This window comes from Bubalus bubalis, chromosome 2 (genome assembly GCF_019923935.1).
Source record: "Bubalus bubalis isolate 160015118507 breed Murrah chromosome 2, NDDB_SH_1, whole genome shotgun sequence".
Taxonomy (NCBI): Eukaryota; Metazoa; Chordata; class Mammalia; order Artiodactyla; family Bovidae; genus Bubalus; species Bubalus bubalis.
Window position 1 is genome coordinate 114,341,918 of NC_059158.1, and position 121,896 is coordinate 114,463,813.

A 121,896-nucleotide genomic window follows, 5' to 3' on the forward strand; every position below is an offset into this window, starting at 1 on the left:
CTCTCCAATCAGATGGCAAGACCTGAAACTCTCAGGCTCTTTGGACAGGTTTATTTTTAGACTCTGCAGTTCAGCCAAGCCCATCCTGTTGGGACTGTGCTCGCCCGGCTCACACCCATTTCATGGAAGCTGCCTTCTGACACCAGAGCCAGTTAAGCTACATATGCCTTCCCAGGGCTGCCAGGAAGGAGGCTTTTAAACTTATTCAGAGCACTTTGGCTTCCCTGGTTTGACATCCCACTAAGGGGATCCAGCCTGTCACTTGAATGCTGAAGAAGAGGGGTTCACTACTTGTACTCGTTTTGTACCCCCTCCAATGTTAATAATGCAGAATATCAACTAAGGGTATTCCTAGGCTCCAGAACCAGCTGAACACGTTGAACCGGTGCAGAGAGGAGCCCCTGCCTCTTGGCCGGGGAGCATTAGGCAGGCGGGAGGTCCAGCCAGCTTCTGAGGTGCAGGGGTCAGCCCCAGCCAAAGAGAAAATGACTAGAAGGCCTCTCTGCACGCTGCCCTCCCACCATGACGTTATCCCTCCAGTCCAGAATAGTTGAGAACGTTTGGGAAATTCTCTCTCTAAAAATACTTCCTTTTTTCGTGTAGGCAAGATAACACAGGAGTGACAGTGGGTTACTAAGAATGCTGTTCCCTCCTTATGTAACACAGACAAAAATAAAGAGTGTTCTGGGCCAAAAATAGGGCTGAAAAAGAGGAATGGGAATAAATAGCACTGACAAGTCATTATTTACTCAAACTGTCAAATGGCTCAAGAAGTTAAGAAAAGTTCTGATCCATGTCTCCATCGCTGATTAGACAGGTCTGACTGGCCCCCAGCAGCACCCCAGGTCACCTTCCTGACAAGTGTTTGACACAAGAGAGTCCATGTGCAGTGAAGGCCACTCGCTCAGGCAAAGGAAAAGTCGCACGCTCCCACCCATCACCAGCCAGCGATGGGATGGGGGCTCCTGGATGCTGTGAGCACAGGGCATCCCTCAGGAGACAGCAGCCCATCCTGTGTCACCAGACAGGGTGCTGATCGCACTGAAGCGCACAGAGCAGTGCCCTTGCTGGGGGCTGCTGTGCAGGCAGGTGTCTGTGCCAGGCTGGATACAAGGCACAAACCCCTCTCCCAACCAAGCAGCTGGGCCCTTGGGTCAGAACAAGACATCCAGACCCACCCTGGCTCTCACTGCCCCCTTCCCGGGCTTCTCCAAGTCCTGCTGGTGTTGCCTGCTCAATCTCTCACTCCCTCACCAACATGGTCAAGGCCACCGCCACGTCACACAGGGGTCACTGCGGTGATCACCAGTTTCTGATGGGTCTGAGTCTAGGCTTGCACCTCTGTCACTCCACTGAAGACTTTTCAGAGCTTCCCTGCTCTCAATCAGCTCCAAACTCCCCAGTGGGGCCTGTGAGGATCATGAACCAGCCGCCGCTTCCCTCTCCACTCTGGCCGCACAGGCACCAAGGGTGGGGGCCTCCGCAGATGAGCCCGAGGCCTGGAATGTGGCACGACTCTTCCCGACTTGCCCACCCCAGCCATCTGCCTCGACAACGTCTACTTGGCCTTTACACTTAAGTAACTTGTTCCATGGAGCCTGTGAGCCAAGGAAGGGGAAGGGAATCAAAAGAAAACCACTTACTTGGCGAGCGGGTAGATATTTCAGGGTCCCTCTTCTTGTTTTGTCATCTCTATGAACGCTGGATGTGGCTCCACTTGTAGCCAACAGCTAAGCAGTCACGAGCATCCACAGCTAGGCCACAGAGTACCTAAGTACCCAGCCATGCTGGGTGCTTTTCAGACATCATCTTGTTGAATATTTGTAACAATCTGTTGGGTACTTTTGTCTCCACTTAAGTGGAGGGGGAGGTTCAGCAGCAGCTCGGTGTCTGTGGCTGATGAGAAGGCAGAGGTTTGGAACCCAACATTCCGGAGCCAGGCCCCTGCCTTTGTCATCAAGTCCCAGGGCTCACCAGTAACTAGAGCAGCCCTCGTCCATCTGGATGGCTTTTGGGCAATGCTTTCATGGGTGAAATTGTGACCTCAGCCCCCTTTGAAAAAAAGATATGCTGATGTCCTAACTCCAGTATCTCTGACTGTGACCTGGTGCAGAAATAAGGTCACTGCAGAGGTAACTAGTTCAGATGAGGTTGTACTGGAGTGGGGTGGCTGGTGTCATAAAAAGAGACACAGACACACAGGGGTAGGAGGCATATTCTGCCTTGTGACCACAAATGCAGAGACTAAAGTGCTGCAGCTGGGAGCTAAGGATCACCAAGTATGCCAGCAACCACCAGAAGCCAGAAAGAGGCAAGGAGCCTCCTCCCCAAGAGGCTTCAGAGAGCATAGTCCTGCCAACACTCTAATTTCCGACTTGGGAGCCTCCAGAACCATGAGACAATAAATTGCTGCCATTTAATATCATCCGGTTTGTGATACTCTGTTACTGCAACCTTAGGAAATGAATACAGTGGTGAATTCTTTTTCTCTTCTGGGAAATAGTTTTTATCACAAGCCTGCAATGTACTGCAGACAATAAACTCAACAGCTTTGAACCCAACTAACAGCATCTCCAGCACAAACCAGCCCAGCCTGCAAACATCTCCCTCACAAGTAATTCGCTTTACCTGTTCTGGAACAAAGATGAAAACAAATCTGCAAAACTTAAAAAGAAAATAAACATTCTATCATGGTTCTTCGTGGAATAAAAATTTCTGTTTTTCAGCCTGTTAGGGAAGACATGTACTTTTCTTAGAGAGGCTCACTCAGCTGGAAAGTGGGGGGAAGGGCATGTGCCTCTGAGTCGGAATCAGGATCTCCTCCAGGAACTAGTGAGGTTGGCCTTGCAGAGGGGCCAAGAGGAGCATGACCCCAGAGAACGAGTCAGGGACTGTGCCAAGTCCTGTCCTCTCTGGGTGGGGACCAAGGAGGGGTCTTCTGTCCACCTGCTTACCTGAGCAGATAAGCTCAGCCTGGGAATGGTCCCTGCTGTAGGTCAGCCTTCACTTGGGGAATTTATCAATGACCACCAGTCAGACATCACAAGCTCCCAGGGGAAACACTGCTGGCAAAGAAGTTACGTATGTGAATATGAACTAGCTTTATTTTGCATTTCTTGAGTTAGGCGAGCCCACTTTTGCAGGCTGATGCCAAGCTCCACTTCTCAGGGCTGGAGCAATGTAAGCAGCAGGCCTCTGGCTTTCAGGAGCTAATATTCTGCAATGTTCTGGTTTCATGGTGCCCAGTGACAAAGAAATTGAGTTGAGAAGATTCAAACACAACAGTTTTGCCACCAAGAGGCATCCACTCATTCATTCATTGCTTGCCGAATGCCCAGTCCTATCCATTACTCTGCATGCAGGCAACCAGAGTGGGTAACAGTTGGCTTGTAACAGACTCAACTGGCTTCATACTCTTGCCCGAGTCCTCATCCTATCCTCCTGCCCCCTGCTCTCCAGTTCCTGGCAAGGAATAGTGCACAGCAACCAAAAGCCCATCTAGCTTAGGGCAGAAGTGTTAAGTATGCCCAAAGTTGGAGGGGACATAATCATGGCTTCCAGCAGTCACCTCTGTTCTTTCCCAGAATTGCATTCCCTCTCTGATCCCCTTGTTAGTTTGCAACCACAGGTACCTGCCAGTGCTTTGTCTGCGTCTTACTCAATGTCTCAATGGCATTTGACACAGTTCATCAACTACTCCCTTCAAAGATTTTTTTTCTTGACTTCTAGGAAATCACACTTCCAGTTTTCCTTCTACCTCAGTGGATCCTGGCTGTCCTCCTCCTCTTTCTGATCTCTGGCTCAGTCCCTAGAGCATCTCCTTCTGAAGGGTCTCAATACTGTTCTACAGCTTAAGTACTATGTATGCCCGTATTTCTCAATTTATAGCACAAGCCCTAACCTTTTCCTTAAACTCCAATCTAATCACTTTTGACTGTTGTTCAGTCGCTAAGTTATGTCTGACTCTTTGTGACCCCATGGACTGCAGCAGGCCAGGCTTTCCTGTCCTTCACTATCCTCTGAAGGTTGCTCAAACTCATGTCCATTGAGTCGGCGATGCCATTCAACAATCTCTTCCTCTGTCACTCCTCCTCCTGCCCTCAATCTCTCTCAGAATCAAGGTCTTTGCTAATGAGTCGGCTCTTCACACCAGGTGGCCAAAGTACTGAAGTTTCAGTTTCAGCATCAGTCCTTGCAATGAATATTCAGGGTTGATTTCCTTTAGGATGGCCTAGTTTGATCTCCTTGCTGTCCAAGGGACTCTCAAGAGTCTTCTACAGCACCACAGTTCGAAAGCGTCAATTCTTCATCGCTCAGCCTTCTTTATGGTCCAACTTTCACACCCGTACATGACAACTGAAAAAACCATAGCTCTGACTATATGAACCTTTGTCAACAAAGTGATATCTCTGCCTGTTCATACTCTATCTAGGTTTGTCATAGCTTTTCTTCCAAGGAGCAAGCATCTTTTCATTTCGTGGTTGCAATCACTATCCGTGATTTTGGAGCCCAAGTAAATAAAACCTGCCACTGTTTCCATTGTTTCCCCATCTATGTGCCATGAAGTGATAAGACTGATTATATCTGTTGCTTATGTAACCTATGTCCCCCAAATTGAGAAGCTTAAAACAACAAACATCCTCTCACAGTGTTTGAGGGTTGGCAATCCAGGAGCTGCTTAGCTGGGTAATTCTGGATCAAGGTCCCTCAGGAGGCTGCAGTCTTCTGAAGCTGAGGAGAACCTGCTTCCAAGCATATATGGCCACTTGCAGAGCCCTCCTTCTTCAGAAATGGGCCTCCCCCTAGGGTTGTTTGTGACATGGCAGTAGACTTCCACCAGAGTAATCCAAGAGAGAAAGGCACTCTGAGATTAATGTCTTTCATAACCTAATCTTGGAAATCTTTTTTTTTTTTGGCACTCAGGATCTCAGTTCCTCACCCAGGAATTGAATCCACACCCTCTGCAGTAGAAATGCGTGTCTTAACCACTGGGCAACCAGGGAAGACCCATCTTAGAAGTCACATACCAACTTTCTCCATGTTCTGTTGTTTGCAAAGACCAGCCTTGGTACAATTTTTTGGGGGTGGGAACTACAGAAGGGTTTGAATCTGGACAGAAGAAGTGGGGAACACCTGGGACCATCTTAGATGCTGGCTACCACAGGTAACTAATTGGTATCTCAAAATTAACATATCCTAACTCAAAATCTTTTTTTATAGTTTTTTTTTTTGTTTTTTTTTTTTTTAACTCCTTTGGCCAGTCCATTCGGCTTGCCAGGATCTTAGTTCCTCAACCAAGGATTGAATCTGTGCCCCCAGCAGCGGAAGCAGAGTCCTGACCACTGCATTGCCAGGGAATTTCCCTAACTCAAAATCCTGACTCACATCAGACCCCAAAACTTGCCCATCTCACAGTCGTACCCATCTCAGTAAATGACAGCCTCATTCACTCACTCACTCAGGTCCCAAACTTCCAAGTCATCTATGATCCTTTCTCATACCCTCAGTAATTATATCAGCAAATCCTGTGCATTCCACCTTCAAAACACGTATCAAATCTGATCACTTTTTACGCCCTCCCCTGCTGCCACTCTGCTCCAAGCCATCAACACTCTCAGCTAGTGTCGCTGCTTCTACCTCCGCCTCCGCAGTGTATTCTCCACAGAGCAGCCAGAGTGAAGCTTCCAAATGCTCTAGCATGACACCATGCCTCCCTCCCCCATTCAGAATTCTCCACTGACTTTCCCTCTCAGTCAAGAAAATCACCTCCTAACGTTTAGTGTAGATCTGGTCCTTGCACGTTTGTCCAACTGTCTTTGCTTTACTCTCCCTTCCTTCACTTACTATAATCTCTACAACCACTCTGGCCTTTTCTCAGAGCCTCCGACATACCACGTTCCTCACACCCCCTTCTTTTCTATCCCCTGTCCGAGATCATCTCCCAGACATCCACAAGGCCAGTTCCCTCACTTCATTCAGGTCTCTGCTGTCACTGCCTCACAGGCCTTCCCTTATCACCTGTCTAGAAAGTATTCTCCCCTCACTCAGATAATTTGATTATACTCATCCCTCACTGTAAATATGAAGGCCTTGTACCTGTCTTGTTCACTGCTATATCCCTTGCCCAGAACGGTACCTGGCACATAGTTGGCATTCAGTAAACATGTGCTATCACTTGGACTGCAAGATCAAACCAGTCAATCCTACAGGAAATCAACCCTGAATATTCACTGGAAGGATGCTGCTAAAGTGCCAATACTTTGGCCACCTGATGCAAACAGCTGACTCATTAGCAAAGACACTGATGCTGGGAAAGATTGAAGGCAGGAGAAGAGGGCAGCAGAGGATGAGATGGTTAGATGGCATCAGTGACTCCCAATGGACAAGAGTTTGAGAAAACTCTGGGAGATAGTGAATGACAGAGGAGACTGGCATGCTGCAGTCCATGAGGTCACAGTCAGACATGACTTTATGACTGAACAACAACAAGAAAATAAGATGTGCTAAACTAATGAATGGAATATAAAAATAAATTTTAAGAGAGTTTTAAAAATCCCATCCTAAAGAAAAATCTGGATTATTAACATGGTATAGGAACATACTGCCTTTTTATACAGTTCACGGGGTTCTCACACCAAGTATACTGGAGTGGCTTGCTATTTCCCTCTTCCAGTGGATCACATCACATGCTTGGTGTGCTGCCCTCTATGGGGCCCCAAAGAGTCAGACACAACTTGGCAACTAAACAATAATAACAAAGGAACATATAGGTGGCAAGACCCATGAGAGGATATTTCCTGTTGGTTCCATGAGCAGTTACATGGAAACACCTTTACAAAGCACAAAGGAGGGGGGAAAAGAAACACCGATGATATAATTGCTACTTCCCAATTTAGTAGCAGACCTAGGACCTGTAAATACTTTGTTAGCCTCTCCAATCCATTTAGTGTGGTCTAAAACTCACTCATTTCCTCCCTTCAAACTCTTCAGCAACTGAACAATGCCCTGGAGACAACGGCCTGAACTTCTTACCGTGTTTTACCCAGAATTCCATCTAGCCTCAGTGACCTTACCATCTTCATATCTTGCCTCTTTCTACTCTGGGTATCACACCCAGCCAAAGTGAAATGCTGGCTATTCTCCAAAGATACATTTTCTGCTTCTGAGTTTTCTGCCCATTCTGTTTTCTCTACCTGTAACACTCCTCCTACGCCCTCCCGTATCAGCTAATTTTTGCTGCATAACAAACCCTGTATGCTTGCTAACACTCTGTGACCAAAGAAAGACATGGCTAAGTCCAGAACAAAGAGCTGGAAAAATAAACTCCACTTCCTGGGAGCAGTGACACTATCATTATATTAGGGGCAAACATACAAGGATGGTGAAAATATTGTAGTTCTTTGCAATTTATCATACTTTCCCATCTTAGCTCCCACTCACCATCTTTTTTATTTTTGGCCACTTGTGGGAACTTAGTTTCTGATTAGGGATCAAACCCAGGCCCCCAGAGTGAAGTGTGGGGTCCTAACCACCAGGGAATTTCCCAGCTCCTATTCATCTTCTGCTCTCAATCTAAAAATCATCTCTAGGAAGATTTTCCTGATCCCTACAGCCTGAATAAAAACTCTCTCCCATAACCCCTTATATTCACTATTACTGCATGTATTAGTCTCCATTAACAACAAATCAATGAATTACTATGACAAACCCTGGACCTCATTTCATACCACTGAGTTGAATGCACTCTCCATTTCTGGCAATGTAACCACAGCCTACCTGACAGGAAGGTCACTGATAGGGAGGGAGTATGTTTGGTTTCTGTTTTATCTTCATTGCCTAGTACAGTACCTGATATGAAGTAGGTACTTTAAAATATTTTAAAATAAACAACATATAAATACAGTACAAGTAAAATGGAATAACTGCCATTAAAAAAGGCACAATGTGTTCTTGAGATCTTTGCCAAGACTCAGAAGGCTGCAATTATTTAGGAAAATCTGAGACCAGCATAAAACTAACTAAGAACAAAATGGTCAATGGAGGGGTGAAAAGAAGAGAAAATTAGCCAGAGAACAATACCTTCCCTTTTATTAGATTCACGAAGCCTTTCTGAAGTCCAACCACTTTGAAAAATGTTTTCTTTGTTGTTAACTTTCTCATTATAAAGCAGACAAACTCTGTCCTTGAAAGACAAGCTTTCCATTAATACTTGGTACTGCGCTCAGTCCTCGGGCCTGTAGTATGTGGTTCACCCAGCAGCAAAGACCAGTATCTCAGAGTAAAGTGCTGTGAAGGCCAGAGGTAATCAATCAGGGTCTCCCACACTTCATACATACATACATACATATATGCTTATATATACATGTATGTACACACATTTACATTTGTTTTTACAAAATAATGTAACAGGGCTTACAGAGTTGTATTAATTCTTTTAAGTTACATAGCCAAGATCTATGCTTCAGTATAATCATTTTTAACTTTAAGGTGGGAATTTTAGGCCTAAAAATAGATTTAAGATTACTGAACAGAGGCCATTTTAGCAACACAGACTTGATAAATCTTGATCATCACGTAACTAGAAATATGTTGCTATTATCCTTACGCTGGGTGTCACACATCCCCCATCAATTATCTTCATTTTAAGTAAAATACAAAAGCAAAATAATTCACTGAAGTTATCTTCTATTCATTATATTAGCACATATGCCAAATTATACTAACTGCATGATAATCTCTATATACAGAGGCTATATTTTTAGCATGTGCTCATCTCTACTTCATTAAATACAGTATCCATCCAGTAACTACAAAAAAAGGAATGCATGCTGTACAGCAAGAAAGAGAACAACAACCCGCATGGTGGTATCTTACAGGGCTTGTTGTCGTTGTTTAGTCGCTAAGTTGTGTCCAACTCTTTTGCGACCCCAAGGACTGCAGCCCACCAAGCAAGAATATTTGAGTAGGTTGCCATTTCCTTCTCCAGGGGACCTTCCTGACCCAGGGATTGAAACCGCGTGTCCTGCCTTGGCAAGCGGATTCTTTACCACTGAGCCACCACGGAAGCCCACTGAAGGCAAAACAAGTCAGACAAACAAACCTTACAAGAGATATATAAAACTAATTTGCAGTGACATTTAATATATACTTTTTTTTTAATCAGAAGGAATACATTTAAGTCACAGTTACATGGAAAAACACAGACTGGGTGAAATTTCAGGCTTTCTCCTAGAATATTCAAAATGCTCATCAAAAGTTAATTAGTGCAATAAAGATTGCCACCAGGTGACTGAATAAACAGAATGTCATTTAGGATTCTAAAAACACAAATTCTGGGAGTAGAAGCTACTACCAAAATATCTGGAAATCTGGGTTAACAGATACTCCACTCCATTTTGCATACTTGATACTAATAAACATAAGTGGTTATAGAGACTATGAATGCAGGGCAACAGCCTATGGGATAGTCATAGAGAAGAAATGAATGCAATCCTGAGGGAGAGTACAGAGAACTGCTGCTGTCTCCTCCCTGCCCCTGCTCCCCAACAAGGGCAATCTCTTTGGAGCAGAAATCTTTCAAGAGCTGAAGCCCATTCCTCTGCTCCCACCAAGATCCTACGGAGCCCATCAGAAAGTCTCTCAGATGCTGGTATGACTCGATCACTGAACAGGACAGGTCCTCTTCACAGCCTCTCAGGTTCTGACTGACACAGCTTCCTTCCCACAGAAGGGGTCAGCACTGTCTCCGAAGCCACAAGTGAAGGGACTCAAGAAGAGCTAGAAGAAGGAGGTATCTGATGAAAAGGCACCTGCAAGTCTGAAATCCTCTTTGGTAAGAACACTGTACATGCGCTGAGGCAGAGCCCGGGAGTAAGGAGCAGGGCGGGGCACGGCTGTGCGCAAAATGAGTTCCCGGCCCGCGGGCGGAGGGAAGTCTGCCGCCAAGTTCTGCCTCTTCTCTTCTGGGGGGCCCATCCTCTTCAGTTCCTCCTCTGCTGGAGTCATGGTTGCAGCCTTGAAGAGAATCACATGCTAAATTCAAGAGCTAGTTGAATGCTAAACTTAGATCATTCTGAAGGACAGATGAATAAGCATGATAAATACGAAAAAATGTTCTACATTACTCAGTAATGCTATTGATTATGTTATGATTGCTCAAAAATCACAACACAGAAAATGGAAGAAGCTTGAAACACTACGTGAGCAGCCAGAAATTACAAATAAATTGGTGACAGAGACAGAGGATAATGACAGCCAAGCAATCTGCTGTGGAAAGTGAGGGCCATATTCGGACATCTGATGAAGAGGGAAAATGGAGCTGTTCTGGTTTCTATACAAATCTTCTAGCAACGACCAAAGTCCAAGTCTGCTGTCCTCAGTCCAGTAAGGAACTGCTGCTCTCCAGAGTCTGGAAAGATGATATTTATCAATTCTTTCAATTCTTTTCACTTGTCAAATTAAAACTGGGAACACTGATTTGTTTGCTGGATGATTAATGTGATGCAAAAGTGACAGAGATCCGTGAAATGTAGCAGTGGCCACAAAAGAGAAGTTCTCAATATTAAAGGCATCTATTTTTTCATTAAAATTGCATAAAATATACATTCAACAAGAGCTTTTATTTTAACTCTAATCACTGTATTTCTTTCACGATACTATTAATTTCGGGAAAAAAGTTGTTTTGGCAATGGAAATATGAAATGTAATGTTAAACACCAGCAAGAAAGGTATGCCAAACCCAGACTGTTGAAGAGGAGGTTGGTTAGTCTTAATGACCTTATGAAGTTAGAGAAATGGGAAGGAACAAGAAACTACAAGGGACAAAGGCTATTTTGTTACCTCATCAGAAGACTCAGTCAGCTTGAGGAAGGGTGAGAAAAGAAACAGTGATGAAAGGAAAACAAGCAAGATGGTTTAAAAAGAGCTAGACAAGAGATTTCAAGATTATTTCAGAGACAGCATGCACTACATTAAGGAACATGATCCTATCAAAAAGAATATCAAGACAAAAAAAACACCACATACAACACACCTAGCCATCCAGCTGAGCAGACAAATCCCACTACTCATGCATCTGATGGCTCAACAGGCAACGTACAGAATGTCACTTAATGAGGACATGTTTAGCAAAAGCCTAGCTCTTTCACAAGATTAAAAATACTAAAACAAAGTACCCATGGCTTGAAAATAGATAATCCAATGAATTTAAGACTAGATGTCTGACTTAATTTAGCACGACCAAAGCAAAATCCAATCAGTGATTTGTTTGCAGAATTCTATTTAAATATGGATATAACAATGATAAATGTAATCATGATGAAAGTTTATTAAAATTTAATATTAAGGAAAAGTTTGAAATATGTAAAATTATGGTATAAAAAATTTTCAGTAAAATTTTATAACTTTAAAAATGTTAAAATCTTGATTTAATAGTAGAATTGATATAAAGTATCAGTTAATTATGAAAAATTACATGAGTAAACCTGAATTGTTTCCATTAATTACCCAGATATTTAAGAGCCGAGTTTAAAAACAGACCAACCAGGTCCTTGTTATATGGATTATAGTCTGTTGAATCTGTAAAAAACATTCACTACAAGGTCTGAAAGCTTGAAATATTTGAAAATTACATAACGTGGGATAAATGTACAATTTCAGTATCCATTAAAGGAGATTAGCTATACAATGAGCCCAGTGAAAAGATGATATAGTCCTATATTTACCCATGAAAAAAATAATCACATTAGATGGAAAATAAGAATAATATAATCCTATATTGTAAAATTTACATATATTTGAATATACTATATGTTAAATGTTGACAGTGATCATCAGTGGGTAGTGAGATTAATGTGATTAATTTTTTTAGGGTCATTAATTTTTCTTTATAATTCTCTGTATTATCCAAATTTTTACAACAGTAAGAAGAGTCTGCTTACAATCTTGGGGGAAATGATTATCTCCATATTGGGGAAAATAATTTTGCTTAACTATTTAAAACAATGAGAGTGTTCTACTCTTAGCATTAAAAATCTAAATACTTTAGATTTTTAAATCTTCTTAACAAACAAGTTTTAAACATTAAGAAAAGAATTTTTGCAGTATGAGGAAAATTCACATTGGTGTTAACAAGGAAATATATTTGTAAGGCTCTGGCTAGTAAACTGACAAAGATATTACAGGATGTGAAAACAAACCTGATTCTTGTTTCATGCCAGAGTCAGAAACATAATAAATCGAAGTAAGTATCTATTGTTTTCTAGAACTTTGTAAGGAAATACTTGGTTTTTAACTTGAAATCCTTAAATTTAGTTTGCCATCCCATAAATAATCTCAGCTTTCAGTTCTTGCTAAAAATTCAGATGAACGTGTCTGGTTATGATTTTGAATATAGTAACTAGATACACTCCAGACTGACTCAAAGGAGGTTATCAAGTTTCTTTTTCACGGGTAAACCCATGAAAATCCTTTTCCCTATTTGACTGTGAAAATTACACATCCAAAACTGGGCCATTCTAAGTGTCCTCACAGTACTGCATAAGGGCACCCTGTATTTACTATGCTTCAAAATACTTTTATCAGAATCTTTAAGAAGTCCTAATGTGAGACTCATGTGCAAAAAGCCAGCACCTCTTAACCAGTAAACAACCAGTAAACATTTGTACAGAAGGAGTCAACATAGAGTATAACTAATACCAACCTCATAAAAAATTCAAATCTTAATAGTTCAGAATGTCAGAAGGTACTATATAATTTTTAAGCACTTCCTTTCATCAATAAAGGTAATGACAGAAAAGTTTTCAAATTGGGCTTTTTTTCCTATGCTGAAGACTGTTTCCACTGTCCTAAAAATCTGAATCTTGCTCTTCTTTCTGAGGAAAACTTTGAAGTTATATCTTTTCACCGTTATAAAAACAGTTAAGATTTGCAATTTCACAAGCTAAGTTGTGAATCCACTTGCAGTACATGGAGTTTAAAACTGGTAAAACTAAACTCTATTCTAATTTGACAGCAGTAAACATTTTTTCCACACCACTGCACTGGTCATTGCTAACCAAGTCTCTATCAGATTCTTTAACAAGGAATTTCAGACCATTCTAACTTCTGAAACTTAGGTACAAATTTCAGAAATAAACTTATCATTTTATTTAAATGTGTAAAAGAGCAGATGGATTTTAAAGACTAAGAAGTCACTGCTGAGAGTCTTTATTTCTTCAATGTTCGAATCCAGTGCTTTTAGCAGCTTCATGTGTGGGAATCAAAACAGTACCTTACTGAGCAGAGGCCTGGAGAGAGCATGACACAGTCAAGAAGGAATCTCACATACCCTCTGAGCATTCACAAACAGCTTGTGAATGATCCTGCCAGCGTGTCCTCGGCCTGCACCGACGACTAACACCTCGGGTTGCTCCAGAAGGCAACTCACAAACCTGGGAGAAAGAGGAAAGGAAAGGATGGAAAAGGAGCTGCTCAGTTCACATTGGGTCAGTCCTCCCTGATTCATTTTGGGGACAAACCCTCAAAATCATACTGGTGAACCCTACATCAAGGCTGGAATGAAAATTTAACAGGATAGATCAACATTTGGAATTAAAATCAACTCAAATGACAACCTTCATGCCTTTCAACTCTTTTTATAAATTTTTTCAAAAAGCCCATCTCTGTCCAAGTGTGAGATGAAATAGTCTATTTCTTTCAGACTAAAAGCTTAGACAATGTTATACTAAGGAAGATTTTTTTTTTTAATTTTTTTAACAACAAAAACCACATTTAATTTAGACAGCAAAGCAATGATCCTTGTTTTTCATTTTTGTTCTTTTAAGAGGTGTGTGTGTGTGTGTGCGCGCGCGCGCATGCGCAGGCACGCACACACACACATGCACTTCAAATATGCTTTGCTGGGCACAGTCTCAATTGTAAACTGTGCCATTATGTGCTGGAAGCATTCATCTTCCAAGTATACCACAGACAACGTATGGTAGAACTAAGAGAGTCGAAGACACAGAGCTACCAAGCTCGCACCACCTGCTCGCTAACTCGAACTACTATTTTAGAAACTTCCTTTGATTAGAGTGTATTCTCCTCATTTAAAAGGAAGGAATATTCAAGAGCAAAGAAGGCTGGGAGAAAATTTCACCCAACAAAAGACATAATATTCAAACAAGAACTTGTTAAAAGCTGTAGCAAATGCCTTGTCATATAATATTAATTATTTAACATCAATAACGCTATTTCTCTTGGAAAGGCTGATGCAAATTTTAGTTATAACAAATTCAACCCACTGAAGTAGCTAGTCTGGAAACACTTTCTCATCTATTAAAACAACATCATCCTTTCAAGTATCTCGGGCAAAAATGGACAGAGGCTGTGTGCTGACAGCCCCCCTTTGAAATGGTCCAAATCTCAGAAGGAGGAAAAGACTGACCCCGTCATTTGCCTCATCCTGGGAAGGCCATCTGGTCACTCTTTCAAAACATATTCACAAGGGACAGAGGATATGCACATTTGCTATCACAACTCTTGTTTAGAACTGGTAAGTAGAATGTTGAGCAGAAATAGTTTCAGAACACGTCTGCCTATAGTTAAGAACAGTGAGAGTGGGAAGCAAAGTTTCCAGTAACAAGAGTGAATATGAACAGCCAGTTCCTCCAGAGGCAACTGCTCCAAGAGCAAACAAGGACATTCCTAGAAGACTTGGAAGACTTCATTCTTAAAGTGGGAGGAATGGAAACAAGTGACAAGTACTCACAAATACAAGAGAGGTCAATCCTATAATAAACAAACATTTCTCTGTCTCTAACCAACGCTTGTTACAAATAATATGGGAGCACTACAAAGGTATCTCAACACTCTGAAAATTTTCTAAAGAAAGTGGTGGCTTTTCCTACGGGAGACAAAGATGAGTTAGTCAGATAGCAATTACCTTTCAAGATCTTCCTTTTCCTCTTCTTGTTCACATTTCTCAGTTCCAAACTTGGCTTTCAGTGAGCGGGCTCTGGCAATTATAGCTTCTACATTAGTAATTTGATGGATGATTTCCTAACAGTGCAAAAGAGGAGAAGCATACATTGGAAACAGGCAAAAGAAAGCAAAGCATTTTAAAAATGTATTTTTTTAAAAATTACTGCCAACTGGGAAGAACATTTGACAAGATCAGACTTACTTCCAATTTCTTGTCTTCCGGATTGGGGAAGTGCAAAACTTTACTGGAATGGGATATTATCTGCTTTATAATCTTCTTCACTGAAGAAATGTTTTCTAGACTTTCTGTTTTTAAAAAGATCAAAGCCATCATTGGAGAAGTTAGGCAAAGTCTACCTTCATTTTGGAAATGAACTAATGACTAATCAAATAAGACATTTACCTTCTTCCTTTACCTTGAGTACAGCTGCATGGATTACACAGGGTAACAGGTGCCGAGCAAGGTCTGCAGGCTTCTGGACTGCCAGATAGTGCAGTACCTGAAGGAGACACAAAGTCAGATAAATGACCAAGACAGCTGCCAAAGAAGACAGCAGCCATTTACAGAAGATCTCTCTCCCCTGAATTCATACCTGTAACAAGAGTAGAGAAGAGCTCTCTTCTCTCAGTACCTATCCTACTCCTTCAGGTAAGTAGCTGCTACTCCCAAAGGTAAGAATAATGTTACTGGAAAGAGCTAAGAACTTCAGCCCTTAATAATGGTGAATACTCTCATAATGTTTTTTTCTTGATACAGAGAACACTAAAATCAACCGCAAATTATACCACCTTGAGATAACAACTGTTAATGGTGGAGCATTTTCACTGCAGGATTTTTCAAGATTTTGAATATACATCATATATTTGCATGTGTATTAAGTCACTTCAGTCATGTCTGACTCTATGTGACCCTATGGACTGTAGCCCAGCAGGGTCCTCTGTCCATGCGATTCTCCAGGCAAGAGTATTGGAGAGGGTTTCCATGCCCTCCTCCAAGGGATCTTCCCACAGGGATAGAACCCATGTCTCTTATGTCTCCTGCATCAGCAGGGTTTGTTTGTTTGTTTTTTTTAACCACTAGTGCCACCTAAGTAAGCTAATATTAAGCATGTAAAATACTGTTTTGTAACCTGCTTTCCTCACTTAGGATTTCTAAACATTGCTAGCAATGTTCCTCTAAATATTTTGTTTCATTTTATTGTTTTCTCCAAAATGAAGATTTATTATTTTTCTGATTAAAAAGACACACAGGAAGGCATGTGTAGCACATGGTCCCTACCTTTAAGCTCTTTATTCAACAGCAGTAAAGACAAAAGAAGTATAGTATCATTGTGGCTGAAAAATGCTCACAGATCTCAAAGTAAACAATCAAAGAAGTATAATGCAGAAGTTCTCTAGAAATCCTACATCCTAAGGAACAACACAGTTTTGTGTTTATCTTCTCAGGCTTATTTCTATGCCTACTTAAACACAAAGATACACATGTATATGCAATTTCTTAACAAAAGCTCATAATACACACAATTTCAAAACTTGCTTTGGTCATTTAATGATTTATGATTTAGAATTATTTGTCTTGGGACTTCCCTGATGGTTCAGTGGTTAGGAATCTGTCTGCCATTGCAGGGCACACAGGTCCTATCTCTGGTCCAGGAAGATCTCACATGATGCAGAGCAACTAAGCCCATGCTCCACAACTACTGAAGCCTGCATGCCTAGAGCCTGTGCTCCACAACAAGAGAAGCCCTCACGCAACTGGAGAGTAGCCCTCACACTCCGCAACTAGAGAAAGCACACTGAAGCAAGGAAGACTGAGCACAGACATAAATAAATAAATAATATTAAAAAAAAATTTTATTTGCCTAGAAGGGCTTCATGTTTTGAAATATTTTTAAAATTAAAAAAATGTTTTTAAAATACACATAGCAGAGTATTTTGTATACAGAAAACACAAACACTTGTTTATACACCCATCAGCTTAAGAAACAGAAGATACTGGGACTTTCCAAGTGCTCCTCGTGCTCGCCTTGATCAAGACTCCCTCGCTCATGCACGCCACCACTCAAGTAACTACTGGTCATTCCTTTTTCTTCATAGCTATCTCACATATGTACATAGCCCTAAACAATGTGTTGTTTAGTTTTGCCTGGTTTTAATCTTTGTATAAACAGATTGTTTCTAGTTATGCCCCTCAGTGACCTGTTTTTCATTCAGCATTGTTTCTGAGATGCACAGATATTAATACATGCTATATATAACTTGATATATTAAAATGCACCCCTCCATTTTTTGCTATTAAAATAATATTTCTCTCATATTATTTCATAAGTTTGTGGCATACATGTAGAGGAATTTCTTCAGGGTATCTATCTAAAAACAAACAATGCCAAATTATTATTTTTCAAATACTGAAATCATATTCCAAATTATTTTACTAAGTATTTAAACAGATTTTCATTCTTATATAGAGTAATAAGAGTTCCCACTATTGAAAATTTTTGTTAACACTATTACAAATGTTGTTTTCCTTAACTTACAGAAAAACAAATTTCCAAGAATAGAAAATATTTGTACATCCTTTGTCTGCACTCATCTCCTTTTACCTCATCTCTCTTTTTTTTTTTATCACATGTAACTCTCCTCCTCTCTAGGTCCATACAATATATACATATAAACATTGTTTTTCTAAATAATTTGAGATCAAGTTCCATACAGGATATCCCTCTATCTCCAAGTATCTGTATCTCCTAAAATTAAGAATGTAATTAACACTGATCAAATACTTTTAATCTAACCCATTATCCTTAATTTTATTGCAGCAATCAGAGTATTGGTGTTATTTCCATTATGAAACCCACTGATGTTTTCTTTGCGCCCTAACATACTACCTGTTTTGGTGAATGTTCCATGTGCATTTGAAAAGGAAGTACCGTTTTTATTATCAAGATATAGTATTTACAATGTATCTAAAAGATCAACCTTATTGATGATCTTGTTTAGTTTTGTCTACTTGACTGTCTTGCACACTGGGAGTGTGTTAAAAGTACTCTGCTACTAGTGTGTTTTGATCTATTTCTCCTCGCATCTCCCATGATTTCTGTTTTATACAAATGATTACATTAGCCAGTGCATAAACATTGACAACTGTACATTCTCATTGTGAAATATCACTTTTAGACTGTAAAGCATCCTTATGTATCTCTTGTAATGCTTTTCTGCTTTGATTCTGTTTTATTTGGCATCCGGATGATAACCCCTGCGTTCTTAATGTTTTCTGGTAAATCTCTGTCCACTGTTTATTTTGCAGTCTTTTTGAGTCACAGAATACCTTGTTTACAGCACAGACATGGGTTTTATAAGACTATCTTACTTTGCAATTACTCTGTATGCAGTATGATCTTTATAATGTGTGTTACTCTATTTGGTGTGTGTTCTTTGTTTGTGAATAATTTTTCCATTGTACTTAGGAAGGTTCATATTTTCATTCTTGTGATATTACCTTTTTCTGCTGCCCTTCTTTTATATCTTTATTTTATGAATTTTGTATCTTTATATCTTTCCTTTATAAAACTATGGTCTGATAATTTTAAATAGTATCCTTTGATTACTACCTGTTATCTATATAACAGTCAATGACTGCATTCTACTTTCCTCTTCCTCTTTTTCCATCCCAACTTTTTTAGATGCATTCTATTTTGCCCTAATATACAATTTTTACATATTCTTCTTCTACCCATGACCCCATCTAGTTTTAGTTTTAGCTCTAAAATTAAAGAAATGAAATGCTCACCGTTAGCCATTTGCCAGTTTCCCTAGTCATCCTCTTGGTTAAATTTATTCTTTTCTACTATGCTGTTCAATAAGGCAGCCACCTGCTACAGAGAGCCATTTAAAAATTCAGTTCCTATGCTACTAGTCACATTTCAAGAGCTCATCACAGCCATGTGTAGCCAGGGGCTACAATTTGCACAGCGAAGCTATGACCATTCTGAACACTGCAGAAAGTTCTACTGGACAGGTCAGCTATAGAGGATTTCTCAGGAAGGGCCTAATGTATACAGTTATATGTGCAAAACCATGGAGAAAACATTTTTTTATAGCCTTGATTACTTGGACATCTTGGTGGAATGTAAAATATTTAATTTGTATTTTTTGCTTATATTTCTTGAAAACTCTGCCCAACACTGCTGTGCTACTGAAAAATCTGACAACTGTCTAATTCTCTTGCCCTTGTAAATTATTTTCATGTTTTGCCTGCAAGGTCTGAGATTTTTTTTTTTTTTAATATTTAAGGTCTAGTAGTACTACAGTGATAAAATTTGGAGTTCACTACACCTAATCAATTTTCCCCTGTACCCAATGAGCATTTTTAATATGTAAATTCAGATTTTATTTCATTTTCAGAAAGTTTTCTTAGATTACAATTTTAAGTGTTTAGTTCTGTTCCAGTGTTTGATTTTTCTGCTTCAAGGACTCTGATAAAATGAGTGTTATTTCTACTTTTCCTATCTTTCAGTTTTACTACTTTCTCTCTAATCCCTTTTACTCCTTTATCTCATTTTCTTTCTCTTGGTTATTTTAATGCTCTTCCTCAATGCCTTTTATTAAATATAAATATGAACCTATTCTTCTGTGGGTACTATGTAATTTATTCTTTTTGATATGGCTTTTTTTTCCCTTCTACTTCTATCCTAAGTTAAATTAGCAGTAGTTTCATTTCTTTGTGGGGTTTTTGGATTCATGTGGCTCTTGAATAATAATAATCCTAAATGATTATACCATAATTTATTAAACAACGCTCTATTTTTTGAAACTTTGGTTGTATCTATTTTTTCACTAAAAAACTTCTCGAACATCACTGTTGCATATTGATCTTTATATATTTCTCTCATTACTTCCTTAATACATTTTTTTTGGTAGTAGAATTGCTAGGTCAGAGGACATGATCATTTTTAAGGCTTTGACATATGCTGATGGTCCAAGAATGAGCATTTTACGTAAAATATGCAGGTCTTATTCTTTGGCCTATTTGTAACCAGTTCTAAAACCTTAAATGTGAATACGAGATATATAAAAGGCTCATAACATTTCAAACCTTTGTTTCTCAAGTATGTTCAAAGCTCTTGTATCTTGTCATAGTTTTTTAAATATTAGAATAATAATTAGTAGTCACATTAGATACCCAAACCTAAGTTACCTTTTCTGCTTCCCGTGTGTCATCAAAGAGTCTCCTCTGCCTTCGAGCAGGAATTGGCTTAGCTGTTTCCCAGGCCTCTACCCACATATTGCTTGGAATCTTCATTCGGGCACTCAGTTCTCCTTTCAGAACCATGTTGCCCTTTTCATCAACCACTTCCTCCTCAATATAATCCCGAGGCGAATACCACCTCACAAAATCTTCCAGAAAACAACCTGGATTAGCTGCCTAAAGTAGACAAAAAATTCAGCAGAATCAAAAATCAACAGTTACCGATAAACCTGTTTTCAAAATCATACTTTCATTTTCATAAAAAGACTAATCTTCACAAAATCTAGTATGTGACTTGAGTTTGGATGTCACCATTAAATCACATCAGATAGTAAAGCACCAAAGTACTTTGTTTTTCCTGCCTCCATTTTATAGAAAAAGAAAACATTTTCATTTGATGAATTTGGAAATAAAAATCTGATGTAAAGTGAAAATAAATCTCAGACTGTAAGTTATATAAGTGAGTTTAAAATTATAGTGTAATAACTACTCAATACTTAGAAAAGCATCAATAAGCTCAAGTCAAGTAAATTAAATAATACACAACATGATCAGAAGAATAACTCAATGATGGAAAACTTTTGCTTTTTTCCCTCAATAAGTCAATACTGGTACTGCAATAAACATCAGCTAACCTCGAAAATGTTCTATTCAGCCATCAAATCGTTGTGCCTTATATAACAAATTACCATCACATAAACTGCTTTTGTGCTATTAAGGAATTGGAATTCAAGTTACTGTTTTTCAGGCTTCTGAAACCAAACTAATTAAAGCTTTATTTAGTGGATAACTCTCTAGAATTAACAATGATGCATGCCAAAAATTTTTTAAGTAATTCTACATCCAAGCCTGAATAAGAGAGGTTTCATAGTGTGAGTAATAAGACATGGAGGTCTTTTTACAAGTGTCCAGTAATGTACCGCTGTTGTTGTTGTTTAGTCGTGTTCGACTCTTTGTGACCCCATGGACTGTGTAGCCCATTAGGCTCCTCTATCCATGGGATTTCCCAAGCAAAAATACTGGAGTGGGTTACCATTTCCTTCTCCAGGGGATCTTCCTTATCCAGGGATCGAACCCATGTCTCCTGCATTGCAGGCAGATTCTTTACCACTGAGCCTCAAGGAAGCCCAGTAATGTATTAATAGAGTACTAAGGACAGGCATGGAGAAGGCAGTGGCAACCCACTCCAGTGTTCTTGCCTGGAAAATCCCACGGATGGAGGAGCCTGGTAGGCTGCAGTCCATGGGGTCGCTAAGAGTCGGACACAACTGAGTGACTTCACTTTCACTTTTCACTTTCATGCACTGGAGGAAGAAATGGCAACCCACTCCAGTGTTCTTGCCTGGAGAATCCCAGGGACGGCGGGATTATCATGGGCAGATGGTGGGCTGCCGTCATGGGGTCGGCACAGAGTTGGACACGACTGAAGCGACTTAGCAGCAGCAGCAGCAAGGACGGGCATATATATCATTCCTATAGTACTCAAAGGGTACACACATTAAATACATTCCTTTCTGGTTATAATTCTCTACCACAACATATTCATCCTGCTATGAATAGTATATTTAATTGCCTGAAATAGCTACGTAGGCATTACTAAAAAGTGCTAAGCAGAAAGTCATTTTCTTTCTTTTAAATTTCTTTTTTTTTTTAAATTAACCTCAGACAAAAATGAAAACCAACATGATAGGAATGGTTAGTCTTAAACTTGAAGAACAAAAATGCCAGTTTCTCCTTATTGAGCTTACTGGCTATCAGTATACTCATGCCCACCAATTTAGGAAGCCCTCAAAGGGATGAGGAATCAGAGGAGGGTTCTTAACTGACAGTCAACCACATCAGCTTCTAAGAGCTATGGCATCATGGCAACAAACAATGGCTGTGAAATGTAATGGGTCAAGATTACTGCATGATTCAGAATTTATGTATAAGACTGGATATTAACCAGGCAACACCACACCCACATGAATGCATCTCAGGAAAATAGAGACAGGCCTTGAGTGAAGAGAGTGAACCTAAAAAAGAAATCAATACTGAACTCTTATATTACAGAATGTATTAAAGGAAGAGTTTTCACACTAGAATTCTTCTGTCTGGCTGTCCTTATACCAGACAGTACACAGCGCCAGCAAGAGAGGCTCAACATTCACTTCAGCTACGGCTTATCTTCTTTCTACTCTTACAGGTATCTACTCCAAGGGCATGCTCTAGAATAGGCCCTGTCCTTCTGGAATTGGGCCGTGTAAGCGCCTCAGGTACATATCAGCGTTTATCCAAAGCTCTGGGAAAGTCCCATGGCCCCAGTACATCCCTATACAAAAAGGGAAAGGGAACCATACCTATTTTAGAGTGACTACGTATTTCCTTAAATATGTTATCTGACTCCCACATAGGGGCAGGCAGATGTGTAAGTTGGTTATTTGACATACAATCTATTTTCTGGTTAAAACACTGTAAAAGACTTGTACATTGCCCAGGTTAGTCCAAGAGAGTCTAGGGAACCACAGTTTTATTGAAGCACAGTGTTAAAGGAATTATACAGCACCTTACCATGAGAGGCAGATATGTTTCTATGGGAAAAAGCATTTACAGTTCCAATTGGGAATTCCTCCTGCACATGCTTCTACAGGACACTTTAGTAGGATAGGGACAGATGATCATGAAGGCAGGTAACGGCTGGGTTAAAAAACAGCTGCGATGGAGCCAGTACTTCCTACTGTGCACAACCCTAAGCCAATTCCCTTCTCTACTTTTTTGACTTAACACAGGCCCTGACAGTCAACTGGCTTCTCTTTATCCACTGTACCAACTATCTGTTTTAAAACCACACATCTCTTTCTTGTTTCACAGCAAAATGCAGAGATTTTCTGTATCTTTCTAATCTCTAAGGAAAACTTGCAATGCTCAAGAGGTTTACTAAAGATTTCTTCTCTTAGGAATGATGGGGTAAACAAAAAAATGGAATTAAAAAAACAGGGAATTAAAAAACTCCCTTTTACTGTCACTTAACTTTGTTAGCAGGCAAGATCCAAGTGGCATAGGTTTTCATGGAGTGTTTACATTCAAATACCAAACTCAGGCTGGCCTACATAGCACAAAAGAAGCACTAAGAGAGGCTATGGAATGAAGAGATGGAGGCCATCACAGGTACCAGTAGGCTAAGGAGGAAAGTCTGAGCATGAAAGACAGCTCAGAAAATCAGAAGCAGGAAAGGGAAGCCCTATGGCCCACTGAACTACCCACTGTTTTCTTTTTAATGTATGTGGATGTACCTCTGCTTTCAAGAGTAAGTAATTCAACAAGACTCTTTTTATCCTTGGGTTTAAGTGTCACCACTCTCTGAATCCTCTGTGTCCTAGATACAGGCCTATATCTAAAGCCTAAAATATTCTTCTCCATGTAGCAAATGCCTACGCACCCTAAAAGGTGACTCTTCTGAGAAACTTTCCATGATTCCCACTCAGTAGAGTCAGTCACCTTTTGACCTTGATTTCCTAAGAGAACTCATCACTTAATAATTATTTACATATCCCCTCCCACAACCTCAACAGACTACAATTGAGGATAAACATTATACTTAATTACCTAATCACAGTGCCAGTCACAAAGTAGGCAATCAAAGGTTTGTTGAACAAACCAGCCTATGTTAAATCTGAAGGGGTTCCTAAAAGCCTTGTATTAAATCGACTGACACAATGGAAGAAGACAGCCCAATACACATAAAATGATTCAATTCTCAACTTTCGACTATTATTCAAAGATTGTTCTTTTCTTTTTTAAATTCAAGAAGCAAGCTTGACTGTGACCTTTAGGGGATGGAGGCAGGGTGTTGTAACTACTAATGAAATCAAAATATTTAATGAAAAAAAGACATTCAGGCCTTCACACCACTTTACAGAGTGACTTTCACAGCTTCATCCCAGAATAGCTCAAAACAGACTCCCGAGCTCTGACAGTGTGACCCACCTTAAAAGACTCCATATCTGAGAGCAGACATGCACTTTGCATGCGCGCTCGGAGGTGAGCCCCTTCTGCCGATGTGCCCAATTTAGCTAGAACCTCCGACTGCTCTTCGAGCAGATCTTCTGTCATAGGTGCTGGTTCCTGCAGAGCACAAAAGGACAAAGCTCATGAATAGCTTTTTTTTAGAGAAAGCAGAACTATAAAAATAGAACAAAGACAACAACTGTTTCAGCTCTAGCAGTCACAAGATATGTATTTAAAAGAATTCAAAGAAATTCTCAAGTTTTTTGGAACCTACACAAAAAAGTAACAAGTTAATAAAAGTAAACATGACTTTCAGTGCTCCCCTCCCCAACAGATAAGATCATCATGTTTCTTCTTGAGAGGAACTGGATGCACTGAACATTTTCCTCCCTACTAATGATATCTTAAAGGAAATCAACCCTGAATATTCTTTGGAAGGACTGATGCTGAAGCTCCAATAATTTGGTCACCTGATGTGAAGAGCTGACTCACTGGAAAAGACCCTGCCTGATGCTGGGAAAGACTGAAGGCAGGAGGAGAAGGAGGTGATAGAGGATGAGATGGTTGGATGGCATCATAGACTCAATGGACATGAGTTTGAGCAAACTCCAGGAGACAGTGAAGGACAGGGAAGCCTGGCATGCTGCAGTTTATGGGACTGCAAAGAGTTGAACATGACTGAGTGACTGAATACCAACAATGATAAAGAAAGAAAGTCCTAAATATTTTTATGAATGCCATTATTACTTGCAACAAGGCTTTTATTATAACTAGTGAAAGAAAAAAATTGATACATGTATGAAAATAAAGGTAAATGAACTGAATGCCAAGTAAAAGCCCCTAAATAACTATGTTTTATGTTGGAGGAGTTGCATTGAGTTTAGGTTCCAAACACGTTGAAATTATCAGTTCCCACAAGAAGTTGGTTGTTTTTTACTTTGGGAATCAGAGACACTCTATATTTTAATGGCAACCCCAAATAAAACAGCAGCTAAGGCAACTCTAAAGGAAGAAACAACTGTAGAATCATTAAGAAAGTGACAGAAACATTTCAAAACTGTTCAGAGGAATTGAGGAAAGTTCTCTAAGAACAGATTCCATTCAATTTTATATTTGAAATATGAAGAACTTAACAATTCAGAGACTAACCAAACAAATTTTGCCTGCTTTGTTGTTAAAACCAGAAAACCATGAACTCTTTCATTCTTAGATAATAGGATAAGACCCAGCAGAAGTAAGTGTCTTGTCAATAAATAGATTCCTTCTAGATTTCAGGAGCTTACTATAAAGCAAGTTTTTTTCTCAGTCTCATACTACTGACATTTTAGATTGGATAATTCTCTGTTGCGGAGCCTCTTCTACACACTTCAGGATGTTTAGCAGCGTATCTCTGCTCCTGCCTATTCCAGTAGTACCTCTACCGCCTGTGTTACCACTCCACCTCATGACAATCAAAAGTGCTTCCAGACCTTGCCAAATACCCCCTGGCAGCCCAAACACAGTTCCCAGTTGAGAACCTCTGCCACAGAGATAAGTAATTTTCACAGATATCTTTCAGAAATAAAGTAGAAGAAATGTAAAGGTATAGCATTCAAAACACAGCAACAAACAGAAGACAGTAACTTTTTTTCTTGTGAAAGTAACTTTTTCCCTTGTTATCATCCTCATTTTTGAAACAACCCTTCAGGGGCACTTTCAAACACTGTTGGAGAGAATATAAATCTTCCCGGACAACAATCTGGCCACCAATACATGGCAAGCATTTATGATCATGCCCTCTGACCCAATAATTCCACTTCTAGAAATATCACTGTAGCATCATTTATAACAGCATGAAAATTCAAAGAATCTGAATGTATAACAGGGAAATGGGTGGATACAGGAAAAAAGGGCAAGGAAGTACTTTAACAGTGATTACCTCTGGATTATGGAATTGTGAGTTTTTGTTTTGTCTCTACAATGAACATACATCACTTTTAAGGTCACTGATACTTGGGGGTGAGTAATAATTGGTAAGGCAGCATGACAGAGTGGTTAAGAGCTTGGGCTCTAGAAGCAACATGCCTGTATTTGAATCCCAGATCTGTTACCTTGAGCAATTACCCCAGTTGCTGTAAAGAACAGATTTGAGCACAAACTCAATAAACGTCTGCAATTATAGACAAAATACTTAGGTTGTATCATAAGCTTTTTATTCTACTTTCCCTATGATATCAAAATTCCTCAAATTCAAAAGTTACATGAATCTCCAATGAAGCAATATACTTAAGAGCAGACTGCCTCATTATTTCCATGAAAAGAAACTACTTTTCATTGTCATTTTGCCCCCTCCCAAAGGAAAGGAAGAGACTGAAAGAGGTACTGACTACCCCTCCCACCTGGGAACTCAGACAAAATGTAAGTGAAAAACATGATCAAGAGGAATACACATGATATTATACATGTTTCAATGCCATTCTCCCAAATCATCCCACCCTGGCCCTGGCGCACTGACTGGGATGACCCAGAGGGATGGTATGGGGAGGGAGGTGGGAGTGGGGTTCAGGATGGGGAACACGTGTACACCCGTGGCGGATTCATGTTGATGGATGGCAAAACCAATACAATATTGTAAAGTAATTAGCCTCCAATTAAAATAAATAAATTTATATTTAAAAAAATAAAAAATAAATTAAAAAAAAAGAGGAATACAAGTGGCAAGTAGCATGAAGACTATACTTCTTCCTTTTTTTTTTTAAGACTTATTTTTTTCTGGCTGTGCTGGGTCTCTGTTGCTGCGTGTGGGCTTTCTCTAGTTACAGTGAGCAGCAGTTACTCTTAGTTGCAGTGCCCTGGCTTCTCATTGCAGTGGCCTCTCTTGTTGCAGAGCACAGGCCCTAAGCACACGGGTTTCAGCAGTTGCAGCTTGCCACTCTAGAGCCAGGGCTCAATACTTGTGGCCACATGGGCTTTGTTGCCACGTGGCATGTGGGATCCTAACTGGGCCAGGCACCAATCTGGTGTCCCTTGCATTGTAAGGTGGATTCTTAACCACCAGGGAAGCCCAGGACTATAATTCTTACATGTACCACATGTGAATATACCCAAAGCTTTCTCATGTACATGATCTCATCACTGAGAAGTGAACTGGGCATTTAACATGTAGTGAAACAGTGTGGAGACAGTGTCTTGCCCAATGTCATAAAAGTAGCAAACTAAAGAGAATCTAGGATATCTATCTGATGCTGACTTTGAGCGCTATTAGTTTGGTTCTAATCCACTACTTAAGAACTCCTGCTTCAAAAGATTCTCCACAACATACATGAATCTCAAAATAATTATGCTGAAAGACTTCCCACATACAAAAAAGTTACTGTAATTATATAAAATTTATATAAAATTCTAGAAAATGAAAACTAATATATTTTTTGAGAGATAAACAAGGCTCAGAAAAGAATATAACTTGTACTAGCATTTCTAGTAATAATTTGTGGTGCCAGGCTATAAATCTAGTTCTGCTAGATTCCAAAACTCAGTCTGTGCCACAAGACCTCAATGTCAACTGCATGCACCCTAACAAAATTAGAAAAAATAAGTACTTGGTTTCCAGTATTAGAATATTTCTGTCCTAATACTAAATGTTAGTGATGAAATATCTAAAACATAATTTACTTTTAAAACATATAAAGAAGCAAAAAGATTAGGCCTGTCAAACAAACAAAATTAATGTCATAACTAACAGTCACCTCGCAAAGAAACAATATGAACGAGGAAATAAAGTTAACAGAATCCATGTTTCAAATTATCAAACAAACATCCCCAATATCCCACTGCACAATTATTACAAGTGATCAACCCATTTCAGAATACAAAAACTAGTCACAAAAACTTTTAAGTACATCCTTGCATCCTGGGAAGCAATACTAGCCTCTTATGTCTTATATAAGAAAAAATTCTCAGAAAATAATAGCTAAAAATTGAATGGTTATTTTGAATTAAACATGGTATCATTAACTTATCATACACTATTTCATTTAAAACTCAATGATTTTATGATTATTTCAATATGCAGGACAAACATTTGATAAAGTACAACACCTGTTTATGATATAAACTCTCAGAAACTAGGAATAGGAATCTCCTTCATAAAATAAATGATACATACATCACATACACTTAAAGACTGTCACATGATTTCATTCTGAAATTAAAAAGAGGATGTCCATTATTCAACACTGTACCTGAGGTCCTAGCCAGTGCAATAAGACATGAAAGACAATCAAAAAGTGTACAGTTCAGAAAACCATAATTCACATTGTCTATATTAACAGACAACATGATTGTGTATATAGAAAACTAAATAATCTACAAACTACTAGAAATAAGTGAATGTAATAAGATCGCTAGATTCAAAGTCTATATACAGCAATCAACTATTGCTATATATTAGGGAAAAAATTAAAAATTAAATTTAAAAACACCATTTACCTTATTTGAGAAATCAAAAACACTGTGACATAAACCTAATAAAAATATACAAAAACCTCTATATTAAAAACTAAAAAACAGGGACTTCCCTGGTGGGTCCAGTGGTTAAGAATCTGCCTGGCAACGCAGGGGACACAGGTTTGATCCCTGGTCAGGAAACTAAGATCCCACATGCTGCAGAGCAGCTAAGTCTGTCTGACAACTACTGAGCCCACATACTGGAGTCTGCATGCTACAACCAAAGAGCCCACAAGCTGCAACCAGAGAGTCCATGTGCCACAGTGAAAGATCCTGCATAAAGCCATGAAGATCTGTGTATCACAACAAAGACAACACAGTCAAATAAACCTTTTTTAAAATAACAACTAAAAAACACTGATAAGGGAAAGTAAAGGAAATATTAAATAAAATGAAAGACATTTCGTGATTATGACACTCAATATTGTTAAGATGTCAATTCTCTCCAATTCAATGCAATGCTAAATCTGATAAATAAATTAAAATCTCAACAGGATAATTTTGTATGTGGAAATGGATAGTTTCCCAAATTTACATAAAAATGAAAAGAATAGCCAAGATAATCTTGAAGAACAAAGTCAGAAAAGTTATACTATAAGACAGAAAGATTTTTATAAAGCTACAGTAATAATAACAGTACATTACTGACACAAGGATAAACAAAGGGACTAACAGAACAGTCCAGAAATAAACCAACACACATACAGTCACATGATTTATGACAAAAACATCAGTGCCACTCTATGGAAAAAGGTAGGTCTTTTTAATAAAATGGTGTTGGAAAACAACTGTACATCCTTACAGAAAAAGAGAATCTTAACCTCTTCCTCACACAGTCAATCTAAGATGGATCACAAACATAAATATGATGGGCAAAACTATAAACCTTCCAGAAGGAAACACAAGAGTATCTCCAGGACCTCAGGGTAGTTAATTTCTTAATGGGACACAAAAGCAGTATCTACATTAGAAAAACATTGGTAGATCAGACTTTATTAAAATTAAGAATGTCTATTCAACAAAAAGCATCATTAAGAAAGTGAATAAGCAATGCACAGACTAGGAGAAATTGTTACATATATATATATACACACACATACACACACACATATACACATATAACTAAGGACTCAGATTGAAAATATGTGAAGAATTCCTATAAAACAATAAGAAAAAAGACAACTAACTTTTGAAAAATAGGTAAAGGTCTTGAACAGGCACTTCACCAGGAAAATATCCAAATGGGCAATAAATATATGAAAATGTATTCAGTATTATTATTCATCAGAGAAATGAAAACATGAGATAGTACCAAACCACCACCAGAAAGGCAAAAATTAAAATGACTGAAATTATGAAGAGTACTAAGAAGGGAGTGGACATATGTATACCTATGGCTGATTCATGCTGATATATGGCAGAAACTAACACAATATTGTAAAGCAATTATCCTCCAATTAGTGGGCCACCTGGGGTTGGTGAAGGTTCTTAAGATGGCTGGATGGAAACTTGCTCTAAAAGCCACTGACTAGACAGTTTTTGGGGAGATCATCCCCCGAAACCAGAAGGCTGTGGCTAACTCCTTGAAGTCCTGGAATAAGACCCTCACTTCCAGGTTGGCTACTCTGCCTGAGAAGCCACCTGCCATCGACTGGGCTTACTACAAGGCAAACGTGGCAAAAGCCAGATTGATGGATGACTTTGAGAAGAAGTTTAATGCCCTAAAGGTTCCTCTGCTGTGCTTAGTTGCTCAGTCCAGCTCTTTGCAACCCCAAGGATTGTAGCCTGCCAGACTCCTCTGTCCATGGGGATTCTCCAGGCAAGAATACTGGAGTTGCCATGCCCTCCTCCAGGGGAGCTTCCCAACCCAGGGATCGAACTCAGGTCTCCAGCATTGCACATGGACTCTTTACCCACTGAGCCACCAGGGAAGCCCAAGAATACTGGAATGCGTAGCCGATCCCTTTTCCAGGGGATCTTCCTGACTCGGGAATCGAACCAGGGTCACTTGCATCGCAGGCAGATTCTTTACTAGCTGAGATACCAAGGAAGTCCAAAGGCTCCTATATCAGAGGATTAATACACTGCCCAGGTGGATGCTGAAGAAAAGAAGATGTGAAAAGCTGTGCTGAGTTTTTGTCTCTCCCAAAGACCAGGATTTAGGACTATGAGAAAGAGCTGGAGAAGATGAGGAACATAATTCCTTTTGATCAGCTGACCACTAAGGGCTTGAATGAAGTCTCTCCAGAAACCAAATTAAACAAGTACTCCTACTGGCCTCACAAGTCAATTGAGAATTTATAAACTTGAATCTGGGAGAAAGCTCTGGCCCTTGAATTATAAACTGTGTACATTAAAAATAATGATATAGGGAAGTTATATAACATAGTACATATAGATAGATAATGGCTATAATACTGAAGAGCACAAAATACTCATGTTCATCTTCAAAGAAAGTTCTATTGATCATTGCTATTCTAGCATGATGAGAATTTTCTGTATCCTGATATGAGTAGTAGTTAAATGGGTCTCTAAATATGAAAAAACTCAAACTAGTCACTTGAAGTTTGTGCACCTTAGTTATAATTTATAACTCAATAGGTAAGTAAATAGACATGTTTTTAAAACAACTAGGAGAAAACATATACAATGTATATAACAGATTATTTATATTTAAAATATAAAGGACTCATATAAATCAATAAGAATAGAACATCAACTAAAGGAAAAATGGAATGCAACTTATAGGCTGTAAACATACTAAAAAGACACTAAGGTTCATCAAAATCAGAGAAATACCATCTAGAACATTGAGATACCACTTCTGCCCATCATATTGGCAAAAGCTTTTATGACTGGTAATGTCAGTTTTTTATAAAAAATTAAATAAAATATGAATACAAGTAACATGAGCTCAAGAAGTGTACTATATAATTTTGCTACTAAAATCCTATAGTCCCAAGACAGTGGCTGACATATACTAGGTACTCAACACATTATTTATGGAATGAAGGAAGTGTGAAAACAAAGTTGGGGAGATAGTGGTATTCCCTTATTCCTATACTCATCAATGATGGGGTATAAAGTAGGTACAGCCCTTTTGAAGAGGAATTTTATATCTTATATATTTGTTTATATAGAAATTCCATTTCTCCCTTGGAGAAACACTCATATGTGAAACAGATAATACTGAAAAACAAGAATTTATACTGTAGCATGATAATAGCAATAAGCTTCAAATAACATATTATGCATTAAGAGAGGAAGAGTAAAACTATGCCTCTTCCATCCTGTGGAATATTATACAGCAATTAAAGAGATGAAGTAGATCTGTATGTAATGACATGAAGAGATCTTCAAGCTTTTAGGTTAAAAAGCTACATATCAATACACAGATTTTTAAAAATCCACAAAACTGTGTATCATATGCTTATGTATACATACATCAGTGCATAGAAATAGGTATAGAAAACTATAATCCAAACCAATAATAATGGTTATTTATACAGATAAGAACTGGAATTAATGGGTGGTGACTTTCACTTTTTCTAGATTGAGATTTTCACAATAAAATATACTCACTTATTACCTATGCAAAAAAACCCCCAAAAATCCAAAAACCATTGCTCTTCCTTAGGTCTTGAGCTATTGCTATTCCACTTCCTAAGGGTATAAAATGTGTTCAACTATATATTGAACAGATAAGAACTAATTACACAAATCAAGCGTTTTTACTTTTGTTCTTCCCACCAATATTTGTGGATTTTGTTTTTTTTAAACACCCGAAGAACTAACAGGTCACTGTATACATGATGAAGTTCTATCTACTGAAACTTCAAAACATTTCTCAGTTGCACAAATAGTAGACCTAAAAACCCCAATAGTTTATTTAGATTTCAAATCTATAGATCTTTAGACACAGACTGTTTAAAGAAGTGCCTTTATCCAAAGTAATCATCTCCTACTAGGGTAAAGTTATATAAACAACAATAACAACAACAACAACAATACAACTTAAAGAACCAGTCCCCATCCCACCTGGGTCACTGGAATGTAGAGAGGTTCTCCATTATGTAGCAGTGTGAGTTTCCCATGCTGATGGAGTCGTCCTTCTGGCTTTAAACTTGCCATCTCCTTAGGTCCTCCTTTCTTGCCACTCTCTTGTCCATTTCCCTTAAGTTCTTCAGTATCACTTAGGCATTCAAAAAACTCTTCCTCGCTGTCACTCCAAGAATCCCATGATTTTCCCACCTCTCCTTTGTCCTTATCTGTCTCTCTCAAATTATCTGGCCCCAGCTGATCTCCAGATTTTCCAGCATCCCCTGAATACGTATTAGTCACATTATCTGAAGGACTTGTCTTTCTCCCCTCATCACGTGCCTTCTTTCTTTCAATACAACAATTTAACATCTTAAGAAAAGAGAAACAAAATTATTTATTATTATTATATTAGTATTATATATGAATTGTTAGTCAGACATGCATGGGTACCAGCCATATCTTGGACAGAGTTATTCTTCCTTCCCCATCCTGGACACTGGTGATCAGAATATACCCAGAGACCCTTGCTTTTGTGGTCAAGGATCCCTAAGTTACCAGCCTTACTAGGAGAAAGCTAGACAAAAACTGCCAGCACAAGGGCACCAAGACCTAAAAGGTGACTCCAAGTAATAACCCAGGGCTCATTACACTGTGTTTGTAATAAACCAGCATTGCAGTTTTTGCCCGCCCTCTGTGGGTTTTGCTTGGGTGCTTATGGGTAAGCACCTATGCACAAGGATACAAGTTATATAAGCTAAAGCTGTCAATCAACTTGTCAAATAACACAAGACATAGGAAGAGAATTTCTACCACTCTGAAAAACCAACCCTACCCCCACTTCAGGGCAGTTTCTGGTTTCTAGACTGCCCATTCTCATCCTTTCATGACAGCTTATTTTCTCTTTGCTTAACAAAAATGCTGCTGCTTAAAACTGTTCTATATCTCTCGAATGAAGTTTTTCCTTTGCAAGGACAAGGACTGAGGAAATTGCTGTTCCACCAGTGACAGTTACAGTAAAAATTTATCCACTGCCTGAGTATTTTATTTTCAGTCTCCACCCTTTCCCTGGACCTTGGTGTGAATGACAGTGACTTAAGTAACCTACAGCAGCACAATGAAAATAGCCTATAATCTATTATTATATTTAATGTCAGAATAACTTGACCTAACCACTGTCACAAATTATATACTGCCACTGGGATATTTTTACCTGTAGCTTCTGATGCAGTAAACAGCATCTCAGATCTGGAGGTCCACTTGCTAATCTATCAAGTAAAGTGGTAGAAAAAAGCTTATCAGTAGAATTGCTTCAGATATGCATATTTTTATACCACCATATATTTAAACCACATAGATAAGAAAGCAAAACTAGATTTCTACAGATCAGGCAACTTAGATGGAGCAAATAAAATTAAAAGATCAAAATTTATTTTATTCTCCTAGTCCATAATTTACCAACAGCAAGTACAAGAGACAAAACGCAACAGCAAAGTAGTGATACCTCTCAAGCTAACAGAAACTTAAAAAATGTAAAGCCTTGAAATCCACCCTAGGAAGTAGCTAGCATGCAGTTTTTCAAACACTACAAAGGAAGTTATACTATTTATTCAGTTCTCAATCATTATGGTAGATTCTCAATATAAAATCCATTGATCTCCACCTCTCTTTTGCTGAAGGGAGCCTGGATTTCCTCTAATCTAAATGAGGTGGTTCCCAGTAATTAGCCAAGAGAGAATCCAGTTAAGTAGAGGCTGGCAAATGACTTAGTAAACCTTTTTGGATCAGTTACCATTTTGTATTACCAATATCATTAGTCTCCTCCCTTAGTTTGAGTAGGATGGGCAAATGAACAGTAACCTATACAGTATCAACATATATGCTAAACCTTTAAATGAACTGTCAACATAAGCTATATAAAAAAATTATAGGTAATATTTAACACCCAAACTTCTGAACTCTAAAGATGTTTTCCCTCCAACTAAACTACTGTTAACATTTTGTTATATTTATTTCCCATTATTTTTCTATACATATTTCTATATATATTCTTTATATTTTCTAATATTCTCTATCAGCATAGTTGAAAGCACTGTATACATAACACTACAGTCTACTTTTACCACAAATATTGCGATCATCTTCTATGTTAATAGGGATTCTTGGAAAAAAACTCTCCATTATAGAAATACATGATGATTTATTTAACCACTCTTTATTGAAAAAGACCCTGATGCTGGGAAAGATCTAAGGCTAGAGGAGAAGGGGACAACAGAGGATGAGATGGTCAGATGGCATCACCGACCCGATGGACATGAGTCTGAGAAGACTCCGGGAGTTGGTGATGGACAGGGAAGCCTGGCATGCTGCAGTTCATGGGGTCACAAAGAGTCACAGACGACCAAGCGACTGAACTAACTTAATGTCTGATAATTAGATTAACTTTTTCTTCCTATTATAGTGAACACCAATGAACAGAAATCATATCCTAAGTTTCTTACCATTTTCTTGGGGCAGATTTCCCTACAAGAGGAGAATTAATGAGTCAGAAGTCAAATTTTGTGAACAAATAAAAATACTATCTCTTTACAATCGGGAATTGAAATTATTACCCTGGAATCAGAAAGTTGTTTTCCCATCTGAAACGCATTTCAAGAACAAATTCCTGCCAGAGATGTGCCACTCCTTTCAGTCCTCCATGGTAGAAATTGATCATACAAAGACACAAAGCCAACTTGTATGTTAAACTATCAGACGGTGCAGATTTGAACTGATTGTAGAGATTCTAAATTTAACAAAATAGAAACAAAAAAACTTGTTAACAATATATTTACATGTATAATCAGAAACTGTGTAGGCAGAGATTTTAATACCTGAAATTAATCTATCCTAACAGCCAGGCTTTTATCAAATGTCTAAAACATTATTGCCTAAATTTTTCTTAGGCAGCTCCATGTTTTCAAGATCTCTACAAGGATCAAAAAGTGACACTATATTTTAGTGAGGCTAAAGGTACAGCTTTCAGTTTCTTCTGTGAAATCTTTAAGATATACTCTAAATTTCATGTGTTATAAAAATCTTATAATTACAAATGAATACACACTTGCCAAAACCAAAAGCATAAAATCAGAACTGTATAAACTAAAAATGAAAAGCCCTGCTTTTCCCTCTCACTTCATGAAATCACTTTCTAACAGTATTGTTAACAATTTGATATATCTCTACACCAGTCATTTAAACTTCAAAAAGGAAAATATGAAAATTGTACTTCATTTTACACATTACTTCAATTAAAGAATTTTCTACCCTCTGTCTAGTTTTGAAATATAAAGAAGAATCCATTGCAAAACATAAATTTGATGACTTATGAAAAGTTTAAACTGAAGGATAGCCTATAACCATACACAGTATATTTTTTCATTATTTCCAGAAAACTTCTTTTACCCAAAATATGTATCTATGTTAACGTTCTATAGTAGGTCACTGAATGGAGGCCATAATCATCACTCAAGTTTTCCTAAGGTGATTTTTACAATAAAAAGATCCTTATTTCACAACAGAGAAAGTTTTATAGTGAATGCTAGAAAATTATCATGTTTTCCTCATCCAAGTCTTTGTTAAACTGAGGAAGAGCTTAAATGACAGGTATAGAGATATAAAACTGTTTACAGTAGCCATTGTTGTGAAGTAGATTTCATGACTGTTGCTAGAAATATAGCAAAATCCCTAGAAATTCAATGCATTTTAAATATTTAACATTAATTAACTTACATATTCTTCACTCTCTAGTGGAGGATTACTATTGTCTGTTGAAGAAGTCCCATCTAATGGTTTCTCAGAAGCAGCATCAGGGAATAAGAACTTATGGGAAAGAAAGAAAATAATCACATTTTCAATGAAATTTCTTACTTTGCAGACTTTTGTAATTCTTATAACACCATTTGACATTTTAATGCTTATGTTTTTAAAACAATGAGAATGCTCTTACTGTATCAGCCAGTTGGTTCTACACTATCTCAAATATTTTCTATTTTTCTCCAAAAAACAGAGTGACTAGTCAATTTTAAAATCAGATTTTTCTTAAATGTAACCACGAGGTTCTGTGAATTGTTTAGTTCACAGAATGCAAAACCAGAATCTGTATACTATGATTTCAGGCTCATCCAAGGTCATTAAATTTTTTAAAAAGTGTTATTATTAAATAGATAAAATTATAAAAGAAAAATTGGAAATACCTAAACGTTTGTGAGGCTCCATAGAGAAATACAACCCACAGGTTTTCATATATGAAATGCTACAAGTATGACATTAAAGACCCATAATTTTATCTTACGAGATACTTACAGAGTATCTGGTAATATAAAGTGGGAAGCAGACTAAACCTGTAATGACCGATGAATCTTTTCTACATGATTTCTGTTAATACACGTGAGGATTTATGTGAGGGTGAGGGTGCATATGTGAGGGTGTGCAGAGGGGTTAAAAAAAACTGCAGTGCATACAACTGAGCTACATAATTGGAATAAAATCTCTTAAGGATATATCCTTAAGAAGGGGCCTTCTTTACTGAAATTTACTTTCAATCCTTTAATCACTAATCTCCCCAAGTGTTTTGTGGTACCGCTGACTTGTGACTCCTTTGCATACTTTGCCATGTACTACAGAACTGAACAGAACATGTTGAAGAGATTTCTCCAGTGGTCATGTATGGATGTGAGAGTTGGACTGTGAAGAAAGCTGAGCGCTGAAGAATTGATGCTTTTGGACTGTGGTGTTGGAGAAGCCTCTTGCGAGTCCATTGAACTGCAAGGAGATCCAACCAGTCCATCCTAAAGGAGATCAGTCCTGGGTGTTCATTGGAAGGACTGATGCTGAAACTGAAACTCCAATACTTTGGTCACCTCATGCGAAGAGTTGACTCATTGGAAAAGACCTTGATGCTGGGAGGGATTGGGGGCAGGAAGAGAAGGGGATGACAGAAGATGAGATGGCTGGATGGCATCACCGACTCGATGGACATGAGTTTGGGTAAACTCCAGGAGTTGGTGATGGACAAGGAAGCCTGGCGTGCTGTGATTCATGGGGTTGCAAAGAGTTGGACACGACTGAGCAACTGAACTGAACTGAACTGACAGAACATGCTGAAGAGATTTTTCTTCTTAAGGAGAGGAACAACCAAGTGTCAACATCCACTAGTAAGCACATTTATACACAGTATCCTATTTTCATACCACTACGTGAGCTATGTATCAGTGCCCACACCTCTTACAAATAAACGAACTAAAAATCTGGCTAAAAGTCTTGCTCAGATAAACAGCAGGGATAAAATTAACTTCAAGTTTTCAAGTCCTATATTCTTTTCATTGCACTACTCTTAAAGGTTTTTCCCAAGAATGTCTTAATGCACAGGTTGTCAGAAGTAAGATTGTAACTACAATTATAGTAAGAATAGCTATCATTTAGCAAAGTTCTCAGAGAAGGCAATGGCACCCCACTCCAGTACTTTTGCCTGGAAAATCCCATGGACAGAGGAGCCTGATAGGCTGTAGTCCATGGGGTCGCTAGAGTCAGACACGACTGAGCGACTTCACTTTATTTTTTCACTTTCATGCATTGGAGAAGGAAATGGCAACCCAGTGTTCTTGCCTGGAGAATCCCAGGGATGGGGAAGCCTGGTGGGCTGCCGTCTCTGGGGTCGCACAGAGTCGGACATGACTGAAGTGACTTAGCAGCAGCAGCAGCAGCAAAGTTCTATTAAATACCAGTGTAACAGAAGGTCCTTTAATCCGTCCAACAACCTCACAGGCTTTTATTAGATTCACTTCAGATGAAGAAACTGAACTTAAATGGCTTGTTCAAAGTCAAACAACAAATCAAGATTAACCCTGGTGTGTATGGTTCCTGGGCTGGACCTGTTCCACCAACCTATACCTAGGAGACACCCTAGCCCCTTCTAGTACTTGCTATAAAGTTTTCAAGAATACCATTTTGATCATGTCAACCTCCTGCTTAAAATGGCATTAAACTAAAGTCCCATGCTTCAGCAAGCACTTCACCAGCTACTCTCCAGTCTCATCCCTGACCCGCCTCTGGGAAGTGCCCTGCAATCTACCAGATTATCCAATATGCTCTCTCAGGCCTCTGCAATTCATCCACTTCTAAACCTTCATCCATTTATGACTAGCTCAATTGTCCCCTCTTTATGAAGCTCTCACTGATTCCCACTGCTCAGACAGACAGATGCACCCCTCTGCTGTGTTCTCACAGGCCCTTTGCCAGAATTCTTACATGTAACATGGTACTGTAATTACGTTCATTTTTCTTATTCCCACTACACCAGTGGCAACTCTGAATGTGGAGACTGTGTTTTACTCGTTTTATATCCCCATCCAGTACCTGCCACACAGATGGGACTGCATAGATAATAAATGAGTGCACATACAGACACATAAAAACATTACATTTAGTTACCAAGAGAATAGTATTGAGGACATCATTATTCAGTGGTGATTCTTCTACACCTCTGTGTTTCCGTATTTTCTTCTTTGCAGTGTGCACCATGTTAGAGACTGATAATTTATGAATTGGAACCGGTGCAGGCTCTGTCAACTTTGACAAAGCATGAGTTATATCAGCAATTTCTATAAAAAGAATAGAAATGAATACATATTACATCACCAACCCTAGCAGGTTAAAGTGATGAATAAACTGATGACTGTACAGAATACTTCAGTCACTCTTTTCATCAGTGACTTTTCATTAATACACGTTCAACTTTATATGAATGCATGATTAACAAAGGTGTAACAATTTCTGCCCAGGAACTTCAAAAATAAACCTCTAAAACTGTTTTTAAAAATATCTTACATTTTCTTATTAATCACACAATGTTTTAAGCTCAGGGTATAGCCAAGAGAAAATGGGAGCTGTTTAGTTCATCAAAACTTGATTCCCTAATATAACCCGAATGAGAAAAATAGATGACAAGTTGCTGGAAAATGTGTGAAAGAGTTAGACATTTGAAAAGAACTTTAAAAAAGAGAAAAAGGTAAGTCACCTCTCCCTTCTTCCTCAAATGTGGATCGTCCAAGAATCTCATCAGTTGACTCCTTTCGACGGCAAATTTTAAAAAATTCAGTGACAAAATCACCTACACAGAAAAAATGTTACTTATTTTTGAAATGTAACTGAAAGAAGTCAGTCCTATAAATAAAGATACATGTCTTCTCACAAAAGCTATTAACTAACATACTGCTTCCCTGGTGGCTCAGATGGTAGAGTCTGTGGTGCGGGAGACCTGAGTTCAACCCCTGGGTCAGGAAGATCTCCTGGAGAAGGAAATGGCAACCCACTCCAGTATTCTTGCCTGGAAAATCCCATGGATGGAGGAGCCTAGCAGGGTGTAGTCCATAGGGTCGCAAAGAGTCAGACATGACTGAGCGACTTCACTTTCACTTTCAACATATGGCAGAAAAAAAAACATTCAAGGGAACTCTACTCAGTGCTCTCTGCACTGATCTAAGTAGGAAAGAAATTTTAAAAAGAAGAGATATATGTATACATGTAACTGATTCACTGTGCTGTACAACAGAAACACATTATAAAGCAACTATATTCTCTTAGAAATTTAAAAAAAAATTGAACTCTTGCATGATCTACCTGCCCTTCCAGTCAAGAGGTTAACATCTGAGCAGGCCCATGAGATTAGTCTTGACCCAGTATAAAAAAAATGAGACACTTGCCACTCTTGTTGCAATTCTGGTCATAAAAATGCATCAAGTTTGACATAAAAAAAAAAAAGAAAGAAAAGGAACCATTCAGTTTCTCCAAGCAATGCAAAAAATTAATCCCATTTCAAAGGTAGCCTTGCTTTTACCTTCCCTCTATGTCCCAGGATATTAAAAGTTTCTTCTTATAATTCCCTCTAGAATGAAAGGAAAAATAATTGGACATAGTAATATTATTACTATTGGCCTGAATAAGATAAATAGTATCTCTTCTCATGAAGTTGGTGGATCTAGGATTTAAAACAAGGTCTATCCAACTCTAAAACATGTCGTATCAACCCTCTACCTACCTCCCAATGTTCTTATTGTTTTAGTCACCAAGGTGTGTCTGACTCTCTGCAACCTCCTAGAAAGCCTGCCAGGCTCCTCTGTCCACGGAATTTCTTAGGCACAAATACTGGTGGGTAGCCATTTATTCTCCAGGGTATCTTCCCAACCCAGGGATCAAACTCACGTCTTCCACGTCTCCTGTATTGGCTGGCAGATTCTTTACCACTGAGCCACCAGGGAAGCCTCACTACTTTCCTATACCTTAAGACAAAGATGGCAGGAATTTTACCTTATATACGTAAATGCTAATTAGCATTTAATGAATAACATGATGAATGACACAGAGCTCAGGAAAAAAAGCTTTATGGAAATGCCCCAATACTGTCATCAATAAATATTTAGTAATAACTCCATCAGCTGAATGGCAATGTATCACATTGTATGAAATAAATGTGGCATGGATAAACACAGAAATGTAAAAAATAATTTTCACATCCACTAAATATAAGACAGAAAGACTGGGAAGAGGAGATGGGTTCAGAAGACTTCATGAAAGAGACATTATCTACAAAAGCAGGAAGAGAAAGATAATTCTAGATATTGGATATAATAATAATAATTATGACCTGAAGAGCAAATGATAGTTTTTAAAGTATTTCTATAATGTTATAACATTTCTATAATGTTACAGAAATGCTCTATATGTTCTAAATGTTCTAGAAATACATTTCTATAATGTTATATCAGGGTTTCCCTGATAGCTCAGTTGGTAAAGAATCTGCCTGCAATGCAGGAGACCCCGGTTTGATTCCTGGGTCAGGAAGGTCTGCTGGAGAAGGGATAGGCTACCCATTCCAGTATTCTTGGGTTTCCCTTGTGGCTCAGCTGGTAAAGAATCTGCTTGCAATGCAGGAGACCTGGGTTCGATCCCTGGTTTGGGAAGATTCCCTGAAGAACGGAAAGGCTACCCACTCCAGTATTGGCCCGGTGAATTTGATGGACTGTGTAGTCCATGGGGTTGCAAAGAGTTGGATACGACTGAATGACTTTCACTTTTACATATTGTTATTTCATTTCAAATATCCCTATGACATGTACAAGATTATTTACACCTCTTTTCCTCTATCAGAAAATATATCTGCAGATACAGTACAGAGCCCTACAGAAAGGCTCTAATAAGACCATCAAATTCAGTGTTCATCCTATTATATACTGCAAGCGTAGAGGGATGACAAAAGACAAAAAGGGTTCCACTAACCAGAATGGAAGAAGCAGAGTATGCCACAGAAGGAAAAAAAGAAGTAACATAAAGTGTTAGGAAAATAAAACTCAGATCCTGGGAAAACATGAGAGAATTTTGAGGTGTAGACTGGTTAAAACTGAATGACAAAAAGTCTGCTATTATTATTTAAGAATAACCAGAAGGAGTCACTGCTGTTGACAAAGATTAATTTTTAATGATGTTAACTGAGAAGGTCACAATGTAAAAAACTTAAAAAAAATTTTCAGATAGGTGAAATAAAGTATAAAGAATACATCCAGTGTTCCTGATCTGGAGAAGAGACAAATACGTGGTATTTCAGGAAAGGAACATAAGTATCTTACCTAGTAAACACTGAGGATTATCAGCTTTTCGAACTCTAACAGACCAATGGGGAGCCTGCATAGGATCCAAATCACTAAAATGCAAAATGATAAACACAAGATCCTATTTATAGCAATCTGCAAGGTTCATAAATTTACCAAAATGCAGTTTTAATGAAAATATTATATAGAAGGACAAGCAATCCATTTCGCCTCCCTTAAACTTACTGCTATTCACATGCAGAAGACCATTTAGATGAGTTTTTAAAAATAAAACCCTAAGACAAAATTCTTAGACAAAAAAGTACAAAAGGAAAAACCAAAATCAGAACAAACTAATCAAAAAGCATAAAAATGATTCTGATCAGGTAACATACAATGATAACCTAATGAGAATATTTTAGGAATAAATTAAACAAAATGAGAAACGAGAAACAAGCAAAAATGTACAATAATCCTAATCTGTTTTTATTATACTATTTATTAATAAAAAAGAAAACTGTAAAAATTTCCACAAGATCAAGTGCCCCATTTTCTCAGTTAAACCGATTATGCTGCATTCGCTTAATGGGATATTATGCAGTACTTTACAAACTGACAACACAGATCTACATCTATTCAATGAATAACTGTATTATATGAATAAAGTAAATTAATATATAAACTTATACTTTAAATAGAAATACCCTTAAATGTTAACTGCTAATTTTTTAAGTAATAGAATTGTAGGTAATCTTTCTTCTTTATACCCATCTAAATTATCTGATTTTAAAAGCTTGTGTTACTTTTACCATCAGAAAATAGAACACTTTTAACTATTAAAAAAAAAAAAAAAAAAAAAAAACCTGTCCTATTTCTCACAGTTTTGCATCAAGCATGAGAAGATACCAAAATTACATTCCTCTTTCCTCACATTCTTCTGGGATAGGGCTCACTGCAATTTTCAATTTTTTCCTGTGCAATTTTTCCATTGCACAGGAGTATATATGGATGTTTTGCTATTTATGGCATTTAACAATCAAATGTTCTTCCCACATTTTTTAATGACCATCATCTCTTCAAAGTCCTTTATCAAATGTTCTTACCAGCTACAAAAAGTCCAAAAGAATTATGCACTGACTCCCAAACTAACTAGAGACATCTTCGTTAAGCCCAAGTAAGATGCAGACTGCTCATTACCCTGGAACTAAGGATCCCGTCTCCAAAGTCCACAGCTCAAAACACATTTCTAATATACATCAGTCAGTCTAAAAACTGATCTTTAAAAACAAAAGCAAACAACCATATCAGAAATTGATTCAAAGAAAAACTGCTAACCCACTGGGCAGTTAGTCTTTTGAAATCTGTGACTCTTAATGTACTATTTTTAACATACTTACGAATAAACATCATTATCCACAACGATACCTTCAGTCAGGTGGGGCCATGTAGTTGCTAAATGGAGTTCACTGAAACAAAACATACAATATATCTGTAAGCTTTAATAATGTATATATACCTGATTCAACAATTCTACTTCTAGAATTGTGTCCTTAGTAAATAACCGGAAATATGCCCAAAAAAGTATGCTAAAAATGGTCATGATTTGTAATATAATAAAACTGGAAGCACCTGGTTTAGCAAATGGTGGCACATTTATATTAATGTCTGCAAGAAAAAACCATGCTATACATAATAACCAGAAAGTATAAGTAAACCAAATGTTTGTCAGTTGATGAGTTAAGTAAAACGTAGCACTATTCCATAGGACAGCATATTATATGGCCACAAAAAGCAATGATACTCTGATTCATGCTACAATGTGGATGAACCTCTAAAAGATGCTAAGTGAAAACAGCCAGATACAAAAGGTCTCATATGGTATAATCCAAGCCATATGAAATGTCCAGAAAAGGCAAATCCATATAGGCAAAAAGTACATTAATATCAGTCTAGACCCAGAGGCCCTAGGGAGACTGGGATGGCGGGGGCAGGGGGAGGGGTGGAGGTAGTGATAGTTAAGAGGTGAGGGGTTTCTTTTTGGGGTAATGACAATGTTGTGGAATTAGATACTAACGGTTGCACAACTCTGAACTCTAAAAACACTAAATTGTATACTTCAAAATTGTGACTTTTATGGTACATAAGTTATATCTCCATTTTGAAAATATCATTTTTATAGTTCAGGGATTGGCATACTTTGTCTATAAAGGACCCTCTGGGAAGTATTTTGTGCTTCTTATGGGCCATGTATCAATAGTTTGCTATATTCTTGTTTTCTTCTTTTAAAACCCTCAACAATGTAAAACCACTTTTAGTCCCTTGTTGTTTAGTCACTGAGTCTTGTCTCTTTGCGACCCCATGGACTGTAGCCTGCCAGGCTCCTCTGTCCACGGGATTTCCCAGGCAAGAAAACTGGAGTAGGTTGCCATTCCCTTCTCCAAGGGATGTTCCCAAGCCAGGGATCTGAGGTAATAATAATAATAAAGTACATAATAAATGCCATGTGCTTGAATCATCCTGAAACCATCTCCCACCCTGGTCTTCCATGAAAGCCATTTCTGGTGCCAGGAAGGTTGGGGACAGCTGCTCTCTAAGACTCTCGGGGTCCATCATCTGGAGGCACTGGTGCAGCTTGACCTTGAGGTTGACCGTCACCAGTCTTCCTGATGAAGGAGATCTGGGAGGGGAAGTCTCACTGTCTCATGAGGTTGGAGAGCATGATTTCCACTATAATTTTCTTGCATTGAGACTTCACCCCCTGAGCCTTTGGTGTGCTTGGGGTGGCTTTCCCTGGTGGAGACCCATGAAGGGTAGATTGGCTAAGAGGCATCAAATTCTGAGCAGATCTGCTGGAAGCCTGGTGCAGGCTCTGCTGGAGGCTGAGCGGATGCCTAAGCTCCATTACATCAGAAGGGGTGCATCTTGAGAAGGGCATGGGGTGAACAAGACCTAGCCCTGTGAAGACCATCCACAGTGCATACAGATTCCGGGCACATTCATAGGCTAACTGTGGGGACATCTTTTGGGCTGCAGTTTCACCATCCAGAGTTCAGCCCGTTAAACTATGGTAATTTAGCTCATTATATATATAAAAACAGGCCACTGGTCAGATTTGGTCCACAGGTCATAGTTTGCTGACCTCTTTTTATAGATGAAAATTAAATTTCAGAAACTTTTCATGTAAAATTATAAAATAACAAGCCACAAAAAATGTATGATGACATATATTTATAAAATAAAAATACTGTGCAAAAAAAAGTTACCATAGCAGGCCTAACACTGAGAAAGGATTACTTGCAAGGCTAGTCCCTGGTTTGGCATCTGGGAACTTGAATTTCAGGAGGGTTCCCATCATTCCCTGTGCCTAAATTACCTGTGCCAAAAACATGGTTGATGGAAATATCTGGTTTCCTTCTGGTGCATGGTAGCCAGAGGGTGCCTACATGACCAGTCTCTGATTAAAACTTCTAAGTGCTGAGCCTCTAGTGAGCTTCCCTGGTAGACAGCTTTTCACACATACTGTCACAATTCATTGCTGGGGGAATTGAATGTGTCCTGTGTGACTACATGGGAAGATGAAGTTTGTCCTTCATCTGCTCTGGACCTCACCCCATATGCCTTCTCCCTTTGCTGATTTTTGCACCATATCCTTTTGCTTAGTAAATAAGCATGAGCACAGCTATACATTGAGTCCTACAAGTTCTCCTAGCAAATCAGCTTGAGGGTGGTGTTGGGGGATCTGCTGCATATATACATATAAACATGTATATATACACACCTAATTCATATATATGAAAAATGGCTAGAAGCACATATAGCAAGCTGTGGTCAGTGAGCACCTATGAGTAGGTGATTATAAATTTAGTGATTTTTTTTTTCCCTCCTGTCTAGATTCTGATCTCACTTGTTATGTTCAGAGAATATAGAAGTCAAAAGGGTCAATTACTTCATTTCTCCACTCTTCAGTGATGCTTGACTAACCGGCAACTCTAGTCTGAGAATCTAAATCTGTAAGCACAGTTAGGAATTCACAGTGGGCCAGCACTCCACAACAATGCAGTGTAACCTGGGTTATGAACCAGACAACTAGGCAGGCTTGGCTCAAGGCTATTTTCTGAGCCTGGTTCTACAATGGTCCCAATTAAACATTTGAGTTACTAAGTATCTATCCAAAAAACTGATTTTTTGCTTGAATTAGAGTTGACTATTAAACAGTTTGCAACTAGACAATCTGACTACTAAACATAGGGTTTTTGCCCATTTTTACATTTTCTCTGCACTGAACATGAATTTATTATTCATAATAAAACTAATTAAGGTAAAAAATGACTGCAAATAATATGTGATATCATATAGTTTAAATGATTAGAATGATTTGAAATTTAAAACTATCCACTACTGAATTTTTTAAAGTATGAACCTCAAATTCAATTCCTAAGCTTTTATGATTAAGTCCTCTCCTCTCCCTCTAACTATAGAAAAATTTCTTTGACAATGAGACAAGATACTGAAAAAGGCTCTTCATTTCCTCTTTCACTATTAAAGATGAGTTTTCAAAAGCACTGTGCCCACAATATTTGCTAATCACTGATTTAAATGGTGTGCCACATGCACCATCTTACCCTCAACTTATTTCTGTCTCCTTCAGTTACTTGTTCCTTTGCTGACTGACTCATCACGATATAGATGTGGAAGAAATATTTAACAATTAAAACCTCCACATTTCTATCAGGTCAGTTTATTGCTCTCCCCCTAAAATCTTCTCTAAGTAAAATTCAAATAAATGACCCCACTGGAAGCCACAATTCCATCTGTATCCACTCCCACACCGTTTCTTGCTTGCTCACTACATTCTAGCCATGATAGCCACCTTTTGTTTCCTTCCGTAGACTTTCCAAGCTGTTTCCTGCATCAGGGTGCTTTGCACAGGCTCTTCCCTGCACCTGGAACAGTCGTTCTCTGATTCTCTGCTTGGCTAAATTCTTCCCTAATTGAGACTCAGAGTAAATACCCTTTCCTTTGAGAAGACTTTACTGATGGCATACAACTCTAAACTAGTCACTCATTTTACTGTCAATACTTCCTATACTCTTCCTTCAAATTATTCCATAATTTATAATTCTAAGTTTACTTAGGTGATTAGTTCATCTATTTTATTTAATTAGACTACAAAAGCCGAGAAAGCAGAATCTGTCAGTTTTACTTACTTCAAGATCTTCCTCTTAGCACAGTGTCTGGCACATATAATAAATATCAATTTTAAAAGATACCCACTTTACCGTCCACCTTAAGTGATTTTAAGTGAAAAGTATTATTATTTCTACATTTAAGTGAGAGTATCAAAGAAGGCAAAAGGAGAAGAGGATAGCCGAGGATGAGATGGTTAGATAGCATCACTGACTTAATGGACATGATGAATTTGAGCAAACTCCGGGACATGGTGAAGAACAGGGAAGCCTGGCATGCTGCAGTCAATGAGGTCGCTGAGTAGGACACAATTTAGCAACTGAACGACAAAATGTGAATATATATATTTTAAAATAACCAAATAGTTTAACAAATGAGATAGCTTTTATATCAGCACTGTTTATATTTTCCAAATATTTTGCTAGCAGTGATGAAGTTTTCTAACCGCTACATTTTCTTGTGAAACGGCTGTTTTTATTCTTTTTTTTTTTAAGTTCAGTAGTTCTTCTAGAAAAGCAATTGGGTAACCTATAAGGTCACCTTTGTGTCTCTTATTTACGTCTTAATTTTAAAAAAGTGGCCAGGAAAAATGCAAAAAATTGTTAACTCTGGGTGATGGACACATGAAAATTTGTGTTATATGACAATGTCTGTGCTTTTCAATATTTAAAATGTTTCCCCAAAGTAGGTCAAGAATCACTTCTATAAGGAAGTGATTCCTTATACATTAAGTGTATTAATATACACTTAATTACCTTAATGTATTAATGTAATTATTGTATATTACATTATATTATACATTACATTACATTAATGTATTCTATTAATATACACTTAATACATTAAGTGTATTATATATGTTTTATATATTACTTTAAACCTTTTACTTCTGAAGTTACAGATGAAAAAAAAAAGATGGACAGATTATTACATGTAGGTCTCTATTTCCAGTACTACATTCATTCCAGGAGGCTGCAGTATTATAAAACACAGTAAAATCAACATCAAATAGAATTTTAAAAGTCCCATAATTCAAACGATATAACGAAAGTCACACCTAATGGGATCTTCACAGGCACCAAATGGTAACTTGCCGAATTCCAGGCCTCCCACTTCTCCTCCTACGAGGGCATCTATATCTAAAGAAGAAAAAAAATGTCCACAAGTTAGCCAAAAGTGGAGAAATAAGAATTTAAATTTAATTATGTCAACCTTTTGAAAGATTATAGATTTAAAACTATCTACATTAAGACACAGCAAGTTAGAGAGCAAGCTGTCAGATATTAGACTTCCTCCAAGAATGTTAGAGTGAAAAAAAACGGAAAGTTATAGTAAAAGGCTACATTTAATTCCTGTTTGTAAAGTGCTGTATTCAAGCATGCATTCTAAATTTTACCCTTCTGAAACAGTCCTTAAATACTATTCAAGAGAATATTATTCTTGTAAATTTTAAAAATTTTCTAAGTATGTGATTCATGTTATCTAAAAGAACAATTAAATAAGCATTAAAAAATTTAATCATCAACCTACATTCATCAGTTTTGCTGTTAATAATTTCAGAATAGCCCAAATTAGTCATCATTAATAAGACTTTATTTAAGCTGACAGTATATGGAAATATCTGAAGCACAGAAAATAATTTCCATTCCCTTATGAATGGTATCTGAGATTAGAGGAAAATTTAGAAGGTAAATCACCACTTAGTTTCATCCCTCTGAAGAATAAACACTTCTAAAAGACATCAAAAAGATTTGTCTTCAAAGTAATACAAATGGTTGTTTTTAATTATTCACACAACACTGTGAATTACTAAAGTCTACTGTTGAGTTATGAACATTTACAGATTCACTAAAATCATGTTCGACAAATACCCACACCCTAACTAAATTATTAAAATTAGCATTAAATATGGTTCAATTACTTGAGTCAGTAAATTTTCTCAAATCAATTCATTGCATTTTTCCAACTAAAGAATGCTTACAACAGAGATCAAAATAACTAGTTTTATTATAAAATGTGAATTAAAGAACTTCAAAATTTATAAAAAGGACATGTTTAAAATCAGTGAGCTAGGGCTTCCATGCTGGCTTAGTGGTAAAGAATCCACCTACTAATGTGCAGGAGGCACTGGTTTGATCCCTGATCTGGGAAGATCCCACGTGCCACAGAGCAATTAAGCCTGTGCGCCACAAGAGAAGGCATCACAAGTAGAAAGTAGCCCCGCCTCATCACAACTAGAGAAAAATCAGAGCAGCAACCAAGATCCAGCACAGTCAAAAATAATTTTTTTTAAAACTTAGCAAGCTAAAAATTATTGCTGGACTGTAACTGTATAAAATTTTAATTAAATTAAAAGGTGAAAAGCAACATTGTAGAATCAAAGGATGATGCGACTTGGAGTTTGACCAGGATTTAAATGTGAACTTTAGCACTTGGACTCTTGAGAGTCCCTTGGACTGCAAGGAGATCCATCCAGTCCATTCTGAAGGAGATCAGCCCTGCGATTTCTTTGGAAGGAATGATGCTAAAGCTGAAACTCCAGTACTTTGCCACCTCATGTGAAGAGTTGACTCATTGGAAAAGACTCTGATGCTGGGAGGGATTGGGGGCAGGAGGAGAAGGGGACGACAGAGGATGAGATGGCTGGATGGCATCACTGACTCGATGGACGTGAGTCTGGCTGAACTCCGGGAGCTGGTGATGGACAGGGAGGCCTGGCGTGCTGCGATTCATGGGGTCGCAAAGAGTCAGACACGACTGAGCGACTGAACTGAACTGAACTGACCATGTCACCTTGAGTCAGTTACTTTTGTTTTCTAAGAAAAATAATACTTGTCTCATCAAGTGAAGTGAAGTGAAGTGAAGTGAAGTGAAACTCACTCAGTCGTGTCTGACTCTTTGCAACCTCATGGACTTATAGTCCATGGAATTCTCCAGGCCAGAATACTGGAGTGGGTAGCCTTTCTCTTCTCCAGGGGATCTTCCCAACCCAGGGATCGAACCCAGGTCTCCCACATTGCAGGTGGATTCTTTACCAGCTGAGCCACAAGGAAAGCCTAAGAATACTGGAGTGGGTAACCTATCCCTTCTCCAGTGATCTTCCCGACCCAGGAATCGAACTGGGGTCTCCTGCATTGCAGGTGGATTCTTTACCAACTGAGCTATGAGGGAAGCCCCACTTGTCTCATAAGTAAATGAGAATTACATGAAACAGTACATAAAATGCACAATGTCTAGCCCATATTACATGTTCAGTCTCTTCCCCTTAAAAGGGAAAATACTAAAAATTTATGTGACTTTCAATCCACTGAGGAAGAAGTTAATATTTTGATACTCATTTTTAAAAACTTGCAATAGAACATTAACAAAGGCCTTATTGGCAATCAGAATTATAATGTTAAGATTCTGATTCCTGGACTTCTTAGGTCATCAACAGACCATACTATCTGGGGTTATCATTAAAGTCTGACTATTCTATTAATAGTTGTCATTCAAAGGAATGACTTTTGAAAAAAGGAAGGTTGGAACTGAAACTTCAAAACTAGAAGCCAACTATAAACTGGGTACTGTTTAAGAACTAAAATTACCAAAACAAATATTTGAGTCTTCTAACATAAATCTCAGTTTAAGCTTTAATTTCCCTCTGCTATAGTTTAGATGCAGTTCTCTTATCGGACATTAAAAATTTCAAACTATTCAGTGGTATATAAAATAGTAGTAGTACATGTAACCACCAAAAGCTAAATGTACTACATTAATTTTAGAATCATCCTAAAACCATCAATTTACTATTTTAAATCTTATAAAAACAAACCAACCACTTGGAACAAAAATAAACAGTAAAGAATATTATTTTATTATAATGTAATTCTCTCTGAGGGGGGTAGAGTAAAAAATGTTTTCAGGCTAATAAAATCCTTCTATAAGTTGATACTAAATTTCTCACTAGATATACTTGAATATAATTACACTCATATGTGATAGAAAACATCCAGGAACCTAAACCTGACTTACTTAGGCTAAATGTACACCAGGCTGAGCTTTCCTAAAACTTAGGTAATGTCTGTTTATATCTGTGTCCCTGGCAGGAACAAATTTATAGGCTAAAAATTAATGACTACTAAATGAATCAGTGGAAACAGTGTCAAACTTTATTTTGGGGGGCTCCAAAATCACTGCAAATGGTGATTGCAGCCATGAAATTAAAAGACGTTTACTCCTTGGAAGAAAAGTTATGACCAACCTAGATAGCGTATTCAAAAGCAGAGACGTTACTTTGCCAACAAAGGTCCGTCTAGTCAAGGCTCTGGTTTTTCCTGTGGTCATGTATGGATGTGAGAGTTGGACTGTGAAGAAGGCTGAGCACTGAAGAACTGATGCTTTTGAACTGTGGTGTTGGAGAAGACTCTTGAGAGTCCCTTGGACTGCAAGGAGATCCAACCAGTCCATTCTAAAGGAGATCAGTCCTGGGTGTTCACTGGAAGGACTAAAGCTGAAACTCCAGTACTTTGGCCACCTCATGCGAAGAGTTGACTCTTTGGAAAAGACCCTGATGCTGGGAGGGATTGGGGGCAGGAGGAGAAGTGGACGACAGAGGATGAGATGGCTGGATGGCATCACTGACTTAATGGACATGAATTTGGGTAAACTCCAGGAGTTGGTGATGAACAGGGAGGCCTGGCATGCTACAATTCATGGGGTCGCAAAGAGTCAGACACGACTGAGCGACTGAACTGAACTGAAATTAATCAGTACATCAATGGCTAAGTAGGTAAAATGATTTTAATTAATTTTTATAAAAACACAAGTTAAAGTAAAATATTCTACAGCTCTTCCCAGTATATGTGTATATATACATTTCTTTTTTTTTTTTCCTGCTTTCCTTATTTAGCCCTCTACTTCACACTCTACTCTCTATAAGGTTCTGTGCACATCTGTTCTCAGCATAGGAGAGAGGTTTCTCTTCTTATATTCTGAAAGCAGACATTTTAATTATTCATTATGTACTAATTTTCAGCATACAATGTTCCATAGCAAGGGAATGCTTTATATATAATATTTTTTTCAAAGACAGATTGTCAAGTAGAGAGTAACTGACAATTAGAGTAATTGTCTAGAGTAATTCTAGAGTTGTCTCTAGAAAAACCTACAATTTTCAAGAGAAAAAAAGTGATAAGGGCAATGAAATTAGCAACACTATATACATTAAAAATGAGTTACAAATATTTCAAACACTTGAAACACACTGTTAAATACTTTTAATTTCTGAATATAGTTCTAAATTATCTCACCCGGAGGTTGCTGAGGCCAAAAATACTGCTGCCAATCCTGAAGAACATAGGTAAACCGTATAGCAATATTAACTGGAGGCAATGGAGTTAAAGGACATCCCTAAGAAGTAAATGCAAAGACAATATCATGAAATGTTAGTACCCTTGTAATACCAGACGCAAATTTCAAACTACTGAAGTAGATGAATTACTACCTTTATGACATGGGGATTTTCAGGTTATAGTGTTAGATATGGCACACATAAACCAGCCATAAAAAATGTATGTATGACATTCTAGCCATTAAAAAGGAAAACTAAGTTACCGAAGTTATTAGAGCCAAAGGTGCAGAATTTAGGAAATCATTTTCATAGGGGAAATTCTCACAGCCTAAAACCTCAAGAGATAAATTAATGCCAGAGAACAAATTACATTAAAATAAAGCTGCTTAACTCTGACATAAATCACAGCAAGATCCTCCATGACCCATCTCCTAGAGTAATGGAAATAAAAACAAAAATAAACAAAAGGGACCAAATTAAACTTAAAAGCTTTTGTACAATGAAGGAAAGTACAAGCAAGGTGAAAAGACAACCCTCAGAGTGGGAGGAAATAACAGCAAAGGAAACAACTGACAGGGGATTAATCTCCAAATTATACAAGCAGCTCATGCAGCTCAATACCAGAAAAACAAAACAATCCAATCAAAAATTGGACAGACTATCTAAACATACACATCTCCAAAGAAGACATACAGAGGGCCAACAAACACATGAAAAGATGTTCAACATCACACATTATTAGAGAAACACAAATCAAAACCACAATGAGGTATCATCTTATACCAGTCAGAATGGCCATCATCAGAAAGTCTACAAACAATAAATGCTGGAGAGGGTGTGGAGAAAAGGGAACCCTCATGCACCACTGGTAGGAATGCAAATTGATAATAGCCACTATAGAAAACAGTATGGAGATTCCTTTAAAAACGAGGAATAAAACTACTATATGAACCAGCAATCCCACTACTGGGCATATACCCTCAGGAAACCATAACTGAAAAAGATACACGTACCCCAATGTTCACTGCAGTACTATGTACAATAGCTAGGATATGGAGGCAACCTAAATGTCCATCAACAGATGAATGGATACAGAAGTTGTGGTACATATACACAATGCAATATTACTTAGCTATAAAAAAGGAGCACATGAGTCAGTTCTAATGAGGTGGATTAATCTAGACCCTATTATACAGAGTGAAGTCAGAAAGACAGATTTTGTATATTAACGCATATATATGAAATCTAGAAAGATGGTACTGATGATCATATTTACAGGGCAGCAAAGGAGACAGCCATAAAGAACAGAATTTTGGTCACAGTGGGAGAGGGAGACAGTGGGAAGACTTGAGAGAGCAGTACTGAAACATACACATGACCAAATGTACAATAGCTAGCCAGTGGGAATTTGCTGTATGATGCAGGAAACCCAAAGCCAGTGCTCTGTGACAGTCTAGAGAGGTAGGATGAGGAGGGAGGTGGGAGGAAGGTTTAAGAGGGAGGGGACATGTGTATGCCTGTGGCTGATTCATGTTGATGTATGGCAGAAACCATCACTATATAGTAAAGTAATTATCCTCCAATTAAAAATAAATTTTTTAAGAAAGAAATAAACTTCCATAAAAAAAGGCTGTTTAAACTACTACCAGGAAGAGATATTACATTCTATTAAGTAAAATACTATTTCAAAATATCTTACACAATTTTAATTACACAAATATAATTTACTAGTCTCTTCAGCCATGTTGAATGTAAAAAAATGTGAATCATTTTTTAAATAAAGTAAAACTGCTACAAAATATAAAACTAGGTTTAAGATGTCTTTTTTCCCTTTGAAATGAAAATAAACTCAAAGCCAGTCTTGAATATTTAACGAAAATGTTAGACTGTGACAAATGGCCACTCATGCAAAATAGTTTATATTAATGAATCAGAAAATTAAGATCTATCTTTATACTCATTAATAATAATAATAATCAATAATATCCAAACATCTCATGATCTCAGCTTCCCTTAATAATGGTTAAGCTATATTAATGTGGAATAGGAATTAAGTATGCATAGGCATGACCTAGTGAGCTTATGAAAATGCAGATTCAACAATATCCTGCATATCTACCCAGTTTCCAGGTGTTTCTGATACTGCTGGTCAGAAGAAATAACATAGACCCTTTAGCTCAGCATCAGGAGCTATAAATGTCATTAGTAACTTTAACTGAATACAAACTCAATCTCAAGACAGCTGCAAAAAAAGAGAGAGCTAATTCAGTTTTGGGCTGCTGTGTCCTATAGAAGCAAGGTAAGATTCTAGCTGGTCAGAAATAATTACTTTTTACTTAGGTTTAGGTACCAAATGAGCATTCACCAGTAATTCTAGACCAGTAATGATCTAGAAACCATAATGAGGTCACTTTGACACATAACCTCTGCTCCAGTCACATAGCAATGTTGGCAAATACAGAAAGAGATGACCAAAAAGAAACAGCTAGGATCAAACATGACTTAATTATCTTCACAGACCCTAGAAAAGGTATAGAAAAGGTACAGAAAACTAAAAGTATTAAGTGGGACCCAAGACACATGCTTGCTAAGTTCCAGATGACAGCCAGGATTATGGACTGCATTAAATGGATCCAAAGTACTCAGCCCAGACTGAGGGCACTACAAGACTCTCTGCTTAAGGCAGACATATGGACAGAGTACTCTAGATTGGAGCAGTGGCTGTGCTGGAAGGTATCAGGCTAGAAAAAGTTGTGTGATCTGGGGAAAAATCCACTCCTATGATCCAAGCATCCAGGCTTCCCAGGTGGCTCAGAGGTTAAAGCGTCTGCCTGCAATGCAGAAGACCTGGGTTCAATCCCTGGGTCGGGAAGATCCCCTGCAGAAAGAAATGGCAACCCACTCCAGTATTCCTGCCTGGAGAATCCCATGGATGGAGGAACCTGGTGGGCTACAATCCATGGGTCACAAAAAGTCGGACATGACTGAGCGAGCAACTTCATTCACTCACTCATGATCCAAGCAAGCAATTCAATGATTCCAAGACTCCATGTGCAATACCACAATATCAACACCAAGCAAGAGGCATCAAACACCATTTTAAGACAGGCTTCTGAAATAGTCTACAGATAAGAAGCAATCACAAAATTATAAAACCACTAGAGAAGATAGGAAAGTTTAAAACCACAAAAAGATGACATTAAAAATGAGCCTGCAAACGAAACTTCCCCAGAACATGAAGAAATAAACACAGTTCTAAGAAAGATAAATATCCAAATCAGAATATAAAACCATGAAACATAAAGAACATCTGATAGAATGAAGAATGTCTAAATTGAAAAAGGAAACACTACGGTATGAGAGCGCTTTCAAACATTTAAAGGATTGTGGCAAAAGAGGATTTAAATTTAAACTTTATGTGACTTCAAGGACAACCACCCTCTGTTGCCACTCTGCCAAGGAAGCCTTTTCAAAATATTAGATTCATGTGAAAATGAAATAAATTGCCACTGTGGGGCTAAAGTGCCTTGGAACACTTCCAGTAGATTTAAAGGGTAATATTTATAAAGATAGCCTTATAAAGACAGTATAAGAGAGTTGCATATTAAGTAGTTTTATGTAATACCAATAAAGTACCCAAAACAGGTCTCAATTATTTTAAGTTCAACTCTTACCAAATCAACTTTCATATTTAGACCAGTGAGGTTTATAAAAGTTCTGAAAGATGATGTAATAAACTGATTAGGAACGCTTTTTTTTTTTTTTACAATCATATTCTAAATCAGGCTTCACAAATCAATGTGGTCCCTAGTTTCAGTAAGAAGCTGAGTTACGTAGAGGAGTAAAAAATCCATGAAAATAACTTTCACTAATGTTTTTAAAAAGAGGAATAAAACATTAATATTTGCATCTGACTAGAATTTTATCTAAAATAATTAAACATAATTGAAGATTTGGTGAGAACAAAGGAAAACTAACGGGGTAGAAATAACACATGTCTTTTTCAAAAATTTATCAAGGCAACATGAAGAATTGAGTAGTATTTAAGACAGCATTTCAAGGTCCAGAAAGGTTTTGGGGGAAAAGTTGCACATAGACAGGGAACTTTCTGAAAGACATACATCTATCACTGGTCTAATGGAGATAATCACAAGAAACAGCTAACAATAGTTATTTTGAGGAAAGGGACTAAGGATATAAAGAAGTTTTTACCTCTTTAATTTCTTAACCTGGTATATGTACTTTTTAAAATATCAAGTAGATTCATCTTTGTAGTGATAATCCTAGCACCATGCTATTTACAGCCTCAACACTGAAAACATACATTTATGAAGTTCTAATCCTAAATATCTTTCTACAAACAATATATGTTAAAAAAAGAAATTTCAGCATTTTCTTATTTTTTTTAATTTTCAAAATTTGTAAACCTTCAGAAAGGTTGCAAAGCTAGCATAATGAATACCCACATGATCTTTTTGACTGAAACTTTTGAAAGTAAATTGCAAGCATCATGGCAACTCACCTCTAAATACTTCATTCAGCATGTGATTCCTATGAACAAGGATATTATCCTATGCAACCATAACACAATTATCACACTCAAGAATTTTAACACTGATATTATTTTCTAATATATAGTCCATATTAAAACTTTCCCACTGTCCCAATTGTGTCCTTTATGGCTATTTTGCTGTGATCAAGGATCACACACTGCCTTTAGTTGTTACATCACTTCAGTCTCTTTTAAGCTAAATAGCTCCCAGAATTTGTATTGCCTATCATGAAACTGCTATTTTTAAAGAGTCTAGGACAGCTACTTTGTAAAAGAGTAGCACAGGCAAGTCCTCCATATCTCTGTTATAGTGTTTTTAGAGAAAAATAAAGATGTATTGAGCACATCCAAGTTAGCCCTGCTGCCCTCAGTCATAGCATTATAAGCCAGATTAATTTTAAACATCAAATAGACCCTTGGGGGGAAAAATAGCAATTCAGAACCCAAAGAGTTCACATCTCAGTTGCTCATAGTCAGAGTCCCCAACAAGTAGCTACATAGAGGCCCACTCACACGGGGGAGGGTTGGCAATATTACTGTTAGAGAAAAAGGAATATAAAGAGTTAACACAGTATCTAAATGTTAACCAATCGAACAACCAAAACTAGTATACAAACTAGTTTTTAGTTTGTACACTAAAAACTAATTGGATATTTGTTTCTTTAGATACACAGAGTAATTTTTATAATCGATTACATCTTTCTTCTAAGTAATTATATTATCAATATTAGAAATATTTCTATGAAATCAATCAAATTACTAAATTACTACTTTTATCTGGATCCCAGATAAGACAAAGTATCAATGCCAACTCACAATCTTTGATTTGAAGATATCCAGCAGACCTGATAAATGAGTATACTGATTTGGCACTTTTCGAAGATGAACCATTTCAAAATCAGTTCGGACACCAGGACCCTGACATTCACCCACATACATTCTTCGCCATTTGTGATGAATCTGCACGAAGAGTGGCACCTGGCTGTAGGATATAATTAACAAGAATAGATTGTAAGTTCATTAAACATTGAATAGCTTCTAAATCTTGCTTTACAGTATAACATTATTTTAATCTCAAATATCTAAAGAAATAAATAAGGAACATTCCACAGACATATTTATAACAAAGGCGTTATTAGTTTCTTTTCTCCTTACACTAATAAAATGAAGAAATTATCATCAAGTGGCACTGTACAGTCAGAAAATTATTTTTAAATGGATGAAAAATCATAAAAAAAAAAAAAGGCAGAATAAAAATTTTCTTGAATAAAAGTGATCCCACCTACTAGGATTTTCAAGGACATTAATTAAACTTGATCCACAGGTATTAAACAATACAAATTAAACCTACATTAGTGGTGAATTATATATTATTTAATCATTTGAAGATATAGTTGTTCCTCCTTATTCAAAGATTTCTGTATCTGCAAATTAGCCTACTCACTAAAATCTATTTTAACTTCAAAAATCAATACCTGTAGCACTTTCAGTCATTTGAAAACATGTGCAGAGAAACAAAAAATTCAAGTTACCTGAATGCATAGTCCTAGTTGAGGCTGAACAAGGTGATGCTCTGTTATCAAGTTTTAAAATTAGATTTTTCTTTGTATTTTTAAAATTATTTTTAATTGGAGGATAATTGCTTTACAGTTTTGTGTTGGTTTCTGCTATACATCAACATGAATCAGCCATAGGTATACATATGTCCCTTCCCTCCCATCTCCCACCTCATCCCACCCCTCTAGGTTGTTACAGTGACCTGGGTTGAGCTCCCTGAGTCACATGACAAATTCCCACTGGCTATCTATTTTACATATGGTATATGCTTCAGTGCTACTCTCTCAATGGTCCCACCTTCTCTCTCATTCTGTCTGTAAGTCTATTCTCTATGTCTGCATCTCCATTGCTGCCCTACAAATAGGTTCACCAGTACCATCTTTCTAGATTCCATATATATGTTAATGTACAATATTTATTTGTTCTTCTCTTTCTGACTTACTTCACTCTGTAGAACAGGCTCTAGGTTCATCCACCTCACTAGAACTGACTCAAATTCATTCCTTTTCACAGCTGAGTAATATTCCATTGTGTATAGGTACCACAACTTCTTTACTCATTCATCTCTTGATGGATATCTAGGTTGCTTCCATGTTCTGATTTTGCATCAAAATTTAAATAGATTAAACATTTGGAAGCAAAATACAAAAACAATACAATTTATTCATTTTAAATATTCATGTAATATTTCATTAAGTTTCCCTTTAGATATGCTTTCCCTAAAGATTTTGTTGTGTTGGTCCTTATATATAATATTCCAATATAATAACATACAAATACTAATCCTATATTAATCAAAAACCTAACATTTAGCAAGCAGTTTCCTTCATAAATTTTAATTTAAAATAGTTCTTAAAACTCATGTCTAGGTGTTTTGAAATGTCCACTTACCAGCCAGTGTTTCCCAAAGCAATAGACACAGAGCTCAGAAGAAGATTGCACTTAGATTCACTGAGGACAGCATCAGTGTTTGCAGCAGGTGCTATCACCACAAACTCTCGGAGTCCATACCTTTAAAAAAAAGAAAAAAGAATCACTGCCATTAAATAGGCAAAAATGTCAGAACACAAAAATCTATTATTTGGGAAACATGAAAAATATTTCCCAGAAAAGAAAGTTAGGTTTGAACCACAGGTCTTTCTTTCCTTCTTAAATGGCAACTGAACCTATAACAACCTGAATTTCCTTCATTTGGCACAAAATTCACATCATTCATCTATTTTCTCTCCATTCTTTACAAATTAGCAACAATTTGCTGAAATTACAAATTACAAAGAAAAAAATTAAATAATCAGTTTTGTCTTAGTTAGGTTTCAAAAATAAAACGTGAAAGCCAGCACTGACTTCTTGTATTAATTAGCTGATAACACTAAGTCCACTAATGTGGAGAGTTAAAGTTTAATAGATTCCCTAAATGTCAGGAAAATAACTATCAGTCATACTTGTGCTGTCTAAGTAAGAACATGATTTACTCTTGTTTAGTCGCTAAGTCCTATCTGACTTTTTCTTTTTTTGGTGACCCCCATGGACTATAGCCCGCCGGCTCCTCTGTCCATGGGATTTCCCAGGTAAGAATACTGGAATGGGTTGCCATTTAATTCTCCCGATTTACTCTGCTGCTGCTGCTGCTGCTGCTAAGTCGCTTCAGTTGTGTCCAACTCTGTGCGACCCCATAGACGGCAGCCCACCAGGCTCTCCCGTCCCTAGGATTCTCCAGGCAAGAACACTGGAGTGGGTTGCCATTTCCTTAATCTAGTATCATAATTAAAGAATTATTATATTCTTTCACTCAATAACACATATTAGATAGGAATCACAAAATTATCAGAAAATGGCTTACTCTTGGTATCTTACAATAATGGAAACTTCTCATTTAGTTGACAAGTCCATTAAAAACCACAAATCGGCAGCCAAAATGTACAAAAACATTAAGGTCAAACTGGTAATCTTGCCTCCTGAAAATTCCTGTCCTATTCACTCCCTGTTGTGTTTTTATTTAACAATATTTTTAATATAAATTTATAAAAGGCATTACTCATTTGCCTATTTTAACTCTACAGTTATGAATACTTCTTTCTATGAACAGTCTCAAGAAACTCCCCAAAACAGCAGCAAAAAAGATTTAATTTTTTTAAATCCAATCATAATCTGTTTACTGTTTAGATGACAAAAGTTTATTTCATCTTCTCACATCTCCTCCACCCTCCTACCCCTGAAATCAAAATTAGTTATGTAGAAGTAGCATCAAATACCGCAAAGAACCCAGAGCTGTGAATTTTAGGCTCTAAATCTATTTACATACAGTTTTTTTCTTTCTTTTCTTAATATCCTTGGAAGAAAGAAAACAAAAGCACTTATTTGCCTTGGTATCCCCAGGAACTAGAGAGAAACCGTTGTCAATAGTTCTTGGTCATTCTTCCAAAACTGTTCCATCTGTCCATTGACCCATCCTATCCTCAAAAAAGATTAGATTAACATACTTCCTGTACCTTCTTTTCAAAGGCTCATCTCCCCTACTGGTCTGTACTTTGTTTCCAGCTTTACGCTACTGCAACAACACTGCAACAATTTCTACAGGGTATAACTGTGGGACAAATTCTTAGAAGTTGCTAGCTAAAAGAACATCTTGAACATCTTTAACATTGATAGCTGTTGCCAATTGATAGCTGTTGCCAAACTAACTCCTCCCCCTCCATACACATAAAATTGTGCCTGTGTATACTCCTGTTCACAAGAAATAAGCCAAAGTGAACTGCTTCCTATTTATCTGCAATAAAAGTCAGTCCTCAATGTATTTGTTTCCACTACCTGGAATGTTTTCCCTACTCAACAGTCATCATGGAACATCAATAGATTCTTTTTTTTTTTTTTTTGAAGATTTATCTCAAATACCACCCCATCACCTCTGTTAAATATGCTCTCTTCTTTGATTTCAAATGTATTTTCCCTGTCACTATTATCTTTAAAAGATCAATGCATACAGGTGGTCAACAGCTACATGGAAAGATGCTAAACATCACTAATCATTAGGGAAATACAAATAAAAACAACAATGACATATAACCTTATATCTTTTAGAGTGATGATCATCAAAAAGAAAAGAAAAACTATTGGCAAGAATGCAGGGAAAAAAGGGAACTCTCAAACACTGTTGGTGGGGATATAGACTGGTGCAGCCAGGAGGAAAAACTATGAAAGTGTCTTCAAAAAAATTTTAAATGGAACTACCTTATGACCCAGCAATTCTATTTCTGGGTATTTATCTAAAGAAAATGAAAACACTAATTCAAAAAGTTATGTGCCCCCATGAACACTGTAGCACCAATTACAAAAGCCAAGATATAGAAACAACTTAAGTATCCATTAATGGGTCAATGAATGAAGAAAATGTGGTGTACGTATATGCAGACAGAGGAGCCTGGTGGGCTACAGTCCACAGGGTCACATAGAGTCAGATACGACTGAAGCGACTAAGCACGCATGCATACACACAACAGATTATTATCCTGTCATAGAAAAAACTGAAACCTTACCACGTGCAACAACATGCACGGACGTGAGGACATTATGCTAAGTGAAACAAGTCAGACAGAGAAAGACGAAATAGGATCTCACTTACATATGGAATAAAAACAAACAAAAACGCACCAAGCTCCTAGACAGAGACAACAGATTGGTGGCTGCCAGAGGTGGTGTGTGAGGTGGCAGAAATGGTGGAGAGACCAAAAGATACAAATCTCCAGTTATAAAGGAAGTAAATTATGGGGGTGTAATGTACAGCATGGTGACTATAGTTAATAATACTGTACTGTGCATCTGAAAGTTGCTAAGAGAATAAATCTTAAAAATCTTAAAAGTTCTCATCACAAAAGAAAATTCTGTAACTATGTATGTGGACTAATATTAACAGGACTTATGAACCTACCTACCACACCCTCTGCTCACAAAAGAGTTCATAAATTTACATTTGGACATAAATGTCTGCTAAAATTAATGTTTGTATCATTTCTATGACTTTTTTAAAAAAAATAAATAGCAATTAGTCAAGGGACTAAATTTCTAATGAGGGTTTCAGGATTAGCCATTAGAAGGTATTTAAAGGATATGTATAAAAGGAGGCAGAGAGAAGCAGCCAATAAGTCACATTATTAAGATTCCCTCATAGCTCAGTTGGTAAAGAATCTGCCTGCAATGCAGGAGACACAGGTTCGATTCCTGGGTGGGAAAGATCCCCTGGAGAAGGAAATGGCAACCCACTCCAGTATTCCTGCCTGGAGAATCCCATGAACAGAGGAGCCTGGCAGGCTATAGTCCATGGGGTCACAAGAGTCAGACAAAACTAAACCACCACCTTGCCTAAACTATAAAACTTGATCATGAAACTGTAACCAAGTGCCTCTGTCCCTGTCTTTTGAAGTAAGAGGCTTTTATTTTCATCTCCCAGACCTCCCCTGGGTCTCTAAAGGCTGGCTCAAGCATTAATTATCAGGATATGTGAACATGTAGAAACCAAAAGAGGTTGGGCTGGGAAAGGTAACAATTCAGATTATAAATCAACCACATAGTAGAGTCATCAAACTCCCAGTTCCTTGAAAAATATAAAGGTCTGACACATATTCCTAAGTTGTTTTTACAGAAACCAGACCCCACCAGATGAAAACTGCTGACTGCAAGCACGAAGCGTGCTCCAAACTGACTGGAGCCAGAAAACTGATGACGTGCCAAATTTTACCTTGACGCCAACCAACCCAAGAGCTGAGCACAAGCTGATCATGGACCACGCGGCCCCCTCCCTCACAATGCCCTTGAAAACCCTTCCCTGAAAGCTATCACGAAGCTGGGTCTTTTGATCATGAGTTTCCCATTCTCATTGTCTGGTGACCTGCAATAACACTGTACTTTCCTTCATCACAACTCGGTATCAGTAAATTGGCTTTGCTGTGCAGACACACATTCAGGTTCATTAACATCATGCCCACATACTTTTAAGACTAGTTTTACAAAATACTTTTTAAAAAGTTAAATAGGGTTAATGCTAACCTGGCAGATGTTTGATATAAAAACTGAAACTAGGAGATAACAAAATAGAAATAGATTGATAAACTTGAACCATCAAAACTCAGCATTTGACATAAATGTTCTATTTTTGTAAGTTTGATTAATCATATATTAGGTTTTTCTCATTCTAACAATCTTTACTCATTGTCTATGTATAGTATAAATATTTTGCATTATACTTCAAATTTGGGGGGTCTGCTTTATTAACTTTGAGTTCAGTTCAGTCGCTCAGTCGTGTCCAACTCTTTGCAATCCCATGAACCGCAGCACACCAGGCCTCCCTGTCCATCACCAACTGCCAGAGTCTACCCAAACCCATGTCCATTGAGTCAGTGATGCCATCCAACCATCTCATCCTGTGTTGTCCCCTTCTCCTGCCCCCAGGGTCTTTTCCCAGCATCAGGGTCTTTTCCAATGAGTCAACTCTTCGCATGAGGTGGCCAAAGTACTGGAGTTTCAGCTTTAGCATCATTCCTTCCAAAGAAATCCCAGGGCTCATCTCCTTCAGAATGGACTGGTTGGATCTCCTTGCAGTCCAAGGGACTCTCAAGAGTCTTCTCCAACACCACAGTTCAAAAGCATCAATTCTTCGGCACTCAGCCTTCTTCACAGTCCAACTCTCACATCCATACATGACCACAGGAAAAACCATAGCCTTGACTAGATGGCCTGGCGTGCTGTGATTCATGGGGTCGCAAAGAGTCGGACACGACTGAGTGACTGATCTGATCTGATCTGATATGCTGAAATTAAAGAAGACCTAAATAACTGGAGACCAATTGTGACCATAAAGTGGAAGACCCAGCATATAAACATATCAATTCTCCACCAAAATAATCTACAGACTCTAGGCAATTCCAATAAAACTCCCAATGACACTTTTTGTAGATACATACCAACCCTAAAATGTAAACAGAAAAGCAAAGGAGCTAGAATAGCCAAAACAAATTTGAAAAAAATTTTTTAAAAGGAAAAGGAAAGGGACTATTTAATGTAAACACTTATAAAACCAAGAGCATGCAGAAACAAACCCACACAAACGTGGCCAGTGATCTTTGATAAAGTTGTATAAGTAAGTCTATGAAGGAAGGAAACTCTTCAACAAATGCTGTTGGGACAACTAAACATCCACAAGCAAGAAAAGAATATTATACAAAAATCAACTTGAAATGGATAAAAGCTCTAAATATAAAAGGTAAAACTTTTAGAATAAAACAAAGAATTGGCCATGTAATCAAAGTTAATGTCACTAGTGACTAAATCATGATGATAATATGACCTTCTGATATATAATAAAGAGGTACTTCACCATTATGATCTTCTTTCCAAAGTCATAACCCAAATGTAACCATAAATTTTTTTTTACTTCAAAAAAATATTTTAACGGATACATGTTAAAATTGAGCTCTTTTGTTGCTTTCCTCAAACTACCACAATATTGTTAATTGGCTATACCTCAATATGGAGAAGGCAATGGCACCCCACTCCAGTACTCTTGCCTGGAAAATCCCATGGATGGAGGAGCCTGGTAGGCTGCAGCCCATGGGGTCACTAAGAGTCGGACACGACTGAGTGACTTCACTTTCACATTTCACTTTCATGCATTGAAGAAGGAAATGGCGACCCACTCCAGTGTTCTTGCCTGGAGAATCCCAGGGAAGGCAGAGCCTGGTGGGCTGCCATCTATGGGGTCGCACAGAGTCGAACATGACTGAAGTGACTTAGCAGCAATACAAAATAAAAAGTTTAGGAAAAAAAATTTTTTTTTTTTAATTTTTAAATCTCTCCAACTGAACGCGATTCTACAAAATTCCTTACTAGTACCCCTCAAAGCTCCAAGTGATCAAAAATGAGGAAAGACTGAGAAATTTTCACAGGAATGTAGACTGAACAATCTAAGGTGATATGATAACTAAATGTAATGCAGTATCCCAGACTAGATCTTTGAATAGAAAATGGATGTTAGTGGAAAAACTAGTTAAATAAAATTTTACTAAGTACCTGGCGTGCTGTAGTCCATGGAGTTGCAAAGAGTCAGACATGACTTAGAGACTGAACAACAACAATGTACTAATGTTTTAACTAATGTACCAATGTTGGCTTTTCAGTTTTGACACACATATCATAATAATATAAACTAACAACAGGGAAAATTGAGAGAAGGATATCTTGGAAGAGTCTGTAACTATCTCTATAACTTTTCTATAAACCTAAAATAAACCATAAATTTTTTAAAGTTTATATACATATATTTTTTAATTAGGAGAAAGCTTTCTGACCTCATGCAAGTGTTCTCAGACATGGCACCAAAAGCATGACTCATAATGTAAAAAACTGATAAACCAAACTGCATCAAATTTTAAAAACTTTATTCTGGAAAAGACACTAGTAAGAGAATGAAAAGATAAACTACTGTCTAGAGAAAATATTTGTATTTAGAATATATTTAAAAACTCTCAAAACACAACAGTAAGAAAACAACTCAATTAAAAAGTGGGCAAAAGACTTGCAGACGCTTCACCACAGAGTATATTCATGGCAAAAAACACACAAAAGATATTCAAAATTAAAATTAGGATGAGATATTCTCATTCTAACAACACATCTGTTAGAATAGCTAAAACTAAAAAAACTGACACCAAGTGCTATTGTGGATACAGAGTAACTGAAACTCTCATATGTTGTTAGTGGAAATGCAAAATGGTATATCACTTTGGAAATCAGTTTGGCTGTTTCACATAAAGTTAAATATACACTTAGCATGTGACTGGCTTCCATGTGACTTAATCACACCCTAGGTACTTACCCAAGTAATCTAAAAATATATTTTCATATAAAAGATCTACACAAAAATATTTACAGCAGCTCTACTCATAAATGTCCAATCCAAGAAATAAATCTATTATCCCTCAACAGGGGAATGAGTAAACAAACTATGGTATATCCCTACAGTAGAATACTACTAATAGAAAGGAACAAACCACTGATACAAAATTATTTCAAATGATCTCAAAAGTATTATGCTGAGTGAAAGAAAGAAGACAGTCTCATATGGTTACTATTTGATTCCATCTCTATGAAACTCCTGAAAGGTCAAAACTTACAGTGACTAAGAACATGTTCAGTTCAGTTCAGTTCAGTCGCTCAGTCGTGTCCGACTCTTTGCAACCCCATGAATCGCAGCATACCAGGCCTCCCTGTCTATCACCAACTCCCAGAGTTCACTCAGACTCACGTCCATCGAGTCAGTGATGCCATCCAGCCATCTCATCCTCTGTCGTCCCCTTCTCCTCCTGCCCCCAATCCCTCCCAGCATCAGAGTCTTTTCCAATGAGTCAACTCTTTGCATGAGGTGGCCAAAGTACTGGAGTTTCAGCTTTAGCATTATTCCTTCCAAAGAAATCCCAGGGCTGATCTCCTTCAGAATGGACTGGTTGGATCTCCTTGCAGTCCAAGGGAATCTCAAGAGTCTTCTCCAACACCACAGTTCAAAGGCATCAATTCTTCGCCGCTCAGCCTTCTTCACAGTCCAACTCTCACATCCATACATGACCACAGGAAAAACCAGAGCCTTGACTAGACGGACCTTTGTTGGCAAAGTAATGTCTCTGCTTTTGAATATGCTATCTAGGTTGGTCATAACTTTCCTTCCAAGGAGTAAGCGTCTTTTAATTTCATGGCTGCAGTCACCATCTGCAGTGATTTTGGAGCCCAAAAAAAGAAAGTCTGACACCGTTTCCACTGTTTCCCCATCTATTTCCCATGAAGTGATGGGACCAGATGCCATGATCTTCGTTTTCTGAATGTTGAGCTTTAAGCCAACTTTTTCACTCTCCTCTTTCACTTTCATCAAGAGGCTTTTTAGTTCCTCTTCACTTTCTGCCATAAGGGTGGTGTCATCTGCATATCTGAGGTTATTGATATTTCTCCCGGCAATCCTGATTCCAGCTTGTGCTTCTTCCAGCCCAGCGTTTCTCATGATGTACTCTGCATATAAGTTAAATAAGCAGAGTGACAATATACAGCCTTGACGTACTCCTTTTCCTATTTGGAACCAGTCTGTTGTTCCATGTTAGTGACTGCCAAATATTAGGATGGAGAAGAGTTTGGGGGAGGTTACAGAACTATCCTATACTCTGTGGTACCAGCTTTAAAAACTATAGGGGACTTCCCTGGTGGTCCAGTAACTAAGAATCCACCCTGCAATGCAGGGGACATTGGTTCAATTCCTGATTGGGGAACTAAGATCCCACATGCCCCCAGGCCCACACACTCTGGAGCCTATATACTGTAAAACACAAAAAAGATTCCAAGTACTGCAACTAAGATTCAACACAGCCAAATAAGTAAATATTTTTAAAAACTTGTATACAAATGCACATGAAAAAGAAAAACCTGGAAGTATTAGTCGCTCAGTTATGTCTGACTTTTTGCAACCCTATGTACTGTAGCCCTTTAGGCTCCCCTGTTCATGGGATTTTCCAGGCAAGAATACTGGATTAAGTAGCCATTCTCTTCTCCAGGGGTCTTCCTGAGCCAGGGATTGAACCTGGGTTTCCTGTATTGCAGGCAGATTCTTTACCATCTGAGCCACCAGGGAATGTACATGGTACCATTATTTTCACTCTAATGGCAGAAAGCAAAGAGGAGATAAGGAGCTTCTTGTTGAGGGTAAAAAAGGAGAGTGAAAACGCTACCTTAAAACTCAATATTTAAAAAATGAATATCATGGCATCTGGTCCCATCACCTCATGGCAAACAGATGGGAAAAAACTGCAAACGGTGACGGGTTTTGTTTCCTTAGGCTCCAAAATTACTGCAGAGTGAGTGTAGCCACAAAATTAAAAGATACTTGCTCCTTGGAAGAAAAGCTATGAAAAACCTAGACAATGTATTAAAAAGCAGAGACATCATTTGCCAACAAAGGTCTGTATAGCCAAAGCTATGGTTTTTCCAGTAGTCACATATGCATATGAGAATGGGACCATAAAGAAGGCTGAGAGCTGAATAACTGATGCCTTCAAATTGTGGTGCTGGAGAAGACTCTTAAGAGTCTTTTCGATTGCAAGGAGATCAAACCAGTCAATCCTAAAAAAAATCAACCCTAAAGATTCATTGGAGTGACTGATACTGAAGCTGAAGTTCCAATACTTTGGTTACCTGATGCGAAGAGCCTACTCACTGGAAAAGACCCTGATTCTGGGTAAGACTGAAGGCAAGAGAAAGGGGCAGCAGAGGATGAAATGGTTAGATTGCACCACAGACTCAATGGACATAAGCTTGACCAAACTCTGGGAGATAAGGAAGGACAGGGATGTCTGGCATGCTTCAGTTCGGCAAAGAGTTGGACACAACTTAGCAAATGAACAACATGTGTTAAAGTTCAGTGAACATCAAAAAAAAGTCCAACTTACTATATGTTAATTTCTAAAATAAAATTTTATAAAAATGGGAACATTAAAAAACAAGTGATTTTCATTAATATATAAACAAATCACTAACAAGTGATTCATTAATCTAACACAAAGAAAGATTTCATGAATTCACTCAATGAATATTAAACCATGGACTATGTGTCAGTATACTTTTTTGAAATATTAAAAAGCTGAACAGAAATTATAGAACAGCATTGTAATTTTGATATATATATAATGTGTTATTATCTTATTAAATCCTCACAAATACTCTCAAAGGTACATATTATTTATTATTTTGACTTCACCAACTTAGAAACCAAATCAGCAAAATTAAGTTTTGCCCAAAGTTTCTGAGGTAATAGGTACCTGAGCTAGAAATTAAATATTAGTTTGTCTAATTCACTGCCTGGCCAAACAGTAGATCAATTAATGCTGAATGAATGAATGTAAATGCAAACTCTACGACACCATGCTGCCTTCTGATATATTTTGTCATATTAAATGTATGTATTTATATTCTAAAAGATAAGAGAATCAGGATGGGGACTTCCCTGGTGGCTCAGTGGTAAAGAATTTGCCTGCCAATGCAGGAGACAGGGGTTCAATCCCTGGTCCAGAAAGAGCCCACATGCCACAGAGCAACTAAGCCCATGTACCACCACTACTGAGACTGTGCTCTAGAGCCAGTTAGCCACAGCTACCAAAGCCCATGTGACCCAGAGTCTGTGCTCCACAATAAGAGAAGCCATGGCAGTAAGAAGTCCACACATTGCAACTACAGAGTAGCTTCTCCTCACAGCAACTAGGGAAATCCTGCACAGCAACAAAGACCTTGCACAGCAAAATAAATAATAATAATAAACGATGGGACTATTTATGAAACATTATCCAGTTTATTGCATATGCAAATAATTTTATGTGTCACATAATCTACTTGATATAATCACAATGGAATGAAACACAGATTATCATTCTTCCCCTTCCTTAGAAATTCTTTAATTAAAAAAAAAAAAATCGAAAGACTGACTCAGGCCAAAAGAGTAAATTAAAACCAGTATACAAATTTCCTTTAACTAGGTCTTCTTTTTTGACCATATACTTATGCTTGGGCCATTTTGGTGGCAGTATGTTTTAACACTAACATCTCCAAAATAAAGAAATGCTGTGAATAAATGAAAAAAAATTAAAAGAACTTCAGAGAGATTACAAGACTTTTTAAATGTGATAATCTTAAATTAACACACCACATTTATAACTAAGACACAATTGAGTTTTGATGTTATAACATAACTGAGATCAATATTCTATGTCAATTCGATTTTCAACAATATATATGCAGTTTTCTATATTTAATTGTTCTATGCTAGTCATCAGAATCATAGTTAAGTACAACCTGGACTATGACTACTGTGCAAAAGAGAGTTAACAGCCCTGTGACTGCTACCCTCAGAAAGGCCTACTTGCAAGGCCTGGTTGATATTTGGGTTTGGGTACTTGGATTTGGGGAGGGGTCACATCATTTATCCTAACCAATAAAGTTATTGTGCCTAAATTGTACAAACAACATGGTTTAAACAGCAGGTTTACCTGCTTTCCTTCTAGGAGTCTGAAATTTTCTTATGTTGCAGTCAGAAGGTACCTAACGTGACATGTCACTAGTTAAAAACCTGAGAGAGCTGAGCTTCTACAAACAAGTTTCTCTGGTAGACAACATTTCATATGTATTGTCACAACTTGTGGCTAAGGGAATTCAGTATGCCCTGTGTGACTCCATTAGGAAAGAACTCTTAAACACCTGCACTTCCTCCAGACTTTGCCTCAGGCACTTTTCCCCTTTGCTGATTCTGCTTTGCATTTTGTCACTGTAAGAAATCCTAGCAGTAAGAGCAACTATCAACACATGCTGAGTCCTGTGCAAATTCCCAGCAAATCATCTATCTTGCAGGCAGTCTGGGGGCCTCCCTGACATACATTCTAAAAGTTATTTGTGTAAAATGTATACTTACCATCTTACCAGGCAATGTGCTCTGGGAGGAAAGTCATTATTCATACACAGCAAATCTTGCATAGATTGTGGAATAACATCTACAGAAACATTTGATAATGAACAAGTGAGTACATTCATTCTAAGGCAGAATTTCATCATATAATTTAAAGATATTCTATAACACGTCTTGCTAGTCCATGTAGTTTTGCCATTGCTTAAGGATTTACATCTAGGGCTAAAGATAAACTTTAGAAGGACACTGATATCTCCCTCTCGCTCTCTCTTTTCTTAAAAAAAAAAAAAAAAAAAAAAGCCAGTCTATAAAAAATATATATATATACATACATATATATATATATATATATATCATTCCCATGTTTACAGTATTTTCCATTTTTCTAAATCATGACTCAAACAATTCTTCATTCCTTACTAGAAAGCTTTGTTGTTTTTTTTTTGTTCTTCTTGGCATGCCCTTGGTCTTTACTTTTCTTCAAAATTTATATATAGAGTCTGTCAATTCTATATCACCTCCCATAGCTAGCCTTTGTTCATCTCTGGCCATCTTAAATATTCTTGTAAAACCACTAAGCTTTTTCTCCTTTATAACCCATATATCTGGAAGTACTTGCATTACAATCCGTAATAAGATACTAACATCAATGAGTAGTATTTATACTTGAAAATACACAGTAAGTTCAAAGCATAAAAAAATGTTCATAAAAATACTTCCTTTTGCTATACAGCTATACTTGCTTAGCAAATCTGTATTTTGTTAATCTGTAAAAAGAATAAATAGGAGAATACTAATAACTTGATGCTCTACTTAACTAAAGCAATAAGCAACTCAAATAATCAGTACTCAAATCTTCTGACCTCTGATAGTATAGTTTTAAATGTGTATCTCCAAATTAACTGAGCTGATGATTTGCTTCTAACTTCTACCATTAGTTACAGCTTCGATCACAACCAAATTAAAACTCCCAAATATATACACATATGCAGCAATAATGCCTTAACTATCTTAAATTCATTATCTCTCATCATTCCAGTCTCCTTTGTCTATCTCAGAAACACTGATTCTAAGCCTCCTTATTACAATAGCTTTTCCCTGATGTATGTTTTCTCTACAAATTAACAACACCCAAGATTTCTATACCTTGAACAGTTTCCGTCATTAATCAGCAGAATGCTGGACCCCGAAATCGCTAGGCTATTACTAGGCTTCCACCAGCTATGTGTATTTCCCTCTTCCCCTTATTCTTAAAGTATACATACCCATATTCTGATTTATTTTATTTTGTTGTATAATTGTCTTATCCATGTATATACATAGTCAAATTATCTATCCTAGTTTATGAATCTAAATGCAGATGCTACCTAATTGTTTTGTGAAAATAATATATACTATAGAAAAGGTAATATAATTTTATTCCTACGTAAGAAAAGGTACAAAATATTTCAGGCTTACACTTAGAAATGATAATCTATTTTGACCATCAAAACTTGAACACTCATTGTACATACTTATTTTCTGAATGAATGAAAAAGAGTATTTGACCAGATTCAAAATTCACACTTTTTAATACCTTGATCACTCACTATTTTATACTAGCAGATCTCAGAACAAAGATTTTGGATAATGTGACCTATTAACAACTGTAAGCACCATCTAACATTGGGCCAGGTACTGAAACAGGTACTTTATTTCAATAGGAAATGCAAAATTTAATAAAATTAAAATATTAATTCAGAATTAGAAATTATATTTCAAGTTAGTAATAAATTATGAGATTATTATATTTTAAAAAGACCATTTTAACATGTATTCTTCTCTTAAAATAACTGGTAATATATGTGTGACAAATTGGGAGAGTATGACTGACAGATATTCACCATCAGGTGTAAAATAGCTAGTGGGAAGCTGCTATATAGCACAGGGAGCTCAGCTCCATGCTGTGACGGTCTAGGGGGTGGGATGGCGGTGGGGAGGAGGTTCAAGAGGGAAGGGATATATGTATACATGTAGCTGATTCACTTTGTTGTACAGCATAAACTAACACAACATTGTAAAGCAATTATACATCAATAAAAATATAAATAAATAAAATGACTGATAATATAAATTAAAATTACCTTTGCAATTTTGTAAGGGGAAGAAATAAAACTCTCAGAATCCTTTATTAAGCGGCAAAGGATGTTTGCTAGCTTGAATACTAACTGCAATGCTTGTACAAGAGGCTGATAACATCAGTAATGGTGAGATACACACTTATGTACAGTATCTTATTAAATCTTCCCACTTACCCTCCAGGTAGTATTACTTCATTTTACAAATGAGATCAGTCAAGCTTAGAAAGGTCAAGTAATCAGTAAGGAGAAAAACCAGAATTTTAATCCACTTGATCTGCCTCCAAAGTCTAGGGCATATACAAAGCCAACACTGACTAATCAATAAACAACTTTCAAAAATTCTTCAAAGCCCAGCTTAGTTACTTAATTCTCCGTAACACCTTCTCTGATCTCTCTGGATTAAAATTGATCTTTTCTCCTCTGAACTCCAGTAAAACTTGTGCTTTGGGATAGCATTTATCACTTTTTACCTTTTATTATTGTTACTTACCTACAGACTTTAACTCCCCTACTGAAATGTACATTTTCTCAATTGGACTTTGCACAGAACCTAGCACATGTTTGGTTAGTCGTGTCCAACTCTTGTGACCCCAGGGACTATAGCCCGCCAGGTTCCTCTCTGTCCATGGTATTCTCCAGACAAGAATACTGGAGTGGGTCGCCATTTCCTTCTCCGGGGGATCTTCCCAACCCAGGAATCGAACCTGGGTCTCCTGCATTGCAGGTAGTTGATTTACTGACTGAGCTATGAGGGAAGCCCTAGCACATGTTAGGCACTCTACAAATAAATGATTTAACTAATTTAATAATGAATGTTGCTGTGATAATTACTCTGCAAAGATCATACTCTATTTCAGGTGTGGTGAAATAACTGTGCATATGTAAAAATCTCCAGAGAATACTATTTAATTAAGTGAACTAAATTCATAATTTAAAGTTAAAATCACTCTTACAAGAGTTTAAAAATATGTAGTGAAAACTTACCTTCTAGTACTTCATCCTTTGCTTCTTTATCAGTGGTTTCTTGTACAAGATAATGATGAGTGACTGAGAACTTGAAGTCTGCAAAGGAGATCTCATCTGATTTCTCTTCCCATGTCCCAGAAGTAAATATACCCTGTATTTCACAGAAAAACAAAAAAAGAAAAAACATCCACCATAACATATTCAATAGTTACCATTAGTTTTTTAACCACAGATCTTTTTTCCCTTTTTCTGCCTCTTAATCTAAAAACTTGATCCTGTATTTATCCTCCCCAAAAGGGAAAAGGAAAAACATACAAGTGAATAAACCAAGAGGAAATTATTTATAAGTGATTTATCACAGTGGTCCTTTAAAAAGAAAATTTCCCTAGAAAATTAACTATCAAGTGACTAACGAAATTGTAATTTTCAAGTAATGAAGCAATTTTGGTAAGATGAGTCTCTATATAAAATAATGAATATATAGTAAATCCCATGCCTCTTCACATACCAAAAAAAAAAAAACAAAACAAAACCCAACTCTACCAACAGCAGAATCTGAGTATCTTTTAACAGAAAATGGTTAAATAATGGTTTCATAAATTTTAAAAATTAGAAAAAATACATGACAATAAAATATTATAAAAATCTCAAATCTAATAATATCACTATGTAGTACACAGCATTACTGGGAGATCAGAAATTGCTTCAGAAACAAGCAAATCTGTAAAATCACTTTAAGTGGTATGATATCTGTAGCATTTATTTGCTTAACAGGTTCTGTGAGTTTCTTTATCGAGCTCTGGCATTCCAATATTTTCATTTAAATATCAACGTGATTGGAAAACATTTTAATTAAAAGTTTCAAACAGCGCCCTTACTTACATAATATAATCATAAAAAAGGATTTTTCTCACAAAGCTTCTAGTCTCCCATTGCTGTTCTTTCCACTGGAGAAGTCTATAGTCATTACAGCATAGCACCACCAAGAGGCAGAAATACCAACTCAGCAACTTCCAAGTACAGAGAGCCCCAAACTAGATAAGAAACTGTGAGGAATGATTCTGTGAGTCACTGAGTTTTTAAAAGTGTTGTTTGTATCCTGCAGATGTATGGCAAAACCAATACAATATTGTAAAGTAAAAAAATGAATAAATAAAAATAAAAGTGTTGTTTGGACTATACCTATCATATAACATCCAGCAGTTTTATGTATTCTTGGAAAGGCATATAAAATTCTGAATCTTTTTGTGATGAGAATAACCACCATGTATCCTACATATCACAGAAAACTAACCAAACTGATCACATGGATCACAACCTTGTATAATTTAATGAAACTATGAGCCATGCCGTGTAGGGCCACCCAAGATGGATGGGTGATGGTGAAGAGTTCTGACAAAACGTGCTCCACTGGAGAAAGGAATGGCAAACCATTTCAGTATTCTTGCCTTGAGAACCACATGAACAGTATGGCAGAAAATGAAGAGGAAATACAGAGCCTCTTGATGAAGGTGAGAGAGAAGAGTGAAAAAGTTGGCTTAAAACTCAACATTCAAAAAACTAAGATCATGGCATGTGGTCCCATCACTTCATGGCAAAGAGATGGGAAAACAATGGAAACAGTGACAGACTTTATTTTCTTGAGCTCCAAAATCACTGCAGATGGAGATTGCAGCCATGAAATTAAAAGACGCATGCTCCTTGAAAGAAAAGCTACGACCAACCTAGACAGCATATTAAAAAGCAGAGATATTACTTTGCCAACAGAGGTCCGTATAGTCAAAGTTATGGTTTTCCCAGTAGTCACGTATGAATGTGAGAGTTGGACTATAAAGAAAGCTGAGCGCCAAAGAATTGATGCTTTTGAACTGTGGTGTTGAAGAAGACTCTTGAGAGTCCTTGGAACTGCAAGGAGATCAAACTAGTCCATCCTAAAGGAAATCAATCCTGAATATTCATTGGAAGGACTGATGCTGAAGCTGAAACTCCAATACTCTGGCCACCTGATGGGAAGAGCCAACTCATTAGAAAAGACCCCCATGCTGGGAAAGTCTGAAGGCAGGAGAAGGGGATGACAGAGAGTGAGATCACTGGATGGCATGACCGACTCAACAGACAGGAGTTTGAGCAAGCTCTAGGAGTTGGTGAAAGACAGGGAAGCCTGATGTGCTGCAGTCCATGGGGTCGCAAAGAATCAGACACAACTGAGTGACTGAACAAATAACGTGCTACATATCAAAATCTAGGATTTTTTTTATATGTTAGATTTCTTAAACTGAGGTTCAGTTCAGTTCAGTCACTTAGTTGTGTCCGACTCTTTGCGACCCCATGAATCGCAGCACGCCAGGCCTCCCTGTCCATCACCATCTCCCAGAGTTCACCCAGACTCACGTCCATCGAGTCAGTGATGCCATCCAGCCATCTCATCCTCTGTCGTCCCCTTCTCCTCCTGCCCCCAATCCCTCCCAGCATCAGACTCTTTTCCAATGAGTCAACTCTTCGCATGAGGTGGCCAAAGTACTGATGTTAAATTAAGATACCTATAACCTAAACCAAAAGTCTCAAACTGCAATAAGAAATAATGATACACATAAGAACTTGGTTTGCTAGGAAGAAAGCACACTATAAAGCAGTGAAATCTAAAACTAAGGTAAGGGGAGAGGTCCAGAAAACGAGAGATAAGTTCCATTTCAAGCTTGCAAAAAAGCTGAAAAAAAATTTGGGTTTTTTTTTGTTTTTTTTTTTTAATTGAAATGTACTTGGTTTACAATGTGTTAGCTTCTGATGTATAGCAAAGTGATTCAGTTATATATTCTTTTTCATACTCTATTCCATTATGGTTTATTACAGGATATTGAATACAGTTACCTGTGCTATATAATAGGACCTTGCTCTTTATCCATTCTATATACAATAGTCTGTATCTGCCCTCTCCTACCTCCCCTCCCCCTTGGCAACCACAAGTCTGTTTTCTATGCCTTTGAGACTGTTTCTGTTTCATATATAAGTTCATTTGTGTCATATTTTAGATTCCACATGTAAGTGATATCATATGGTATTTGCCTTTCTCTTTCTGATTTGCTTCACCTAGTATGATAATCTCTAGATCCACCCATGTTGCTACAAATGACATTATGAAATATTATTTTAAAATGAGACAAAAGTAGACTTGCCTGGTGGTCCAGTGGTTAAGACTTGGCATTTTCCACTGCAGGGGGCACATGTTCAAGCCCTGATCAGGGAACTAAGACCTTGCATGCCTCATAGCACAGCCAAAACAATTTTTTGTATTAAATAAGTAAAATAAAAAATTTTAAAGAAAATATATTTATTAAAAAAAACCTAAGTTTTTAAAAATGATACAAAGAAACATCATTTGATCCTACTCCTGCATTCTAGGTACCACGACTGTCAACCTTACCAAACAGCTATCTCAAGGTGGATTTGGTTGTATTCGACATAAAGGACATCCAGATTCTGTATGCAGAACAAACTTAAGATAATTTACCTTGATTGAAAAATAACACTCCAACCTCCCTCCTTCAATTCCATTATGATACAGTCAATTGTAAAGATTATATTTACTATTAGAACCAGAAAGGTCAACTTTTAGTTCAGAATTAATCTAATAATTCAAATATAACTTCTGATGGCCCTAGTGAGACAATAAAAAGAAATAAGCACACAGACTGGAAAGAAATAAAACCATCTTCTTTCACCAATGGCCTGATTATGTACATAATATGTCCAAACAAATCTACAAAGTACTAAAACTAATGAATTTATGAAGTTGTGGAATTCAAGGTCAGTATACAAAAATCATCTGCATATACACACACACACCAAGGAAACACTTGGGAAATTAGTATTTTTTTTTTACATATCACTCTTAAGACATCAAAAAAATCAAATATCTACGGCAGAGACTCAATGAAAGATGAACAAGAACTCTACCTAAAAATACCTCAAAGTATTGCTAAAAAGATATTAAAGACCTAAATAGAGATATCATGTACTCAGACTGGAAAACACAATACCATTAAGATGTCAATACTAATCAATCAAATCCTAATCAATATCCCAGCAGCCATTTTGCAAAGACTGACAAGCTGATTCTAAAACTGATATGAAAATCCAAAGAACCAAGAGTAGCTAAAATAATTTTCATGAAAATCTATACTATTTTAAGATTTACCTTGCTACACAAGACCCCTACATATGTTGTCTACAAGAGACCCACCTCAAAACAGGGGACACATACAGACTGAAAGTGAAGGGCTGGAAAAAGATTTTCCATGCAAATAGGGACCAAAAGAAAGCAGGAGTAGCAATACTCATATCAGATAAAATAGACTTTAAAACAAAGACTGTGAAAAGAGACAAAGATGGTCACTACATAATGATCAAAGGATCAATCCAAGAAGATGATATAACAATTATAAATATCTATGCACCCAACACGGGAGCACCGCAGTATGTAAGACAAATGGTAACAAGTATGAAAGGAGAAATTAACAACAACACAATAATAGTGGGAGACTTTAATACCCCACTCACACCTATGGATAGATCAGCTAAACAGAAAATTAACAAGGAAACACAAACTTTAAACGATACAATAGACCAGTTAGACCTAATTGATATCTATAGGACATTTCATCCCAAAACAATGAATTTCACCTTTTTCTCAAGCGCACATGGAACCTTCTCCAGGATAGATCACATCCTGGGCCATAAAGCTAGCCTTGGTAAATTCAAAAAAATAGAAATCATTCCAAGCATCTTTTCTGACCACAATGCAGTAAGATTAGATCTCAATTACAAGAGAAAAACTATTAAAAATTCCAACATATGGAGGCTGAACAACATGCTGCTGAATAACCAACAAATCACAGAAGAAATCAAAAAAGAAATCAAAATTTGCATAGAAACGAATGAAAATGAAAACACAACAACCCAAAACCTGTGGGACACTGTAAAAGCAGTCCTAAGGGGAAGGTTCATAGCAATACAGGCACACCTCAAGAAACAAGAAAAAAGGCAAATAAATAACCTAACTCTACACCTAAAGCAACTAGAAAAGGAAGAAATGAAGAACCCCAGGGTTAGTAGAAGGAAAGAAATCTTAAAACTTAGAGCAGAAATAAATGCAGAAGAAACAAAAGAGATCATAGCCAAAATCAACAAAACCAAAAGCTGGTTCTTTGAAAGGATAAATAAAATTGACAAACCATTAGCCAGACTCATCAAGAAACAAAGGGAGAAAAATCAAATCAATAAAATTAGAAATGAAAATGGAGAGATCACAACAGACAACACAGAAATACAAAGGATCATAAGAGAGTACTATCAACAATTATATGCCAATAAAATGGACAACGTGGAAGAAATGGACAAATTCTTAGAAAAGTACAACTTTCCAAAACTCGATCAGGAAGAAACAGAAAATCTTAACAGACCCATCACAAGCACGGAAATTGAAACTGTAATCAAAAATCTTCCAGCAAACAAAAGCCCAGGTCCAGACAGCTTCACAGCTGAATTCTACCAAAAATTTAGAGAAGAGCTAACACCTATCCTGCTCAAGCTCTTCCAGAAAATTGCAGAGGATGGTAAACTTCCAAACTCATTCTACAAGGCCACCATCACCCTAATACCAAAACCTGACAAAGATCCCACAAAAAAAGAAAACTACAGGCCAATATCACTGAGGAACATAGATGCAAAAATCCTTAACAAAATTCTAGCAATCAGAATCCAACAACACATTAAAAACATCATACACCATGACCAAGTGGGCTTTATCCCAGGGATGCAAGGATTCTTCAATATCCGCAAATCAATCAATGTAATACACCACATTAACAAATTGAAAAATAAGAACCATATGATTATCTCAATAGATGCAGAGAAAGCCTTTGACAATTCAACATCCATTTATGATAAAAACTCTCCAGAAAGCAGGAATAGAAGGAACATACCTCAACATAATAAAAGCTATATATGACAAACCCACCGCAAACATTATCCTCAATGGTGAAAAATTGAAAGCATTTCCTCTAAAGTCAGGAACGAGACAAGGGTGCCCACTTTCACCATTACTATTCAACATAGTTTTGGAAGTTTTGGCCACAGCAATCAGAGCAGAAAAAGAAATAAAAGGAATCCAAATTGGAAAAGAAGAAGTAAAGCTCTCACTGTTTGCAGATGACATGATCCTCTACATAGAAAACCCTAAAGACTCCACCAGAAAATTACTAGAACTAATCAATGACTATAGTAAAGTTGCAGGGTATAAAATCAACACACAGAAATCACTTGCATTCCTATACACTAATAATGAGAAAACAGAAAGAGAAATTAAGGAAACAATTCCATTCACCATTGCAACGGAAAGAATAAAATACTTAGGAATATATCTACCTAAAGAAACTAAAGATCTATATATAGAAAACTAAAAAACACTGGTGAAAGAAATCAAAGAGGACACTAACAGATGGAGAAATATACCATGTTCATGGATTGGAAGAATCAATATAGTGAAAATGAGTATACTACCCAAAGCAATCTATAGATTCAATGCAATCCCCATCAAGCTACCAACAGCATTCTTCACAGAGCTAGAACCTACCTGACTTCAGGCTCTACTACAAAGCCACAGTTATCAAGACAGTATGGTACTGGCACAAAGACAGAAATATAGATCAATGGAACAAAATAGAAAGCCCAGAGATAAATCCACACACATATGGACACCTTATCTTTGACAAAGGAGGCAAGAATATACAATGGATTAAAGACAATCTCTTTAACAAGTGGTGCTGGGAAATCTGGTCAACCACTTACAGTTATGTAAAGTTTAAAAATAAAATAAAATTAAAAAAAAAAAAAAAAGAATGAAACTAGAACACTTTCTAACACCATACACAAAAATAAACTCAAAATGGATTAAAGATCTAAACATAAGACCAGAAACTATAAAACTCCTAGAGGAGAACATAGGCAAAACACTCTCTGACATACACCACAGCAGGATCCTCTATGACCCACCTCCCAGAATATTGGAAATAAAAGCAAAAATAAACAAATGGGACCTAATTAACCTTAAAAGCTTCTGCACATCAAAGGAAACTATTAGCAAGGTGAAAAGACAGCCTTCAGAATGGGAAAAGATAATAGCAAATGAAGCAACTGACAAACAACTAATCTCGCGAATATACAAGCAACGCCTACAGCTCAACTCCAGAAAAATAAATGACCCAATCAAAAAATGGGCCAAAGAACTAAATAGACATTTCTCCAAAGAAGACATCCAGATGGCTCACAAACACATGAAAAGATGCTCAACATCATTCATTATCAGAGAAATGCAAATCAAAACCACTATGAGGTACCATTTCACACCAGTCAGAATGGCTGCGATCCAAAAGTCTACAAGTAATAAATGCTGGAGAGGGTGTGGAGAAAAGGGAACCCTCTTACACTGTTGGAGGGAATGCAAACTAGTACAGCCACTACGGAGAACAGTGTGGAGATTCCTTAAAAAACTGGAAATAGAACTGCCTTATGATCCAGCAATCCCACTGCTGGGCATACACACTGAGGAAACCAGAAGGGAAAGAGACACGTGTATCCCAATGTTCATCGCAGCACTGTTTATAATAGCCAGGACATGGAAGCAACCTAGATGTCCATCAGCAGATGAATGGATAAGAAAGCTGTGGTACATATACACAATGAAGTATTACTCAGCCATTAAAAAGAATACATTTGAATCAGTTCTAATGAGGTGGATGAAACTGGAGCCTATTATACAGAGTGAAGTAAGCCAGAAAGAAAAACACCAATACAGTATACTAACGCATATATATGGAATTTAGAAAGATGGTAACAATAACCCTGTGTACGAGACAGCAAAAGAGACACTGATGTATAGAACAGTCTTATGGACTCTGTGAGAGAGGAAGAGGGTGGGAAGCTTTGGGAGAATGGCATTGAAACATGTAAAATATCAAGTATGAAACGAGTTGCCAGTCCAAGTTCGATGCACGATACTGGATGCTTGGGGCTGGTGCACTGGGATGACCCAGAGGGATGGAATGGGGAGGGAGGAGGAAGGAGGGTTCAGGATGGGGAACACATGTATACCTGTGGCAGATTCATTTTGATATTTGGCAAAACTAATACAATTATGTAAAGTTTAAAAATAAAATGAAATTAAAAAAAAAAGATTTACCTTGCTACAGCACTTAAGACAGTATTCAGTTCAGTTCAGTCGCTCAGTCCTGTCCAACTCTTTGCAACCCCATGAATCACAGCATGCCAGGCCTCCCTGTCCATCACCAACTCCCGGAGTTCACTCAGACTCATGTCCATCGAGTGGGTGACGCCATCCAGTCATCTCATCCTCTGTCGTCCCCTTCTCCTCCTGCCCCCCAACCCCTCCCAGCATCAGGGTCTTCTCCAACGAGTGAACTCTTCGCATGAGGTGGCCAAAGTACTGGAGTTTCAGCTTCAGCATCAGTCCTTCCAATGAACACCCAGGACTGATCTCCTTTAGGATGGACTGGTTGGATCTCCTTGTAGTCCAAGGGACTCTCAAGAGTCTTCTCCAACACCACAGTTCAAAAGCATCAACTCTTCGGCGCTCAGCTTTCTTCACCGTCCAACTCCCACATCCATACATGACTACTGAAAAAACCATTACCTTGACTGGACAGACCTTTGTTGGCAAAGTAATATCTCTGCTTTTTAATATGCTGTCTAGGTTGGTCATAACTTTCCTTCCAAGGAGTAAGCGTCTTTAAATTTCATGGCTGCAGTCACCATCTGCAGTGATTTTGGAGCCCAGAAAAATAAAGTCTGACACTGTTTCCACTGTTTCCCCATCTATTTACCATGAAGTGATAGGACCATATGCCATGGTCCTATCTTAGTTTTCTGAATGTTGAGCTTTAAGCCAATTTTTTCACTCTCCTCTTTCACCTTCATCAAGAGGCTTTTTGGTTCCTCTTCACTTTCTGCCATCAGGGTGGTGTCATCTGCATATCTGAGGTTATTGATACTTCTCCCGGCAATCCTGATTCCAGCTTGTGCTTCTTCCAGCCCAGCATTTCTCATGATGGACTCTGCATACAAGTTAAATAAGCAGGGTGACAATATACAGCCTTGACGTACTCCTTTTCCTGTTTGGAACCAGTCTGTTGTTCCAAGTCCAGGTCTAACTGTTTGTTCCTGACCTGCATACAGATTTCTCAAGAGGCAGGTCAGGTGGCCTGATATTCCCATCTCTTTCAGAATTTTCCACAGTTTATTGTGATCCACACAGTCAAAGGCTTTGGCATAGTCAATAAAGCAGAAGTAGATGTTTTTCTGGAACTCTCTTGCTTTTTCGATGATCCAGAGAATGCTGGCAATTTGATCTCTGATTCCTCTGCCTTTTCTAAAACCAGCTTGAACATCTGGAAGTTCACGGTTCACGTATTGCTGAAGCCTGGCTTGGAGAATTTGAGCATTACTTTACTAGTGTGTGAGATGAGTGCAATTGTGCGGTAGTTTGAGCTTTCTTTGGCATCGCCTTTCTTTGGGATTGGAATGAAAACTGACCTTTTCCAGTCCCGTGGTCACTGCTGAGTGTTCCAAATTTGCTGGCATATTTAGTGCAGCACTTTCACAGCATCATCTTTCAGGATTTGAAATAGCTCAACTGGAATTCCATCACCTCCACTAGCTTTGTTCGTAGTGATGCTTTCTAAGGCCTACTTGACTTCACATTCCAGGATGTCTGGCTCTAGGTGAGTGTGAGTGATCACACCATCGTGATTATCTGGGTCATGAAGCTCTTTTTTGTACAGCTCTTCTATGTATTCTTGCCACCTCTTCTTAATATCTTCTGCTTCTGTTAGGTCCATACTATTTCTGTCCTTTATCAAGCCCATCTTTCATGAAATTTTCCCTTGGTATCTCTAATTTTCTTGAAGAGATCTCTAGTCTTTTCCATTCTGTTGTTTTCCTCTATTTCTTTGCATTCATCCCAGAGGAAGGCTTTTTATCCCTCCTTGCTATTCTTTGGAACTCTGCATTCAAATGGGTATATCTTTCCTTTTCTCCTTTGCTTTTCACTTCTCTTCTCTTCACAGCTGTTTGTAAGGCCTCCTTAGGCAGCCATTTTGCTTTTTTGCATTTTTTTTCCATGGGGATGGTCTTGATCCCTGTCTCCTGTACAATGTCACGAACCTCCATCGATAGTTCATCAGGCAATCTGTCTATTAGATCTAGTCCCTTAAATCTATTTCTCACTTCCACTGTATAATCATAAGGGTTTTTATTTAGGTTATACCTGAATGGTCTAGTGGCTTTCCCTACTTTCTTCAATTTGTCTAAATTTGACAATAAGGAGTTCATGATCTGAGCCACAGTCAGCTCCCCGTCTTGTTTTTGCTGACTGTATAGAGCTTCTCCATATTTGGCAGCAAAGAATATAATCAATCTGATTTCAGTGTTGACCATCTGGTGATGTCCATGTGTAGAGTCATCTCTTGTGTTGTTGGAAGAGGGTGTTTGCTATGGCATGTACTTACACTGGTAGAAATACAAAGCCCACACATCTGACCCCACCCTTTTATAGTTTTATCTTCCACAGTTCATTTCCATTTACCTATGTTACAGTGCCTAACAACTTGTATTGCCCCAGAAATATGCTTTATCTTTTATATCTATGCATGATTTATCCTGCTCTTCTCTATTTCTCTTGGCATACCTTTCATATATTCATTTTCCAAAACACATTCTAAATGTTATTTCCTATAGGAAATCTGCTTTATCACCACGAGAGGTAAAGATTCTCAGTGTTTTATTTAAATCCCTAGAATGGCATCTTATTCAAGTCACTTATATATCTACTACTCGATTAGACTGTGAAGAACAAACACTACAGCCTATTCTTTGCAGCTCAGAACCTGAAAGTGACTACATGCTTAATAAGTATCTTAGAAATTAGCTTTCAATAGTCAGAAAACCATATTTTCCAAATATATTATAAATATTTCAGTAACTATACAGAATATATAGACTGAGATCTAGTCTAACTACCTGAAATAGCACACAACCCAATCCTAAAGGTATTCTCTGACTTGAATTGACGTACATGACAGTCATGTTGAGTTCTTAGTGAAATTAATTTCCTCACTGTACAAATTAACACAGATGGGTAAGCTCACGGCCTTCCTGGATTAACACCTAACATAAGTCATTTTAAAAATTTAGTTTGATTTACCAGAATCAAACTTCATATCATAAACAACCCAACATTAAACATATAATCTTTCATTTTAAAACTAAAATTCTATCTAAATTATTGTTTAACCAATTATTAAAAAAAAATTTTCCTTCTACTGATAAAAACGACACATTATTGAAAAGGAGGAAAATATAGTAAAGCATAAAATATAGTGGGTGGTTTTCCATTTCATTTTTTGAGGAGCACAGAGCTATGGTTCTGAACCTAATAGACTTTATAATCACCCACAAGGCTTTTAAAAAGTGTACTAATAACTAGACTCCACAATAGAATAATTAAATAATTATTTAATATTATTAAATAATTATTTAATTAATTAATTTAAATAATTAAATCAGAATATCTGAGGTTGTGTCTCTCTGAACACTAAAATTTTTCAAAAACTCCAAGTGATTTGAAAGTGCAACCCAAGTAAACAAAATCTCAGTATAGAGCAAAAATGAATATTTTTTGGCACTGATGGAAGAAATCCTTTTGAATGTTTGCAGTACTGAAATACAAATACTAAAACACCATCTATTTGGGGACAACTGAAGAACCACATACAAAATTAAAAAAAAAAAATGAAGGTGGAATCTTTCCTTATGCTAGGCATGGAAATTAATTCAAAATGGATCTTACATGTAAATATAGGAGCAAGAACTACAGATACCATCAAGAAAATAAAGACAACCCATGATACATGTTGCAACATGGAAAATGGGAAAAAATGTGTGAATCAGATATCTCGTAACAGACTTAAAGAACACTTACAAATGCATAATAAAAAGAAAAATAATTCAATTTAAAAATGGACAAAGAAATATTTCTCTAAAGAAGATATACAAATGGCCAATAAGAACATGCGAAAATGCTCAGTATGAATGGCCATTAGGAAAATGCAAATTAAAGTCACAATGAGACATCACTTCATAAACACCAGGATGGCTATAATTTAAAACACAGAAACAAGGGAGGAGATCAACTGGTGGAGTAGAAGGATACTACTGAGCTTACGTCCCCACAGGAACACAGCAACATGTGGAGCAATTCATACTGTAAATAAATTGAAGAATGACAGAAAGACTCTTCTACAACGACAACTATGAGACAAGATCCACAAGAAGTCAGGTAGAAAGTAAGCAAAAGCTATCAGAACCTGCAGCGCTAGGAAGGGACACAGAAGAGGAGGGGGATATCTCAGGCTCAGAGATCGTCTCAGAGAAAGAACTGGTCCAAGTCACATGCATATTGTACAACAACAGGAATCCATCTCCTTGAGTTCAGTTACTCAGTCGTGTCCGACTCTTTGTGACTCCATGAATCGCAGCACGCCAGGCCTCCCTGTCCATCACCAACTCCCGGAGTTCACTCAGACTCATGTCCATCAAGTCAGTGATGCCATCCAGCCATCTCATCCTCTGTCGTCCCCTTCTCCTCTTGCCCCCAATCCCTCCCAGCATCAGTCTTTTCCAATGAGTCAACTCTTCGCATGAGGTGGCCAAAGTACTGGAGTTTCAGCTTTAGCATCATTCCTTCCAAAGAAATCCCAGGGCTGATCTTCTTCAGAATGGACTGGTTGGATCTCCATGCAGTCCAAGGGACTCTCAAGAGTTTTTGCCAACACCACAGTTCAAAAACATCAAATCTTTGGCGCTCAGCTTTCTTCACAGTCCAACTCTCATATCCATACATGACCACTGGAAAAACCATAGCCTTGACTAGACGGACCTTTGTTGGCAAAGTAATGTCTCTGCTTTTGAATATGCTATCTAGGTTGGTCATAACTTTTCTTCCAAGGAGTAAGCGTCTTTTAATTTCATGGCTGCAGTCACCATCTGCAGTGATTTTGGAGCCCAAAAAAAGAAAGTCTGACACTGTTTCCACTGTTTCCCCATCTATTTCCCATGAAGTGATGGGACCACATGCCATGATCTTCGTTTTCTGAATGTTGAGTTTTAAGCCAACTTTTTCACTCTCCACTTTCACCTTCATCAAGAGGCTTTTTAGTTCCTCTTCACTTTCTGCCATAAGGGTGGTGTCATCTGCATATCTGAGGTTATTGATATTCCCCCCAGCAATCTTGATTCCACCTTGTGCTTCTTCCAGCCCAGCGTTTCTCATGATTTACTCTGCATATAAGTTAAATAAGCAGGGTGACAATATACAGCCTTGACGTACTCCTTTTCCTATTTGGAACCAGTTTGTTGTTCCATGTCCAGTTCTAACTGTTGCTTCCTGACCTGCATACAGATTTCTAAAGAGGGAGGTCAGGTGGTCTGGTAGTCCCATCTCTGAAAACTAGCAGAACTTACCGGAGAGCTAGAAGAAAGCAAAACTTTGTTACGGAAGAACTCACACACATGCTTACTTACTCCCAAGAACAAGGCCTAGGAAGAAGAGTGAAACTTCCTTAGTTTCTGGCTGGTTTCTCATCACACTAAAGTGTGGGCACCATGGCCTACACCAAGTGCCTGCTCTAGCACCTCTAGCAATAATGCCGCTACCCATGAGAGAAAGGCTGTTGCAACCAAGGAGAGTGTGCATTTAGGAGGAATGTAGCCAAAAGGTGGTCATGCTAACACTCAGAGAGGCAACAGATACAGAATTGTCCAGAGCTCTAACTGGTGTGTGCTGGGACCAATTCAGGACAAAACCCAGCACACATTAAGAGCTTGCTCTGTCCCCAACTGCTCCAGCACAGTTCCCCTCCAGGGCAAAGGTGCCATTGCCTAGAGTGGGGAGGGCACACATTTAAGAGAAAACAAAACCTGCTCGAACTGACCCTCAAGGCTTCTACTACAGCACCCTGGGAGCCACCCCCACAGGGCTAAAACAGCCACGAATCATAGAAGCTCCAGGTTTTAGCCCCTCTATCTCCAGCCCCACCTCCCACCAGGTGATAGCTGACAGCTATCATGACCCATGATCATTTCACATCCAGCTCTCCCACCAAAACCACCAGGCACACACAAACTGATAACAATGCTCCCACACATGGACACTCCTTCAAGACTATGATAGGTAACTTTAACCTAATTTCATAGAGACAGAGAAAGTTAATCAAAATGAGAAGACATTTGATTCAAACAAAAGAACAGGGGGAAAACACCTGAAAAAACATACTACTAAACAACTACTAAAACATAATTTATCAGATAAAGAGTTCAAATCATTAGTAATTAAGAATGCTAACTGAACTTGAAAAGAAAATAGATGAACACAGTGAGAATATTAACTATGAACTAGAAAACAAGTAAGAATCAGGCAGACCTGAAGACTGCAATAACTAAAATGAAAAACACACTAAAAAGAATTAACAGTACACTGCCTGATGAACTATGGACAGAGGTTCGTGACATTGTACAGGAGACAGAATCAAGACCTTCCCCAAGAAAAAGAAATGTAAAAAAGAAAAACGACCGTCTGAGGAGGCCTTACAAATAGCTGTGAAAAGAAGAGAAGCGAAAAGCAAAGGAGAAAAGGAAAGATATAAACATCTGAATGCAGAGTTTCAAAGAATAGCAAGGAGAGATAAGAAAGCCTTCTTCAGTGATCAACACAAAAAAATGGAGGAAAACAATGGAATGGCAAAGACTAGAGATCTCTTCAAGAAAATCAGAGATACCAAAGGAACATTTCATGCAAAGATGGGCTCAATAAAGGACAGAAATGGTATGGATGTAACAGAAGCAGAAAATATTAAGAAGAGATGGCAAGAATACACAGAAGAACTGTACAAAAAAGATCTTCACAACCCAGATAATCATGATGGTGTGATCACTCACACTCACCTAGAGCCAGACATCCTGGAAAGTGAAGTCAAATTGGCCCTAGAAAGCATCACTACAAACAACGCTAGTGGAGGTGATGGAATTCCATTTGAGCTCTTTCAAATCCTGAAAGATGATGCTGTGAAAGTGCTGCACTCAATATGCCAGCAAATTTGGAAAACTCAGCAGTGGCCACAGGACTGGAAAAGGTCAGTTTTCATTCCAATCCCAAAGAAAGGCAATGCCAAAGAATGCTCAAACTACTGCACAATTGCACTCATCTCACACACTAGTAAAGTAATGCTCAAAATTCTCCAAGCCAGGCTTCAGCAATACGTGAACTGTGAACTTCCAGATGTTCAAGCTGGTTTTAGAAAAGGCAGAGGAACCAGAGATCAAATTGCCAGCATCCGCTGGATCATTGAAGAAGCAAGAGAGTTCCAAAAAACATCTATTTCTGTTTTATTGACTATGCCAAAGCCTTTCACTGTGTAGATCACAATAAACTGAAAGGAGAAAACTCTGAAGGAGATCGGAATACCAGACCACCTGACCTGTCTCTTGAGAAACCTGTATGCAAGTCAGGAACAAACAGAACTGGACATGGAACAACAAACTCGTTCCAAACAGGAAAAGGAGCACGTCAAGGCTGTATATTGTCACCCTGCTTATTTAACTTATATGCAGAGTACATCATGAGAAACGTGGGGCTGGAAGAAGCACAAGGTGGAATCAAGATTGCTGGGAGAAATATCAATAACCTCAGATATGTAGATGACACCACCCTTATGGCAGAAAGTGAAGAAGAACTAAAGAGGCTCTTGATGAAGGTGAAAGAGGAGAATGAAAGAGTTGGCTTAAAGCGCAACATTCAGAAAACTAAGATAGGACCATGGCATATGGTCCTATCACTTCATGGTAAATAGATGGGGAAACAGTGGAAACAATGACAGACTTTATTTTGGGGCTCCAAAATCACTGCAGATGGTGATTGCAGCCATGAAAGTAAAAGATACTTGCTCCTTTGAGAAAAGTTATGACCAACCTAGACAGCATATGAAAAAGCAGAGACATTACTTTGTCAACAACAGTCTGTCGAATCAAGGCTATGGTTTTTCCAGTGGTCATGTATGGATGTGAGAGTTGGACTATAAGGAAAGCTGAGCACCGAGGAATTGATGCTTTTGAACTGTGGTGTTGGAGAAGACTCTTGAGAGTCCCTTGGACAACTAGGAGATCCAACCAGTCAATCCTAAAGGAGACCAGTCCTGGATGTTCATTGGAAGGACTGATGTTGAAGCTGAAACTCCAATACTTTGGCCACCTGATGTGAAGAGCTGACTCATTTGAAAAGACCCTGATGCTAGGAAAGACTCAGGGCAGGAGGAGAAGGGGACGACAGAGAATGAGATCGTTGGATGGCATCACCAACTCAATGGAATGGGTTTGGGTAGACTCCAGCAGTTGGTGATGGATAGGGAGGCCTGCCGTTCATGGGGTCGCAAAGCATCTGACATGACTGAAGAACTGAACTGAACTGAACTGAGGTAATACAGAATAATACATAAGTGATCTGGAAGACAGAATAATGGAAAATACACAATCAGAACAGCAAAAAGAAAAACATTTTTAAAATGAGAAAAATTTAAGAGACCTTTTGTACATCAAACATATTAACATTCACATTATAGCGGTCCCTGAAGGAGAGAGAAAGGAGTAAAAAATGTATTATATTTTATCAAATTATGATTATGACTGAAAACTTGCCAAACTAGAAGAAGGAAATATACATTCAAGTACAGGAAGCACAGAAAGTTCCAAACAAAATGAACCCAAAGAGACCCACAATAAGACATATCATAATTAAAATGGCAAAAGTAAAAAAGATTCTAAAGGCAGCAAGAGAAAAACAGTCACATATAAAGGAACTCCCAAAGGCTATCAGCTGATTTTCTATAGAAACTTTTCAGGCCAGAAGGGAGCACTGTGAAACCTTCAACCTCGGATACTCTACTCAGCAAGGTTATCATTCAGAATTGAAGAAGGAATAAAAAAACTTCTCTGATAAGCAAAAACTAAAAGAGTTCAATCAACACTCCAACAAGAAGTGTTAAAGGGTCATGTAAGTGGGAAAGAAAAGGCTACAAAATGAAGTAAGAATTTACAGGAAAGGAAAAACCCCACTCATAAAGGCTCATAGTTTAAGTGGATATATCACTTAAACTAGTATGAAAATTAAAAGATAAAAAATGTAAAATCAACTATAACTACATGAAACAATTAAGGGATGAATCAAAGTGTCAGTTGCTGAGTTGTGTCAGACTCTTTGCAACCTCATGGACAGTAGTCTTCCAGGTTCCTCTGTCCATGGGATTCTCCAGGCAAGAATACTGGAGTTGGTTGCCATGCCGTCCTCCAGGGGATCTTCCTGACCCAAGAATTTAACCCAGGTCTCCTGTATTGCAGGCAGATTTTTTACCAACTGAACCACCAGGGAAGGGATAAATATGAAAATGTAATTTCAACAAACACTAAACGTCAGGAAGGGGAATAAAAAAAATGTAGATCTTTTAAGATGAGTTTGAACTGAAATGACTATCAGTTTAAAACAAGTAGGTATAGTTAGAGGTCAAAATACATGAACCACTCGGTCACCACAAATCAAAACCCTAAAACAGACAAACTAGAGAGAAAGGAACCCAAGCATACCACTAAAGAAACTCATCAAATCACAGGGAAGAAAGTAAAAGAAAAGAATGGAGACATCCCCCCCCCCACACACAATGAAAACAGGTAACAAAATAAGTACATACTTTTCAATAAGTACATAGTTTTCAATAACCACTTTAAACGCCAATGGACTATTCTAATTAAAAGACATAACACAGCTTATAAGATTAAAAAAAAAAAAAGACCTATCTAAACACTAAATTCAAGGAACTCACCTCAAAGCTAAAACAGACTAAGAGGAGATCGAACAGTTATCTCATGCAAATGGTAATGACAAGAAAGGTAGGGAACAATATTCTTATCAGACACAGCTGACTTTAAAAGTCTACAACAAAAGAAAAAGGGGCATTATATAATAATAAAGGAATTGATACAAGGGAGAACATAACATTTATTACTGTATGCACACCTAATACAGTTGCACCTAAATATATAGAGCAAATATTAACAGACATAAAAGGAAAAACTAACAATAATACAGTACTAGTAGGGGAGTTTAACACCACATGTAACTTGAGAGATGATCCAAGGAGGAAACAGTAATCTTAAATGATATGTTATGCCAGTTAGGCTTAAAAGAGATGTGTAGAACATCCTATCCAAAACTGGCATAATAAACATTCTTTTCAAGTGAACATGAAATGGTCTCCAGGACAGATCACAAGCTAGGCCACAAAACAAGTCTCAACAAACCTAAGAGGCTAGAAATAATAAGTATTTTTTCCAGCCATGTCAGTATGATATTAGATATCAATTACAGGAAAGAAAGTGGGAAAAACACAAACACATGGAGACTGGACAAAATGGTATTAAAAAAAAAGTCAATGGGTCAAGATTTTCCTAGTGGTCCAGTGGCTAAGACTACATGCTCCCAATGCAGGGGGTCCAGTTCAATTCCTGGTTGAGGAACTAGATCCTGCACCTGCAACTAAAAGTGTTTGCATGTCGCCAACTAAATGAGTTCGCAAGCCACAGCTAAATCTGGTGAAAGTGAAAGTGTTAATTGCTCAGTCATGCCCAACTCTTTGTGACCCCATAGACTGTAGCCCACCAGGCTCTTCTGTCTATGGAATTTTCCAGGAAAGAATACTAGAGGGGGTTGCCATTTTCTCATCCAGGGGATCTTCCCGACCCAGGCATAGAACCCAGGTCTCCTGCACTGCAGGCAGATTCTAAACATCTGGTGCAGCCACATGCATAATTTTTTTTAAGTTCATAAATAAACAGGCCAGTGAAAAATATCAAAGAAGAGATCAGAAAATACCTCAAGATAAGTGAAAATCAAAATACAAATTTCCAAAATCTATGGGATGCAGCAAAAGCAGTTCTAAGAGGGAAGTTGGTAACAATACAAGCCTTCCTCAAGAAATAAGAAAAACCTTAAACAACCTAACTTACCATCTAAAGGATTTAGAAAAAGAAGAAAAATCAAAGCTCAAGGTCAGCAAAAGGAAGGAAATAACGAAGAGAGGAAAAATATAAACAGATCAAAAAAGTAATGAGAGAAAAATACCCAATGAAAATAAAAGCTATGTTTTTTAAAGATAAGCAAAATTGGTAAGCCTTTAGCCAGGCTGATTGAAAAAAATAAAAAGAGAACTCAAAGAAAATGAGCTTAAGAGGAGAAATTACAACTGATATCACAGATATTAAAAAAAAACCATTAGAGAATATTATGAACATATTATATATACCAACAAACTGGATGATCTACAAGAAATGGATAAATCTCTATAAACATATAATTTTCCAAGACTAAATCAGAAAGAAAGACAACCTGAAGAGATTGACCACTAGTAGTGAAACTGAATCAGTAATCAAAAATGTTCCAAAGTCCAAAACCAAATGGCTTAACAGAGGAATTTTATCAGGCAAAGAAGAGCTAATAACTATCCTCACACTATTCCCAAAAACTGAATAGGACACTCTCTAATTCGTTCTATGAAGTCACCATCACCCTTATACCAAAACTCGAAAAAGACACTATGAAAAAAGAAAATTACAGGCCAATTATCTTTGATGAATATAGATGCAAAAATCATTGACAATATATTAGCAAATCAAATCCAACAGTAAATAAAAAAGATCATACACCATGATCAAGTTGGAATCATCCTAGGGTAACCAGAATGGTTTTTCATACACAAAATTAATATCACACACCACGTGAACAAAAGGAAAGACAAAAGCCACTTTATCGTCTTCACAGACACAGAAAAAGCAAGTGACAAAACTCAACTTCCATTCATGATAAAAACTTTCAAAGTGTGTACAGAGGAAACTATCTCAAGGTAACAAAGGCTATTTACAACAAACCTACAACTAACATAATATTCACCCTGAAACAATCACAGATAAAATGCAATCCCTATCAAGATTCTGATGACATTTTTCACAGAACTAGAACTAATCCTAAAATTTATATGGAACCACAAAAGACCCTGAATTACCACAGCAATTCTGAGAAAAAAAGAACAAATCTGGAGGTATACCTATTTCAGACTTCAGATAATATGCAAAGCTACAGTAATCAAAACAACACAGTATTGCCACAAAGAAACACAAAGATCAATGGAACAGAAAAGAGCCCAGAAATAAACCATCAATGGTCAATTAATCCACAAAAAAAGAGGCAAGAATATACATGTAAAACAATGAAATTAAGCCATTCCCTCACACAAATATACAAAAATAAATTCAAAATGATTTAAAGATCTAAATGTAGGACATGATACCACAAAACTCTTAGACGAGAACACAGACAAAACACTCTTTAACAGAAATCATAGCAATATTTTCAAAGATCAGTCTCCTAGTTGGCAAAATAAATAAAATGCAAAAATAAACAAACAGGACCAATTCAAAATTAAAAGCTTTTGCACAGCAAAGGAAACTCTCAACAAACAAAAACACAACCCAAACAATGTGACTGACAAGGGCTTAATTTTCAAAATATATCAACAGCTCATACAAATCAATTAAAAAAAAGAAAAATAGGCAGAAGACCTGAGTAGATGTTTTTCAGAGAAGACACACAGATGGCCAATGGGCCCATTAAAACATCACTAATGAGAGAAATGCAAATTAAAACCACAGTGAGATACCAACTCACACCCATCAGAATTGCTATCATCAAAAGGCAACAAACAAATGTTGGTGAGTATGTGAAGAAACGGAAACTTTCACATACTGTAGGTGGGAATGAAACCTGGTACAGTCATTGTGGAAAAGAGTATGAAGGGTTCTCAAAAAACTAAAGATAGAACTACCATATGATCCAGCAATTCCACTCCTAGGTTTATATCCAAATAAAGTGGAAAATATTAATTTAAAAAGATACATGCACCCAATGTTCATACTAGCCTTATTTACAATAGCCAAGATAGAGAAGCAACCTAAGCGTTCCTCAACACATGAATGAATAAAGAAGATGTCACACACACACACACACACATATCACACACACACACATATCACCCAGCCACAAAAAAGAATGAAATTCTGCCATTTACAAAAACATAGGTGGGCCTGGAGGGTGTCATGCTTAGTGAAGTACATCATACAAAGAAAGGCAAATACTCTATGATATCACTTATATATGGACTCTAAAAAGTAAAACAAACTAATGGATTTAACAAAACAAAAGAGGATCACAAATATTAATATAAAGAATAAACTGGTGGTTACCAGTGGGCGGGGGGGGGGGGGGGGGGGGGGCGCATGATAGGGGTAGGAAATCAAGAGGTACAAACTGTTATGTATAAAATAAGCTATAAGGGTATATGGTACAGCAGAGGGAAGATAGCCAATATTTTATAATAACTATAAATGGAGTATCATCTATAAAAACACTGATCACTAATACAATATTATAAGCCAATTATACACTTTAATTTTAAAACAATTACAAGTATTGGTGAGGATGTGTTAAGAGTAGGACCCTTATACACTGCTTATACAAATGTAAAATGGTATAGCCACTTTGAGGAAACAGATAAGTTCCTCAAAAAGTTAAAAATAGTTACCATATGATCCAGCAATTACATTCTTAGGTATATATAAAATTTTTGAAAATATATGTCCATACAAAAACTTGTACCTGAACTTTCATAGAAGTATCACTCATAGTAGCCAAAAGGTGAAACAATGCAAATATCTACTAATGAATGGATAAATAAAATGTGGTATGTCCATACAATGGAATATTATATGGCAATGAAAATAAGTGAAATACTAATATATGTTACAACATGGACCTACCTTGAAAACTATGCTAAGTGAAAAAAGCAAGTTACAAAAGGCTATATATTGCACAATTCCATTTATACACAACATTCAGAATAGGCAAATCTATAGAGGCAGAAAATATTAATAGGTTAACTGTTACCTAGGGCTGGGAGAAATGACTGCTAACAGGGATGGGGCTATTAGGGGAAGTGATGTAAATGTTCCAGAACTGATTGTGGTAATTGTTTTAAAACTGACAATATACTAAAAACCACTGAACTGTACACCAAATTGGTGACTTGTATAATATATACATTTTATCACAATAAAAAAATTAAGACTGAGAAGATTCTCTTAATCACAATGTTCTGCATCTATCCTGTCTGAAAAGGCCACTGGTGGTTTCAAATCTGAACACATAGTAATCTTTAAAGACCAAAAAAATTAAAGGAAAAAAAAGCCAAAATACCTCTCACTGGACATTTCATCTATTTCTGGAATAATACAAACAAGTGTTTCTGTAGTCACATGTGACTCTAAAACTGTTTTGCAGATTTTTTCCTATAACAAAACAAATATTCAAGTATACTGGCCAAGTAGAATGCAAATAAAAACAAAGAATTCAATTCTCAACAGATATTTGTTCTCCTGATGACCAAAAATGTTAACTCCAAAACACAGCAAAAATATGAAAGAACATATTTAATATAGAAGGCAGATTTTACTCTCTCCACCCATTTGGTTATGAAGTAGACTTGCTACATTTGAGTATTTTTGTTTGCTGTAAAATGACTGTAATATATAACATAGTTTGTAACACTAACGAATGTTTCATGGCAAAGTTTCCATTTCAGCATCTTTATGGTCAGAACAACTGGAGATGAATTAAAAATTAAATCTAATCATTAAAGAAGAAAAAAAAAAACCCAGCCATCTATACACGTTCTAATCCTCACAGGTAGTCTGGCTGGCCCTCAGTTTAGATTAGGATTATTCCTCTAAAAGCACAGTAGAGAGGGCAATGTTACTAAGGCTCAGTCCAGAAGCTCGTCAGCATGTAACTTTCACTTCAGTTACACAGGGTTATTAAAACACCCTAACAAGGGAACTTGGAAACAAAAATGGAATTTGAGATTATTCCCTCTTGAATCAATACAGAAACATAATTCACCCAGAAAACATTCAACTATCTAAGAACTCTTAACAGTAAGAGATCCTGGGGAAAGGGAACACAGTCAACTACAAGTCAGCCATACCAAATGTAGTAAGCTAGTCCTCAAGAAGAGAACGAGCCAAGCAGATTCAAGTAGGTACAATACACAACAGTTAACACAAATATGACTACTTTAAAGGCAACAAGTACTCATTCACACCACCTCGATTACTCAGCTCTAATAGGAGTTTGGGCCTACCTCATCAGCAACCACAATTTATACTCCTTTTTAAGTCAGCCTGACTTGCAATTTAACCCCAGAGTGTTTTATCTCTTGACAAGACCTCCTAATCTTTATAGATGATCTTCTTACTTATATATATGTATCACATTTATGTACCATCACCAGGAATTTTAAGTAATCCAATTAACCCAATATACTGGATGAGATCATTACAAACATTTTTCAAATGTTTGTACAGATTACTTCTGTGCCCTTTATAAGAACTAACACTCATTGAGTGTCTACTAAGCCAAATATTTCATATGTAACTTTGTGTGATGTGCATGTTTGTGTATGTACATACATAAAATTTTGTAACACTGCCATTTAAATTTCAACCCTATTTTATAGATAAGAAAAGGTTCAGGGATTTAAAAATTTGTCCAAGGTTAACATATAATTAAGTGGTAAGGCTGGAATTTGATCCACCACAGCCCAGCTCTTTCCGCTAGATGCTAAAGCAGGTAGATGTAAATGCACACATAGACATATATAAATTCAATAGTACAAATGCAAACAAGATAAAGAAGAATTTAATGCAAACAAGATAAAGAAGAAGAACTTAAGAGTGGTCAGAACGTAAGGAGATAGTTTAATAAATGCCAGTTGAGTGAGTCAGAAACGGATTCATTCAGAAAACTGTATCCCTGCTACTCTTTAGGTAAGGTAAGGCTAACAAGAAAGAATAGATAATGGTCTGGGGCGGGAAATTGGATGTCCAACTTAGGGAACAAATAGTCCAATTCAGCTGAAATTTCTTACAGGAAATAGATGGGGGAAAAAAAGGTAAGAGACCTGACACTGGATGTCTACAAATATCAGTTCTAAGAGTTTCAACTTTACCCTATAGGCAATGGAGAGCCTCTGAAGGCTTCTATGTAGGCTTGTAACATGATAACAGTATTAGCTTAGGAGAATCTCTCTTGAACACCCTGGACAGAGAAACAAAATGCTAAAGAGCTAAGGTAGGGAAGATGAAAGTAGAAGAGGTGCACAAAGAAGGGCACTCAGGAAGTACTTGAGCCCAGTGACTCTTCTGGGAAGGCTGTAGCTTAGGGCAGATCTCTTGGGTTCACAGAAATTTACTAGCTAAATAATCTTGGGCTAAGTTATTTTTCTCACTGTGCCTCAATTTTTATCTATAAAATGGGGATAATAAAAACAGTACCTATCTCCTAATTATATCTGAGGATTAAATGAGATGATATATATAAAGAACTTAGAAAGTGCCTAACAAAAAAAAAAAAAAGTGCATAGCAGATAGTTAAGCATGTAAGTATTCAATAAATGTTAGCTATTATGATATCCGAAATTCAGAAGTGATGTAAAAGTTCTAAGTTATAGTAGAAGCCAGCCCCATAGATAAGGACTAAGAACCTAAGTTACTAAATATCATTCAAGATGGTACTCAGTGTTACCTGTGCATAATTAACTGTGGCATTTCTCTAGAGGTCTAAAGAAAATATGGCCAAAAATATGAAGACAGACAATACCAGGCTCTGGTTTCAACTTGCAGCAATAACTAGAGATTGACAGACAATTAGGACCATCCATTGTCAAAGGACCAACCCAAAGTAGCACTTGTGGGAATTCAAAGTTAATTCCGAAAATACCTACAGAACTCCAAAATACTAAAAGGAAAGAAGAAAGTAGGGAGTGTGAAACCTTGAATAGTTGCTAGAAGCAAGAAGCCAGAAACTTGGAAAGAAGTCACCATGAGATGTATCTTTTTCATTAGGTGCATTCTTTTCCTGCCATATGATTAACTCCTAGGAAAAAGCATTCACAATTTAAAACTAAATGAACATCTCTCTGGGCTGGGACCTAGGCTGTGGCAACATAGCAAAATGCACCAAGAAGGTCAGTGTTAGTCGCTCAGTTGTGTCTGACTCTGTGACTCCATGGACTGTAGCCTGCCAGACTCCTCCAACCATGGAACTCTCCCAGGAAGAATATGGAAGCAGGTAGCCATTTCCTTCTCCAGGGGATCTTCCCCACCCAGGGATTGAACCCAGGTCTCCTACACTGCAGGCAGATTCTTTACCATCTGAGCCACTGGGGCAGCCCCAAGAAGGTCAGAATCATGGGCAAATATGTGACAGGTTATGGTGCCTCCCTAAGGAAAATGGTAATGAAAACTGAAATCACCCAGCATGCCAAATACACTTGCTCCTTCTGTGGCAAAACCAAGATGAAGTGACGAGCTCTGGGCATTTGGCACTGTGATTTCTGCATAAAAACAGTAGCTGGTGGTGCTTGGACCTATAAACTATATACAAAATTTATACCAAAATGGATTAAAGACTTGAACATAATACTTGAAAGCATAAAACTCCTAGAAAACATAGGCAGTAAGATGCTTGACGTTAAGTCTTGATGATGATTCTTTTGGATCTGATTGCCAAAGGAAATGTAACAAGACAAAAGCAAAAGTAAAAAAGTGGGACAACATCAAACTAAAAAGTTTCTGCACAACAAAGGAAATCATCAGTTCAGTTCAGTCACTAAGTCGTGTCTGACTCTTTGCAATCCCATGGACTGCAGCACGCCAGGCCTCTCTGTCCATCATCAACTCCCGGAGTTTACTCAAACTCATGTCCACTGAGTCGGTGATGCCATCCAACCATCTTATCCTCTGTCGTCCTCATCTCCTCCTGCCTTCGATCTTTCCCAGCACCAGGGTCTTTTCCAGTGAGTCAGTTCTTTGAATCATGTGGCCAAGGTATTGGAGTTTCAGCTTCAGCATCAGTCCTTCCAATGAATATTCAAGACTGCTTTCCTTTAGGATGGACTGGTTAGATCTCCTTGCAGTCCAAGGGACTCTCAAGAGTCTCCTCCAACATACTTCAAAAGCATAAATTCTTCAGTAGTCAGCTCTCTTTATAATAAGTCCAACTCTCACATCCATACATGACGACTAGAAAAACCATAGCTTAGACTATATGGACCTTTGTTGGCAAAGTAATGTCTCTGCTTTTTAAAATACTGTCTAGGTTGGTCATAACTTTTCTTCCAAGGAGCAAGCGTCTTTTAATTTCACAGCTGCAGTCACCATCTGTAGTGATTTTGGAGCCCCAAAAAAAGTCTGTCACTGTTTTCCCATATATTTGCCATGAAGTGATAGGACCAGATGCTATGATCTTAGTTTTCTGAATGTTGAGTTTTAAACCAACTTTTTCACTCTCTCCTTTCACTTTCATCAAGAGGCTCTTTAGTTCTTCTTCACTTTCTGCCATAAGGGTGATGTCATCTGCATATCTGAGGTTATTGATATTTCTCCCTGCAATTTTGACTCTAGCTTGTGCTTCATCCAGCCTGACATTTTGCATGATGTAAGGAATACGTCAAGGCTGCATATTGTCACCCTGCTTGTTTAACTTATAGGCAGAGTACATCATGAGAAACGCTGGGCTGGAAGAAGCACAAGCTAGAATCAAGGCAGCCAGGAGAAATATCAATAACCTCAGATATGCAAATGACACCACCCGAATGGCAGAAAGTGAAGAGGAACTAAAAAGCCCCTTGATGAAAGTGAAAGAGGAGACTGAAAAAGTTGGCTTTTAAAGCTCAACATTCAGAAAACAGAGATCATGGCATCCGGTCCCATCACTTCATGGGCAATAGATAGGGAAACAGTGGAAACAGGGTCAGACTTTATTTTGGGGGGCTCCAAAGTCACAGCAGATGGTGACTGCAGCCATGAAATTAAAAGACGCTTACTCCTTGGAAGGAAAGTTATGGCCAACCTAGATAGCATATTCAAAAGCAGAGACATTACTTTGCCAACAAAGGTCCGTCTAGTCAAGGCTATGGTTTTTCCTGTGGTCATGTATGGATGTGAGAGTTGGACTGTGAAGAAAGCTGAGCGCCGAAGAACTGATGCTTTTGAACTGTGGTGTTGGAGAAGACTCTTCAGAGTCCCTTGGACTGCAAGGAGATCCAACCAGTCCATCCTAAAGGAGATCAGTCCTGGGTGTTCATTGGAAGAACAGATGCTAAAGCTGAAACTCCCAATACTTTGGCCACCTCATGCGAAGAGTTGACTCATTGGAAAAGATCCTGATGCTGGGAGGGATTGGGGCAGGAGGAGTAGGGGACGACAGAGGATGAGATGGCTGGATGGCATCACCAACTCGATGGACATAAGTTTGGGTAAACATTGGGAGTTGGTGATGGACATGGGGTCGCAAAGAGTCGGACACGACTGAGCGACTGAACTGAACTGAACTCTGTATGTAAGTTACATAAGCAGGGTGACACTAGCAGCCTTGACGTACTTCTTTCCCAATTTGGAACCAGTCTGTTGTTCCATGTCCAGTTCTAACTGTTGCTTCCTGACCTGCATACAGAGTTCTCAAGAGGCAGGTAAAATGATCTGGTATTCCCGTCTCTTAAAGGTATTGTTGTGATGTACACAATCAAAGGCTTTGGTGTAGTCAATAAAGCAGAAGCAGATGTTTTTCTGGAACTCTCTTGCTTTTTTGATGATCCAACAGATGTTGACAATTTGATCTCTGGTTCCTCTGCCTTTTCGAAATCCAGCTTGAACATCTGGAAGTTCACGGTTCACGTACCATTGAAGCCTGGCTTGGAGAATTTTGAGCATTACTTTACTAGCATCTGAGATGAGTGCAATTGGGTGGCTGACTTTATTTCTCTGGGCTCCAAAATCACTGCGGATGGTGACTGCAGCCATGAAATTAAAAGATGCTTGCTCCTTGGAAGGAAAGTTATGACCAACCTAGATAGCATATTCAAAAGCAGAGACATTATTTTGCCAACAAAGGTCCGTCTGGTCGAGGCTATGGTTTTTCCAGTAGTCATGTATGGATGTGAGAGTTGAACTATAAAGAAAGCTGAGCGCTGAAGAATAAAGTAGATCAGTCCTGGATGTTCACTGGAGGGACTGATGTTGAAGCTGAAACTCCAATACTCCGGCCACCTGATACGGAGAGCTGACTCATTTGAAAAGACCCTGATGCTGGGAAAGATTGAGGGCAGGAGGAGAAGGGGACGACAGAGGATGAGATGGTTGGACGGCATCATCTACACAATGCACATGGGTTTGTGTGGACTCTGGGAGTTGGTGATGGACAGGGAGGCCTGGCGTGCTACAGTTCATGGGGTCGCAAAGAGTCAGACACGACTGAGCAACTGAACTGAACTGAAGGGTGTGGAGAAAAGGGAACTCTTGTGCACTACTGGTGGGAATGTAAACTGGTGCCACCACTATGAAAAACAGTACGGAGGCACCCAAAATATTAAAAAACAGAACTACCACATGACCCAGCAATTCCACCCGTGTGTATTATCCAAAGAAAACAATAACTTGGAAAGATATATGCACCCCACCACTGCAGCATTATTACAGAGGCCAAGATATATAAACAACTTAATATGGATTAATGGATAAAGAAAATGTGGTATACACATACAATGGAATATTATTTCATCACAAAAAGGAATGAAATCTTGCCATATGCAACAACATGGATAAACTCTGAGGGCACTATGCTAAGTAAAACAGGTCAGACAGAAAAAGAGAAAATAATATATAAGGAAACTTTTCAAAAAACAACAACAAAAAACAAAGTTCACAGATGCAGAGAAAGGATAGGTGGTGGTCAGAGGTGGGGGAGGGGAGGTAAAATGAGTGAAGGGCATTAAAAGGTATAAACTTTCAGTTATAAAATAAGTCAGTCATGGGGATAGAATGTACAGCTAGTGACTATAGTTAATAATACTGTACTGCATATATTAAAGTTGATAAATCTTAAGTTCTCAAAACAAAAAAAAAAATGTTACTATGTACAGTGATGGACGGTAGCTAGACTTGTGGTGATCATTTTTCAATATATACAAAAATCAAATCACTCTATTGTACAGCAAAAACTAATAAAATGTTGTATGTCAATTATACTTCCATTTAAAAAAAAAAACGGCTTATCACGGTCAACATTTGATTTAAAGCCATGTTATACAGAGAATTCAGTATTAGAAGTGTATTTACTAGAACTAAAAGTTATTAATTTAATATGACATCTCAAAAAGTACTTCACACTATCTTGTTGAATGGATATAGATAGGTATTATTTTTAGTATAGTTAATAAAGTTGTCTTCATGCCAAGGAAAAAATTAATATGAAGAAATAAAAGTATAAAAAGAGTTAAGAAAATTTTGGAGGGACTTCCCTGGTGGCCCAGTGGCTAAGATCTTGCGCTCCCGATGCAGGGGCCTGTGTTCAGTCCCTGGTCAGGGAACTGGATCCCACATGCCTCAAGGCCTGGTGCAGCCACATAATAATTTTTTTTTAAAGAAAATTTTGGAAGAGAAAAATAATGGGAGCATATTTTTGTCCCACCAGAATATACAATAAATAAATAATAATTAAAATAGCATATTTATAAGAATACAAAGTATTCATATTCCAGAAACGAACTCAATATATGGTAAAGAGAGCATAATCAATAATTCAGAAAATGTTGGCTATCCAATAGAATAAAAAAGATCACTGCCTCATTTCATTCACAAAAATTAATTTTAAGTAGTTATCTAAATGTTAAAAAAAATCTTTCTTTAGAATAACTAAAAAGAGTAAAATACAGAGAAGGTTCTCAGGGTCCAACAGACCACATCACGAGAATTTCTGACCTAAAGGGCAGACTAATTTGTGCACATCCAGGGGTAAACCCCAAACTTTGCAAATAAACTCTGTCCCAAATCTTGGCTGTTAAGCCATGCATGTGCAGTAGAAACTCCAGAGTACACTGACAAGGAAGAAACTTCAAAGAAAATATTTCAGCTGCTGTCACCAACAGAGAGACAATGGAATTGTACTCCAATTAAGCAAACTGGGTGCTAAAACAAAAAAAGTGTTCTTCAGAAAACAGAACAGAATCTAGTCTATACATTCACTCAAAATACAAGTATAAAGTTAAGATACTTTGGATACACATCCCCCCGCCCCCCAAAAAAAGGCTTTCCAGCTGGCACCAGTGGTAAAGAATCCATTGCCAATGCAGGAGATGCAAGAGATGTGGGTCGATCCCTGGGTCGGGAAGATCCCCGGAGCAGGAAATAGCACCCTAGTCCAGTATTCTTGTCTGGAAAATTTCATGGGCAGAGGGGCCTGGATGGCTACAATCCATGAGGTCACAAAGACTGAGCAACTGAGTGCACACAAAAAAACACAAAATAAAAAAACCCAAGAAAATGTCATGTATACTCAAGAGAATACAGTGAACAAATTCAACCTCAAGACCTAGATATCGCAATTGGAGGCCTAAAGGGCAGTATTTTCAAAATGACTTTAGAGATAAGTAATCACAGAGAATTAGAAATCATAAAAGGAACCAAAAAATTCTAGACCTAAAAACTACAATAACTGATTTGGAAAATAACTTAAGTGGGTTTAACAGCAAACTGGAGACAGCAGAAGATATATTCTAAAAAAATTATATGAGAGAGGAAAAAAAAAAGACTGAGTACAGTAGAGCCTCAGAGACCTGTGGGGCAGTATCAAGAAGTCAAATATTACTTAAATTACAGAAAAAGAGAATAGGACAGAAATATATTGAAAAAATAATGGCAAATGGGGTTCCCTAGTGGTCCAGCAGTTAAGACTCAGCACTCCCACTACAAGGGGGCACAAGTATGATCCCTGATTAGGGAACTAAGGTCCCAAAGGCTGTACAGTGTGGCCAAAGAGTAAAAAAGAAATTAATAATAATGCCCAAAACTTCCCCAATTTGGTGAAAAACAAAAGTTGTTTTTAATATGTTCAACATTAATAAAACTAAAGAGGAAAAACACAAACAAAATACACCTATGAGTGTATTTATAGTCAATCAGCTTATAAAGATAAAGAAAAAAATCTTGAAAGTAGCCAGAGAAAAGAGCACCAAGCCAGAACAAAAATGAGTGTCACCTAATTTCTCATCAAAAATTATAGAGAAAACAATGGAACCACATCTTTAAAGAACTGGAGGGGAAATTTTTCAAGCTAAAATTCTTCAGCAAAACTATTCTTCAAAAACCAAGTAAAAGGGCTTCCCTGGTGGCTCAGTGGTAAAGAATCTGCCTGCCAATGCAGGAGACATGGCTTCGATCCCTGATCCAGGAGGATCCCACATTGCTGTGGAGCAGCAGAGCCTGTAAGCCACAACTACTGAGCCTGTGCTCCAAAGCCTGGGAGCTGCAACTACTGAAGCCTGAGCGCCCTAAAGCCCACGCTCCACAGTAAGAGAAGCCACAGCAATGAGAAGCCCTAGCACCACAACCAGAGTAGCCCCTGCCTGCCACAACTAGATATAAGCCAGCACAGCCAATAAATAAATAAAATTATTTTTTTAAATAAAGATACATTTAAAGAAAAATAGTTTTAGCCAGCCAGTATGGCAATTAAAAAAATTAAAAAACAATTAACATATGATGAAAATATTGCACTTCTGGGTATATATTTAGGAGTTGAAAGGAACTCAGATATCTGCACATGCATATTCACAACAGCATTATTCACAAAAGCCAGAAAGTGGAAATACAGTAAGTCCCCTACATACAAACAAGTTCTGTTCTGAGAGTGAGTTTGAAAGTCCAATTTGTTCATAAGTCCAAGAAAGTTAGCCTAAGTACCTAACATAATCAGCTATGTAAAATTGTACTGTAAGAGGTTTATAATACTTTTCACACAAATAATATATAAAAAACAAACACAAAAAATCAAACAGTGGCTTCTCTGAAGGTTCAGTGGTAACGTATTCACTTGGCAATGCAGGGGTCATGAGTTCTATCCCTGATTCAGGAGGATCCCACATGCTGTGCTCATGTGCCACAACTATTGAAACTATGCTCTAGAGCTCGGGAGGCACAATAACTGAGCCCACATGCCACAACTGTTGAAGCCTATGCACCTAAAGCCTGTGCTCTGACAAGGGAAGCCACTACAATGAGAAGCCCGCTCACCACAACCAGAGAAAAGCCCACACAGCAGAAAAGACCCAGTGCAACCAAAATAATAAAATATTAAAAAATTCTTCTTTAATCTTACAGTATAGTACCTTGAAAGGTACACTAGTACAGTATGACAGCTGGCATACAGGAGCTGGCACTGAGTGAACAGACAAGAAGAGTTACTGACTGGAAGAGAGAGAAGGTGGGAGATGGCAGAGCTGAAGGACTGTCAGCAATAGGAGACAGAGGGCAAGCTGCAATTTCATTCATGCCTTACATGATTAGACATGTGAATCCACATTCATATCTTCGAAAGTTCGCCACTTGAAGGTCTGTATGTAAGGGACTTACTGTAACCCCAGTGTCCACTGATACATACACAGATATGCAAAATGTGTGTGTGTATAAATATACACACACACACACAATGGAGTATTATTCTATCTTAAAAAGGAATGACATTCTGACAAATTCTACCACATGGATGAATCCTAAAGAAATTAAGTATGACAGATGCAAAACAAGCTAGACACAAAAGGACAAATACTGTAGGATTCTATTTATATGAAGGAGCTAAATAAATGAATTTGCAGAAAATGAACAGTGGTTATTGAAGGCTTCAGACTAGGGGCAGTGAAAGAGTTCAGTCTGGGTTGATGAAAACTTGAAATATGTAAAAATACTTAAGCCACTGAAATTTACACTTGAAAATGTTTAAAATGGTAAACCTTAAGTACAAATTGTCCTTGACTTATATTGGGGTTATTATGGCCCAATAAAACCTTTATAAATTGGAAATATCATTAAGTTGACATAAATAAACCTTATCTATCAAATATTATATAGCTCAGCCTAAGCCTAAAGGTCAGTTTTCATTCCAATCCCAAAGACAGACAATGCCAAAGAATGCTCAAACTACCGCACAATTGCACTCATCTCACACGCTAGTAAAGTAATGCTCAAAATTCTCCAAACCAGGCTTCAAAAGTATGTGAACCGTGAACTTCCAGATGCTCAAGCTGGTTTTAGAAAAGGCAGAGGAACCAGAGATCAAATTGTCAACATCCGCTGGATCATCGAAAAAGCAAGAGAGTTCCAGAAAAACATCTATTTCTGCTTTATTGACTATGCCAAAGCCTTTGACTGCGTGGATCACAATAAACTGTGGAAAATTCTGAAAGAGATGGGAATACCAGACCACCTCACCTGCCTCTTGAGAAACCTACATGCAGATCAGGAAGTAACAGTTAGAACTGGACATGGAACAACAGACTGGTTCCAAATAGGAAAAGGAGTTCGTCAAGGCTGTATATTGTCACCCTGCTTATTTAACTTATATGCAGAGTACATCATGAGAAATGCTGGGCTGGAAGAAGCACAAGCTGGAATCAAGATTGCTGGGAGAAATATCAATAACCTCAGATATACAGATGACCCCACCCTTATGGCAGAAAGTGAAGAGGAACTAAAAACACATGTTGATGAAAATGAAAGAGGAGAGTGAAAAAGTTGGCTTAAAGCTCAACATTCAGAAAACAAAGATCATGGCATCCAGTCCCATCACTTCATGGGAAATAGATGGGGAAACAGTGGAAACAGTGTCAGACTTTATTTTTCTGGGCTCCAAAATCACTGCAGATGGTGACTGCAGCCATGAAATTAAAAGACACTTACTCCTTGGAAGGGAAGTTATGACCAACCTAGATAGCATATTCAAAAGCAGAGACATTACTTTGTCAACAAAGGTCCATCTAGTCAAGGCTATGGTTTTTCCAGTGGTCATGTATGGTTGCGAGAGTTGGACTGTGAAGATAGCTGAGCGCCAAAGAATTGATGCTTTTGAACTGTGGTGTTGGAGAAGACTCTTGAGAGTCCCTTGGACTGCAAGGAGATCCAACCAGTCCATTCTAAAGGAGATCAGTCCTGGGTGTTCTTTGGAAGGAATGATGCTAAAGCTGAAACTTCAGTACTTTGGCCACCTCATGCAAAGAGTTGACTCATTGGAAAAGACTCTGATGCTGGGAGGGATTAGGGGCAGGAGGGGAAGGGGAAGACAGAGGATGAGATGGCTGGATGGCATCACCGACTCGATGGACCTGAGTTTGAGTGAACTCCGGGAGTTGGTGATGGACATGGAGGCCTGGCGTGCTGCAATTCATGGGGTCACAAAGAGTTGGACACGACTGAACAACTGAACTGCACTGAACTGAACAAAGCCTTTGACTGTATAGATCACAACAAACTGTGGAAAATTCTTAAAGAGATGGGAATACCAGATCACCTTACTTGCCTCTTGAGAACTCTGTATGCAGTTAGAACTGGACATAGAACAACAGACTGGTTCCAAATTGGGAAAGAAGTACGTCAAGGCTGCCTATTGTCACTCTGCTTATTTAACTTATATGCAGAGTACATCATGCAAAATGTCAGGTTGTATGAAGCACAAGCTGGAATCAAGACTGCAGGGAGAAATATCAATAACCTCAGATATGCAGATGACACCACCCTTATGGTAGAAAGCGAAGAAGAACTAAAGAGCCTCTTGTTGAAAGTGAAAGGGGAGAGTGAAAAAGCTGGTTTAAAACTCAACCCTCAAAAAACTAAGATCATGGCATCTGGTCCCATCACTTCATGGCAAATAGATGGGGAAACAAATGGAAATGTGACAGACTTTATTTTTTGGGGCTCCAAAATCACTGCACATGGTAACTTCAGCCATAAAATTAAAAAGACTCTTGCTCCTTGGAAGAAAAGCTACTACCAACCTAGATAGCATATTAAAAAGCAGAGATTACTTTGCCTACAAAGGTCAGTCTGCTGCTGCTGCTGCTAAGTCGCTTCAGTCGTATCCAACTCTGCGCAACCCCATAGACGGCAGCCCACCAGGCTCTGCCATCCCTGGGATTTTCCAGGCAAGAACACTGGAGTGGGTTGCCATTTCCTTCTCCAATGCATCAAAGTGAAAAGTGAAAGTGAAGTCGCTCAGTCGTGTCCGACTCTTTGCGACCCCATGGACTCCAGCCTACCAGGTTCCTCCGTCCATGGGATTTTCCAGGCAAGAGTACTGGAGTGGGTTGCCATTGCCTTCTCCATAGATGTGAGTGTTGGACTATAAAGAAAGCTGAGCACCACAGAACTGATGCTTTTGAACTGTGGTGTTGGAGAAGACACTTGAGAGTCCCTTGGACTGCAAGGAGATCCAACCAGTCCATCCTAAAGGAAATCGTCCAGAATATTCATCGAAAGGACTGATGGTGAAGCTGAACTGACTCATTGGAAAAGACCCTGAAGCTGGGAAAGAGTGAAGGCAGGAGAAGAAGAGGACGGCAGAGGAGAGGTGGTTGGATGGCATCACTGACTTGATGGACCTGAGTTTGAGCAAGCTTCGGGAGTTGGTGATGGACAGGGAGGCCCGGCATGCTACAGTCCATGGGGCTGCAAAGAGTCAGACATGACTGAGCAACTGAACTGAACTGATGAAAACCTCAAACTTTCAGTATTGAAACACTGGAGGTTTCACCACTAAAATTGGAAGAAGGCAATGATGCCTACTCTCAACAATTCTATTGAAAATTTTATTAAGGGTCCTGGTTATTGCAATAAAAATAAGAAATGAAAGGTAAAAAAATTGAAAAAGAAGTAAACTGTCCCTATTTGGAAACAACATGACTATGAATGTAGAAAATGAGAAAGAATTAACAAAAAGATTATGAATCTTTATATTTAACCACATTCAAACACAAAATTAATATAAAAAATTATTGTATGTCTATGAAGTAGCAAGGGCCTCCCAGGTGGCTCAGTAGTAAAGAATCCACCTGCCAAGCAGGAGACATAGGTTTGACCCCTGGGTAGGGAAGACCCCCTGGAGAAGAAAATCAAAACTCACTCCAGTATTCTTGCCAAGGAAATCCCATGCACATAGGAGCCCAGTGGGCTACAGTCCATGGGGTCACAAGGAGTTAGAGAGGATTTAGTGACTAAACGCAACAACAAATGTCCTAGCAAACAAATGAAAAATAAAATCAAAACATAATTCCATTTACAACTGCATCATATAAAATATTTAGCAATAAATTTACAAAAAATATGCAAGCCCTTACCAAAAACTACAAAATATTGCTGAGATGAAGATGACTTAATAAGTGAAGAGATGTCAAGCTTCAAGATTGCCAAAAAGTTACTTCTCAAAAAAATCTATGAACTCAACACAATCCCAATCATAGGCCCAGCACAATCATAATCCTTTTTATATAAACTGACAAACTTATTCTAAAATTCATAATGGAAACATAAGGTCCTAGAATAGATAAAACAATCTGGGAAAACAACAAAAGCTAGAAAATCTGCATTCACTAAATTTAGGACCTATTCTAACACTATTTAGTGGTTCTCAGTTGGAAGCAATTTTGCACCTCTGGGGACATTTGATGGCTCAGCGGTAAAGAGATCTGCTTGCGATACAGGAGACACAGGTTCAATCCCTGGGTCAGGAAGATCCCCTGGAAAAGGAAATGGCAACCCATTCCAGTATTCTTGCCTTGGAAATCCCATGGACAGAGGAGCCTGGTGGGCTACAGTGTGAGGGGTCACAAGAGTCAGGCACAACTTAATGACTAAACTACCACCGGATACATTTTTGGTTTTCACCACTTGGAGGGTGCTACTGAAATCTACTAGGTAGAGGCCAGAGATACTAATAAAATTCTATGGTACACAATACAGCACCACAACAACCTGGCCCAAAATTTCAACAGTGCCAAAGTTAGGAACCCCTAAACTACAATAGCCAAGACAACGTGGTTTGTTGTTGTTCACTCAGTCGTGTCCAACTCTTTGTGAACCCAAAAATGCAGTACTCAAGCCTTCCCTGTCCATCATCATTTCCTGGAGTTTGCTCAAACTCATGTTCATTGCATTGGTGATGCTCTCCAACCATCTCATCCTCTGTTGCCCCCTTCTCCTCCTGCCTTCACTCTTTCCTAGCATCAGGGTCTTTTCCAATGAATCAGCTCTTTGCATCAGGTAGCCAAAGTATTGGAGTTTCAGCATCATTCCTTCCAGTGAACACTCAGGGTTGATTGCCTTTAGGGTTGACTGATTTGATCTCCTTGCTGTCCAAGGGACTCTCAAGAGTCTTCTCCAACACTGCAGTTCGAAGGCATCAATTCTTCAGCGTTTAACCTTTTTTTACTGTCCAGATCTCATATCCATACATGACTACTAGAAAAACCATAGCTTTGACTATATGGACCTTTGTTGGCAAAGTAATGTTTCTGCTTTTTAATATGCTACCTAGGTTTGTCATTGCTTTTCTTCCAAGGAGCAAGTGTCTTAATTTCATGGCTTCAGTCACCATCCACAGTGATTTTGGAGCTGAAGAAAATAAAAGTCTGATGTCAGTACAATGTGCTACTGACAATCAGGATTTTCCAATAGATAAATGAAACAGAATACAGACTCCAGAAGGTAAACTCCAGGTCAACTGACTGACAAAGGCATCAATGCAATTAAATGGAGAAAGAGGTGTTTTCAACAGAAGGTCCTAGAATAAGATCAGATCAGATCAGATCAGATCAGTCACTCAGTCGTGTCCAACTCTTTGCAACCCCATGAATCGCAGCATGCCAGGCCTCCCTGTCCATCACCAACTCCCGAAGTTCACTCAGACTCACGTCCATTGAGTCAGTGATGCCATCCAGCCATCTCATCCTCTGTTGTCCCCTTCTCCTCTTGCCCCCAATCCCTCCCAGCATCAGAGTCTTTTCCAATGAGTCAACTCTTCGAATGAGGTGGCCAAAGTACTGGAGTTTCAGCTTTAGCATCATTCCTTCCAAAGAAATCCCAGGGCTGATTTCCTTCAGAATGGACTGGTTGGATCTCCTTGCAGTCCAAGGGGCTCTCAAGAGTCTTCTCCAACACCACAGTTCAAAAGCATCAATTCTTTGGTGCTCAACCTTCTTCACAGTCCAACTCTCACATCCATACATGCCATGTGTAAAAACTGAATTATGATTCCCACCTCACCACACACATATTAGTTCACAATGGGTCAGAGACCTAAATAAAAAACTAACATGCTAAATTCTAGAAGAAAGCATAGTATCTTTACAACTTAGCAAAGCAATCTGTGAAGACTTAAAAACAGAATACACAAAAGATGCCTACAATTCGATAAAAACCCAATTAAAATATGGGCAGGGGGACTTCCCTAGTGGTCCAGTGGGTAAGAGTCCACCTTCCAATGCAGGGAGCATGGGTTCAGTCCCTGTTCAGGGAACTATGATCCCATATGCTGTGGGGCAGCTACTAAACCCACAGGCCAGAACTACAGAGCCCACGTGCTCTGGAGCACATCTTCCTCAGCCAAAAGTAAATAAATTAAATATGGACAAAAAACTTGAACAGACATTTCACCAAAAATGACACACAAATGGCTAAAAAGCACATGAAAAAAATGGTCAGTACCAATATTCATCACAAAATACAAAAGTAAAACAAGAAAGAGAAATACAAATTAATTCCACAAACTACAAAACGACTGTGCATATATGTGCTCAGTCACTCAGTTGTGTCCAACTCTTTATGACCCCATGGACTGTAGCACACCAGGCTCCTCTGTCCATGGAATTTTCAGGAAAGAATACTGGAGTGGGTTGCCATTTCCTATACCCATTGGGAAGACTAAAATTTACAAGACTGAAAACAAGCAACTGTTGGTGAAAAGATGAAATTACCCCAAATCTCACATATTGCTGGTGGTTAGGTAAAATGTTACAACACCTCTGGCAGCTTCTCATAAAGTTAAGTACACACTTACCCTAGGACCCAGTAATTCTACTCTGATATTTACCCAAGAGAAATAAAAACTTACGTCTACAAAAGGCCTCACGTAAGAATGGTCTCCTTTATTTGTAACAGTGAATACATCTGTCAACAAGTGACGCACTGTGGTATATTCATACAGCAGACCACTATTTAGCAATAAAAATAATGATACACCCAACAAACTACAATAATCTCAAATACTATGTAAAACAAGCCAGCAGAAAAAGTATGGTACTGTATGATAACATGCATATCCAGTTGTAGAGTAGGCAAAGTAATCTATGGTTTAAAAGAAAAAAGGAAAAGAACAGCAGATGCCTTGGCAGGGCAGGGAGCATGGGGGCAGCATGAATGAGGAACATGGGCATCAAGTGCAAAGGTTCACTATAGACATTTCTGGGATAACAAAAATGTCCAGTATCTTGAGTGAAGACGCTTACATGATGTAAACATTTACCAAAATAAGCAGTTTTGTGCATTATGTATATTTTATTTAAAACAACTATTTTTTAAAAATCTAGTAGGGAGGGGAGTAGACAGATAACATTGAAATAAGAAATGGAAGAACTGCTGAACCTGAGTGACAGGCACATAGGGGTTCATTATACTATTTTTGTTTACCTTATATATACCTGAAACTTTCCAAAATCAAAGGTATTTAAAAAATAACTTCTCTTAATTCCCTCTCAGTGGAGGAAGAAAACTAATAATCAACTTTCTTGACATAAATTACAATCTTACTTCTTATTTCTCTGAATTTTCTTTATGCTGAATAATCCATCCTTTACACTTTCTTTAATCTTATTCATCACAGCACAGCTCGCCTTGAAATCTGTTCAGATTTTCCATGACTGACTTATTTATTACTACCTGTAGGGAGAAAAGGACTGGAAAGAGCTAATCCTCCTTTCGCCCATACTACCTCATAGCAATATGATACCTACACTGAATAAATTTCCTAACTCAAATCCCAACATTGAACTTAGCATCTAGAATTTTAATAATTTTAATCTTATTTATTACCTCCCTCTCATGAGAATTCATTTGCAATGGCAAATAAGGATCTTATCCTATTGACTATTTCTTTAGATATGGCACATAAAGGATATCCAGTGAATATGTGTAAATCAAATATTTAAGAAATATAACATCAGAGCTCACAAATACACAGTTTAGCTCTCTTTTTGGTAGTACAAATTATTTCCCAACTCATTTATATCCATTGTGTTTTGCCTTTAACCTTATTGGTATGTATGTCTTCGTTTCAAGTGGACTAGATGTGTGTTTAAAAACTTCACATCTCTTATTTATTCAAAAATGTAATCATATAATATTTTAAAACAATAAGTCAATTTAATCTATATATTTCACTGTATGAAGTGATGTGATTTCTATATATAGTATTATTTTTTCTGCTCTTACTCATATGGATAAAGAAAAAAGTCACAATGCTTTGAAAATCTCAAATTCTTTTAAACCACCATAAAGCTAAAAATCTCTAGCAAATATGAAAATTCAGAGTTCCTTAAAAACAGCTGAAGTGCAATTAAAAATAGATTTTTAACAAAAACAAAGATTACTTGAAAAGAATTTGTCTAACAAAGCACCTATATACCTATATAAGCCCAAGACCAAGTTGTTAGTTCCCTCCCGTGAAATACAGGAAATCAAGGTTTGTTCTCAGAGTATGTGCTTCAGTAAACATTTGGAGTATGGTTTATAAGCAAAACCATCATTATTTTGGATTAGGATTTTCAAACATTCTATGGGAGAAAGCACGAGAAAAGTAACTATCAAGAGAAACAGAAATAAAATTACTCACAAAGAACGACATTATACATATAAAATTTTATTATTAAAAAACAGTTCAGAAATATCTTACAAATATTGTCACAGATTCAAATCCAAGTTCTTCCAGATGCCATTTTATATTCACAAATTATACATAACTTTTAGAACATTTACTTTAAATGTACCAAATGCAGCAAAAGACTTAAAAATAGAAGTTTCAAAACAAATACTCATTTAGAGACACCAGCAAATAGATCTGACCTTTTCAAGTGGCTTTCCCACAGAGTTTCCAATCAATTTCCAATCATTCAAAACTTCTTCAACTTTGGAAATAAACCTAGGAAGGAGGAAAAAACTTTCAAACTATGTAATCACATTTTTTTCCTATTGTTATACAATTTAATTTTTTTTTTTTAATATTTTAACACTTTTAACAGAAGGCTTGTAAAGTTTAATATTGTTATTGTAAATTTATCAACATGGAACAAAAAACAAAAAAGTAATCTTTAGCCCAAGAATTCTTAGATTTTAATTTTTTTTTAGATTTTTTTAAAAATCTACTGCCTACCCAACGCCATTCTGGTTTCTATAAAATAAAAATAAATCTCTCCATATTGAAATGAAAATAGTAAACCTGGGACATAAGTAAAAATTGACAGACTGAAATGATACTATTAAGGATAACTGGGCTTCCCAAGTGGTGGTACTGGTAAAGAACCGTCCTGCCAATGCAGGAGACATAAAAGAGATACAGGTTCAACAGCTGGGTCAGGAAGATCCCCTGGAGGAGGGCATGGCAACCGACTCCAGTATTCTTGCCTGCCATGGACAGAGGAGCCTGGCAGCCTACAGTCCATAGGGTCGCAGAGTCGGACACCACTGAAGAGTGTCGCACACACAGGCTTCCTAGGTGGCACTTGTGGTAAAGAACCCACCTTCCAATGCAGGAGACCTAAGAGACAAGGGTTCAATCCCTGAGTAAGGAAGATTCCCTGGAGTAGGAAATGGCAATCCACTCCAGTATTCTTGCCTGGAAAATTCCATGGACAGAGGAGCCTGGCGGGCTACAGTCCATGGGGTCACAAAGAGTCAGACACGACTGAGCACACACACATAACAATAATTCTGAAACCAATAATCTCTTCACTATGCTCCAAATAACTTATCTCTTTAAATTAACTTTCTTTAAAGATACTTATGAGTTCTCTGATTTGCCTTCCACTCCTCCAAAAAAACATTATTTGGGAACTTTGCCCATTAAAATAAAACAAGTTTTAATGGACACCTGGCAAGAAACTAAGTAGATTTGTCAACTTTAAGGGATTTTAAACTATTCACTGTCTGATCTTTAATGATCAAGCTGACCTATGAAAGAGAATGAATTCTGACTAGCAACATGCTCTGTATCAGCAAATGAACACTGTCAAAGCTCAGTAGTAGTGTTCAATATATATAAAAGGACACTTTCAGCTTAGTCGCTCAGTTGTGTCCAATTCTTTGTGACCCCATGGACTGTAGCCCGCCAGGCTCCTCTGTCCATGGGGATTCTTCAAGCAAGAATACTGGAGTGGGTTGCCATGCTCTCCTCCAGGAGATCTTCCCAACCCAGGATCCAACCCTGGTCTTCTGTACTGCAGGCAGATTCTTAACCGTCTGAGCCACCATGGAAGCCCAAGCCACCAAGAAGCTGACTACTTATACTATATATGTATGCTGCAATCTAACAGCAACACTGCTCTCCTAAAACACCTACACATTATTGCCAGAGTACTAAAATTATTTCTAGTCAAAATATATTCACAAATATCAGGTTTTGCCATCAGGGACATTGTAAATTATTATTTACATTCTTGATGTAAGTTTTTATGATTCAACTGAACCTTCTAATTATTCCTTTTTAAAATGAAGATATTAATTAATATAGCATTTTGAGGCGGTTCAAATGGCAATTATCAGATCTTATAAAGAGTGCTCTAGAAATAAGTAAATATGTTTACAAAACCAAATAAAAATTTTAATGTATGTATATGTGAGTGAAAATATGTACATGAAGTATACATTAATAAACGTAAAAAATTGGAAACTATCTTAGGTACAACTGCACCAAAAAGCTGTAAATTAATGACATATCCACTCACTGGACTAATATGCACCCATTAAAAATCATGTTTTGAAGCCTGCTTGAGGAAATAAGAAAAAGTCCGTATGTTAAATGAAAAAAGTGAAGCTATAGATATAAGTATAAATATAGTTTAACACAAGTTTATAACATACACAGATTACATGGAATTTTCTCAAAATATTAACAGTAGCTATCTCCTGGTGGTAGAATTACAGGTGATTTTTTTTTTCTTTTATAATGAAGTATTTTAATAAATATCAGGGATTCCCTGATAGCTCAGTTGGTCAAGTTCAATTCCTGGGTCAGGAATATCCACTGGAGAAGGGTTAGGCTACCCACTCCAGTATTCCTGGGCTTCCCTTGTGGCTCAGCTGGTAAAGAATCCGCCTGCAATGCAGGAGACCTGGATTCAATCCCTGGCTTGGGAAGATCCCCTGGAGAAGGGAAAGGCTACCTACTCCAGTATTCTGGCCTGGAGATTTCCATGGACTGTATAGCCCATGGGGTTGCAAAGAGTTGGACACAACTATGCAACTTTCACTTCACCTCATTTTAATAAAAGGGCTTCCCAGGTGGCACTAGTAGTAAAGAACCCGCTTGCCAATGCAGGAGACTTAAGAGACTCAGGTTCCATCTCTTGGTCGGCAAGATCTGCTAGAGGAGCAAATGGCAACCCACTCCAGTATTCTTGCCTGGGGAATCCCATGGACGGAGGAGCCTGGAAGGCTACAGTCCATATCACAGAGAGTCAGACTCGACTGAAGGGACTTCACATTTTAATTTCACAGTAAAAGAAGGAACATCTTAAAATATTCACTGTATTAGCAATACTATCAGTACTAAAGCAGACGAAAATTGGAGCCTATTCTGTAAGTACTGAGATTTGATTAGAAAAATGGAGTAACTACCCCTGAAAGCTCTCTAGATCTCACCTGAAAGATCACTTCCTCTTACTCCTCAATATTAGGTTCTTTTGTTATATGCTCTTAAAAAATGTTTCTTTCCCTCTTCTTAGCTCTCATTTCAACTGTAACTACAGACTCACTTGTATCATTTATTCACATCCTTCTTTTCCACTAGTTTATATGTTCAGCAACAGCAGGAACCATCTGTTTTCACTGACCACCACATCCTTATGCCCTGCATTGTGCTTGATACATGTTCACTCAGTATTTTTTCAATGGACAAATAATAAAAGGAGTTATTGGTTTCTATAAATTGTCCATACAGCTCATGACATACTGATAAGAAATTTCATTCAAACATTAAACTCAAGGTTTAAAAGGCTCCAAAGTCTTAACCATTTTCCTACAAACTGTAAAACACTAGTTTCATTCTATAAACAAGAGCATAAAGCCAAAAATCAAATTTCCTACTTTGAGGTAGTTTTCATAACTCTGTTAACAACTACCTCCAAATAAGGAGTTAGAAGGATTTAATATTTCACCTGAGGATATTTTAAATATTTAGCTAGTGGAAAGTGATTCTTTATCCATTAAATACTCTAATGTTTCCTCAATTCACTCTCAAGATTCAAACTACTACATTTTCTAACTACCTTTAAGACATTATTATTTCAAATTCAACAGGTCTAAAACTATATTCTCTCTTTGCCACTTTCTTATCTTCACTCTTCTAGGCAAGAAACTGCAGTTTCATGTTTGATTTTTTTTTTCTACTCCTACATTTCATCAAGTTTATCTTCTACTTCTTTGTTTGAAATGTCTTACAATCTTCCCTCCTACCCTTTCTCTCCAATTTCCTAATCACCAACCTAACCAAAATAGTAACTCACTTGCCTTCATTTCACCTAATCTTGGCAAACAACTCTCATAACACAAAATCAAGGGTCTCTCCCTACTGTTCTGTAATGGCTCTAAAGCGTGGTCTCTTGACCCAGCATCAGCACCTTGGATCTTCTTAAAAATACAAATATTTGACTCCACCTCAGACATACAGAATTATAAACTATGATTCTAATGCACACTAAAGTTTGAGAATCACTGGTCTTAAAGCATCAAATTTAGATTCCTTTACTTAGCTTTGGAGGCTGTCTATAATCTGGTTTTATCTTAATAATCTAATTTTCCTTCAACAAACAGTCTTCACTCCAGTGAAGACATTTCGTTAAATCCCAAAGGTTTTCACCTGTCTCTGCTCCTGTCAGGACCGTCTCATATTTAACCAGTTTTTTTTTTCATTTAAGCGGTTATTTTCCACTTTCCAGGCCTGGCACATTTCCTGTCTTTTCTATGAAAATACCTCCAACAATTACAATCCACAATTACCATCCTTATACTAATATAACTATTTGCTGTTTTGTTTTTTTAACACAGAGATCAAATGATTTGTTTTGATTTTGTTCTTTTCTGTTAATATAGTTCTGAATACATAGTACCTATTCAATAAAGCCTTGCCTGGGTGGTTATGTCTTACCTTTTGGGAGGAGGTGGGGGTGGGGCAGGGACCACAGGTCAAACTAGCATCCCAGTAGGGATCTTTTCTATGCAATTTAATGACATGACATTCACAACCAGATGGATTTCCTCTCCCAATCAGAAAGATCATAAAATATTCCAACAAGCTAACTACTGACCTCAGTACTCAAAAAACCTGAAGGGGTTCTTGGACAACGAACTGATAACATCTCGACCTAAGCTATCAGATCAGATCAGATGAGTCGCTCAGTCGTGTCCGACTCTTTGCGACCCCATGAATCGCAGCACGCCAGGCCTCTCTGTCCATCACCAACTCCCAGAGTTCACTCAGACTCACGTCCATCGAGTCAGTGATGCCATCCAGCCATCTCATCCTCCGTCGTCCCCTTCTCCTCCTGCCCCCAATCCCTCCCAGCATCAGAGTCTTTTCCAATGAGTCAACTCTTCGCATGAGGTGGCCAAAGTACTGGAGTTTCAGCTTTAGCATCACTCCTCCACAAACTTCGCGTTCAACTAATTTTAGTGATCCAACAATTTCACTCAGCTATTCAACTGGAGTTTGGTGGTACAGGAATTTGGAGTTTCCATGGCAGAGGAAGCCTGGGTCACATTACCCACTGAAATGGAACAATTAAGCGTTTCAAAGCCACACACAAACTGTTTCGAAAGGTTACCCTAAAAGACAGGATGGAGATGGTGGGAGTGCGACAGATGGACAACCACCAGGATTCAGAAGAAAGGCCTCCTCCTGAAACGGATGTACAAGGAAGGGGGGCGGGGGGGAGCAGCTTCGAAGTTTGTTGCCTACTATAACAAACGAATTAGTTACACGGACATTAACACAGGAACGGAAGGTAGCCTCCGGAACTGTTTCGGCGGGTGATCAACAACTAGATGGACCAAAAGTCTAATGGAAGTGGTCTAAAAGGAAAGAAAACAAAACTTCGGAGAGCCAGAGTCTCCGGGTTTTACAGATGGAGGCGGGCCGGGGCTTGTCAGACCCGAGACGTGGAAGAGGCTTGCGGTGGACCACAGAAGGGAGGAGGCGAAGACCGGGGAGCCAAGGGGCTTACTTTTCCCGCAGGAGTGGCGTCACTTGTGGTCAAGGTTGGGGAACTAGCCGGGCGGAGCCGGGGCCCAAACTAATGGCAACCAATGATACGACTCACTCACCTTTCCCATTCCGAGGCAGTGGTGAAGTCCGTGATCTCAAATACCTCGGACTCGGGCTGCGTAAGTGGAAAGAAAGAAAGAGATTGAGCTCCCGGGCGCTGACACGGAGGAGCTAACTTAAACAGAGACAGAGATAGGTAGCGGGAAGACACCTTACCTCACTGTCAGCCGCCATCTTGCGGAGCGCCGATGTGGGCGCTAGGACTGCCGGGAAGAAAAGCAGGAAGGCGAGGGGAGGAGGGGGACTAGGGGAGCAGAGAGCGGGCGGGGGCGGAGCCTCCACGCAGCCCCGCCCCGGAGACACCTCTTCCGGTTAGTTTGGCAAAGTCTCCTGAGGCTGAAGTCGTTTAATTTTTCTTCTGTAATACTTTTTGTTCCTGAAAAGAAAGAACTTAGACTACCATCAAGTCCCCGTTCTCCAGCTGATTTAACAAAATTTAAAATTCTCCTGTAGAGTAATGAATTCAGGAAAGGAACAGAAGCAAGAACAAGGCCTTAGACTCATGTGGGTATGATTTTATGAAAAAAACCTAAAACAGATTGGTTTTGTTCTTGTTTTTTCATTCATCCTCTCAATCGATTGCAAGGCACTGAGCTAGATGCCATAATATCCACCATC

General features: G+C 37.9%; 1 protein-coding gene and 1 pseudogene across 3 annotated transcripts; one reads left to right on the forward strand and one right to left on the reverse strand.

Annotated features, from left to right (window-relative positions):
* Positions 1 to 9,115: 9,115 nt before the first annotated feature.
* On the reverse strand, positions 9,116 to 121,530 carry RAB3GAP1 (RAB3 GTPase activating protein catalytic subunit 1). 3 transcript variants are annotated; one of them, XM_006043348.4, is made up of 24 exons: positions 121,435 to 121,530; positions 121,278 to 121,333; positions 115,806 to 115,881; positions 74,550 to 74,682; positions 71,452 to 71,530; positions 59,862 to 59,981; positions 58,230 to 58,395; positions 52,821 to 52,920; positions 48,587 to 48,668; positions 43,740 to 43,808; positions 42,382 to 42,455; positions 39,777 to 39,869; positions 39,191 to 39,360; positions 36,491 to 36,580; positions 35,332 to 35,504; positions 33,933 to 33,987; positions 32,720 to 33,091; positions 24,176 to 24,313; positions 20,159 to 20,386; positions 15,365 to 15,461; positions 15,164 to 15,267; positions 14,924 to 15,039; positions 13,328 to 13,430; positions 9,116 to 10,014 (listed from the first exon to the last, which is right to left on the reverse strand). In XM_006043348.4, exons 1-24 carry the CDS (start codon positions 121,450 to 121,452, stop codon positions 9,778 to 9,780), a joined length of 2,949 nt encoding a protein of 982 aa, XP_006043410.2. In that variant the 5' UTR covers positions 121,453 to 121,530; the 3' UTR covers positions 9,116 to 9,777. The 3 variants fall into 3 exon arrangements, with proteins under 3 accessions (XP_006043410.2, XP_044791976.2, XP_025132905.2); XM_044936041.2 differs by lacking the exon at positions 9,116 to 10,014 and adding an exon at positions 10,039 to 10,408; XM_025277120.3 differs by lacking the exon at positions 9,116 to 10,014 and adding an exon at positions 10,446 to 10,860.
* On the forward strand, positions 30,175 to 30,985 carry LOC102389796 (annotated as a pseudogene).
* Positions 121,531 to 121,896: the final 366 nt, after the last annotated feature.

Coding starts and splice junctions, on each gene's coding strand:
- RAB3GAP1 (XM_006043348.4), bottom strand. Junction 48,669..52,820: donor TTGGCCTCAGCAACCTCCGG/GTGAGATAATTT, acceptor TTTCTTCTTTAG/ATATAGATGCCCTCGTAGGA. Junction 36,581..39,190: donor TCCTCAATACTATTCTCTTG/GTAACTAAATGT, acceptor CTTTCCCATAAG/TTCTTATTCCCTGATGCTGC.